Source organism: Halichoeres trimaculatus, unplaced genomic scaffold (genome assembly GCF_033239565.1).
Source record: "Halichoeres trimaculatus isolate MK-OKI-2021-1 unplaced genomic scaffold, fHalTri1.1 fHalTri1_scaffold_2, whole genome shotgun sequence".
Lineage (NCBI taxonomy): Eukaryota > Metazoa > Chordata > Actinopteri > Labriformes > Labridae > Halichoeres > Halichoeres trimaculatus.
The window spans coordinates 24462082-24603555 of NW_027437180.1; the positions used below are offsets into that span (position 1 = coordinate 24462082).

Consider the following 141474-nt stretch of genomic DNA (forward strand, 5'->3'; position numbering starts at 1 on the left):
GCAAAGGTAAAACATATAGCACACACTCCACTTGAGGGGAATGCTCAGTAAATGATGTATAGGACGAAACATTTTAATTTGTCAGCATGCTAAAGCTGTGTGCAGTCTTTATTTTTGACGTTTTGCATATGAAGAAAGAACTTGGAGCAAGTCAGATGGGATTATATAACATTCTTTAAAATTAATTGTAACTGTAAGATAATAAATGAAAACTTCAAAAAAAAATAGTTTTCTGCAGTAAATAACGTTTTCAAAAATTTCAGCGAAACTGCAATAAAACCGGACAGAACAGAGTTTGCTGCCTTTTATAGGCATGTAATGCATTTGTAATATTTTTCTGTTTAGTTTTCACATGGGTGTTTAGGAACAGAGAAACTATTCAGAGAAGCAGCAACAAGCGGGATATTTGTCCTTTAGATATATTTTTTAATCAATTTAAGAGCCAAGAAAGCGGTTTCCTGCTGCGACTGATAAAAGACTGATTTTTGTTTGTTTGTGAAAACCATGATAGGTTGTAATATAGTCACGATGCTAATTGCGTTAGTCTGTTGACAGGGTTTTTCATTGACGTTAGCATTAAGCTAGCGGACTTTCGCTAACCAAAGCTAGCTAATTAAGCTTTCATTTGCTAAGTTAGGCTGTGTAAATAGTTTCCTATCTGTTTTTCAGTGCCTTTGTGTTTTGAGTCTAATTAAATAACATAATCAGCAACAACGATCTCTCATTTCGAGCCAAGCAGAGTGCTTACGTTCAGGGAGGGTAGATCAAAGCGTTTGTACTGACGTCACGATTTAGGTAGTTCCCCGGATGTGCGACCACATTCGAGGTAGATGAATGTTACTATTGAATGGACAGAAATAGAAGTGTGCAGTAAAAATAGATTTTAAGATGTATTATCCGCCAACAAATGTGGAAAAATGCACGGAGCACACTAAAACCTACAGTGAAGGACTCAACCAGCAAGAAAAAGAGAGACATTTAAGAAAATACGTCCAAAAAGCGGGAGAAACCCCAGAAAAGACCCATACGATCGAGGAGTTAGCATCTTTATCACCATCATCTACTCAAAGGTATGAAAACATTGATGTTACTGCTATAATTTTCATGGGAGAGGGGGTTCATGGAATTATCAATGTTCTTTTGGGAGAGGCTCACTCAGCGACACTTTAGAAGGCTACCTGAAAGACTTAGCCTACTTGTTACCATGAATTACCTCTTAACCAAAGTTATACTCTAACACAAGATATTCATTTTTACTAAAGTGGGATTTTAAGATACTATGGACAGAGAACATGACCTACCTGATGGGAAATGCTGTGAACAGACTTAAATGTTGAGATTAATGACAGATTATTGCCTTGGAAACCCTGAAGTAGTTTAATTAGCCACAATCTTCTCCGTTGTTCGAGCAATTGCACCCCTCAACCCGATCTGCAATAATTTTTGGTAGTCAAAAGCTTATGATTTTTCTTTCTCAGTCCGACTGTGCAGCATAAAACTAGGCAGTGATTTACCATTTTGTGCAACAATAATCCAATATACCTGTTGTCAGATCCTCCAACATGGTTGAGCTCAATTTGATTACGTCACATGAAAAAACTCATTTTTTTTCCCCTCTCTCCCACACTCACACTCGCATTCTTCTACTATCATGGACTAATTTCATATCAATAGTATCAGCAACCTTGTTTTGCGTGATTAATGGACACGTCTGGAGGGACTGCCAGTAGACAGCTGCTGCGTATGTTTACATAACGTCATTGGGCTCACAGTCACTTTACTAGAAGTTGTGAGTCGTAGAGGACTGGGATGTTTATTACTTTCGAAAAATATATCTCCTTTCCTGAGCTTGTCTTGGTAAAAAATATTCCCTTTAGCTGTGTGTGCTTGTGTGTGTGTGAGAGAGAGCGCATCCACAGCTTTGACTGCTGATTGGCTGTTACCTGAGCCATGGCTTTGCTTGTAACCAGTCAGATGGTACTGTGGGTGGGACAGCTCGAGGGACTGAGCAGTGACTGCAGACAGGCTGCTACAGAGCCAGGATAACAGTCGTGGTTTCATAGGGGGCAATGCCGATATGCCTCAAAATGACAAATATGGGCATGGCCAATAATAGTCTCTCCCTAGATTTAACTTTGAATCTCTGAAACAACTTGTAAAGTGAAAGAAGGGCCAGTTTTTGGTTTGAAAGCCAAAGAGATAAGAGGGTTTACTTGGTTCACATGACAAAAAAAAACATTTCAACTTTAAAGCTCCAGAGAAAACCTTATGTCTGTTGACTTTACTTTAAGAGTCAAGTGTATCACTCTGTTTGACTATTTGCTAAACAGTTTGCATTTTTAGATCCAAAACAGGCATCTCTTTAATTTCAGGGTGCTTCAAAACTCCACACAGAAGCTTTAAGTACACTTAAGCAAAGAGTTTCTTACAGGTTGAGGGCACCTTTTAGTTCAGGTTTAGAGGTATAAGCGTTTTAGTTTGTAGTCTTTTTAAACTGGACGGATTATACTGAAATATTTTGTCAATATAAAGAGGCAGAATGTTTTTGGATTACAACATTAATGATAAAAATGAAGGATCGTAAGTGACTGAGTGTGGCACTAGCATGTAACACGCCGCTGTTAACATGCTGCTGTTTCAAGCACAATAAGGGTGATTCTTTTCTTCAAAGGATGAAGATCTTACTTCAGCGAGAGCTGTTTCTGATAGAGCTGTTGTACTGTGTGCACTTACTGTACAGAGCTACACTTTGCCAGTTTTATCTATCTGAAGCCTCTCAACCACCAGATGGTGCTGTTTTGATCTGTAACTCTCATTCTCACTTTCACCCTTTCTCACACACACATGTACGTACTGTTATACAACAGAAAACAACTGAAATACACTGCAACGGTTTCCTGTCATGGTGACTCACTGATGAACTGTGGGAACTTTCACTAAAGATCAGTGTGCACCTTTTTATATAAGACTTTTGGTAAATGGTGTCTTCCTTTCATAACATGTCTTTGATCCTCCTTTGCTGTAGCTATATTATTATAGGATGAAATATGATTACAGGGTGTGGTGAACATGCTCCTACCTCAAGTGGGAAATAAAGTGTGTGTGTGTGTGGGTGATACGTGGGTCAAATTCAAAGAATCAAAGATGAAAACAGAATTTACTGAATATGACATAGAACATTCTTAAATATGTATGTAGAGCTATTAGATTTTTCTCTGTGCATTTGACTCTCTAAACACTGCTCTAATTTTAATCTTTTCTATCAAGAAGTGATCTATTTTAATCTGCTTAACCTCCATTGTCCTTAATTTAATCTGAATTATTAAATAGTTAAACATTTTAACAAATGCTGTCCCTTGGATTCAGATTTCAAGCCAATCTTTAAACATTGGTATGTTGGCTCTTGGAATAAAACAGTGTTGTTTTTCTTACCAATGAGATACAGGCAAATGCTTATTTGGCAACAGACTGATCACTTTGCTGTGTTTTTTTCTTTAAAGAACAAACCGTAAGGTTACATAAAAGGGGAGTTTTTCTAGACAAAAAAGAAACCAAGTGTCTTGAGGAAAGTTGAAAGAAAATCTAATCAAAGAGGTGCTTTAAATCAAAACCCAACAGTTACCTGTAAAAGAAACTGTCAGTGACTGCAGAGGAAAAAAAAGCTGAAGACTTCTGTCAGGTTCAAATCGACATCCATTCAAAAAGAGAACTCGAGTCAAGAAAATAAGTTTTCCAATGGTTTTACTTGCAAGGAGTACAGGCCATACAACAAACACAGAGTGTGAAGCCCAACACTGCACTTTGGAGCATGACGCTGCACTGAAGAATACAGAGACAGACAGCGCTTATAAAGAGACACATTTTGATTACAAGTGTATGTGTGTGTGTGTGAATGTGTGTGTGTGTGTGAATCATATCTCTCCCCCCCCTTACTGCCGGGAACAGAAAGTACAAATATGGAAAGATGGGTTTTGCATACCGAAACTCAACAGTTTGAAAACAGGATGGGAGTGCAAGTGATAGCGAGTTACAGAATTAAAAAGGTCATCTCGTACTGTCCTTGGAACAAAGCTGGAGAAATGAAAAAGGCCAAGCATGATTAAAGATATACAACTTTCACATTTCCCTCCTGTTTTTCATTTTGACAGCATTTCATCTGTTATGTGTTTCTTGTCACAACATTTTCAACACATACATCATTAAGCTTTGTCAATTAATAAACAGGCGGTCACAATTTCTTTCTTCTTTGGGTAATGGTTGATAAGCATGAGTCTGGAGAAGGAGCTGGTGCTGCACGAAAGCTGCATCAACTGCTTTAATCATCATGGAACGCAAACAAGGTAAAATACATGATGTGAACAGACAGAACAAAACCAAAACAACAAGTACAGGTGTTAAACATTTGAGCAGAACCTGCCACCAGTTACCACTCGTAATCCAGGAAAAGGGGTCCCACGAGCTAGTAGCTCCGTGAGTGTGTCCTTTGACATACGTTTGTAAGGCGGTCAAGTTCTGGAGTGCTTGGTGAATAATTCCTCCATGGCCAGTCTCATCTGGAATGTAAGTGCAACAGGTGTCACCTATGATGGTACAAACGCCACCGTTGGCAGCTGTGACAAGGTCCAAAGCCGGGCGATTTTGCAACACCATTTCTCGCAGGGCTGCAAGTTCTTTTGACATTCCACGTGTGATGGCCATGGTGTAGTTGATCAATCTCATGATGGCATACCTGTTCACCTCGATCTCATTCAACGCTACTCCCACTCCTACCCAGGGAACTAATTGGAGACGGAACTTCTCCAGGTGGGACCAGATACGTTCTTCTTTTGGGATCTCTGAAATGTCTGGAACTGAGCGACTGTGTCTTCTGTCATTTGAAGAGAGGTGTTGATGAGTGGAGGTCATGATGAAGGTGTAAACACTAGACCAGGCAGGGGTAAGGACTCATTTCCCGGCAGCCACGCCATTAGGTCCTTAAGGCTTGAGCAGTCGTGAGCTGTTAAGAGCCCACGTCCGGAGTGAGTCAGTGGTTTGCTGAAATCAGCATTGTGTGGGCGTTTCCCAATCCCAGGATGCGCTGACAGTCCTATCAGGCATGAGGCTTTACCAAAATTGAGGGAATAGGGCCAAATACCAGGTGTGTGTGCTGATTGGGGCAAATGAGTGCACACATAACAATTTGTAAGATTTCTCATCTGAGCGGTGTGGTTGGCATACTTCCACCAGGTGTTAGCAGCGTATGTGTGGGGTATGGGGTCACCTCGACCTTTTCTCTCGACCTTGGAGTCTTGTAGCAACCACCACGTAGCTCCTCCTAAAATCAAAATCAGACACACAGCCACAGCACAGCAGCCTTCTGCGCACCAACGGAAGCCGCGCCTCCGCGGTCTGTCCTCGGTCAACAGAGGCATTGCTGTTCCACTACAGAGCCACCGGAGGGCCTCCGCTAATCAGGTAGGGATCTGTTGGTTTCTTCACAGCCGTTGAGACGAATCACCACTAAAAGGTGAAACCCCTTTGTAGGCTGACTTCCCCACTACCTGTCTGGAGGCTCCAGCACTCTCTGTAGTTTACAGTGGCTGAGGTGTATCCAACTGGGTCTCTCGGCGATCTTTACAGCCGTGGGCGTGGTCAGCAGGACCTGGAATGGGCCTTCCCACCGTGGACTGGACCAAGTTTTCCTTTTTATGACTTTAATGAACACCCAGTCGCCCGGAGACACCTTCAGTGGTTCCTGTGAAGAGACAGAATCAGATGGCAGTAAATTTGCTTTGGACACTGCTTTGCTTTCAAGCATCTTTCTCATGTAGTCTGCTAGCGTCTCTTCTTCCTCTGATTTGTCTAAATCTTCAGAGAATACAGGTAATCTATAAGGTCTTCCATACAGGATCTCAAAAAGGCTAAGGCCACTTTCTCCTGGCATAATCCTCATATACAGTTTAACCAGGTCAAAGCATTCTGGCCAGGGTCGTCCTGTTTCTTCCATACACTTCTTTAGTCTGCCTTTTACTGTTCCATTCGTTCTCTCTACCAACCCTGCACTTTGTGGGTGGTAGGCACAATGATGTTTCAGATTTATTTGCAAGTTTTCAGTCAACTTATTTACAATGTTATTTACAATGTTATTTACAATGTTATTTACAATGTTATTTACAATGTTATTTACAAAATGAGAGCCATTATCGCTGTAAATGGTCTCTGGCATGCCATAGTTGGGTACTATGGTCTTACATATGGCTTTTGCCACTGTCACTGCATCTGCTGTTTTTGCTGGGACAATCTCAACCCATTTTTAGAATGCGTCTACAAGTACTAGACAATACTTATAAGTACCACTTTTGTTCAGTTCAATGAAATCCATGTGCAACGTTTGAAAAGGATATTCTGGTCTGGGAAATTTCCCTCGTTTGGGTCTGATATTTCCTTGTGGGTTATGTCTGACACACGTTTCGCATGCTTTGCAAAAAATTTTTGAAAAGGAATTAAATCCTAATGTATAAAAATGTTGGTTTATTACTGATACCATCCCTCCTGTTGAGACATGGCAAGGCCCATGGCTCAAAATAGCTGCTGCTTTGTACAGTAATTTTGGTAAAATGGATTTTCCATTAATCACGTATAGGTCACCTTGAACCGTGCATGCTTCTTTTTCTGTTTTAGGAGCACTGTTCTGCATGTTTTGGAGAATTGTATGGTCAATTGGTTTAGTTTCAGTGATAACATAAATGTCAGATGTTCCATATGTGCCTAGTGCAGCTGCTTTAGCTGCTGTATCAGCATCTCTGTTTAGCAAAGAAAATTATTGTGGAGAAGACATACTGGCTGTCTGTGAAAAGATTAACCTCTTTTCCTTCGGCCAGGATGCATGCTCGGGTCAGAGCGATAAGTTCTGCTGCTTGGGCTGAGTGCTTTGGGCTTATTTGTTTAGCCTCGATGATATGACCATCTTGGTCCACTACAGCATAGCCTGACAGTGTTTTTCCTTGTTCATTTTTAGAGCACGAGCCATCAACATACCAAGACAGAGAGTTAGGTAAGGGCGTATCTAGGAGGTCTGGTCTTGGCAGTTGGAGCTGCTCAGTGTCATCTACACAACTGTGTGGAGCTCCGTCCTCTTCTGTAGGTAACAGTGTAGCAGGGTTGAGAACAGTACAGCGTTTAATGGTAATGTGAGGTTGTGATAAGAGAAGTGCAGTGTATGACAGTTGTCTAGCAGGCGACAGAAAGTTCATCTTAGTTTGTAAAAGCAAGACACCCACTGCATGTGGAACTAGCAGAGTTAGAGAATGAAATAACACAATATCTGCTGTCATTTGTACTGCCATAGCTGCTGCACACACTGCTTGTACACATGGTGGTAAAGAGCCTGCAACAGGGTACAATCTTTTTGAAAAGAACCCTAGAGGTTTGTTTTTCATCCCGTGCTGCTGAAGTAATGCTGACGTCATAAAACCATTTTTGCAGTCCACTGTCTGGGTAAAGGGTTTGGAATAGACTGGTAGTGACAGCACGGTACTGGATGCAAGTTCTTGTTTTAGCTTATCAAACTGATCACTAGCCTCTCGCGTCCATATCACTTTGTCTGACATAGGCTGGCCATGTATGAGTTGCAAAAGAAGGTCAGTTTTGTCTGCATAGTGGGGAATCCAAGCTCTGCAATAACCCAAATAATCTGCTTGTTTTTTCACCCATTGTAGCTTCTGCTTTTTAACTTTGTTTCCTGTTTTGCTGAGATGTAACAGCAGAGCGAGAGAGTCAGTCCTGCATTTGTCTTCTGTTTCAGATGCAACTAATAAATCATAAATGTAAGTGAGGATCTGACTCCCACAGGGAGGTTGGAATGTGGACAAACATGCAATTATAGCTTGTATGAAAATGGTGGGGCTGTCTGCGAAAATTTTATTATTATTATTATTATTATTTTTATATGATTTCCTATTTAATCCTTCCCCAGGCTATCCCAGGGGGTCTGGAATGCTTTTCCTGCTTTCCTGTCCATTGAACCTGTATATATCCATCAGGTCTAAAAAGCTTTATATCCACCTTTCTGGATCTTCTCTAACGTCAGGCAACGCTACACAAACTTTCTTGACTTTACTGGGTTGCCACGGCCTAAATACATATCTGTACCTTGGCTCATCTCCTTCTTTTACGCCCCGTTTGTTCTTCACTATCTTTTTGCTAACGTAACCCCTTGTCCTCTTTTACTCTGCTTCTTTTCCTGTATTGCCCTTTGTCTTTTCTCTGCCTCATCATGCCACACCCTGGCTGCAGCCAACTCTACCTCCTTTTTTGTTCTTGACTTCCCTGTCTTCATGGCTACACTCACTTCTAACATTCTGACAATTTTCTTTTTCTCTTCTATTTTCAACCTTCCTGAAACATCATATTTCTTTTTCCATCTTCCCATTTGTCTTATTCCTTATTTGTTTACTATTCATTATTTACTTATTATTGTTATTTTTATTTATTTATTTATTCATTCATTTATTTATTTATTTATTATTATTTATTTATTTATTTATTTATTTCGTCCGGACATCTCTTTTCTAATAGCATAATGCATATATTTTTCATCTCCTTGTGCCTCCGGGCCCTTGGAGGACTTACCACAACTATAACAATTTCCCATTATGACAACGTTGTTTCCCTTAATCCAGAGGTTTCATGAACTACTTCAACAGACTACTGGTTTGCGTTAACACCGTTAGGTTTCCACCAGTACTGCTGCTTCATTCAAGAAACATAGCATTCATTTCTCAACTCTCATACACACATTCATACAGCAAACTTTTCTCAAAAGTTTCTTCTGCAGGTATCACAATTTCAAACAGTCTCTTTCAAGGACTATTTTAACACTAGACTCTTCAAGGACTAGGTTCTTGGTGAACTCTACAAGGATCACCGTATGCACTTTACCCCTAGACTCTACAAGGACTAGGTTCTTCGGTGAACTCTACAAGGATCACCGCATGCACTTTACCCCTAGACTCTACAAGGACTAGGTTCTTCGGTGAACTCTACAAGGATCACCGCATGCACTTTACCCCTAGACTCTACAAGGACTAGGTTCTTCGGTGAACTCTACAAGGATCACCGCATGCACTTTACCCCTAGACTCTACAAGGACTAGGTTCTTCGGTGAACTCTACAAGGATCACCGCATGCACTTTACCCCTAGACTCTACAAGGACTAGGTTCTCGGTGAACTCTACAAGGATCACCGCGTGCACATGAGTATCATACTCACATCATATAGTGGTTATTTTGTTGACTCGGTTCGTCCTCCTCGGATCCCGTCAATCCAGTCCTGGCGTGTGGAGAAAACACCTATTTGCCGGCCTGGCGAAGAACGTCACCTCCCAGGACTTTCTTTCAGCACTGTCCTATGCAGGCTGGCCGTCGACGGGCTTCGGCTGGTCTTCCCCCCACGTCAGAAAATGAATCTATTGGGATCCGGGTCACGGCACCAGAGTAAATGTCAGGTTCAAATCGACATCCATTCAAAAAGAGAACTCGAGTCAAGAAAATAAGTTTTCCAATGGTTTTACTTGCAAGGAGTACAGGCCATACAACAAACACAGAGTGTGAAGCCCAACACTGCACTTTGGAGCATGACGCTGCACTGAAGAATACAGAGACAGACAGCGCTTATAAAGAGACACATTTTGATTACAAGTGTATGTGTGTGTGTGTGAATGTGTGTGTGTGTGTGAATCATATCTCTCCCCCCCCTTACTGCCGGGAACAGAAAGTACAAATATGGAAAGATGGGTTTTGCATACCGAAACTCAACAGTTTGAAAACAGGATGGGAGTGCAAGTGATAGCGAGTTACAGAATTAAAAAGGTCATCTCGTACTGTCCTTGGAACAAAGCTGGAGAAATGAAAAAGGCCAAGCATGATTAAAGATATACAACTTTCACAACTTCCTCTAACATCTCTTGTGAAGTGAGTAAATAAAAGAGCTCACTCAATAAATGCCAGGAAGTCAAAAAGAGGAGAGAGGGGGGATCTATGAGGAGAAGATGGGCTGATGTGTGGTTAATGTGTCACTCCTGGATAGATAACAGAGCTTTTACCAGAACAAAGACAATCTAATTTAACAATGTGGTCAATGTCAGCATCCAGAAGAAATGACAGACTCTGCAGTCATAGAAAAAAAAAGTTTTGTTTCTTTTTCCCTGGAACAGACAAAGAATTATACAACAGACTCCTTATGACTTAATTACAGACTTTGATAGGAAAATCCAAGAGGTCTATGTCATTTAATTATTTACGTTTAAAAACTTCTTCTACTTTCTTTGCTATAGTGTGTTTGCTGAAATGTCCTGATCAGCTGTTTTTCAAAGTATTCCAGTGTCAGTGAAGTGGCTCTTGGTTTGACTTTTTGCCCTGGGTATATATGTATATTCTTTCTTGAACATCTTTTATACTTTCATACACTTTTCATTCTGCCCTTTCTGTCCTTGATTATCTGACATGACACAGACCTGTGCACTTAATGATGTGAGGGGGAGGAAGATAAAGGTCAGTGTTGCTACACCTGCCTCAAATTAGGCAACTTGGGGTCTGTTAAACCCACAATCAGATGAGCCATTGATGCAGTTGGTCACAGGAAATCTCCAACCCTACTAAAGTTGCTTCAAGGCCAAAGAAGTTGCTGGTTAATCTAGGATTTGCTAAAGCAAACAGGTTGCTGAAATGTATGTTTGGAAAGGCTCTTCTTTTGGCAATCCTCCCTTTTGTGGAATTCCCCAGGGATCTACTCTTGGTCCCTTTCTATTGAAAGTGTTTTTGCTTACTCTTTGGTAATTTTCTTTGTTTTGTTTTGTTTTTATAAAATTATTGGCTGGTGCCTGCTGAGCCCTTAAAATGAAATCATTTTAAGTAAAGCTTTTAGATCAATATAAGAGACAAGATGGGTGATAAGTAATTGATGAATAATGTATGACCTTGATTTTTAACAGGACTTTTAAGATTCTTCTTCACATTCTTAGATTCAAGGAGCAAACAGCCTCATAGGGTCCCATATCGATGCCCTCCTGGATTCCTCTATGACTACTTTAAAGGGTGCCCCTTATGCCCTTACTTGGCCCACTTTGCAAGAAAACCACCACACTCAAGCTTTATTTATATAGCGCCAAATCACAATAAACATGATCTTAAATTGTCCCTTTGATTTCACTAAATGCTGAGGTAGTCAGCTTTGTTATTCCCTGCTTTTTTCTTACTCACAATCACAGGATTTAACAAATTTTCCCCAAACCTACATGCTCAACAACTCTGCTGGTTTTGGCACCTTTTAAAGTGCAGTTGGGGTCCTGTTATTTCTTTTATTACAGCCTACACCTTCCTACTAGCATGTTTTAGGGTTAATGAGACAGTTAATGTAAATGGGAAATACATCCCATGCAGCACTCTCCATATGTGTCTGAATATGTGAGGTTAGTCTTTGAGGAATTTTTAATCGACGATTAAAGTGAGCTCTTTCTATCAGGGATTAGGTATATTTCACTTTAGTCATGTTATCACAAGTCTTTTTGTCGCCCGCTTGGACAAGTCCGTGCAAATGCCGGAAGTGAGTAACAGGAGGCTCTTCTCTCATCGCTGAAAGCAGCAGCGGATTGGTGGAAAGTCTGAGGCGAGCCTCCACAACAGCGCGCGTGTTGCGTGCGTGTTTGAGTTGGACTTGTAATGTGGTAAATGGGCTTGTTAAAGCTATTTAGGTTAAACCCACTCTATGCTCTGCCACGCTGATCCGTTGTCAATTTTGGTTTACGGTTTCTTTGATCTTTCGTTGAACTGTCTGGTGAAGGCGGGAGTTCATTTTGGACATGTCAGGTCATGCCAGAACAAAACACATTCCGATCTCCCAAGAGAAACCTCTGCCAGGATTTTTTTTTCCTCAATGGAGACGTGTAACTCTCCGGAAAAGTGTGTGTGTATGTGTGTGATTTTGGGCGGGAATAGTGGGCGTGCCGCAGCATCTTTGTATGAAAGCCATGTGCGGCACCACGGAGAGCCAGAAGAAGCAGCTTTACGCACAGTTACGTTGACGTTTTGGTAAGTCAGACTTCGTTTGTGACTTTCTGATGTCTGTTTGTATATATAAATGTAAAATAAAACTATCTTTCAACCTTACTTTGAGTTTAAAACTGTTTTCTTATTATTATTATTATTTTTTTTTGTAAATTTCATTAATAAACTGGTGTCTATTTTCTAGATGTGCAGGCATAAATTAGAAAAGAAAAATTTCCAGCACTGAGTCTCTTGGTCTGTTATAACACCCTCTGTTCTCCATTCAGGTGATAAACAAAAAAAAAAAAGCATGCAGCTGCTGAAGACCTTCGCCCCCTGGTTGCTGTTGTTGTTCTTCGGGCAGCAGGTCTCTCTTTCTTCCGGTGCTCGCAATAAGAACCGAGGAGCGGGCAGAGCCGCGACCTCAGCCCCAGAAAGAGCGCAGAGAAGCGGGTCGAAATCGCCAGCGACCGGCCGGGGCAAGTTTCTCATCAGTGACAAAAAGATGCAGTGCACATGGGGGGCAAAGGATGTCGGGGATACTGTTCGACTGTCGGTCAAATGTGAGAACCCGGAGGCGCGCATCAAAGGCGGGGTGACCGATCTGGAGTGTAAATACAACGGCAAACCTCACCGCTGCCCAGGGTATGAGTCCGACCCTAAGGGCTTCTGGAAACAAGTGGCACGCGCCTTTAAGAGGCTGCAAAGCAAAGTGTGCTATGACGACCGCGCGCTGGTGAGGGCTGGCATGTGTAAGCGCGCGCCCCGGGATGCGCACTTCAAGCTGGATATCGGCAGCTCCATGGTTTCCGCTCAGTCCGGAGGGCTATCTGAGGATACCGAGCCGCAGTCACCCCGTCCCACCAGCTCCGCTCCGGAAGGACCCAAAGCCTGCACGGAGCAGCAGAGGAAGAAAAGAGCGGAGGAGAACTGCGGCAGGTGGGCCAGCGTGTGCACGTTCTTCATCTCCATGCTGCAGAGTGAGGACTGCTAAAGCTTCAAACAGGGGGTGTGGACGTGATCATACTGATACAGGATTTTAACACAAGACTTTTGCTTTCCGTATGAGTGATGACATATTATCGAAATATCTCTCCTTTCAGACATTTAATGGACAAATAGTCTCCCCCAGTGTGCTTTTTCATGATTTAAAGGGACTGATGTACAGTTTTCAATCATCCTCAAACATATCTGACTAAACTCATGCTGAAGGCAATGTTATCAGGTACTTCTCTGGAGTTTTTAACCAGCCTTATCAGAAAATACATCATTTCCATTATATGCAGTAATATATCACCAAAAGTATCTCTAAAATATCGTGTTTGTACATTTTTACTGTTACTAGAGAATTTCAATTTATATATGTTTGCCACTTACACAGCACTTCTTACATTCAAATGTATTATTAAACATGAAATAGTCAAAGTACTTGAAGCAGAAAAGAACAAATCACACACCAATACTTTATGGATCAGCATCCTTATAATTTATTACAATGACACAACACTTGGAGCTATGGCTTGGCCCTTAGCACGTTGAATACATTTGTTACTTGAAGTAAAACTAACCTCTGTACTTTTATTTAGTCATTCAGAAGTGTGTGTGTGTGTGTGTGTGTGTGTGTGTGTGTGTGTGTGTGTGTGTGTGTGTGTGTGTGTGTGTGTGTGTGTGTGTGTTTGATAAAAGCTCTTAAGTTTTGCTTTTACTCAGATTTTACTTTTTTTTTACAGTGTTTTATTTTTTACTGAAACAGCCATTAATCTTGACATATTCAATGGTATTTCCTCAACCTCTGGTCAACTTTATCCATCACCTTTGTAAACATCACTGTATTAATGCACCAAAAATAAATGTTTTCTATTTACTCAACGTGTCCTGTCTAAATCAACTCTGTCATAAATTCTTGTTCGATTGCTGATATCTGCTTCTCTTGATCTGCTTTGACAGTATCAACCATCAGGTGCAGTTCATCTTTTGTGTTGTGTCTGGAATGTTTTTCTTCAGTACGTTGCAGCAACCCATGTTTAATTTGGATTTTCTCCTTTAAGAATACATTTCGATCCAGAATTGTGTCTCGATCACATTTTTGTGATGACATCAAAGTTTTACAGTGAAGTTGTGTTATCAGGTTTTGGCAGTGATCTTTTTTGAGACAGTTTTAAGTGCAGGTTACTTAGCTTTAAAAGATCGATGGTTGGATAGTTTGTTAAGGAAAGAAAGGAGTGGAACAGGTTCATTACAGGGGTGTTTTTGCAGGATGCCCTCGTTTGAAATGCGATAGGCCATCCCAAAATCCTGACCAGTGATTGGAGATATGCTGAGTCAGAGGCAATACTGTAGCTCAAAAACTGTTTGGACTTTGTCACAGCCAGCTTGTAATTTGATATATAATCATTTTTTCCTGCATGTTGCTTACACTGGACTTAATCCTGAACCAGTCAGCTGAAAAGCACTGCAGAGCTGCCTGGAGCTGTTTGCCTTTTTTATTTTTTCATTTCACTGTTTCATTGTGTTACTTAAAAGCTCATCTTAGTCTGCAGTGTCAAAGTCATTTCAGAATGATTTTCACTGAACTGGATTTCCCAAAAAAAAAAAAAAAAAAAATCAAATTTCTTCCCCCTTAATTCTTACTTTATACTAACTTATATATAAAGTTATGATGGGAGATAAAGTACTTATCTTGGCCTTCCTGTCATCTTTGACATACCCTCAGGTTAAAGCACCACACACCCATTATTGAAGACTTTTTTTTTCATACACACAAGTGGAGTGATTGTGCATGGCATCCAAATAAAAGGCTTGTTCCTCCTGTTTCCTGCAGCAGCCTCTAATTACTTTCTCAGTGACAGCAGCCAGCTGCATTAGCAGCCATTTATAAATAGTTAGGGCTGCGATAATCCAGCTGTGTATCCCTGTGTGTGTGTGTGTGTGTGTGAGATCCTTGAACAAGTGCAACCGCAGATGTGTGTTTAATGCTTTCCTGTCTGCTCTCGACCCTCCTGACCTCTGACCTGCTGCTTTTTGTCCCCTCAGACAGACATGTTAAAAAAAGACAGCTGAAGAGAGATCTCTACCATTAACGGAAGTCCACTCTCTTTGAAGACACAAACGGGAATTTTGTAGACGTATTGTTTTACGGATTCCTTTTCCAGAGCTCAAGGACACATTCCAAGAAAGAGGAAGTAGTTAGGGGTTAAAGGTTCTGGGTGAGAGAGGAAATGAGGATACCATCTGATGGTCAGTGCTGCAAGCTTCAGCTGCCACCTCATCATGTGGGTTTACTTCTTTTATCTTTTGCCACATTCAAGCTTTGATCAAACAGAAGATCCACCAGCAGGATTATGTTCTCCACTCTCACTTCAGACTCAAATGAGTGTGCTACAAATCACACGGTGGGTGGGCTCTTTAAAGTTCACCCTTTTACAAAAAGTGAAGTTTGTAAAATGAGATGACATGAGATTCTCAGATGATTGTACTCACAACCACAAATTCCTGGCACTGCTTCTGCTCTAATGAGATTAGTAAAAAACTACATCTGAACTGACAGATGTAAAGATTTTAAGTTCCTGTGTGTACTCATTCTTGTTATTGAGTTACTTTAAAAATAGGGAAAGAGAAGAAAGTAAACGCATCTTGTCGTAGTCAAACCCTACAAACCCTACAAACCCTAATTACATAACAGTACGACTGCCGTGTAAAATATCAACGAAAACGGGAAGTCCACTTAAGTATCAGGGCTCTGGCAGTGTCATGCTGTTGTAATGTTTTGTTGTTATATCGCTGAAACACAGAAGTCCTCCCTAGAAAAAAAAACATTATCTACATGGCAGACAGCATGTGTTGCTTTAAAGCCTGTTTGTATTGTTCAGCATTGGTTGTGCCCTCATCATGTGCAAGCCACCCATCCTGTGATCACTTATCCATTCCCACACCATTACAGATGCAGGGTCTGGAGCTGCATGTGGATTTAAAAAAGACTGCCATGGTTTGGTCTGTCAGACCACTTCACCTAAGTTTGTTAAAAGGGGCTTTAGCCCACTGAATGCAGTGACAAATTGTGTTCACAGAAAGCTGGTTTCCAAAAGTGAATTTTAGCCCATGCAGAGATTTCCGCTCCAGAGTCATATCTGTTTTTTATGCAGTGCCATGTAAAAGCCCAGGAGCAGTGTTTTGTTGTCCCTTTGCCAACCTTTTGAGAGCATGTTGCTGGCATCAGATGAAAAGTAAGATATTATCTTTTATCAAACTTATTTTTCATCTCATTTTTCACATTTGATATGATCTCTTTGCACTATTTGATTAATTGTTCACTTAAGTACTATGAGTTGAGATGATTTGCAAACCATCACAATCTACTTTGATCAACATGTAGGGATGGGTACCGAAAAAGGTACTTTGGGTACCGACCGAGTTCTGTAAAAAGTACCAGGTACCAATTCATGTAAAAATCAAAAGATACCATGTTTAGATACCTGAATGCATCTTTGTGACTGTGAGGGAGTGGAAGAGTAGACGATTTTCCATGCTAGATATGAATGCAGCATTGCAAGGTTATATATGGAAGATCAAGTATGTTAAATTGAAAAAAAAATTAATAAACATATTTTTTACCACATAAACAAACAAAAAAAATTACAGAAAAGTCGTACCGTTGAATACTGGTACCTATTGCCAGGTACCGGACATTGGTACCGTATCGTTTCAAATGTGGAAGGTACCCACCCCTATCAACATGCCACACAATGTCTGAACTACTTTGGATGGGATTTTGTGTGTGTGTGTGTGTGTGTGTGTGTGTGTGTGTGTGTGTGTGTGTGTGTGTGTGTGTGTGTGTGTGTTATTTCTACCTCTATCTCATACAGGCATTTTCCATGGAATTTGCTCTCAGGCAATGCCGGCCCTGTACAAGCACACAGGTGCTTAGAGATAAAGACGTGTCGATCATTACCTCAGTTAAACGTGCTTAAGGTTGGATGCACTACACTTTATAGACTTGAAGACTTTGTTGACAGAAGGAGAAGTTATTTCTCTCCCTTTCGATACCTTAAGCTGATCCACAGATGGTCAATGTTTTTCTCATTAATATCAGCACAGTTTGCTTTTATTAGTAGCATTGCCTGAGTGTCTTTTGGAGTCCCTGTAGGACCTTCTTCGTAGCTCTCTTATTATCACTGTTCAATGAACTTAAGCAATTCAAATTTGCTATTTTAGTCTTGTCCCATCTGCACCCCAACTTGTCCTGCATTTGAATGGAAAACTGTTCATTTCCAGATAACATTTATTTCCACTGTCACTACCATGACACTTTTTTGTTCTCTGTGGAATAATTCACTCTGACATTTAAAATTGGTGTGTAAAATTTCACTCTTCAAGTTAAAGATGGTGTCCAGTCAAGCCAAGCACCCTCAAACTGACGCAAAACCCTTTAATACCATAATGAGGAAAAGGGATTCCCAAAGGAAAACACATTTAGTCAACAGTCATCATCTCACCTGAGTCATATTCAGGTATGCGTGTCTTTTGCCAACCCTGACATAAAGGGTACATGTCTCAACTTCATTCAAAGTCCTTTTGAGGTGTCAGGCCTGTCATGTGAAGACATAATCCCAGCAGCAGTGGGTACAGCTCAGACAATAAAGGTGTAAGCACAGTTATGCAGGCTTTAGACTAAATGTTGATGTAGTTTGCTGTTCAGTGCAGCTGGTTAGCTCATAGTCTGATTGAGACAAGAAGACTTTAAAGACAATTTAAAAGAAAGACACAGTTATTTCACATTTATGGTTAAATACACCGTTTGAACAAAGTCAGTCTGGTCCTTGACTTTAAAAGTGATGGATGTCATGCGTTCATTTTCACACACTGAGCGATGTGAAGCCAAAAGGTTTTGACAAACTGAAATGAGGCCAAGGCATTAAGGGAAGTGACCTGATGTTACACTCTTTCTACTGGTGAAAACACTCCTTTGACCAACTGATATAATGTCAAAGATGCCTCAGGTGGGCACTGATTCTCGTGTTGATTTGAAGCAGACACTGAGGGGCCGTTTACGCAACGACAATTTAAGGGTGAAACGCAAAAGTTTTGTTGCGTTTCAGCCTCGCGTTTACATGGAAACGGCGTGTCAGCTGACCTAAAACGCAAACTTTTGAAAACGGCCACTGGAGTGGGATTTTTCTGAAATGCTGCCAACACCGTTGCAGTGTAAACAGTCAGCTGGCGTTTTCAGTGGAAACGCTGCCGTCACACTCGCGCAAGCGCATACAACGGCACAACAGTACCGTTATTACGATCATCGCAAACTACCGTGTTGTGCTTGTGCTGCTTAATCTGCTGTATCTGCTGACTGTCTTCATACAAAATGTACATCTTTTACTCCACTTTTGCACTTAATATTCCCTGAAACACCAGATGATCGGCTCAACTCTACTTGGGTGGAGATCTTCCAAAAGCTGCTTCTGGACAAGACAGTTATCAGCACCACCTGCAGGCCTGGCATGCTTACTACAGCGTTTTCAGTCCCTCTGCGTTTCTGTGTAAACGCAGATTCTTTTCACTGCGTTTTCGCGTTTTCAGATGAAACGTTGTCACGTAAACGGGGCCTGATGTCTTTGAAAAGCTCAGTGACTCCTGTGTTTAGAAAAATGAAGATCTGGGCATAAATCAGCATGATCTAAAATAAATGACAAAAGCCACGCTCAAGAAAAATTTATTAAACATTTTCCTTTTCTAGTTAGACCCATTTTCTATTTATGAGAAACAGGTTTAACCTATACTGCAGCTGGTCAGCAGGGGGGCCCTTAATGTGAAAGTCAGTGACCACTTACTGGGTCATATACAGTCTGGTTTGGTCCTGGAAAGAAGTGTCTCCTAACATTAATTGTTTTCATAATTGGCTGTAAACATGTTGTTTTTTTGTGGTAAATATGTTTCTTTAGTGTGTGAGTGGAGCCTGCCTCAAGTAGACACTCAATGAACTGCAGTTTTAAATACTTCCACAGTGGCCTCATATTTTAACACCAGAGGTTGCTACTTGTTTTAAATGTAAGACAAATCAATCAATTAATCAATGCCAAAGATTCCTGTTACAATAATCTGTTCTTCAATAAACACAAACCTTCGCCACTTTCGCCTTCAGAAATTCCTGTTCCTGCCTCTCTCCATCACCTGACTTTTCCAGCCTGCCCACACCCCAAACCTTTCCACTTCTCAGTAGCCCTGTGGTATGAACAGAAGCCAACTTTCATTCAGTCCCTGCCTGAACATTTTTTGTACTTCAGCCATGGCGGTCCTGTCTGCTCTTGGCGTTTGTTCCTGAAACTCACTCCTGAGAAAACTTTAACCTTTACTTTGATCATGCCAATCACTGAGTCATGCTTCATAGAATACTACACCTTTGCTGCCTTTGTCTTTTATTATAAAGCCATTTCATTTTTATGGGCAGTGAAAAATGAATGGAAATAGCAGTTCTGAAATGTAAGCACACCAGTCTCTAGATGCATGAGAGATTTCATCTTCCTTTAGCAATTTAAAAGAACAACTTCTACCAGATTACGCTAAATTAACATAATGAATTTAACAATCTTCGTAGCTGTGTTTACAAATAAAAGCAGAGTGGACTTTGGAAGAGCTTTTCAGAAAACAAACGTCTAGGTCAACTTGAACTTGACCCACAGTGTGGCTCAGTCAGTGTGATGATGGAGAAAGAGAGGAGGGGCTGGATGTCAGGAGGAGACAAAAGAAAAATATCAAAACACGACTCAACGCTCCACTAAGTATGTCAGCTGTGACCCATGAAGTTGAGCAGACACATGCCCACCCACAGACACCGAAAAAGAAAAACACGCGAGGCAGCGCAGTGGGAGGAGCTGGAGGTATTGTTCTTCCTGTGGCTCGAGGTGGCCTGACACCCACACCCTGCTGATCGGACCGTGTTATTGGCTGCCCGTTTCTGAGGCAACAATCAAGGGCAACTGCTCCGTGGAAACAATAAGAGAAGTGAACAAGAACCTGGGATGACCCCTCCTTCAGCCACACACACACACACAAACACTGAAACATGCATAAAAAAAACATTCTGCTGTGAAACAGGTGATGAGCAGTATAACTTTATCAGCTGATAAATTAATATAGAATCCAAATACATTAATATTATTTTGTACTAATGAAGTCAAGACCGCAGTTTTTGTGCACAAATGACCACAAACAAACAGAGATCTGCTTGTGATGAAAACTTTTGGTTCTGCTCAGCTTTTTTTTAGTTTGATCTGACACAATAAATTCAAACTTTACACTGCAGTGTAGCCACATTTAGAATCTATAATCTAACTTTAATGTTTATTCTATACCAGCTGGTACCCACCTTCTTCTTTACATACTTTTGAGCTTTTAAACTGTAATAACTATGGGCAAAAGTGCTTATTTGCTTGCGTGACTCTAATTTAAGCTATTTATGCTCTGTGCCACTACAATGCACACATATGTTTGGCTCAAGCTATCTGTTATATTTGTATTATTAAAAAGAGATAAAATTAAAAAAAAAAAAAGTATGACGCTCGACTTCTTTAGGTTAAGATAAAACTTAGTGATGCATTGGAGTAGTGTGTTATGTCACCAGCTGTATCTCGAAATAATCTGCCAGTATGCCAATGAGCACGGATCCTGCCCACCCTAACACACCAATACACTGTCATGTGCATTACTTCTAATAAATTATGAGAATTATTTCATTTCTAAAAGTTTACTTTTTTATGCAGTAGACTGTTCTGTAACTCAAAGACTCTTTGAATTGTGGTGCCTGGATGTAATGCACATGTAGATGTAGCATTTCTTTACATTATTCCACTTTCTATAAAGACAAAAAAAGCTTTCTCATCTATATTCATATCTATCTGCACTATTCTTAATACACTTGACTTATAAAAAGTATATTTTGGATTCCTACACTTTTTTGTGTGTGTTAAATCAAATGAAACTTTTTAAGTGCTAAAGCTGGTACTACTTCTACTATTGCGTTTTAAAATGACTAAATGTGCTTAATTTAATTGTGCACACAAAAGTATGAGACAATAGATGATCTGATGCGTTCAGGAAATCCATCAAAGCTGCTCTTGTGGCTCCCTCTAGTGGCTTTCAGTGGTCATTTCATGGATACACAGTCTCAGTACAGAGGAGGAGCTGAGAGATAATCAAGCAATGAGAGATAGTACTTCATCATCTGCATTTTTTATTGCATGTATTAATTCTGCCATGCAAAGTGCAAACAAAAAACAACTGTGGTCTCTTACTAAAGCATTGCATCATGTATAAATGGTATAATTAGAGTCATATTGAAGACATTAGTCAGCCAAAAGCTGTGATGGACGTTTAAAAAAAAAGGAAATGTTAGCTACCTTTCAAAGACATTACTCAAAGTCATAGTTTTAAAAAGACCTGATGAGGCCACCTCTGTCAAACATGAGAGGTTAAGAGAAGAGGCACTTCAGGTGTGGTTCCTGTTTTACTGTTTGACAGCGTGGTTACGCGTCGTCTCCACCACAGAGCAGCAGTAAAGCCTTTCTGTAGTCTCCGCCAGTATCTCCCTGCAGCACAAGAACAAGATACAAAGGTGATGATTCCTGAAGTTGTTTTTGGTCATTCATAAAAGTGGATCATACAGGTGTATGTGTGTGTGTGTGTGTGTGTGTGTGTGTGTGTGTGTGTGTGTGTGTGTGTGTGTGTGTGTGTGTGTGTGTGTGTGTGTGTGTGTGTGTGTGTGTGTGTGTGTGTGTATGTGTGTGTGTACCTTGATCATGGAATGCAGGGAGCAGGGAAACAACCTCCTGAACTCCTTTCTGATGTCCAACATGTCCACCTCGCTGCGAGATGCCATCACTCTAATCAAGGTGTTGTCATCAGTTCCTAAACCCTTGAGGAAACAAACAGAAATGTGATGAATGTGTGTTATAATTAATGTATTTTAAATATCAAAAACTGTTTATCTATTTTTCATTAAACAATAAAAAATACTGCATCTGGATAGGCACCTTATTAAAATCACTGAGTGGTCAGCTAAAATGATGTATTATTTTATGTTTGTAACCTAGAGGCAGTGAAATTAGTTTTTAAAACGAAAACAGACACTTTTTTCACCCTAAAACCTTATACTCCTTATTTGTACATCCATAAGTGATTGAGCAATGTTACTTTTTCTTTTGTAGAAAATGTCATGATCTGCAGTCCCCTTGATGGCCACCAGAGGCTGGCTACAAAAGTGAGTCAATACCATACCAAGTCTACAGCCACATTTGATAAAATACTGACTGTAAAAATCAAGACTTTTTTTTTTTCCTGTTGATTTTTAAAGAAATTACACCCACTATAACTGTGCTAATGGATATAAAACAAAACAGTCAACATAAATACACATTTAAGGATTTACCTAAATACATAAATGAATGAAAATTTCTCAGTTTCTGATTTAAAGCACCTAAAGCTTTTTAAACTGACTGCTTTTACACAGGTTTTGTATAAAACCATTGACAGTAGATTGGTCGTTCCAGACATCCTTGTTGTCTTACTTTCATGGCGTAGTAAAGAGTCTCAGCAAAGTAGGCTGGAACACTCCTGGCACACTTGACTGTTAAAGACAGAAGACATCCAAGGTTTGAACACAGGTTATTGATAAATCGTCAAGGTCAGATAAAAAAAAAAGGAGTGATTCTGGGGTAGTTTCATACCAACAGCTAGAAGCAGATCTCTCAGGGCTCCAGAAGTTTCCCTCTTAATGCTCTCCTCCATCTCGTACCCGGTCATCTTCATGTAAGCACTAAATACTGAAACACACAAGTTCAGGATGAGTTTGGCCATCCTGTGAAAGCTGCGAAAAAAGTTTTTGCTACTTTTTCATTCTCACCTTCTCTGAGATGTTCAGCGCTCCGGTTTCCAAGGATGGTGACGAATGATTGTTCGTCGGTGCCAAACTTCTCCTCACCAGCTTTGAAGAGGGCCTGCAATCACAGAGACACATGGGCTCACATCACACATGAAAAATGAAAAAAAGAGCTTGGCAACCTTCATACTAACTTTGTAGGCATGTTATGAAGCAATGAAAGTATTGTTTGATTGCTTTCAAATACATTAAAAATGGTTTATATAAAATAAACAAAACTGGATTCAACCTGACCAGAGGATAAATACATGCAAAATAATCAACACTCTTTCAATAATTTTGTTAGGCTATAACTGGAATATAGTTTTTCAAACCTCGACCCAATGACCTCTTTATATGGTGTAACCTGCTCCCTCCACTAGATGGCAGTATAACAACTTTAAAATTAACAATGCAAACCACATGTCCCACCTCTAAATCACACAACCAGACCTCAAAGGCCAGAACTTAGGTCCTCTTCATAAAACCATGTGACTGTCACACATTCCAAACAGAAGCACAAAGACACCATTGATGGTGAAGAGCAGAGTCATGCATCAATAAACAGCTGACTCACCTGAGCATCACTAGTAATCTTATCCTGCTGAATCCCTGTCTGCCTGTTAGCCTGAGGAGGGACAAAAATCTCAGTTATGAGGGGAGAGATGAGGAGACACGAGACAATGAGAAGAGGAAAGAAAAGAGGGAAGGGGAGACAGGAAAGATGTGAAAGAGAAGATGAGGAGGAACATGATCGATGAGGAGTTATACCTGCAGCAGAATGACTAGAAGCCTCTTGAAGTGACCAGAGGTGTCACCTGCCACATCCTCCTCAAGGTTGTCATCGTACTCTGAATGAAGGAAAACAATTATTACTTTTGGATTTAATTGTTCTACATCAGGTTATGTCAGGCTTTGTTTGAAAACAATGTTTTCAGTAGACAATTTTCGTGGAATAAATTCCAACACTCTTATGTCAGAATGCAGCATTTTTCTGTTTTGTATGAGTTTTGTAAGTCTGTATGTGTGTGTTCATGTGTGTTTACCCTGTCTGTAGGCAGCGATGATTTCCTTCACCTGCTGAGGTGTCCTGGAGGCGAGGATCTCCACCAAAACCTTCTCATCAGTTCCTGCCCCCTGCAGGTCAGATGTGGAATCACCACATGAAACATCATTTTCCTAACTCTCCATGTATTATACATCATGTCTAATATGTGACAATCACATCACTTACCTTGATGGCATTGCGGAGACAGGTCACATCATAAGCAAGGGGTGCAGTCATCAAAGCCACAATCAGGGTCTCAAATTTGCCCCCAAGCTCTCCCTTCAGGTCATTAATCAGATCCTGCATAAAGAACAAGATGTACTCAGAGTGAATTCTGGACCTTTATGGTGAAGGGTTTTATGGTTGATGCATGTGGTAAAAATACTCTTAATGGTTTGGGTTATCTTGTCATGTCACATATTTGGATTTTCTGCTGATGACCTGTTCTGTACAAACTGTGACGTTCTGAGCATGTCAGGCTGCAGCTTTAATGCTGTGACTGAGGCAACAAAGTTTGAAGCTTCAGTATGTATGCATAAAGGCACAACTGTAGGTCCTGTTTCAGTTTTTATAACCTTCTGAGCATTCATCTCTCTACTTCATGAGTGCTCTGAAAGTTTCTCAATAATCTGAACCCTATTTGTGGCTTTGCCTCTTGTTCTGCTCAAATAGCTTACCAGGCCTTTGAAGATATGCTTAAGATCAAAAACACCCTCATGACTAGTTGGCAAATTGTCAGTGTGCTTAGCCCAGTTTAGCATGAAGACTAGAAACAGCTACAACTGTTTTCAATTTTTTAGGATGTTAAGGCTTGCAGTGAGGAGCACAGACAAACTGTAGAGGTTAGCCAGGAGGCTAAAGGCCTACCTTGAAACCACCTCTTTGCCTCTTACTCAATCAAAAATTAAGATGAGTCACCATTCTCAGTTAAATATTCCAACTGACTCTAATTAATGCCCCACAGCATTCACGTTCTGACAAACCCTATTCTTATCAACAAAACTGATCTTGTCACTACCCACAGGTATAAATACAGAAAATTCTTATGGATAAGACAGAGCCACAGGGATGCTTGTCTTCCATCGTGTCAGAAAGGTGTGAGCATTGTGCCACAGAAGTTCATCCAAAGCATCTGTGCAGTATGTCATGTGTGTGATCATGTGTTTCACAGCTGTGAATGTGATCCAACCTTTCCAAACAGAGTTTTGTACGTGGCCTTGATCTCCTGCCTCTGGGAGTTGCTGCGGGCCGTCAACAGCTGCAAGATGGCATCCTCATCGGTCCCTATGACAACCACAATGATTACTCACCCAAACAGGAAGTGTTTGTTTAGCATGCTCTGTGTGTCACAGTTGATGATAGTTTTTTTTCTAAACCATATAATCATAACCCACAGTAGGAGTAAGAGGATGAGTTTGCTGACAATAACTCAAGCTTTATTGCCCCTCGTGGTTTTATGACTCACTGCTGCATGGGCGGAGTTTTGTACAGGCAACACTGGTTACTATGGTAACAGTTCAGAGAGAGACTCCCAACATAAAGCTCTTATTGGCCTCTTGTACCTGTAGTACTCACTCGTACGCCTTCAACGTATCACATTACACAGTGCTGACAGGCATGGTACAAACAAAGTGAGCATCTTACCTAGTCCCTTCATTGCTTTCTTCAGGGCCTCAGCATCTGCACTGGCGTTGAAGTTTGCACTGGGTTTGATGGTTCCTCTGAAAGCCTGCGACACAGAAGAAAAAAGAGTGGTGGATTAGTGGTACTGGAGCTCTTTGCTGCGGCTTAAAATACATTAAAATATTCCATGGACTGGAATAGATAGACTACACAAGTCAAGACAAACCATGGCACAGAGGCTATAATAAGAAACACAGAAGTAGCATTAGTTCTAACTTTGGGATTTTCTATATTTTTATAATGATAATAACATGAATAAATAATTCAACATAAAAAAAGACTTATTTCATGATGAGATAAAAATGTGTTTCTTTTTTTTATTAATCTATATCAACTCTCACTACAGTTTCAAATTATTTCCTAAAAGTGGCTATCAACATTTTTAAAAACAGCATATCAAGTTTCCAGCAGACTTTTATAGGCAGTTTGGATGTGTTCTCATCTTTATGTTGACTATCTAAATCAAAGGCCTGCTTTGTCACAGCTTCTTTACTCTTTTGCTGCAAAATAAGTAGAGTCACTCTGTCCTTATCTATATACTCAAAGCATGTTGACTTTATTTACGCTTGTTTAATTTGTCCCGCACCTAGTCAGTACGTCAGAAGAAATGGTTCTGCTTGCTTATCAAGATGTACCAGATGTAACATCAACATAATACCATACTAAATCAATTGTAAGTTTGAAGAAGTTGGCATGTATGGTTTTAGAATCCTTGTATGCATAAATTCATCAAATATTTTGCATCTTTAAAGCACTATGCTAAATAAATGTAAAGAGTCATGCATGCACTGTATTTCTGACACCATTAAGGACTTTTAAACTGCTTGATGAAACTTAATTGTGTATACATTAAGTCTCACTGACTATAACCAAGATGTTTTATGTGCAAGGACACCTCTAATACTTCCCTCCTTTTAGACAGGCTGAATGAGCATAATGACTAACAGCTGCATGAAGCAGATGTGTATACAAGCTCATATTAAACCACTTTGTTCATTCAGTCTTCTTTCATAACCAGCGTCACACATCCCTTTTTAGCCTTTTTATCCTCTTTGCCTGACATTTGTGAATTTATTTAAATATAATGGATAAAGTAAAAGTAAAAATGTAAGTCAGAATGATTATATGGCAACATCATATTTCAAAACAGAATGAGGCTCAGTGAAGACAGGCAGAATGCAGAGGGCAGGGATAATTTGTCTGTAATGTCTGTGACATTGTTGAACTCATCCCAGACACTCCCGTGAAACATATACAATGAAATGGAAAAATGTTTTATTTCATGGATAAAGATGTTTTATGCGGAAAACCACAGGAATGTCTCTGGAATCTTGACCCTGAAATCTGGTGGAAAAAAAACCGAGTGGCTGTTAACAGCCTGAACTCTGTCTCTCTCTGCAGGAAGGAACGCCAACATGTCCACGAGTTTTCTATAAACACACTCAGCACCTCTAGCTAAACAAAATCTAATCAGAGTGCAGAAGGTGGCTTGGACTGAAAGATATTCAGACAACAACACCACTCAATGCAGATCACGTTATCTGGAATGTTAGAGGCAGGTTTGACATAAGTTTGGAACGAGTTCAGACATGACTTGAGGCGGGGGTCTCTGATGGAGGTATGCTGACCCACCATAAGTAAACAAAGACTGTCACAGCTGCTATCTAGGCTTCAGAGTACAGACAGTGGCACCATACAGGTCTTATCACAGCAGTAATGACCACAGAGACGCCCTGTAATCAATAGTTACAGCTGTTAAAGCAGAAGTTTCATATCATGATGTCAAAAATAAGTTTTATGACTAACTGACCTGCTATTTAAGAGCTTTTATGTCTTTATGTCTTTCACAGGTTGAGGAACAGTGTAGACCTTATTTGATTTTCAAATTCCCATTCCCTGTCAAGTTTTTCCAGACTTCCCCCTGCATGATTTACTGTTTTAATCAAGGCAATGACCAAAAGGAAATGTCCAAGGCCACACGGTAAAAATGGCATTGAGAAATTTAGATTAACACATATTGTGGTTTTTTTTTAAGCTAAGGGGTTTATCCTTTGACAGTTACTGCAAATATTGATCAATACACACATATGGGTAATAACAAATATTGGTTCTGAAGGGGCACACGGATAATTTTAAGACTGGAAAAGGTAGGAATGTATAAGACAATTCAAAGGAGTTATTGCATAACTTAAAACATGTCTGGAAGAAGCACAGTCCCTCTATCTAGAAACATACCACAGAAGATGGTAATCGGACACTAAAAGACTTTCACTATGTTAGGCCAGATGGAAAGTACAAGATGCTGGCTGCTTCAACTGCCTTCCACCCTTTCCCAAAGGAACACCAAGGATGAAACATCTGATATTAAAGTTTTGTTTGCTTCATGAAAAATTACTCAACAAAATGCCATTGATTCCTTTGTAAGTGAAAGTAATTGCAGTTGTTTCATTGTTTGATTAAAGCTTTGATATGCATATTTGGATACAACTCTGCACATGAAGAACAAGTCTGGGGGATCATAAAATGTTTGAATGGGAACATTTGTCAGGATGACAACAACATACTCTGGAAGCAGTTTTCAGAACACTGTGTACAAGAACATATGGGGCATAGCATCTTTTACAAAATATATCAACTTCATTGAGAAAAGCATCACATTATCAGAAAATGTTATACAATCTTTAATCGTTTTAGCACAGCAGCACTGCTTGGAATCAGGATATCGGTCAGTTTGACTAAAGCAAAAAACACATTCATTTCTTCTGTTGTATTTTGAGAACATAAAAAAGTGAAGTTGCAAGTTGAAGTTGTTCATTTGGGCTGAAAGTATGTTTGACTGACAGTTTTCGCCACTCAGTGTAAGGGTGTGGCTTTCTGGCTTTATGTGTTTCTGATATTTCTTTTGACACCTTTTCAGTCTATGACACAGAGGAATCTGCTTTTTCACTTTCACTTATTGATAGAATCATTTTTTCTTGTTTTAGTCTTTTGTGGCTAAAACAAAAAACTCTATGGGAAACCCAGATAACTATCAGTGATGTTTTAAGTCTCAAATTAGTCCTATATCTAAAGAAGCCCCGTTAAATCATCTGATACTGGAGGAAAGTTCCCTTTAAGGCTCTGTAACAAATGGATCATCATAAATACAAAATGTTTTTCTATGGCTCCACCCTGACAAAGAGGAAGAAAACTGATTCCCCTTTAAAAGAGGGAGGGCCATTTTAAACTTCAGGCGAGACGTGGAAAAGAGTGTGTATTAAACGCAGACACACAGACACACAGAGAAGAGGAGAGACCCACCCATATGGACCAGAGCCTGCATGAGTCATACACCAAACTTCCCTAACTTCTCCCTAAATGAAACCTCTGTACAACCTCACAAGCAAACACGCACAACTGCACAGACTACATAAAGTAAAAAGTAGTGTTACGAAAGTCACCAATGAACTGTTCAATCCTGAAATCTACCTTAGTAAAAGAGCGGCTCATTGAACTGAATGTTCAAGCTTGCTGAGCAAACAGTTTCCTTTATCTATGACAGATGTTCTGCTACATCTGCAGAAAGTAGGTTATTGTACCTTTTTTTTAGTAATACATTCAAACAAACTCTAGTGTTTTAGCAACAGGAAATACAGAAGTCAGACTGTGTTCATTCTGTCTGACTTTACGACTCTATTTTCAGTTATGTAATAAAAAATGTGGGCGTTGTCTTTAAGTTCAGAGGGTATTGTCACTCACACATTTGCATAAATAACGGACTTCACGGACAATAAGTTTTTGGACCATCCGATCAGCATGAATTAAGATCTATTGATCTTCTGATCTGAGATGACAGCAAAAAAAAGATCATGTGAAATAAAAATGACTCACCATTTTGACAGTCTCGGAGGTTTCTTCGGCGATAAGAGAAAAAGTCTGTTGAGTGGAGAAAAAGTCAGTCCAACTGTTTTGTTAATCAAACATGTATTAAAAACTTTTCCTGCCTAGTTTCCATTCACTGCCTCCCTTTCTGTGCCCTCCAATCCAACATTAGCGGAAGCTGTCAAACTTGCCCGCAGCAGACATGTCTCCTTTTCGTCCTCAGGTAGACTCTGGATGTCCTCACTCACCTGGCTGATGCTCGTCAACGTTTATTTCATAGTCTGAAAGTTTCGCTGAAATGAACTCACCTCAGAATGGCAGCTGTCAGATGGAGCTCAGGGAGCAGACCCAGCAGAGAAGGAAGAGAGGAAGAGAAGAAGGGAGAGCAGCAGAAAACCCACTCGGAAATACTCTCCGATGTGCGCGTGAGTGTATGCGCTCGCGCGTGTGAGCCACACCCCGGTGCGCACGGAGTGGCACAGCCCCGCTCCTGCCGCATTCTGGGTAATGTTGTTTAAAGGTGTTGTGGAGCTGCCTTGGTTTCAAACATGGCGTTTGATGAAAGTGGAAGTTTGTTGAAATCTTTTTGTGTTTTCTTTTTGTTTTCTGAGTGAGGAGGGTTTTTTTTTTTCATTTCAGAGATCAAACTAAAGGCAGGAACACTCTACAGGTGAGTGACACCTCACCACTTATAGATGATAGACTGACTGTTTTGAAGAAGGTTTTACCCTTTTGGTCTCTCACTTGAAAACTGGGAACGTCTACTGCTATGAATGTTTAATGTTAAAGTGTTTATATCAATCGTCTTCCCTGTTATTGTTCTAAGATAGCCTAATTCAAATCCTGAGCTTTCTACATTTAGAATTTGCTTGGTAATGTAGGACCTGTTGACCTGTAAGACAATGTTTGGGCTGTATATTGAAAAACCAAATCTGCAGAGCTATCATACAGTTTTGTCAAAGGAGACCAGACAGAAATAGTGTATATATTAACTCAAAAAAATTGGTTAAATGACGAAAAGCACCATTTTGGGGGCTTAAAAAGTTGTGTAACAGTTTTAACACTAAACCCTCAGCCTTTAAAAGTCAGGGGGATTTTGTACTAACACAATATGACCCAATTAATGTGAAAAGCCATTCTACAAAACACACAGACATGCTCATTTACAGGGATAAATCATCATCTTTTTCATCTTTGGCTGTATTAAAGAATCTCTCTCCGCTGTTTCTTTGAAACTGGTTTGTAGCTTTAGCTTCTAAAAAATCAGTGAATGCAAAAGCAAAAAGTTCAGATGCAATAAGGGGGTTATAGGTAGTGTTAAATCTCAAGTCTGTCATTCACTTCACTGAAGAAGGCTCTCTGCCTGAACTACACCCACCAAACCTGATAAAATGCTACCATGTAGACCACAATTTCCCTCTTTCCCTCCAAACTGCAGCAGGCAGACCAAGGACCTGTGTTTATGTTTATTCGTGTATGGATGCACTGATGACAGAAGTCAAATTACATTTGTTCTATCATTATTCCCTCTATATTTATATTTGTATTTTTACTTGTGTTTTGTTTAGGTCAAATCATTGTTATCCGCCCTTCTCCATCCACTGTCCATTGAGCACATTTTGCAATAAAACCTGAAACTAACCGCCAACATCACCCTGACACTTGTGAGGAAACTTGGAGCGGATCAGCAATGGAAACATGTCAAGGTAATGACACTTAAAACACCTGTGTGACAATAATAAAATAGGAATATATATTCTTGTGAAGTCAGTATGAACCTTTTTGGCCTGTGAAACTGCTTGTGGAGTCCTGTGTTGATATGTGAATCTCATCATATGTTCCATGTACCACTCCCACCCCACCAGGAATATGACTTTTTCAGGGAGGTAGGCTATCTAACCATTTACTTGTTACAGTCATTGAACCATTAAATACTTTAGATTTCCCCATTTTACCTCTAAGCATTTCAATCATTTATTCACTGATGACAATATTTGTGGTTAATTATGAGCAAATATTTGATTTGTTCACTGTAAAAGTTGCTTTATTGTAGACAGGCTTGAGATAACATTAGAGTTGAAATTCTCTGGAAATATATTGACACTATGCTGTAGACATGTGCTGCTTTAACTGCTGCAGAGATTAAATAACCAAAAACATGGTACAGGGAGACATGAGACAATCTTTTACTCTTTTAGTTTCAGTTAGCTTTGAACCACAAAATACAAAGCACATTAAAACTACAAAAGCAGATGTACACGTATGGTAGAAACTTATAATTGGCTGATATGAAAATCTCAGCTAAGAGATGTCTTACAGGGGATATTGATCACTTAAACCACCTATGAGTGTTCACAAACAAAACAGTTAAGAGTGGGAAAATGAAACAACAAAGCCATGTTGCTGGAGCAGTGATTAAACTTTTCAAAGTGATGAACAACATTGATTTATCGAAATATAACTGAAATTCCTGGTCTTAGGTTAGAGGTAAAGCTTTTAAATCAGCTTTAAATTCTGAAACATCCCAAGAAACAAAGAGAAAATAAGAAATGAATGCTCTTATCTGTGGGTTCATGGCTTCTTACACTGAACACATTGTCACCTGATCCTCTGTTAATGTTAATATATTGAGTGATCAAGCTTGAAGGTCAAGCTAACAATGGGCTGACACACAGGAGCAGAGTCTGTTTACACTGGGCTCACGCACACAAGTTAAGACAATATACATAAATCATTCTCCCTGAGGAGTTTATCCGTTAACAACCTTCATTGAACAGACATGCAATGGGTTGAGAACAAGTAATGTTCAATAATTTATGTAACATACACTGTAAAGCAAGACACATGCTGCAAGAACAATGCTGAAGAATGATTACTTGACATTAAGACATCAGGTGGAGACTAACACTGAAACTGGTTCATTGTCACGGGGGTTGAGCTGAATGAAGAACCTTATCTTAGAAATTGGATTTGATGAGTAGTATGTCTGCTATTAGTGCTACTGAGTGTGTGTCACCACTGGCATGTATGGCATCTTAGAGAAATGTTAATATACTACCAAGTTAACTAGAGATAGAACCACAAATCAATTATAACAAAGGGGCTGAACAGAGAGAAAGAGATAAGAAGAGAGGGATAGACTTTTACTTAACTTTTACAAAACACACACTGTTTGCTTTCACATCACTGAGGTGTATGTGGGAACTTTCATTTCAAGAGGGGAAAAAGAGCTCCTTTCAAAGTGCTTTTAGAATTAATCCATGATCCTAAAAACTGCACACTCAGATGACAGCAATCTTTGGCTGTTATATTGGAGATGCAAATGCTACTCAATAATTGCCTAAAACAGTATCAGACCGTACACTTTCCACCACAGCCCCTCTTGTCTGACTTTGTAACAACAGTTGCTCTCCACAAACAGAGCTCTTTATCACAGTTGTCGTATGACCATATCAGTTCAACATGATCACAGACTCAGTTCCATAAGTAACTATAGTTAACCTTAACTCTCTCCATGGCAACCGGACAAACGCCATCTAGTGGAGGAGATAATGTAGCAGAGACTTTTAAATATCACAATTGTTATTCTTTTGGCAAAACATTGTATGAATTAACTTAAGTATTAATGAGAATAGCAAATAATTAATAGTGCTCCTTATAATATTGTTTTTCTTTTGCTATCTCTATGTAGCTTTTGTTCTTAAAGGAACAAGGGGCAATGTACAAAGGGGATTTAACCAAGAGGTGCAACACTACAGAATTTCAAGAATTTATTTTTAGTTGAACACATAGTTATGAATTATGACATACATACAATGAGTCAAGAGCTCTTAACTCTTCCCACAAATAAAGATTTTTTTTTTTTTTATCATAGATTTATATGTTAGACTTTTGATACATTTATATCTTCAAATGTTTTGGGGATTATTTGCTTTATCCATCCAAATAATATCCAGAAGCCCCATCACATCAACTGATTTTTTTTTCAAAATCTAGACAATGGTACACTTTACATCCCGTGTACTCTAAGTGACTATAAACGAAAACAGCAAACCTTTCCCTAAAAGGTTGTTCTTTTACAGCACTTGTTAACAAGGTTGAAAAAACATCATACCACAGTTTAGCTTTTGGAATATAACAGACTTCACAAAAATGCACATCGACACATACAAACTGGCAGAATAATAAGTAGATCATAATGTCTTGTCACCTTCTGTCTCTGTAGCGATGTGATTGTTGAAGCAAGATCTGCAGAAACAGAGCTAAGGACATGCAGAGTAACATAAAGAGACAGAAGTACACCACAATACTCCATCCCCATCCTGCTGGTAAAGGAGGAACACCCTTCACCCCCACAAACACTGCTGGAATTGGCATAATAGTGTGCACAGGAGGCATGAGATGAAGGTCAGTTTCTTTTTCCAGTAGTTCCTCTTCGACAGTATGGAGAAATAATGGATACTGATGAGTTAATTTGGTTCAGTTGTCCACAGGTGAATACTGGGTATTTCTGTTCCAAAAATCCTCGAACATGCAGAACTTCCTGTAGCAAGAACAGATGATGATTGTGAGCAAGTTTCCTTTTCTTTAGAGATCCAAGAGATAAGGTCTTAATCACTGATGCCCATCTGATGGTATTTTTTCATCCAGGATCCAGCTGGATATCCTCTGAGCTGATGAGCATCCAAAATAATCAGTGTATTTTGTTGTTATATTCTCCGAGTGTCGAGAAAACAGGAAAAGTAGCAAAAATAGGCCACCTTTTCTTTCTTCTGCAGAATCTTCTTCTGACCACTTCTTTGTTTGTATTGTCCTGCTTTAAGCCACTTAAAACATTATTAAAACATGCAGACAGAGACGCGTATAGACTAGGGAAAATTTCACCACATACCAATAAACTGTGACCTTTGAACCCATCAACCCCACACTGCTCCATCTGTCTCAGTCTCTTTCTCTCTCACACACACACGCACAGCCATTGACTTCACCCTGCAGGTATGTTCTGTACCTTTTGGGTGCATTTTTCTTCACCTCTGATAGAAATAAAGACCCAAAGTCTTCTCTGAAAGAATAAGACATGTGTAATGCAAATAAAACACCACAACATTTTGCACTTATCAATATATGAAAAAGCCTACTGTATGGCATTTTTGTGAGTAAAGTGGTTACATTTATGATAGTAAATGATCAAACTTAGCAGAGGCTACACTCTTTCTTGGACTATCTAATTTCAGTTAGAACTCAGTGTAAAAAAATATGCACAGACATAATGAAATGTAACTCAAAAATTGGTTACATGTCAGTTATAGAGCCACTGAAAGTACTGATTACTGCAGCAGGGTTACAGTGCCACCAAGAGGAAGTCCAAGCAAGGAGCCACAGCCTAAATAAAAGAGACAGGAAGGCATACAGTGACTCAATTCACACCATCTTATTCTCACCAACAGAGACATGTATCAACATGAGCAATCAAGTGCTCATGCAAACAAGTGTTAATACTCACACCAACATGAACAAACAGGTGAAGAAAAACTGGGGAAACAGGAAATATTTAAACAAACAGAAACTATAAATTGAGCAAACTAACCAGACTGTAAATGTAGAGAGACATGCTTTACTCATATTCATATAAACTGTGCAAACATATAACTGAGTCAGTGTCAATGCATGATTTAAAACTTTGCCTAGTACTCCAAAGAGCACAACATGTTCCTCTTCACTGGCACTGTAGTGACACTCTCCACCATGGTCACATCTGGTAACTACAGACACACACATGGGCAAACCTGATATTGCAAGTATGGTGGATTTAAAACTCATTTGAAATAGTAAAATGTTTTGATTGGTAAATTGAAAAAAAAAAATGTGCAAAGAAGGTAATAGCTTTTAACCTCTCATTTAGATGTTCTTGTAGGGAAGGAGTACAGTAGCTCTTTTTTACCCTCAATATAATAACCAACCAGTGAATGAGTAAGGATGTGAGATTCTATAAACCCTACTTTTAAACTGTAGCTGACGGGGATATAAAGCTTTTCTCACACACAACACGTGTGTTTTCACAACACACATAGCAACAGCACACCTATTAAAAAGTAAATGAAGATACCACACTGTTTACATAGTTGATAAACTACAAGTTGATCATTGTACCTTTATTATCACGCACACTTTACATGTGAACGTGAATTAAACTGGTTGAATGACAATATAAGAGACCAATGACAACCAAAAGTAAAGGAAGAATGTGTTGTTTTTTTTACTTAAGCCCCAAGTCCAACCACAGTGTTGATAGTGAGTGATTTCTACGTCATGACTGTTTTTTTAGAAAGACTGATTTGCCAAGATCGGTCTCATTATGAGCGGTAAAATTCTGCAAAAAACATTTTTTGATAGAGTTTTCTGACTTATTTGGGGTATCACTAACCACTGCAACGTGAATGAGGCAGCAAGTAGCACTTGAAACACTTTATTGCTTTCCAATGGACTGATGAAACCTGTTCAACCTCGTTTATTGAACCGCATCACACCCCCCTGTCTGCCTGTAAGTGGTATGATCGACAGTATAAATTTGGGGTGCGCCGACTGCCCATCTGAACCAACAGCGACGGAAACCGACTGGGACGGCACTTCATCGAATTTGCAGAGTCACACCGAAACGTTGGCAAAATGGAGTGGACCCCTATGGAGATTAACCCCGAGGTGGGCAAAGTATTGTGTTTCCTAACTCAAAAATACCACATTGTGTTTTATGGCCACTTATGTGTATGTTTTATATCGTTTCAGATGCTGAACAAGGTGAGTAGAAACGTTAGACATGGAGAAACGGCGACATGTTGCTAACTGATTGAATCAACTGTCTGGTAAGTTTGTCAGTTAGCAAGCTAGTTCAAACCAAACTGTGACGACCGTTAAAATTTTACCAGACCAAGACGTTATAACCACGGCGTCAATACATCAAATTAAGTGACCCTAGTAATGGAAATGTTTTTGTTAAATATAAAAGAGGAGTGGATTAATCAAGTGAAGCGTGTATCTCAATTCATTCAGCGTCAGCATCCTTTCCACTTCAGTGCCGTGTGTCTCGACTAAGGGTGTGGTCGGGCTGGACCAATACAACGCAGCATCTTTGAACACCCTCAGTGGGAGTACTTTGTGGATGCCATGCATGTAGCATCTGATACTAAAACTGTTCAACCTATATTGAGATAACCTCTATTTTCTTGGTTGTGTGTTTCAGCTAATGAGCTCCCTTGGCGTGGGCGAAGGCTGGCGCTTTGTGGATGTGGTGGGGCTGGAGGGTGATCAACTCAACACCGTCCCAAAACCATGCTGTTCCTTGATGCTGCTCTTCCCACTGACACAACAGGTAACAACGGGGGTGGTTCGGGTGTACTACTTCCTGAAAGGAATGATACAGTCCGTCTGAGGTGGGGTGATTCTGAAGTGCAGGGAGGGCATGGAGACGTAAGCTTATGTGATTGGAAAAGCAGCCTGTGATGTTTGTAAGGAAATGAATCAGCAGATGCACGGATTTTATTCCCTCAATAAATAATAAGTAATTACCCTGTCAATATTAGACACCTGGTAACAAAAAATCAAACTAGAATAAGATAACAATGAAACCTTTCACACGTGGAACATTGTCAAAATAAAGTATTGTTTTATGTTTTAATATCACCACCTGAATTCATCCTCAAATTTTAAATGGCACACATTCGGTCTTGTTTAATGGGTGGAAGGCAATGACTGTCCTCTATGTGTATGTCTATATGTAGCATGAGTCTTTCAGAAAGCAGCAAGCAGACAAGATTTCAGGAGACGCCGAGGCTTATTTCCTGAAGCAGACCGGAGATAATTCCTGTGGCACCATCGCCCTGCTGCATACTGTGGCCAACAATAAAAACAAGCTAACATTTGGTGAGTGCATTACTCAGGAGCACTGGCAGTTAAGTAGAATACAGCTGTATCATTGATGTTGAATTTCATTTTTAGGTTAATACAGGGGTTATGCCAGAGCTTATTACTCTATTTAGTGAAATAGATAAAACAAAAAACTTTGATTTGTGGGAAAATATGCATAAGTCAAGTTTTTAAGTGGGTTGGTTAAACATTACTTGGTTTGACATGTGAGTTTTTAATGTAAAACACAAGTAAGTGCTACAAACTAATGGTTAGTGTTTTGTGTTTTTCCAGATAGTAGCTCAATCCTGAAAAAGTTTCTGGATGAGACCGCAAACATGTCTGCTGAAGACCGTGCCAAACATCTGGAGAAGAACCAGGTATACTAATGTATTCATTGTTGAACCTGCTCTGTGTTTTTCTATCACTTAACAAATAAAAGTATGTAAACAAGTTTACAGTTAATGTTGAAAAACCTGCACCCCTGTTTTTACACCTTTTTAATGAAAAATGCAGCACATTAAAAAACAAAACAAAAATATCCTGTACATTTTGTGGGTTTGGAAGAATGTAATTCTCATAACATATATGTTGTGTTTCATCCACTTGGGTCGCCATACACTTGTAAATCTCTTTACTTCTTGTAAGGGTGCTAAGAGCCAACAAGAAAACTCATTTCAAGACTGAATGGACAGTATGGTTTTTGCAACAGCAGTGATGACTATTCAAAGTGTTAAACTAACTTTTTATTTGTTACTTTCTCTCCAGGCAATCTGTGATGCTCACAATGACGTTGCACAGCAGGGCCAGTGTCGAGTAAGATCATAAACCACATAAACTACAGACTTCTCTTTTAGCTTTATTTATAAAGAATTGTATTGTAATTGCTTATGTAAATGAGACATGTGTAAGCTAATTTTATTGTTCACTGCAATAAGTTAGAGTATGGTACTCAAATGAGTAAAGCTACAGCCTTTTTTTCTATGAATGCATATATATAACATTTTATCTTTGAACTTAATTTTGACAGCCAGAAGCTGACAAAGTCAACTTCCACTTTATTGCTTTTGTCAACGTAAATGGACAACTGTACGAATTTGGTAAGTCTGTCGTCTCATTTTATAAATAACTGTTTGTGATTAGATGCTGTGGATTCCTCACTGTCTTTGATGTTTGGTTTCTAGATGGAAAAATGAATGGACCTGTGAATCATGGAGCTACCAAAGATGACTCGTTTGTAAAGGTAAGTATAGTGCTCAACACTCTCCTTTGGTTTTGAATATCTGAATTATACTTGTGGTACCTTCAAGAAAAAGATCTGTGATGAGTCATAGTATCAAAATGAAATAGGGAGTGGCAGTTCCTGAAAGTCTTGATTCAATCAATAAACTTGGCTAATGTTTGCTATCAAATCTCTACCATGGTTAAGTCTTTTACCCTCCGACACTGCCATCTGTAGGAGGGTGAAGAAAGGTTGTTACCTTTCAAATATGATAACATGCAAAATAGATGTGAAAAATCCTTAATGCTATCATGGTTGAGATTTTAGCAATGCTGCTTGCTGAAAGTTTCCCATTACATCTTAATAGCCTCTTCTAACAAATTATCCCCTGGTTATCAAACCGTTTTTAATGGACCATGATAATGATACATAGACAAAAGGGCGGCTGCAGTAGTTTTGGTATGCTCTGTCTCTGGAATGCAGTTTGGCACAGATGCACTGTCTGTTATTCTGGGACTAGCTCCATCAATTGTCACACCTGGTTTCATCGAGCTCTACATTAGTTTGTTCTCAAAGCTGGTGAAACTTCCCATAGCAAAAACTTAAAAATAAGTACAGTGATGGGATTAGTTTCCCAGTGTTCTGGCTTTCTTGCATGTTCACATAAGAGGTGGGGGGAATTTTTTTGATTCCTGCACCAAAATGTTTGATAAGTAGATTAATGACTTAAATGCGCTTTCTCCAGAGATGTATAAACAGAAGTTTGCTTTCCGTATTTGCTGCAGAAGTCAATGAAGGCCATGTTTCAGCTCAGCTTAGCAATTAAATGTGTTAATATCAAAGCACCACTAGAGGGCTCTATATACATTAAAATGTCATTGCCTCAGTAGATGAGAGCTACTTGTGAATTTTCAGATATTTTTAAAAGGAAAACAATTTTAGAGTTTCCTAAAATATAGATAATAGAATGGGGACAATGAAAAAGACTTCAGAAGCTTTATGAAAGGGTATGCTATGCTCAAGGTAGGGTCGATTCTCTTTCTTCTTATTGGATTACAGATCATAGAAGTGTAGTGTTGTTACAAGTTGTTGTTTTTTTGTTCACTTGTTTTGATTGGGTTGATGAACTTAAAGCTTTAAGATACATCGAAATAGATTAAACCAATTGTTGATTTCCTCTCCTTTTTAAAAAAAAATATTTTTCACATCCAGGATGCAGCCAAAGTGTGCCGTGGATTCATGGAGAGAGAGCAAGGCGAGGTCCGCTTCTCCGCTGTGGCTCTTTGTCAAAGTTAGATATTCAGTAGTAAACAAAACCAAATTGTAAACCAAAATGTCCCGGAGCATTTACATGGCAAACACAATCGGTAAGCATCCATAATGGCCTGTGAGAACACACATCTGCACACACTATGCACTATAAAGCACATGTTGTTTCCACACAGTGTACGCTCATCTCATGAACAAAGCATTCTTTAGCACATGTACACACAAACACAAACCCACCATCAAAGCCTTTTGTTCTGCTGACACTATCTGATACATGCTTGTCCAAACCTTTTATGTATCGTCATTCGGCAGTGAAATTTGTTAACACGAGGCTAGATCACACTCTGGCTTGTGTACATGTGTGTTGAGCATTAGGCTTTTTTTCCTCCTTAAGCTGTAGTCATTTGCGCATTTGTCCTGACTAATAAACGTTACTGAAAACCTTTTGTGCCAATAAAGAGGACAGTAAGGTCAAAGAAGAAAAGGCCACTTGAAATGCCTTCAGTTGCTGTGGGGTTGAGTTTATAAGGATCTGACATTCCTCAGAACAGCCCAAATGTATCCGTAGGAAGAATTTAACCATTGTTTGAAACAAGCACGCAACCTTTTGAGTGCTGTCTTTTGTGAAGCTGTGCTATTTTTCCGTAGAACTGAGGTTTTCTTTAACAAGTTGAGTTGAAAGTTCAAGAAGATGGTTTTCCTTTGAGTTCTGTTAGAATGTGTTTACTAGAGAATTCTTTTTGGTCTTTATTTTAAAATGGCAAAATGAAAAAGAAATTGCTTATCTGTCAACAATCAACAATTTCTCAATGACCAAATACACTCTATGTGTCTGAGGTCACGGAAGATAACTCCAAAGTGAGGGGCCATCAAATTCAAGTGCTACTTTATGCTGGGTGTGCAGTGCAGGGTGATTGTTCTGTATGTTTATGCTGTGCACCAATTGTTTACCTTTCTGCACTTTTGAATATGTTGCTGTAGCTCTACTAGTGATGCAGCTTTAGAAATTCAATAAAGCAACCATAAAACTTGAATATCATTTGTTTTGTGTCCTGCTTTTTTAAATACTTTTTTAATCTTCAGGAAATTTAAACAGTTAATCAAATCTTGATTATCTGTATACCTCACTAAAATCCACAATCTAACAGTAAATTACACAACTGAAAACACACGCAAAAGTAAATGATAAAGAGGTAATCATTGGTAGCTCTAAATCTTTCACCCTCTTGCTGTGAATGAGGTAATCGTCCTTTTTGGAATCCCCCTGGTCAGCAGTCTACCTTTTAGCTGACACCCATTCATTGTTTTGTCACATGAGGTGATGAAGTGGTTAAGGCCTCAACAGTCTCACAGCTTGAGGCTTATCCTCCCTGTTCCTGGCTTCATTTCAGCTTTAAAGAGCTGAAACAGAAGAGAGAAGACTGAAGAGGTGTTTGTAGATTGTTAGTGTGGATACTGACATGAGATCTTTTTGTCAACCACAAGAAAATGGCACAGAATGACATATGATATATTGACCTATAAAGGTAGTTATTGTTGTGTATTAGTGCTTTGCAGCTAGTTTTTAGACTCAATAACAATTAGTATGACTTTTTTTTGTGTGTGTGTGTGTGTGTGTGTGTGTGTGTGGGGGGGGGGGGGGGGGGGGGGGGGGGGGGCTGCTCCAACACTGTATGTTTTTCTTGTTTTAATTTTTTTTTGCGAAGGCCTCACTTGCTGCATATAAAACTCACAAAACTCACATTGGATACTAAAGGTAAAGAGCTACAACCCCACTGTGCACTAACTCTTATCAGCAGCTCTGGTTACTTTCACTGATCCCATTCCTTCCAGACTGTTTCTAGGAGTTCATGAGTGGGTTGTTTTTTGTTTTGTAACTCAAATCTGTGATTTTAAATGCAAGCCCTATTTGTAAACACAGTGTATTTGCACATGCACTGTAATACTACTTACGGTATTTTGCATTTTTTTCTAAAATTTCAAGGTAAACCATTATTTCCCATTTAAGTGTTTCGAAACATGGGTGGGATAATTCAACTCTTATATTGGCTCAAAATGAGCAATAAATCAAACTTATTGATATACTTTGCTTACTTGCTCTGCGCTTTCTAAAGCTAAGATAAGAACAAAGGAAATGTCCTTGATCAACCAACCGACGCATGTGAACTGTGGAAATAACGGGATATCCTCCAACCCCCCCCCCCCCCCGATCGCTATCTCTCTCGGCCTCCCCCCGCGTGGATTCCTGCGTGCGCGTTCACGCTTCCTGAATTGCGCGGCGCCTGCGGTGGCGGACGGCGGCGTCAGCCTCACGCAGTTTCAGAGGCGTACAAGAATTGTTATTTTTAGCGCCTGGCTCGTGTTGCAGCGTCGGGGTTGAGGGAGACTTTTTTCTCCATCTCGTTGCCACAGTTCGAGGAGGGCTCGCAGCGAGCTGGGACGCAACGCAGTCCTCTGACTGAGCTTGGAGCTACGTAGTGAGTTGACTGATAGCAAGCGAGGAGGATATAACGGACTGAGAGCAGTGCAGGGAGGGGAGCACCACCGCATATCTTGTCACCGTATCATCATCGTCCCACAGACTCTTTGGTACCCGTTCAACGGCCGGTCCTGGAGATGGCTAGCCTCGCAGTAAGTCGAGACGTCCCCAGTGCCCAATCACCGGACGTCTCGGAGCGGTTGGAGCCGAACCATCCTGAACCAGCCTGTCAGGAGGCACAGAAATGGATAGAGGTAAGTGACCGTCCAGAGGGATAGAGGGGCTCAGGGCCCTGCTGCTAGAAACGGGTCATACTGTCATTACAGACAGTGTGACTACTGGTATAAATAAGTGGGACTACGGCACCGGTTCACCGTCACCTGTTGTGGGCACGATGCAGTATCAGGTTACCCTGTGGGACAACGGCTGTGCAGTGCGTGGACCAACATTTGTGTCGAAACTTTTCACACTTGTGTATCTGAATGGAACTTAACACCCAGACCAGACCTCTCATGAATATTGACGCCAGCTATGTTTGAAAAATAAGGCATGCATGCTTTATGTCCCTTAAAGTAGCCATTTGTTGTCAGTTTGAAGTGCCCGTTTTGTCCTCTCTAGGAGGAGGAACGCCCCCAAATTTCAGGGCGCGAGAGCACCCCGGTTGCCATGGATATATGAAACCGGGCCAGTGGTCATGCACGAGATGCTGTTCTGTACCAGTATTTGATCTCATCGGATGAGATTATCGTTTGTGATTTTCTGCATTGCTCCACCATCATCTGGCCGGCTAAAAACGCCTCTCTCCATAAGCCTGAGTGGTGAATCACTATCCGCCTGCGGAGAGCTGCATTATGACCTATTTTTTGTTCTGTCCCAACGGTGTTTGTCCAGGCATTAGCTTAGCTACCTGCCAGCTGCAATCTCAGATTTGGGTTGTAAAGCTTTGGACGACAACAAAATCATCTTGGTTTGGAAAGTTTTGGCTACAGCTTCATGCTTTGGCTGTGTAATTATCATCCATGCAGCTGTCAAAAACAAAATACAGTCACAATGTCAACTGTACATGAAGAAAGTTTCATTAATTTGAACCCTTTGCATGGAAACCACACAATGAGCACATGGTTCTGATATACAGTGAGAATATCGTGGATAAAAGATAAAAAAGACAAACTTCATACTTCTACTGCTATCCTTGAAAGGAATAGTTCAAACGTCTGAAATAACACAAAATCTTTTATTTTACAACAATTCTTTTAATTGAATTTTTAAATGGTTTCAATTTGTCCTTAACGTAAGATAAACCATGTAACTAGGTAACAGGGTGTTTTCCAATGCCCAATGTTTTCCAACCTGAATGTCATCTCACAAGGGTCAACATCTAAATGAATAAAATAGGACACACCAGTTTAACATAAGCTAAGCCGATCTCAGGTCCCAAAATATAGTTTCCATGTAAAAACATTCAATCTACCAAAATTAATTTGCAAGGGCATCCCTCCAAATAATTTTTGTCTGTCTGTCTGCTCTTCTGTCTGTCTGGCACAAATTTAATTTTCTTGCATGATTACTTTCAGGCTGTCAAAGGCCACAGAAGTAGATAATTTGTCTCCCCTCCACACAGTTAGGATCTGTCAGTGTCCTACATACAGTTCAAGAACAATCAAAAGGATAAGCCTTTATTAAATATCTATTTCTGTGAAGTGAAGTGACCCATTTCTGTGGCTTTAGGGATACAAATGTGCACAGATAGTTTCCCACCTAACTTGCATGGTTATCTCTTTGACAAACGATGTCCTGATTTGAACTATCTCAATCCTTGTACTAGATATCTTAATCCTTGTGCTGTCAGACAGAAGAAGATCAAAGAAGTCTTAAATACTTAAAATACATATTCATATTTGAGGAATTAAGTTATCAGATATGATTTAATTCAGTATGACTCACATCTTAAAGAAATGGAGAACCCTCCTATAACCTCTCAAGTATTACGGACTAAGTTTTAAGTTAAAAGCACCCTTTCCCTCAGTGATGGTAGAAACCGGATCCATTCAGTTATTCTTTCTACTGCTTATCCCAATCGAGGCTGCAGGGGGCTGGAGTCAGTTCCAGCTGTCATTGGCCGAGTGGCGGGGTACACCCTTGGCAGGTTTACTGTCTATTGCAGGGCCAACAGACAGACACACAAAAGGCAAGTTTCCAGCTAACCTATCAAGCATGGCCTCAGAAAATTGGGTGGGGGAGGGTGTGAATTACCTCTGCCAAGGAAGTTATGTGTTTGGGAGAGTTTGTCTAACTGTCTGCTGTGAACAACATAACTCAAAAAGTAACGAACAGACCTTGATGAAAAGTTCAGGAAATGTTCAAAATGGGACAAGGAAGCAGTGATTAAATTTTGGAGGTGATCCGGATCACCATCTGGATCAAGGACTTTTTTTAAGGATTCTTTATCATTGTGAGATAGGGCCGTTTTCACCTTATGTTTGTATAACTCCATAATAAATGGCCAGATTGCTTTGCAGAACAATACAAGACAAGATCATGATAATTTCCGACAGATGTAAAAGTTATTACTAAAAGTTATTAAAAGTTAATTTGATTCTGGATATTAAGACCTGGAATATGAATATGAAAAATGCACTGGGTCATCAAAGTTTTCAACACTGTCAGGTAACAAATTATCGTACAAACCTGCAACTTACACCAAATTGTAACAGACAGTCTGCTGAAAGGGAGTATAATATTAAAGTAGGACTTAAGTGTTTACAATCACAACATGCTTGACGGAGGTCTGCGCTCTCTGTGTTCTTTTCTAGTTGTAAATGTTATACAGATATACTAACAACACATTCATTCATTTCAGTGTTAACAAGAATACTTGTTTACTTAGAATACTTAGTTTGAGGTCCACAACTGAAAACATGAGAATGGAGTAGAAGTCAAGAGACAGTATTTATTAAAATACCAAAGCACACATCATAACACCTGATAATATTTGGAGTCTATTCGATGGTAATGAAAATCAGAGTTAAAACATGTTTTGGCTTAGAGCCACATCTTCACAACAGTAAACACAATAAAAAGAAAAGCTTGAGTCTCACTGCAGAAAGAAATGAACACATTGATGTTAAATTATTTTGTCTCTAGGTTTGTCAGTGGAGTTGATCTAAAGTTCACGCTGTTTCCTAAACTCTTATTGCTCCTTCCCCTTTTGCCGTGAACCCAAACAGTTAAGGTAATTTTGGCCTCTCCATGTTAATCTCTTTTGCAGCTTCTGTGTAACTCTTACTTTGTCGTCTTCCTGCTTCCTAATTCTCCAGTTATTTTCAGAGCAGTCAGACCGACACTATTTGTGGCGGTGTATTTACACCCTCTCACAGGTGGGGATGATTCAGGTTTAACCCTTGGCATCCTGACCCCATGGTCCATACAGCATTCCCTGTCTGTGTGTTTTGCTTGGCTGTTAGAGTATGCAAAATATATCCACACACCCACATGCACACCCATTAGCTATGATACTGCTCACAAACTTCTCAGACACGCCCTGATTGGATGACACTGGTCACTATGGGAACACAACATGGACAGGCTCTCAGGTGTCACTGTTTCCAGGGAGGGCAGTGGAGCACTGGGCTATATACCACCACATGACCCGGGCAGGAAATTAGAGTGCCACAAAGAGGACCTTTCTATCTGTTTATAGACGAGACAAAGCGGGATTAGACCGTCTCAAAGCTAATGCACACTGTGGGAGGTGACCTAAACCTGTTGGATGTGGCGCTGAGAAGGTTAAAGTTGTACCAGCTTAGAGAAGTTAACTTTAGTGAGAGCATTTAACCTCTGCTTTCACCCAAACACAGTACATAACAAGAGTTAAGGCCTGTCACACAAGAAAGAACTAAAGAATGAGTGTGACTGAATATATGTGTGTGTGCGTGCGCCAGATGTCACAGCTGTCCTGGGCAGATTAACTCCAATAGTCTCAGACAGCCAGCTGTGTCTGCACAGTAGAGAGACAGCGTGAGAGCAAAGATTCATGGGGTCTCCATGCATTACCAAATAAAAGAGTGTGAAATAGTGGTGACACAGGCCTGCTGTTATCAGAAATATCTGCTGTGATTCAGAGATTTTCAAAGTTTTTGCATAGGAGCCCAGTGGATAATACTTACTGCGTGGATGATGAAAAGCAAAGTGAAATGTGGTTTGAAGTAAACAAATACTCTGTTAAATAATAAACCTTGTTGTGTTCTATTTGTAGCCTGAGAACCAGACTAATCTAAACCCATGTTTTTTTGTTTTTCCTGGCAGATGTGTCCTGCCCCCCTTTAGTTCAGGCACATCTCAGTCCAGCCTGATAGAGATGGGAGCAGTCACAACTGTTTAATGAATTAACTGTAAGCTGTTGAGCACAACAAGATAGGTTCAATTTATGGCATGTGAAGAAACGTGAAATCTTGTCAGGATTGGAAAATGTTGTCTACAAGATGTTTCATACTACTGGAAGCATACGACTGAGACGTTAGAACTGGGAACCTATAGCCTCACAGCCTGAGGGGAACATCACACAGCTCATTGCTCTGATTGGTTGTGGTGTTTGTGAGGCAGTATGGTTGTTAGCGCCCACTGAAACAAGAAAATAAATGTCTGCCAAAATATGATGGCTATTTATAATTTTTTTTCCCTAGATTATTTTTTTAGTACTAGTATTTCATTTAAGTGTGGTTAAACGTGATGTTTTGAATACTTATAAAACAGATATTTGTATTATTTAAAGAAATGCTTGTAAAAGACAAACATCAACCATCAGCGAGCAAAGCGTCTGATGCCGTCTAGTCTCAAGTCTCTCTGGATATTAAATCTGATCAGGATTAAATTCTTCCTCAATCTGGATTATTTCTTAATCCCTTCTTCTTTCTCTCTTCCTCTCTCAGGTTTTTCCTCTGTTTACTCTTCCTCTGTGTATATCACATGACCATGAGAGTGCAGAGTGCCTACAGCACATGATAGCATTATAAGAAAGCTAATGCATCTGCAACACCAGAAATTAAAACACCAGGCTCTTTGAGTGATGCGCATCATGCCGGTGCTCTTACCCTCCACACCTACATCATCTGACTTAACCAGAAGCACAGAAGCACACTCTGTTGTAATCTACGTGTCTTTTATCTTAGTAGGAGGATCTCAAGGTTTATGATTCCCTTCTTCAAGATTTGTCTTTTTACCAAAATATATGATTACTAGTTTAAAAAAGATGCATATAGAAAATGTTTGTAATGAAAAACTTTAGGTCAGTAAATAACAGCATTAATTGAAGTTTTAAGAACATTTTGTTGACTATTAAAATAGAATTGAATATCACCTCTTTCATTCTGACAATCACAAAAACCTTTTGCATTCTTAAGCCTAACCTTCAGGAATAATTTCCCCAACACATGGGAAAAACTGACTGCAAAGCTCCTTATTATCATTCTATTTTAATCCTGTCCTGCAAAATCCTGGTGCTTAAATGCACAACAGCACACGAGGTGATTACTCCAGATTAGACCACCGACTTTATGTGCTGCATATTTTTCTCCTCCTCCTTGAATTTCCGACTTTTCAACCCTCTCATTCTTTTCATATTTTTACAGTTGTTTAAATAAAATTTAAGTGTTCTTTGGCCTACTTCCTGGGCTTCTCTTTGCCCCCTCTACATACACACACACACACACACACGCACACACACACACACACACACACACACACACACACACACACACAAACACACACACACAAACACACACAGTGTCACCTCAGGGTTTAAATGGAGATCTGCTGCTGCCATTCACTCAGACTTAGCAGAGGAGTCCACCATGAGTGAGAGGCAGCCAGGGAGGCTCGAATTACTGTTGCTGGCGCTGAAATACCCCCAAGGCCCTTGGCTTAGTTTTTCTAGCAGACATTAATGCTCACTTGCCCCACACACACACACACACACACACACACACACACACACTATTTGACTTTTAACACACGATCATGATAATCTTTGTGTCTTGAATGTTAAACCAAAATATGTACTCTGACAACCACCATAAGGGTTGTGTTTAAGTTTCAACAATTTCTTCATAACCCATAGTTAACCACCTCCACTGTGTCTGTATCCTGCATCCCACACACGCACACACACACACACACACACACACACACACTCACACACACACACACACACACACACACACACACACACACACACACACACACACACTGCCTACACACTGCATAGTCTCCCTGCTCTCACTAAAAAGAGTGCTCTCTCCTTGACCAGTGAATTATGCATGGCTGTGCTGTAAATCTTTCAAAGACTTGGAGACAAACCTTAATAAACGTGACATATGCCTGTGTGTGTGTGTGTGTGTGTGTGTGTGTGTGTGTGTGTGTGTGTGTGTGTGTGTAATTTTGAGTGTGTGTTTGGGTGTGGGTGTGGGTGTGTGTGTGTGACAGAATGATGAAAGATATGCAAGAGCAAGAGATGCCAATGGGAAACATCTGGTCATCACTTACATAAGAAAAAACAATAGGTTGTTTTCTTAGCTGCAGATACACTGTGTGTGTGTGTGAGAGAGAGTTTTTGTGTATGAGTGTGTGCGTGTTAACCATCATACACATGCCACAGAGATGTAAGTAAATTGTATAAAAAATCATAAATATCACCAAGAAGAAAGAAAGAAAATATCAGATTATTTTTGTTGTAAGAGGTGAAAAGCTGACAAACAGATGATCTCAAAGAAGCGTGTGTCCTGTGAAAGGTTGTACACATGTGTTCGCTACATATGAAAAGGCCAGACAGAGAGTGTGTATGCCTGCAGTTGACAGTTTTGGTGCTAACTGTAATCTGTGCTAATCTGGATTAGGAGTCGAACCTCTCTGTTTTTCTCTTCATCTTTTGCTGCTGGTTACACAACAGCTCCACAATGCAGCTCGTGTTTTTTTGTGTGTGCTTTTGTGAGTGGGTTGGTGTAGTGGTAGTGTGCCGCCACTCTTGGCCTCCTGGTTCCCTTCTCCTCCTCTGCTGCCTGCAGAGGATTGACTGCACGTTGACGTCCAGGTTACAGGATTGAGGTTGTACCTACCGGGCGTATGACTGCATTTATCCAAATCAGGGACATGCAGAGGGGCCTGTTGTTTAGGAAATGAGGACACAGAGTAGTGTTACATGGGCTTAGCATCAATTTAATTATGTTTCTACTAAAGCAAAATGCTAAAGGAGGGGTGAAGGGGGCAGCAGCAGGTTTCTCTGTCAAGTACACCAAAAGGAGAGCCAAAATTCAGCTTGAAGTACTGTTGTACAGGTTTTCCATCTGTAAATGGCCACAGTGATCATATTAGAACCACAATTCTGATTACTGACACCAGTATTTTGGTTGGTGGATGTACAACATGATTGTTGAAAAGCTTAAGAAGTAAATGATACATCCATACACTGATGGAATCTCACAGAAGGGGACTACTAGATTTAACTTAGTTCATTTATACCCATCACACAACGCTGATTATGTTATTGGGAGCAATTTAGAGTTTCATCCGATTCCAGTGTAATAACTTGTATGCACTAATGCGGGATAAGACGTGTAACTTTGGGGTACAAGTAGGGATGCACGATATTATCGGCACAATATCGGTATCAGCTGATAAAAGCTTAAAAACACGTTTATCGGTATCGGCAGATATGAAAATTTCTGCCGATATGCACAGCCAATACGGTGCTATTCAGTTAGGATTATTATTATTTTCCATCTAAAAAATAAGCTCCTTAAATAAAATGTAGCACGTCATTTATTTGCACTGCAGAGCTCTGTGTCTGTCACCAGGTTGTTGCAGTAGCTCTAAAATAATCAAATGCAACTTGGTTATGTTTAAAAGTGCATTGTACATTTAAAGTTCATGTGATCTAAAGAAATTATTTTTCTGTATTTCAATACTGACTGTCTTGAGTTTGAAAAAATAATACATTTCTTAATTATGGTAAAATCAAATGTTTTTTGTCTTGTTTTATGTGTGTTTCTTAAACAAACAAGATGGTCACAATTAGAGTAACATATAAATTCCAGTTCAGGATAGACCTAGCTTTCTTCACAGTGAAAAAAACAAACAAAACTTGTGATTATCGATATCGGCCAAAAGGGGTTTTGATATATCGGCATATCAGATATCGGCAAAAATCCAATATCGTGCATCCCTAGGTACAAGGCATGAAATGAGTGTACAGATTACTGAAGTTAAAGTTTAATTAAAATATAAAATATTTGAATGTTTACCAGCAGTTTGGTATAAACAAAGCTTCAGAATGTACAGAAATTACTATTCAGTTGTAAACTTTTATACCCTGTAGACTGGTAATGCAGCAAAACACAAAGAAAGTGCATTGGAGGTAATATTCCATATCAGGCAGCCAAGAGTGACCGTAGAAAAAAGGGCATGTAGCTGATTGCCTGGATCTGCCCCATTGATCGGGCCCTTCGACTGGTACCCAGCTTTGAGGGGCTGGACTGGACCATTACCCGATTCCAGGATCAGGATCTGTGCATTCCTAGTATGTGGTTCCTGATGCGTCTACAGCCAGCCTTAAGCAGATTGAAATGAAAGGAAAAATAAATAATAAACAAAATCATGAAATCAATTTACGAACCTAAATGTGTTTTACACTTTTATTTTGGGTATTGCTAAGAACCTTATGATTTGATTCAGATTCTTGAGGTTGCGATTTGATTCAACATCAGTTTAATATTGATGTAAATGCTTTGATTATTAATTTTCCTCCCTCATCTTCTTTGTTCTTGGAGTAGTTCTGGCACAGCTTGGTCTTGTGTTTGGGGTGGTTTTCTTGCTGTAGGATGAACCCCTGACCAACTTGGCATATTCCAGAGAGTACTGCATGGTGCTGCAGGATTCTGTTGTAGCTGGTTTTGGTTCCAGGTGCCGCAGACTCTGGATCCAGCAAAACAGCTCCAGATCATCTTGCTTCCTCCTCCATGTAAGTGTTTGATGTCACACACTGGACGTAAAAGAAGTCCTGCTTCAAGAACCACAGCTTTCAAAGTTTGACTCATCAGTCCATGGTACCGTTTTCCTGCCTTTGGTAGTCCACTGGCAGTGTTTCATGGCTCAGGCAATCCTCTCTTTCTTATTCTGGCTGTCTTAGTGATGGCTTTCTTTTCTGCTGTTTGACCTGTCAAACCTGCATCTCAAAGTCTGCTCTTCACTGTTGAAATGGAAACCTGCTTACTATGACCTCTTTGAAGCTGTACTTTAAGCTGTTGTCCTATGAGACGTCTGTCACACAAGCTGTTGACTCTCAGAACCTTGGTCTCTGATTTTGTTGTAGCTTTGGGTCTACCAGACATCTTCCTGTGAGTTTCCAGTCCCAGTGTCTGAATGTCTTTTATAGCTGAAAGAAACAGTTCTCATTGACACCTTGACTTTTTAGCAATTACTCTGCAGGAAAGACCTGTTCCTTGAAATGCTCTGATGGTCTGTCTCTCATCCCTCTTCATTTTATTGCATTACAATACTTTCTGTGGTACAATACTTTTCAATACTAAGTATACCCCAGAGTATGGTTCCACGGAGTGTTCCAGCACTACTTTAATACAGACAGAGCTGGTGGAGGGAATCAAGAAAACTTAGGACTCCTGTAGGAATCGGTAGCACCAACTTTAAGGGCTTGATTAATCTCCATTAGTGTTAAAGGGTCTTTTGAATTACGATAAATTGTACATTATTTTTCAGTTTTAGGTACACTTTCCTTTTTTGTTAAACCTCTGGCAGTTCACTGCTTACTTTTGTCGCATCTCAAGCTATTCATTAGACTTAAACTGTTTGAATTAAAAAAAAATCAGGTTTTCTAAAATATTTGACCAAGTAAGTTCATGATTTGGGATTTAACCCCCAACCCTCTGATTGAGAGGAAGAGTGTACCATCTTGTGTTCTTTACAGCAGACTTTAGATCAGCGTAGCTGCATTTGATCTAATTCTTTCAGTCATGTAGTAAGTTTATGTTGTGGTGGCAAAACAAAGAACAAAATATTTCCCCAGTCCCTCCTATGCAGTCTTTCTCTTCATGTGTGTCTTTATTCTTTGTGATTAGGGCTACACGATTTTGAAAAATAACCTAATTGCGATATTTTGGACCAATATTGCGATTGTGATTTAGCATGCAATTTTTAGAGGGGATGTGTGTCTTCTACATTATTCATTTAACACAAGCAATACATCATTCTGTAGTATGACCAACACGACAAAGGATATTGTCAACTTATAAAGAAACGTAAATAAATCGAAGAACTGTAAATAAAAGCAAAGTTTTGGCTCAACCACCGAATTATGTAAACTTGTGGATTGCACTTTTTCAATGCACTTTAAAACCTTTCTTTTTTTTAAATTGCTGCCTTTGCGATTTGAAAATTGCACTGTATTACATTGTGATGTTGATTTAAAATAGATTAATTGCTCAGCCCTATTTGTGATGTCATTAATCCTTTTACAGCCTCAGTTCACCATCAGGTCCGTTGTATATTTCACTATCAAAGTTTTGAAACAGCCAGTCAATGAATGACACGTAGAAATAATTCATACAGAAAGTAAATGCTTTTTTCTGCCTTGACTCTGACAGATACAAAAACTGTGCATCGGTTTCATATTTCTGTAGTTTATTAGATTTAAACTTGTAGCATTTTGCTGCATGGAAGAACAGGGGCCATTTAAATGAAGGTCCAATAAGGATATGAACACTACGCACTGTAATTCAAAACTATATTTGAGATGGATTACTGTTGTCTTTGCTGAAACCTGAATTATTGATTTCATTCAGGTTATTTTACATCCAGGATTATCTTCCCTAACACATTAGATGGCAGGTGTATTAGATCTATGGGTTTATTGCCACTTTTAATTTAAACACTTTTTGCTTTCTTCATCACAATATGACAGTATTTTCTTTCCTGAGTTCTTATCATCATGAACTGTATATCTCTGAATATCCCTATAATGAATCAGTAAAAGTTAGAAGCTGATTAACCTCATTAACGTCTGTCCCTCTCTGTCCGACCTTCTCCAGGCCGTCACCGGGAAAAGCTTTGGCGAGAGGGACTTCCGCAGTGGATTGGAGAACGGCATCTTGTTATGCGAGTAAGCCTGTGACATCCCTCTCGCTCAGTTTTTGATGACAGAAGTGGCAACAATGAACATAAACCTCTTTAAGACTTAATAAATCTCTGACTTCTTCTCCTCCTCCTCCTCCTCCTCCCTGCAGGCTGCTGAGTGCAATCAAACCAGGGCTGGTCAAGAAGATCAACAGACTGCCCACCCCCATCGCTGGTCTGGTAAGGAGACACTCTCCTGTGTGAAGCAGGCTGTTCGTCAAAGTGATAAACTGACCCTCTGTGGTCCCCTGCTGTCATTTTTAGGACAACCTGTCAGTCTTCCTGCGGGGCTGTGAGGAGTTGGGCCTGAGGGGCTCACAGCTGTTTGACCCTGGAGATTTGCAAGACACTTCCATACGAGCAAACCTCAGGAACTCCGACTGCAACCGCAAACTCAAAAATGTAAATACTCAATGCCTTTTCTTTCTTTTTCTTGCTTTTATCTTCTACGTCACTGTTTTAAGCATGTCTAAATATACACAAACCCTTTAATGATGTTTCCTAGGTGCTGAACACAGTGTTCTGGCTTGGGAAAGCTGCCAGCGGCTGTGCCTCCTACAGTGGCCCAACGCTCAACCTCAAGGAGTTTGAAGGGCTCCTCGCTCAAATGAAGGTGGTGAGTGAAAACAGCCAAGGGGGGGAGGAGAGAGAGGCAGACAGAAAGGCAGATAGCAGCACGGAGGAGGTGCGGGGGATGGATTTGTTAGTTTCCTGTCTTTGTTGGGGTGCAGGGGAGACACACGAGACAGGAGACAAACATGCTTTTGTTTTTGTTTTTGTTACAACACAGCCACTCCTGTTTTAAGGGAGTGACGGAGAAGAAAACAGGACATGAGATTAGCTCTGCACAATTAAGCCACTAAAGATCTCAAATGAGTTTCCTTTTGGTGTCCAGTCCAAAACAATCACCAAACATTTCTTCCTCTATCTTTGCAACTCATATCTTAACCTGTGTGCTGTGTTTTGAGTGGGTTTCTTCATGCATCATGTCTGTTTTACACACTTTTCCTTTTTGTCTTGTGTGTTTTGTAGGAGACTGAGAATGGAGGAGACAGCTCTCAGAAGCGCGGCGTCAGAGACAGTGGTTATGACTGCTGGGACTCGGAGAGGAGCGAGTCTCTTTCTCCACCACAACACACCCGGGACAACTCCTTGGACAGGTGAGGGACATCTGTCAACACACAAGCGCAAACCCCGATATGTGGACGCGCACAGCAAGGAAATTCGAGATCAGTGTTGACAAGCTCAGTACTTCTGTCAGCATTTCTGAAAAGCCGTAAAACAGTTGACATAATGATCCAAATGTGATTAAAATGTAGTTTTTTTGTTTTCCACAGTTTGGACTCCTTTGGCTCCCGCTCACAGCACAGCCCTTCTCCTGATGTGGTGAATCGATGCAACAGTGATGGTTGGTTGAGATGAATAACTGAAATAGGAAAAAAAAAAATCCTGAGATTTAAAGGAAGCCTTCCTTGTTGCACCCCATGCACAGACTATTTATGCCAAGTTTGGTTAGCTCTATAGTTATTAATGTGTAATAAGTAAAAACAAGTTCATTCCCCAAAATGTTTAAGTATTAACTTCCCCTCATCCATTAAAAGTCTAACTGTTCCCCAGCATGGTGGTGTTTTGACTTGGTATGTTATGGCCAGTCAGGCAAGTGGTGGACAACAGCTGAATCTCCCAGCCACTGTGTGTGTGTGTTTGAGTATGTGTGTGTCCCAGATGCAGCTGCTATTGGTCCAAGTAGCAATCGTTAGAGATTTGGACCCGGGAAACACACCCTGAGGTCAGCATCCTGCCTTTCAAATGTCAGTGTGTGTGTGTCTGTGTGAGAGAGACGGAAGTATCACAGGCATCCTGTTTGTGTCTTTCATGTTGACAGTAAAATGTGTGCCACAGGGTGACAAGAAAAACAGCATTTCAAAGCTGGGAATAGACTGCATTTCTACATTCTCTCAAGGTCACAGGGAAAGAGTGCTGGCTCACTGGGCAATGTTTCTTAAACCAACCATAGTCAAATAGATTTCTCCTGTTTCACACATCCTACCAGAGTTATTAGGTTATAAGAAAACTTACCAAAATACACAAGCAGTAAATGTCAATGCTTTTGTCACTGTAACGTTTTTATGTCAAGAAAAGCTGAGATTTTAGTTTTTTCATAAGAGGAAACCAGAGCAATGTTTCGACCTTTCTCATGGGGATTGCATCCCAATAATTCTGTTCCTTTGACCTCTGTAAAGAGTTGTAAGAGAATTCCTCTTTTTTTCCATATTAACAGCTAACAGATAATTTGAGTTTTTGGATTGGGTTGCCTCAGCAGTTGTACTTATGCAGAGATTATTATTCAAGAGCCAATTACAGTCATAATCTAACCTTCTTCACTCTTCTCTTTTTTATGCTCCATCTCTCTTTATTTCCCAGGGCGAGGCAGCGACTCAGAGGCCGATGCTACCGGCAGAAGGCCAGATGTGCGGAAGGATGACATGTTGGCCAGACGGACTGCCAGCAGTGAAGCAAGGAGCTCCATTCCCTTTAACCAGTTTCTGCCCAACAGAACCAACGCCACGTCCTACATCCCAGCTCCACGGCGGAAACCACATACTGAAGAAGGAGAGCAGCGAAGGTAATGACCAACATAAAAGTGCAAAATGAATGCTCATGGGAGTCCACATGTATACACTTGCAGTTAAAAAAAAACTAAACTACACAAAGGAAGACAAACCACAAACTCCATCCCTGATCCATTATACATCGTTTCTCAGTCACAATCCTGCCACACCAGAGCAGGGCAAAAAAACTGGAGCTCACCACAAAACTCCCAAGACCGTCACTTGGGCTCCTGAAAACAGTAACAACAAAGAGGAGGAGGAGGAGACGGTAACACGGGAAGTGTCGGAGCAGAGGAGGCTGGAGAGGCTGCAGAAGGCAGGGATCAAAGTTCTGCCTGCAGCTGTTCGTTACAGCAGGTCAGGGAGGAGGAGCATGAGAGCTGCTGCTGCTGCTGTGGATTTGATATAACGGCTCTAACTGAGTTTCCAGAGGGATTATTGTGATGTTACGTTTTACATTTTCCTGCTGCCCTGTTCTCAGCAGTGGTTTGGTTTGATCGTGGTTTTTGTTGCAGTTTATTAATGATAAGAATTTTGTTGGCTCACAAATGTGACTAACTGCTTGCTCCTTGAGTTAATTCACGTTTGGTAAAGGTGGATTCAGATCAAGGTTGTTGTTTTTTGCATGGCAGGTTTTACTGGCGCTGATTTGTGTGAGAAAGTTCGTAGCTTTTGCTGCGTTTATAGATTTGTGGCCTTGTGAGCTATGGCTAACTGATGGGACAAGCTTGCACGCTTCCACACAGCATATAAATGAAATGCTGCCTTTGTTTAATTGCCCTGCACCTGAGGAACGCGCATACAACCAAACTTCTCTCTAACTGATGGCACTTTGCCAGAGATAATAGTGGTCGCATGCCAAACAATGGATCTTTAATTAACTGAAACAACCTTACTCCACCATGCCATCTCCAGCCCTCCCACAATGGAGGACCAAGAAGTGAGGTCCCCATCCCCGAACATCATCCTTCGCTGTGAAAATGACTTTTTGAGCTCCCAGAAATCTGCATTCGACTCATCCTCTGATGGTGAAGAGGAGGCATTGGTTCGAAAAGTCCCTGATGTTCGCAAAGATGACCTGGCATCAAGAAGAGCTAATCGAGGCCCTGTGACTCCAAAGGTGCATCAGTTTGTTCCTCCACCTGTCTGTAGCAGTAAAGACAGGGAACGCTTGGAGGGCATTAGGCGAGCCTCACTGCAAACCCTGCAGGAAAAGGAGATCAGGTTAGCTGGTGTACGTTTGTGTGTGGCTGTTTTCATCCTCTTTTGTTACTCACATCTAAATATTTACTCTTTACTTTCCTACTTTCTCCGTGTTTGGGTGTTTTGGTCACATCTGATTGACGTGTGTGCTCCACTTTGTCGTGTGCCGTGTGATTGGACAGTGAGAAGGAAGCAATCCCTGACATCATTACACGCAGAGACAACCCCTTCCTAAACTCTGCACCTCGCAGGGAAGAGGAAGATGAGGAGGAAGAGGCAGACGAGGGGAAGGTTAATGTGATGCCCAATAAGCAGAAGGATGACCTGGCTCAAAGGAGGGCTCAAAGTAGGCCACTCCCCCACAGGGATGGACCAGTGAGCTTTGTTTCTGCCTCCATGAGCCAGGCAGATATGCAGAAGTGGGAGAGACTCAAGATTACTGAACCCAGGTGCTCAGCAGACACACTCTGTTTCAGCACACACGCTGCTGTATGAAAAGTGTGTTTGTTTCTTAATGACTGTGCAGAATGCCTGTGTCAGTGCCTCTAGGTTTAGTTCAGGTCTTAAGCGGATTGTAGTTGTTAAAGAAGGATCATTAATCAGCAGGTTTTTCCTTGTATATTTCAAACCTTAACAGCAGAGCATTTAACCATGGATTATCTGATACCATATTTTGAATACCACCTAAGTTACATCCTCATTAATATCAACAACGTATGCATTATTTTAGTGCACACAATGTCTCAATCAATCTTTGTCTGCGTTTTTCGAATAGGATCAACTCTGCAGAAACATTTTCTGTACCCCTTAAATTTTAACAGTATCAATAACACTAAATCTGAACTGTTAATACAGCCGTGATTAAGAGGACTGATTTTATTTTGACTGTCACCTATGGGCCAGGGCACAAAAAGTGTGTAGAAGTGGACATTGGAGCCCATCAATAGAAGCTGAAATAGTAGATGTGAAAATGTTTGCCATGTCATGACCAAACAGACACAATCAAACACTTAAACGGCCTTAGATTCTACAATCAGCTGATTGGTTTAAACTCAGACTGCCTCAGTACACCTTCTGCCGTGTTTCCTGAAAGAATCTGCCCCCACCGATACAGTTGTTTCCCTGGCTTAGTCACCTCAGAGTCTTACAGCAACAACGAAATGTAAAAACAACTCAAACATTTTCTGTTTACATACTTTTATGTAAAATTCAAGCCCCATTTTTTTTATATTTTTACAGTAATGGACAAAACATGTAACTGTAAATAGTTTGGATTTTGGAAGCCATTTCCTAACCTCACCGGGTTAAACGAACACAGCCCATTAAGTAATAATCTTTTGAGTTGCTGGTTGGAAATGTCAGCCTGGTTATTTCCAGTCCTTATGCTAAGCTAAGCTAACTGACACCTTGCTTGATACGTGCATACTCTCAAGACACAATATTCATTATAATCAGTTGTTTTAGTTTTGGCAAGAGATGAAGGAGGCTCATTTAAATATCAATGCTACTTTAAGTCGTCTATTAAACATGACTTAACAATCCTCAGTAGTTTAAGCTTCTAAAATATGTGATACAGTTAATTTTTATACTTATACTTAGATTTTAAATTGTTGGTCAGGAACAAAATCAATTTAAAATTTCTCTTTAGGCTGGAGGAAACAATAATTGGCATTTTTGCATAATATTCTGTCTTCTAAAAAGTCACACAATGACTTTCCTTTAAGGAAAAAATTCAACCATCATATAGCAAGATCCTTGATACAACAAGGTTCTCCTATGCCTTACTAAATTAGCAATATTGCAATAAGTTTAAAACTTCTTCTTTTTCGCTATCATTTTTAGCTTTGTTCAGTCTTTAATCTCTGGTATCCTCAAACCAGCTGTCTAGACCTCTCCTTGGATTCTTTTCCTCTTGTCTCTGTTGCTCCCCATATTCTCATTTGCATGTTCACTCTCCTCAGTATTGTACACTTCAGTCCTCCTCAGTCTTCTTTGACAGGCGCTGAAACAGAGCAGGGAGCTGGCATTTGTGTTTGAGAGGCGACTGTTGGCTGTGAGCACTGCCTCGGCTTTGTTTTCCTCTCTCTGCGCTGATGTCATCTGATAGAATAAAGAGTTTTTTGTGTTCCCAGAGGAGCACAAGTTACCAGTTGGCTACCTTAAGTTTATAAAAAGCTCTGTAGAGTGTGATGTACAAGTGTGTATGCAGCATTTAATCACACAACCCCATGCTTTGTCTTTTTCTGTCCATCTGCACATCCTGTCTGATTCATCATTTCCACCTCATCCTTCCTTTGTCTCTGGTTGTTCATTATTTCTTTTCCACCCTCTTTTCTTTCCCCTGCTCTTCTCCTGGCTGTCGTATGTGTGTGTTTGTGTGTGTGTGTATCTTTGTTTGTGAGATTGTATGTGCAGTGAGGCTAGCCCGGCCCCTCTGTGTCAGGCTTGTCTGGAGAAAAATTATGGAGGCCTTTTCAGCAGATCAGCAAAGGCTGGACGAGGTCACAGCAAAGTTGTGACCTTTGGGGGCGTGACTGAGATCGAGCAGCCAGTAGAAACAGTTACGTCAAGTGAAGGGGAGGAGACAGAGTTGCTAAGACGACTCCTTTCCAAGGCAACTGTAGCCATGCCTACCATTGGCCTGGGCTCCTGGCTTTCAGAGCGGGAATGCAGGTATGAGGATGGGGCCAAATTCAGCTTAGGACTGAATCCAGAGTCTGCTGCTTTAGTATGGTCTGCACAGGAGAGTAATGACCTTTATAAAGCGATAGTCTCTCTATTGCTTTATAAATTGTCAAAAAATAATTGCTTGAAAAGGCTTGTTTGAATTTGTAAATTTAGCAGTTTGGATGCATCTCTTTGCATTGGTTTTCCTTGGTTTCAGTTAGAAACAACATTATACATACACATGCATGCCCATGCTGCTGTGTAGAGTTAGTTTATACATGCTTGGCTGATAGATCATCATCAGTATAGAGTTTAGTCTTTACTGGCTCAGTTCTTGAAATCTTTACCACATCCAAGACATGCTCAATAAGCTTATGAAAGTTTTATCAACTATGGAGGACATGACAGAGTTTTTTCTTTTACCTTGTCCATGTTGCTGTGACACAAAAATGTCAGAGTTTACATAAGGGTTGCAAGATTGTGGCCAAAATGATAAACAAGATTGTTTAAAAGGGAGACTTGAGTTTTTAACTCTGTGATTAGACATGCACCGATCAATTGGTCGGCCAATCAATCGGTTTCCTTAATTAAATTAATTTTGGGGGATCGGGGATCGGCCCATCCTTACACATGAAACTGATCTTATATACCTCTGGGAAGGTCTGGCAGCCAGCCATTGTCGCTTTTTGCTCTGAGACCTAAAACTCAAGACATATTATTGGTTGTTTAAGTTGAAGCATAAAGATTTTATTGTTTCACAGGTATTGTTCAATTTTCAATCAAATAAGATTGGAACATTGAAGGTATATGCTGTCAGTTATAAAAAATAAAAAATAAAAATCAGTATCGGCAGGTCAGGCTTTTTTAAAAATAGGTGATGGTGATCTGCCAGAAAATTGTAATCGGTGCACCCCTATCTGTGATTACATTTCAACATGATATTGATCTATGTTACTGTTTCTGTGTTTATGCTCCGTTAGTTTTCAAGTTGTTAAGATATGTTACTACATGGATAACACGCCTCCAGAAACATTTGGCCAATCAAGCTGTGTTTTGTAAATACACTTTATGAATAGTCAGCAGAGCAGATACATACAGGTAGAGAGGAGGGGAGAGGTAGACCGTGTGCGTGTGTATGTGTGGAGGAGAGGACTGTATGTGAAAAAATTGAGCAGGCTGATTCTGATCAAACATTAATGTAGAAGATCAAATATATAAATAAAAGAGGGTACTGGGGTAATGCATTTCTTGCAACACTGCTTTTATTTATGACCAGATTGCATGATCAACATTTTGAAGAAAACCTTCAAAATTACTTTTTTTCCACTACTGACAGTTACAAGCAAAAAGACGACATTTAACTCGACTAAACTTGTAAATAGTGATCTACCAATATCAGTTTTACAAGGGCAGATGCTGATAACTTGAGAGCAGGTTGGCAGATGGCCAATATATGTGGCTGATAACTCTTTGTTGATGTTTTTGTTGTTTTTCACTGGTTAATATAATCTAGTTTGAATAACATCCATAATTCACAAAATATAAGCTTATATTAAGCTATGCTATGGGTCTCCACAGATGGCTGGTACTTGTTTTAGAAGCATTACTCCAGACAATTCATGTGATTTAATTTTAAACCCTTGCCAGTGACTGTTTTACATGGAAGCATATTGCTGCAAATTTGCAAAAAAACAAAAACATATTAGTATCATGTAATTATGATTTTATTATGTGATCAGTTTTGGGCAGTGTTACAGGTGCAGCTTGTATTTATGGAGCCTTCCATGTCCCTCTAGCTTGTGGATGATAAATGAAGGTACCTCAAGAGAGACAGACTGATTCTTCCCTCTGTAGAGCTCCTTGCATTTTGAAATCCGCACTGATTAACTGAAAAGTCAGCCCTCTCTTTGCCCAATCTGTTTCTGATGTTATAGACGTGATTTTGATGGAGATTGTCATATGATTCAGATGGTCACATGGTTTGTGTGGCTCATTAAAGCAGAGAACCTGAGGTTTTTCTCTTTCTAGATTTGCATCACATTTGCAAGTTTTTTCTAACCCTTGATTTTTTGCGCTGACACTTACCTTCTATGCAAGCTATGTTTTGTACTTTCACTGACCACCTGAGGTTTGCTTTACAGCATGTTTTTGTCTGAAAGTTGATACTGAAGTTATCCATGGTCAATGCTGCTCTTTGAGCTTTATGTGCTGTTCTCACAGCCAGGTAGACAAAGCCGACGGGGATCACACTAGCCCTCCCTCTGCTGATCTCTCACCCTATTCCCTTGAAACCCCTCCCACTCCTGCTGAGATGGATGCACGTCTGGCTCAGTATGAACGGCAGGCAGAGGATGAAGAAGATGAGGAAGACGAAGAGAGGATCCCTGATTTGCAGAAAGATGACATGATGGCAAGGAGGACGGGAGTTTTCCATAAACAAAACGCTGCCACAGCGACTTTCAACCGTTTCCTGCCCCTGCCCGCCTCCCAGCGCTGCAAACAAGGTGAGCTCACCACTGATGCTGCTCCACGGAACAAGAGGGAAGTGCTGGCCGAGAGGAGCAAGCAGCTAAACCTCAGGTGGGCAAATCCTGGTGTGGAGTTATCTAACAGCATGAGGAGGCACTAACAGGCTCAGTGTGGAAACAAAAATTCTCAAACTTTTAGTTATTTCAACTTTTGAAGTTTCTCTCATAGAGTGGATCAACAGCAGCCCAAAGTTCTCATGGAAACATCTAAACCTCACCCTGAAAGTATTGTGACCAGAGCAACATCCCACAGAGAACAGGAGTACGATGACGAGGATGAGTATGGTGAAAATGAGCCGTTGCCTGATCTGGAGAAGGACGATATGATGGCTCGAAGGACGGGGTTGTCACAAAAAACAAGTGCTGTTAGAGCAAATCAGTTCCTGCCTGTACCTGGATCAGTGAAGTATAGTATCGCCCCGGTGTCTGCGATGAAGCCATTTCACCACAGCAGATTTAAACATACAGAGAGGATGACGAGTGAAAGGTATTTACTGGATTTTTTGTTGACATTATCGTGTCGGAGAACTAACAAGGCAGATTTTACTTACAAAGATGAAGATTTGATTTTGTTTACATGCACAGCCTGCAGTGCTTTTACATATGTCTCTGGACTTGACTGTGGTTTGGATTTGATTCTCAGCTGAAGTGGCCTCTTCACTTATCTTTGTGTGAGAACGCACTGGTTGGCTTTGGTTTGCTGTTTTGTTTGAATCACTGAAGCTTAAGTCCTTCATGATTAACAAAGTTTGCGCCTGGTGTGAACAAACTTTCATTTGTTGTTTTTGATGTTGGGGCTTGATGTTAGTTGTGTTTGGCACGGACTTGTTTGGTTATTGAAAACAGACATCTGAAAACTTGGTATTGAAAAAGGGTAAATCACTGCTGAATCTCAGGAGCAAAAACAGCTGCTGCTTAGACCAAGAATTTGGATTTCTTTGATCTGATGGCTCAAATTCTGGAAAAAAAAAAAAGACTTAACTAACAATTCATGAACCCCTAAGGAAAAAACTTAGCAGTCTGACACTTATTATTTTGGTCAGAAACATGTCTTTGAACAAGAGACTCATTTCAAAGTGAATCATCTTTTGTCACAACATGTGTTAGATTAAATTTTCTTTCCTTCAAATCAACTCCACATTTTTTTCAAAATTTGTATTTGATGTACTTGGTCAAACCTGTTCTTTTCCAGCTCAACATTGTTTTAGTAGCCTGTAATTGGTGCCCAAATTTCTTTTAAAGACTCTCCACAGCTGAAAATCCTGTCACTGCTGGAAAGAGAATAAACATTTTTTTTTACACGTAAATTTTAGCAACACAATGAGATTTCATTCACCTCCACTGTACTAGATAGGGTTTGAGAGGAATCCCTTAACCTGAGCAGAAAACACAAAGAACACACACCATAAGATACAAGTACTGTAGGAGAATGTGTGGATTGAAATTTAGGTGCCCAGACATTTTGTGGTCTGTGGTGTGACATTTCCAAACAAACAGCTGAGGTCTTCTGCTGTCTGTGATGCAGTCCTGATTTGCCCTTTGAGTTGTATCTTTTGGTAATCTTGGCCTTGTCATCGGACTCTAGCAGCGCCATTAACATGGCAGCCGATACTCAGGCTCCTTCATCCAAAGCCTCAGATCCACCAAAGCCTGCAGCGCTGATAAAGAATCCAGAGAAAGAGAGAACACAGGAGGGAACTATCACAGACAAGGTTGGCCCCCTCTGTGCTCTTACACTCTCCTCTCCACCCACTGCCGCTGCTGCTGTCGTTAATTGTAAAGTGGAGGCAAAGATGGACAAGCAGAACGCAGAGGAGAGGGTTGAGGAAAAGATGGAAGACAGAAAGGAGGATGTGAAGGAAGTACCTCGAAAGAAACCCTCCTGGCTGGATGATGATGATCTGCCGCCTATGATGTGAGACGCCTGTCAAATCTTCTCTGCATGCATCTTCATCACTTGCCCTGATCCAGTCCAAGTGTTACTGTGACCTTAAATCTGTGAATGGAAGTGACTGAGAGATACCTGCACTTGGGATGTCAAAGTTTGACATTTGCATCAAAGCATAACATGCTGTTAACCATTTCTTCTCTTTCCTGCTTTTTCCATTCACTTTGCTCTGTTATTATTTTAGGATGAGCCGCCGAGTTGCTTTTATGTCTGAGGACACTGAGTAAGTCTTGCCGAGTGATACCTGGAAAAACTTCTGCATGATACCAACATGTAAAACATGCACGCTGTGTTTGACATCAGTGCATAAAGATCAACCACATTTTACGATTGATGTTCATCATCAAGCCCATACTCTGTACTAACATCCTTTATTTGCATCATTCGTTTTTGCTTAAGACAAGATTCTGTTTCTTTTTTGTTCTGTTTTTTTTTTGGAGGGGTTTAAATCTTTGTCCTTAAAATCCTCTCCCTAATAAAAGATGCCTTGACTAACACTCATTGAGTCAATTTATGTGTTTGTCTAGCGACATTATTTTGATGCCTTGGCTCTGTTTTTCATTTGCTCTTCTGTTGATGAGTTCATGGAAACACATGACATGTTTAAGTGAATGTGTGGAGGTGCAGAGCAACACATACAGTACACAGCTATGAAAAATGTCGCTTTATGAAAAAAAGTGAAGAACATGATATTGTGCTAGTGTTTAGTGGAGTTAAACTGTGTATGAGTATGTCTTGCTTTGTGTACATAGTTTGTAAAAACAAGACTATTTTTGCGAAGTCATCAGTTTGTTTCTAAAGGGTGCAGGTTTTTTACTCACCTGTTCCTTTCCATTTATGGTTCATGAGTTTTTACGTTGTTGGTGACAGAAATTTCCACTGATGTTGCATTTATTGAAAAATGATTATTTATATCAAAGCTGGTTTATCACTGATTTAGTATTTTATAAATGTTTTTTTTTGTCTTTACAGAAGTGTAAGTATGGGTGACATCCTTAATGAGGACGAGGTTGGACACTTACCTCAACTGAGCCAGTCGCGACATGAGCGCATGCATGACAACAACTTCATGGAAGATGATGACCACTGGAGAGACGTAAGAGACTAATATTCATAATGATGATAGAGTGGGTGAGCATTGTTAGTCTGCTGAAATAACAGACAGGAACGTGTAATGTGCAGTGGCTTGTTCGTGTGATAATTATTGACATTATTTGACCCTTGCTTGTGCACCTGTGGCAGGACTTGAATCGATGGAAGAGTCGCCGTCGCAGCGCATCACAAGAGTTGATCAAGAAAGAGGAGGAGAGGAAGAAGCTGGAGAAAAGGCTGAAGGAGGAAGGAAGGGAGAGCAACAAGAGGAAGAGTATAAAGACCTATAACGAGATTGTGAAGGAGAAGTAAGAATGACTAAAATCATACAGTACAATAAAGCTGCATAAACAAAAACAGTACCTAATTGTCTTATGTGTCCAGGGAGCGCAGAGAGGCAGAGCTGTGTGACGCCTACAGGAAGGCAGCGAGTCCAGAGGAGGCTGCCATGGTTTTACAACGCTACGCCCTTCGCTTTACAATCAGCGATGCAACACTGGACAGTCTTAAACTGCCCAGATCCACTTCGAAATCCAACCAGGACTTTTTTTTGATGGAACATACAGAGCACAAAACACCACCTGGTAGTGAGACTGAAACATCAGAACCCCTGCAGCACAAACCAGAACCAGTGGGTACAACAACACCTGAAGAGACATCAGACTCCTCCAGCGCCACAACACCATGCGATCCCCCCTCCCCGGTCACTGACTCAGAACTTATGCCATCTCTGTCACTGCAACTCCACAACACTAAAAAAAATGCTGCAGAGTCTTCAAACACACACCAGAAAGAAGTGACTGCTGGGGATACAAAGCTACAGACCAATCACACTCCCCCTCAGACTGTGCAACCTCACACCACACAGCCTGTACACACACTCCCTTCCTCTCCATCTGTACCTTCGAGACCTGTTCCCTTGCTGGCAGCCAAACCTTACTGCCAGCCCAGGAGCACACAGCCCGGACAAAAACCTGTCAAGGTGAGGGTCTTAGGGTTCATGACTTCTATGGATATATTAAATTAACCTTAAACTTTTCACACTGTAAATCGAAGTTCTTACCAAAAATATAGCAACGAGAACACCTAATTTATTTTTAAAGATATTTTAAAAGGAATTTCACAAAGAGGGAACAGTACTGCAGTACTTTAAAGGGAAAGGAGATATGTTTCAACATATGTCTTAAAGCTTGCAGACTCATGCATGAAGAATAATCATACAAAATCTTAACTTCTTTGCTTGTGTCTCACTCAGTTGGATGGATTGGTGCGAGTGAACGGAGAAACAACGGAGAATATATCTACACCCACTACACCTACCCCCACTGCACCCACACCTTCCCCACAAGAGATCAAAGAAGTTCTTCCTAAACAGGCAGAGAAAGAGGTTCCCTTGAAAGTGACTGTAGACAATCAGGAAGCAGCAAAGCAGACACCTCCTCCACAGACACCACTTCCCCAGCCACCTCCCTCTCAGACAGCCCCGCAACAACCACCTCCTCCTCAGACAGCCCCGCAACAACCACCTCCTCCTCAGACAGCCCCACAACAACCACCTCCTCCCCAGACAGCCCCACAACAACCACCTCCTCCTCAGACAGCCCCACAACAACCACCTCCTCCTCAGACAGCCCCGCAACAACCACCTCCTCCTCAGACAGCCCCGCAGCAGACACCTCCTCCTCAGACAGCCCCGCAACAACCACCTCCTCCTCAGACAGCCCCGCAACAACCACCTCCTCCTCAGACAGCCCCGCAGCAGCCACCTCCTCCTCAGAAACCACTACCCCAGACACCACCTCCTCAAAAACCACTCTCCCAGACACCACCTCAGCAGGCACCATGTCCTCAGACATCACCTCCTCAAAATAAAAAGACAACCTCGTCTTCAGCCTCGGCCATCAGCTCCCTGATTGGAGGGCGAAACTGTGTCATCACTACAACTATTGTGACGGAGCTCACACAAACTGTTGTGGAACCTCTTCACACAGACATCCAAAGCAATGGACAGGTAAAACCACAGGTGGATTACATCCTGTTCAGTCCTTGAAATATGACTGATTAATACGTTCGTCTACAAATGTGTGCTTTTTTCAAGAGGGTACCATGGTTTCATAGGACTCAACGTTTGATATGTTTGTTGTCCTGGCTTTTCAGACTGACATATGTTGTGTTTTCTCTTAACACAACGAACTAAACCGCAGAATTTGGGGGTAATTAATGAATGACATTGAGAATTTTGCAGTTTATACCAGTTTTATGACATTTTACTTTATAGAAAAATGGATTAGCATGTTAAAGTATCTAATGAACTTTCCATGGAGGATTTTCCCATCCCGGGTTCATCATGTCTAATGTAACATCTACACAGCCAAGATATGAGAGTGAGCTATTTATTCCTACCTTTTATGATTAGCTGAAAAACAAAACTAGAAATCAAACTGAAAGCAAACAAGCTTTTAGAAAATAAAATTGTTGCTGTTGGTGTTGAAAAATTATAATTCAGCAGCTTAATGTTTGAAAGTAGCAACACAAATACAAGAAGAGAAGATTAAATTTACTTCAGTGTGCCTGCGTAAAAAATTGAGTTTTACTCAACTCTACAGAAAAAAATGAACATGGCATATGATATTGATGTAGAATATCCAGAAGTTATTAAAAATAAACAAAAAAGTATTTTGTTAGTGTTTCACACAACTTCTATTTGAGGCATCTTCATATGCTCATAAAACAAAGACACACTGAAGCTGTTTACTTTGTTAGGTTGTCTATGTAAAACAACTTTCTGGTCTCCTCGTGTGGATTTAAATTTTGCGTTTCCATAAGGCTTCCTGGGAGTTAAGGAAGTATCACACAGTAAATTATTTGGATATTAAACTAGTCTGTCATAATTCGAGTTGGAGCTAAATTGTTTACAGCATTTAGAGACAGTAGTGTGGTCCTTAAATTTTTCATAAACGTCTTTAAACAGAGATGTTTTATTTATTTGGTTGTATAATTGAATTTCAGGTCAATGGTGCGACTGTGATTCCTGAGAGACCCACAGAGGACGCAGAGCCAGCTACATCGCCAAACAGCGTACAGGACTACTCTCCCACAGTCACAGGTGCGTCTGTTAATTATGAAGCATCACAGCTTGTATAATCTGAATTTTTTCAATTAGAAGATGTAAACTATTTTGTGTCATTCCACAGAAGGACTCGAGGAGAGCAGTGTGTCTGTGAGTATCATCAGTCAACCTCTGCTCCTTTTTCTCTGTTTCTCCTTCATTCTTAAATTTGACCCTGTCCTGACCCTTCGTCTCCAGTAGTGGCTGTAGTCAGACTTGTCCTCTCACCTTTCCTCTCTTTCTGTCCTTTTGGTCCGTATACATGTGTGTTTGTGTGCGTGTGTGATTGTTGGTGGGGTCCGGGTAGATTGAGACCCCCATGTTGAACTTGGCTAAACGTGTAAATCACTGGGTCTGGGACCCCAATGAGGAGCGTAAACGCCTGGAAAGGTGGCAGCAGGAGCAGGAGCGCCTCCTACAGGTACACTGGTGGAATGGTGTGTATGTGCATGGCTCCTTGAGTGTTAAGAAGAAAAACCAAAGGAACGGGATGTTCTGGATGTGTGTATCTCTATATATATTTCTGTGTCTGTAGATGTGTGTGTGTGTGTGTGTGTGCATTAAATATCTAATAAGTGCAGTGTCCCTCTGCAGGAGCAATATGAGAAAGAACAAGAAAAGCTGAAGAAGGAGTGGGAGAAGGCCCAGATAGAAGTGGCAGAGGAGGAGAGGAAACATAATGAGGAGGTCTGAAAACATATACACACAAACATTAACAAACACAAGAATTCTGAGTATTACACACAGTGTGTGTTTAACATGTTGTGTGAACAGGAGAGAAAGATCCTCGAGGAGACTGTGACGCCCCTCAATCCCACGGGTTTATTAAACCCACAGGCGGACCAGTCAGGGACAACTCCATCCTCTCCAGAAAACGAAAAAAAAGGACATAATATTCCCGTCCAGTTCAACAGCCAAAGAATCTCCACAGGGAACGAGGATCAGCATGCGTCCAAGCTGCATTTTTTCCAGGGTGAGAGAAACACAGACATGAATTCTGATTTGCAGGAGGGTGGGGGAAAAAGAAAAACCCCAGTCCAAACATGTATCTTTGCATCAGGATGATGTAAGATTATTTTATTTCATAATTTTCTAGAATCTGCACGTGATGGTGAACCTTCAAAGAAACAGGAACTTTGGAAGACAGCTTCTCTGGACCGCACCCCTCAACAAAACCAGCCACACATTGTTAAAAGGTATGCCAGTGTGTTTCAGCACACTGTCACATTGAGTAATCTCTTGTTTCTGGATGAGTGATGTTTTCCAATTTATGAAAAATATAATTTTGTTACAAAATATGTAAATGTACATGTCACATGTAATAGTTACAGACTGATGGTTTTACTTCTTTCTTGTGTAAAATGATTTGTTTGCTTCAGAAGTTGATTAGTCTCACTCGAAGATTCACAAACTGATGAACCGTATAGTGTTAAGTGGTCACATCAACTCCTTGTCACTTTGTTTATAGTGAGCAACAGTTATCCACTTCTTTCATGTCATTGAAACTATTAAACCATTATGTGGCAAGCATAATTCAAGCATGACTAAAGTAGTCTCAGTGCCCTAATTAGAATGTGTTGGCCATATTTCCTTTTAACTTAGCACCAGGTTTTTAATGGAGAGCAAATGGCAGGAAGTACTGCATGAACATATTTTTTATGTGTACACATGGTGACCATTTGAATTGTGGATCACCCTTCTGTTGAATCACAACAAGCTTGTGATCTCTGAGTCAATCTCTTGAGCATTTGTGCATTTAAGACAAAATTTTCTTTCGAAAAAATAAACATATGTTGCTTTTTTGGCTTTTTTTTAATTTTGTGTTCCTGTTTTTTTTTTTTTTTTTAACCACAGGTCTGGATCACAAGATGCTGTAACAAACAATCAGAAGCCCTCCCCTTCAACAACTCACCCTCCCTCCCCCACCAGGTACTAACATTTGCACTTAAGTATGAAACTACCAAACCACTGCTCTGTCTAATGGAGTGAGAAGCTTTCTTACTTGTTTTCCCTTCTCCCTCTCTCTCTGTGCGTGTGTGTGTGTGTATATGTGTGTAGGTGTGTTAGTGGGAAGAGACTCTGCTCTGGTTGTTCTCAGCCTCTGGGAAAAGGAGCTGCCATGATTATTGATACACTGGGACTATTTTTCCACATACAGTGTTTCAAGGTACCATATTATCCTTTTTCAAAACATATACACTCAAATTAACGAACCTTTTGTGTTATTTCACTTCACACAGAGGCAACATTTAGCTTATTTTATTAATGTGTGATTGTTTGAGTTTCTCCTTTATAACTCACTTTATGATTCCTAAAGTGTGGAGTGTGCAAAGAGCAGCTGGGAGATGCCACTACAGGGACAGATGTACGGATTCGAAATGGACTGCTAAGCTGTCATGAGTGCTACATCGCATCTCGGGGTAGGAGCACATGTACACAAAAACATACCGGTGCATCTCAGCGTAGTAGAATGTTGTGAAAAGGTTCTCTTTTTATTCGCAGTTTATTTTGAAAGAGTAAATATTTTCTCTATTTATTACACAGTGAAATATTTCAAGACATTTTTGGTTCATTTCTTTTATATATATATATATATATATATATATATTTCTTTTCTTTTTGTAACGAGTCGCATAAACACACGATTTAAAATTGTCCAAGGCAGAAACACGTCAGATAGAGCTCCCAATGTTGAGAATCATTCATCATTCTTGATGTTGAGATGACCTCCTGCGTGTCTCATAAACCATAAGCTGGACTGTATGCCAAAACTTTTATTTTCATTTGTTGAAGTTTACCATATTGCATTGAACGTTCAAATTCAGGTTACTCTTAAATGTTGATTCATGTGCGTGATAATGTTTTTATGAGACAAAGCTGCTGGATGGCAGACTGAAGTTCTCCTTCACAGATGGAAAAGGATGTTAAGACATGTTCTTATTTAACAAATGATTGGTAGTCTTTTATTTTTTTCTAAAAAATGTTAAAAATAATTTGATGTATCCATGCCTGATCATTTCACAAATATTGGCTCGGAAAGGTTTACCTCAATACTGTCAATTTCAACACCAATTTGACTCAACAGTTAATACAGTACAGTATTCTCTCTGGAAATAAAAAAAATAACAAGTATGATTTATAGCTTATAAAAACACTTAGGGCAGAATTTCACACATTCGTTTCTCCCATAACTGAAGAGATTAACACATTTTATTTGTTTGCATGCAGGCAGAGGTCAACCCACCACACTATGAAGGCCTAAGCTGGAGGTGGAACTGAAAGGAGAACTGGAAATGAGAACTGGAACTAGAACCCACACCATAGATGACAGTCTTTAGGTGAAGAAGAATTCTGGAACTTTGACTAACATTTCGGACATTCTGGAATGCTCTGGAAGACTCTGGAACTGTGGAATCTTGAAGTTATTGTCTTTTCTCTGACATGCACAAAAAGCTTTATGGATATTGTTAGGTGTGAAACTGGACTGACGTGGACTGAGACTTAGGCAACATTGCATGCATACACACTACAGTGTGTGTGCTTATTTCCTGTACACATGTATACACTTCTTTCAATATGCGTAGCATGGATGCTCTCAAGAAATTCTGTGTGTTTAAGCCTTTGCACATTCAAACTTAGCAGTCAAGACACTAAAACAGATCTGCTTAATATGTAACTCTGAACATCAACACATCAGTCTCAAAGTCTTGATTATGGACCTTTGCTTCTGCACTGATCACAACTTCACTCTCTGAGTGGGACATGAATTGGTTTGGGTTGGATAACCTGAAGTAGCTTGACCATTATAATGCCTTACTTGTCATCATACCTTCTTGTTCAGTTTTGGTTTTGTGTTTACAGTTTTGCATGAAAGAAGAACATATATAAGTTATTGTGAGTGTTGGTCAGATGGTTAAGTGTGAGTTTGGTGTAAGTTATAGTCTGTAACAGCTAAACTTTGACTCTCCTTCTCTATGTTGTACATCATGATTTCTTTGGATTTTTTCGAGCATCTGGCTAACTTACTTGAGCTTTTTTCTTTACAATACCTTTTACAGGAATGAGATTGCATGTTCTTAATTATTATACTTGTTCTTTGGAGTTTAAATATTTTCCCTTTAAGATGTTTTAGCCATTGGTTATTCTCATTGACTGACTGCAACTGAATCAGTGCCTTATGTAATGAATGCGAGGGCTAGAACATGTGCAAGAGTATTTCACACCCACACAGACCACTGGGTCTTGGCACATTGTTTGTGAGTATCTGTGTGTGTGTGTGTTTGAGTGTGTAGATGAAAACCTGCATGTTACAGTGTGAATGCAGAGTGTGGTTTATGACTTGAAGCACAGTTCCATACCAGCAAAAATATTTAAAATGGATAAGCCCCTCCTAGTCATCCGCTGTTCTTTCTTCTACTCCTTTTCCATGAGCTAGACCAATGACACAAAGTTATTTGCTGCTTCCCTGTTAATTATACCCTCATATTACAACAGCCCTCAATGTCCTCTAACTTCTTCTTGTTTGCCTCGATCACAAATGTTGCCTCCCCAGAGTCTGAGCTGAACGTCTCTCTCCTTTGTGTGTCATTGCCTCTATCTGGACACCTTGCTGCGGCTTCATCACTTAGAGGAATAGAGCGCTCAGTTCATTGTATTTTATAGCAATTGTATGTTTATCAATAAAGTATTTTAAATGGGATGCTTTCTGCTTATTTGCCTTGGTTTTGTTTGGTTGAAATACTTGTCAAGTAGCTGGGTAAAGTAAAAGACACATCATTCACCATATCTGGTGGTTCATTTAAAAAACAAAACAATTTAACGAGTTGAGGTTATAAAACCTGTCACCTAGTTGCAGTTGCTGGGCAAAAGTAGTTGAGTAAAAGGAACACTAAGCCTTGATATGTCGCAAGATTTTAGGTACACATTAATCAGGATCATTAAAACTCCAGAGTGAATGACCATACCACATAAAAGCTGTAAGCATGCAATCTAGACGATTTAATTTGTTGCATAAGCTCTGCCAAAAAAGAAGAGCTTCATACATTTGATGATTAGACTAACTATGACATTTCTGCACATACAACTTTTTTGTTTTAGATATTATTAAGGAACAATCTAGCTAGAAATCTTTTTTTTCCATCATTATCAAACAGTAGAAAAGGAAATGTGAACATTTTCACACTCAGGAAAAGGGGTACTGATTAAATATTAGTCTTCTGTCAGTTTTCTGCATTCAAATTTGAAATTACCCTCCTGTACCAAAGAGTATACACATATACGCACACGCAGGACTGATGTCCGCCTGGGGCTTCCGTAGGTCCGCGTTTGGTAACGAACAACACTGAAACATTATCCCAATTCATCATAATGTTGGTAAATGTAATTTAAAACTACAAAAGGGATAACTTATATGTTATGGTGCTGAACTTAATCTGGACATTTATTGTGCTCTTTATTTGCGACAGCGAAAGGTTTGGTTGTCGTAGGAACCTCAGCTGAAGGATGAGCGGCGGACGAACAGAGTAGGGAAACCGGAAATACTAGTATTATGCTGCCCGCCCCTTTCTAATCATGTGAGGTAGAGTTGGTTTGTTTTTGTTGTCCTGTCATAACCTTCTCTAAAACGCCAAATTCACGGTAAAATGGAATCAAAGGAGAGGACGCTATATGCAGTACGTACAAGCCACCTGGCCCTACCTGGTTTTCTTGTCAACCGAATAACTTGTGAAACGAAATACCAAGTAGCTTTAAGCTACATAGCCAGTTATTAAGATTACCCAGCTAAAAACAGCAAGTTGAATAAGATACGTATCCTTAACAAATTTTCAGGTTACCAAGAACTTATATCTATATGCATAGCAAACATATTTTAAAAGGATCGACATTTGTAAGCATTTATTTCAGACGCCTCCTCTGGGTCCATTAATGGGGACATTGTGGGTTAAGTTATGTTATGCTGAAATGTGGTCAACAAGCAGAAGCTTGAGTAAGCCTTCGATTTCTGATTCTTTATGTATATGTAATTGAAAGTCGTCACTCTTGGTAAAACAGTAAACTGCTTATTTGACAGGCCGGCTATTTAATGGATAAGGTGGACGGGAGATGTAGTTTGATATGTGGTAAAGGCACGACTACGACACAATCACTCAAATTGATAATGTACCGTATATTAGGAGGACTCAAATACTACATCATATAGGCAATTCCCCAGTTACAAGTAGTACTTATAGATTAATTTTCCAACAGCCATTTCTGTTTTACACCTTGGACATTTCAAAGAAACTGCATGGAGAAAAAAACAAGAATGGCTGTTAATCTAAGAGTGTACTTGTGAGAAAGAAACTGACCTATAGGGTAATAATGAAGAAAGATTGCTTTACATTTGAAACCCCTGAACAAACTTAATTTATCTCTCTTTTTTCAGCCAACACATTTGTTTATTTCCCTCTAACTTTTTATTATGTTATTTTATGTTTTTTTTTTTGATATGCCGAGATCTACTTTATTAAATCTGCTCAAATTTCTATGTAATACAGCACTTCATTACATTTATTTCTCCTCTGTTGGAGGATTAAGCTGTGTACTGTATTTTTATGGCATGGCAGTTCGTAATTAGATGCCAGAGTGAAATGAAGAATAAAATAACTGTTTTGATTATTTGGTGTTTGTTGTAGCCCGCAGGCCCCTCGGTAGATATAACAAGAAGCCTTGATGAAGACTCGATGGTGGACGGACCTCTGATCTCTGCTGACGCCCTCCACTCTGCCATCAGGAGAGAGTTTCAGACTGTACCTACACCTTTCCATGCCAGCCTCCTTTCTGTACTGCATGTATGTTATGCACACACATACATGGACTGTGTTTACTATTGCAGTTAGATTATGGTGCTGATTAATGCAGTATATTTGAAGGATTTACATGACAAAGTGTCTTTACCTGGTGATTGTTTTTGTAGAATGTCCTGATCTTTGTTACAGTTGCGTGCACATAAAAATAGCTTCTTCACCCCCAATGCTCTCTCTTTTGTTTGTTTCAGGTTGTGTATGTTGTGTTGTCAGTGTGTTTAGCAGTGCTGTGTGTGTTGAAAGTTGGCCAAGAGGAGGTGTGCACAAGTATCTTGGGTAAAGTGCATGGGGACAGTGTCATTGTGTTTGGGAAGGTGGCTTTATGGGCACTAGTGCTGCTGTTCACTGGGTGTGTGCAACATCACCATAGCCGGGCCAGAAGCAGAGGATACCTGCGGTTCTACAGACAGATGCAGGGACTGAAGCACCTGCCACTCACAGTGCACTCTTCAGGTAAGACCAACTCCTCTCATGCTGTCAGGGAAATCCATGTACATGCACCTGGGGCAGTTTGTTTGTTGTTTTCTCCACAAGATGGCAGTAAAGCTGTAGATGTGTTTGTCTGCAGGGAACGTTCTGCTGCTGGTTGTTCTGGCTGCAGAGCTACCTCCAAAAGTTCTCACTTACATGCTGCTCAGCATCCTGGGGGTGGAGCTCTTGGTGGCAGTGCCATGTCTGCTCTATTACACAGGTAACATAATAATTGTGTCTCTCATGATATTTTTGTTTTTTTGACTGCAGAATAGCAAGTGTAGGACAGATGAGCATTATAATGCTGACTGTATAGCAGACCACTACTTCATGTACAAACATACACATGTACAAGTGCGTCCACAGATATACTTGCAGAGAGAAGTTGTACACACCATCGTTACTGGATTATTTTATGAAGTGGTGTTATAGCAGAGGAGCCCATTTACAGGCCAAGTGATAACGGCAGCAGTACATGGAGAGACACACCCATTAGATTACATTACGCAAACACACACACACACACACACACACACACACACACACACACACACACACACACACACACACACACACACACACACACACACACACACACACACACACACACACACACTACCCCCACTCTCCATCTGAGCACATTCGCATCACAATTACTGCCCTGCCCTTTTCAGACTCAACAGCATGACAATCAACCATTCATCTCTCTTTCTCTTTCTCTTTCTCTTTCTCTCTCTGCTGATCTGCTTTTTTTGTTTCTCTTCTGAACACCATGCCATCTTTGTAAGATACCTGTCAGTCTATTTCCCTTTTGTGTTCTTTTTCTCCATCTTGTCCATCCATCAAGTCAAGAACTTACTGTTTGGGCTTAAATATACTTTATACACCCTGTTGTTTGGGTAGCTGTGGTAAAGTGGCCTCACCATGTAAAAAATTAAAAACTATGATTTGACACCATGAAATTCTGCAGATGCTGTAGTCCTTGAATTGCATTCTTAGGACAAAGATTCAAGAACAAGCTCATCATTTTCATGTCTGATTGTATAAAAAAAAATATTTCATCTCCCTGCCTCCCTTACCCTGTTGTTTAGTGATAAAAATGATCCAAAAACGCTTAAGAATTGAAATGTGGTGTAACAGAAAACACTAAGGTAAAAAAAACAAACAGTTGGTGTATCATAGTAGAAAAAGCAAAGATATGCATTCGTTTATCTCCTCCAAATATTCTAACCCTCAGATGCAGTTTATATGTAAAAAGTATTTGACATCATTCAATTCTACAGTCACCCTTTATAAGCAGATAAAAATCTTCTATTTTCTTTTTGTTAAGTAAATTTGACCAACTTTAATTATCTCCTTTGCTCCACAGAATTATCACTGCATATTTTTATGTTTAATATTTAATTAATTTCAATGAAGTTTTGCACAGAAATTTATCAGCCTCAACGAAATAACTCTGAGAATTCTCCCAGAGAAAGGTTTTCTTCAACTTACGATCAATTCAAAGATCTTTAGGATACACAAAATTTGCAACACATATTCTCAGAAAAACTCGGACTGGCTTTACCCATCTCACCACTCCAGTTCTGATTTCTTTTTTTTTGCTTGTATAAATAGATAGATTGGTGGCTATGAAAGAAATGTTTCAAAAGCTTTTAAAGACTGTTGAGGAATAAATCTAAATCCCCCTGGGGTAACAAAAGGAATCCTGTCTGTAAATCCTTAACTTTTCTTTTGTTATCATCATTTGATAAACAAGGATTCAACCGTATTTTGCTCAATGACCAGAATCCTGCTGAACTAGAGATGTCCCTGTAATATTAGCATTGATTTAAGAAACTGCCATCCCCAAATGTTAGCATGCCAAATGCTCCACCAAAGACAATCAACATTGCATTTACACTACACCAGCTTATAATTTCAGCATGTCAGCGTTGTCTTTTTGACAGTGTAAGCATGTAAATGTTTGCATCAGGCTCAAAGCGGTGACAGAGCACAGAGCTATTCCAAAAATGTGGCAGCCTTCAGGGAAAAATACACACTGTGTTGCTTCTGAAAGTTCACTTCATCATCACAGCCTGATGGGGTTCTTGAAGATTTTTTGGCATGGATGTTAAAATGTATTTAGCCAGTCATTAGGTATCAAAAACAAGAGGAGGAATTCAAACCAGAAATCTATCTAAAGGGGCATTTCTATGAATTTTGTCAATGCAGTGCTGGGTATTTTTTTTTTCAAATAAAAACCTGGATAATTGTGTAAACTAAAATGCACATATCACAGAATATTTGGTGTATTAAAGCATGTTTGAGACTATCCAACAATGATTAATATGTTCAACATTTAGTTTTAAATTTACATGGATATTTAAATTGAAATTTATGATATAGTCCTTTAAAAGTCATTCTTCTGACTATAAAATGAGGATAATCCCTAGGTTGTTTTGTGATTTGCAGTAGACTGTCCTCCCTCTCTTTGTGTAAAGGAAAACTGCTGTTACCAATGATTTATCAGAGGATACAGATGGAGAAGAATCTGTAATGAAAGGAAATCCATATTCAAGCTGTGTTTGGCAGCTGAGGGGCACAGATGAGGGATCCAGATACCAGGGAGGCAAGAGAGGAGATAAGAGGCATTAGGATTTAGCTTAGCCAAAGGGTAGCCCTCGACCCACTCCACCCAAACACACACTTACACACATTGTCCCCCTGTGTTTACAGTGAGGGTGATCCAGAGTGTGTGTGGGGGTATCTGTGATCGCTAGCATTCCTGCTCAGATCAGTGCGGTCAGGCACGATGCAAACCAAGCTACGCCTTGCAGCGCAAACTTTTTTTTTCAAAAACACTCTGAGAGATGCAGGGTCAAGGTGACACCAGAAGGACAGAGAAACTTTTCAAGGCGACTGAGAAGGAGAAAGATAGTGCCTGCAGCTATGAAGTCCATACAGGAAGGCCTTGTTCAACTCCTTTGAAGTGCATGCTCATTGTGAATGTGTGTGTGCCCGTGTGTGGGTGTCTTTGAGGTTTGCTGTATGTTTCTGCCTCTCTCATTTTAACATGAATACACTCTCCTCTATAGAGAACATACACATCAAAGCCATGCCTTGGCCTTCAAAGGGTTAACTTGGAATACATCTCTCTCCTCTGCCAGGACAGGAGTTACTGTAAGCACTGCAGGGCACAGTTTACCCACACACACACACACACACACACACACACACACACACACACACACACACACACACACACACACACACACACACACACACACACACACACACACACACACACACATACCAAGAGTAACCCACTGTCACACTCAAACCTAATGCGATGTAGAACAATGAAACACTGAGTTATATCTGAAATACCAAACAAACTATAGGTTACAAAACCTCAGCTTTCAGACTTTTTTTTTCACTGGATGCAGTAGTTGAGGAAGTTTTCTGCTTCCGCTCTTGATTGAAATAAAAGTAAACAAGTAATATTACTGCATGTGCAGATAGACATGTTTTTAATCCTGATTTAAGTAGAATGTCCCAGCCATCTATTTAGCTTAATGTCAGGGTAAAGTCTGAGTGTGTTTGTGTGGGATTGCAATTCTGTTTGACTGGTTGGACAGGCGGATGGGATGAGGTTTAATCGTCACATGTTTTCTGTTTAGTAATCCATGGCTGGAGAGTGCAGAAACTGAAAGATGCCACACAGTGTTTGGTATCCTCTCAGCACATTCACGATCTTTTTTTACTTGAGTCTCAGCATGCGTGCCGAGATCAACTTCCTTCTTTTTCTTTGATTTGCCTTCATGCATTTCGTACTTGTGAGCAGTGCATGTGCCACAGTAAGCTGTTAGCACCTCAGCAGCTTTGCAGTTATCACCTGGAAATGTGCACCTCTTCATGGGTGATCTCAGCCCCTCAGATCTGAGCAGACCCAGTCTGAGCACTGTCTGTCAGACCGTGTGAGCCTGTGAGAGGCTCTAACAGGAGTGTGTGAAATGTGTCACCTCCTTTACACTGCTCCCCAAATCCAACTATCCGTCCATCCATCTAAACTCTACAGTGCCTGTGTTCATTTTTGACCCCCTGCTGTAATACACACAGCAAGCAGACAGAAATAACTTCCAGGTTTCAGATAAAGAATAGCTTTTAAAAAAGGAATGGCATTGTCTCATAGAATAGAGCCATGCTTGGAGCTATGTAAATGCTTTTTATGTAATCTCAAATATCAGTTTTGTAAACAAATATACTGTGTCTACTAGCTGGTTTTAGTTTAGGAGTATATTTTGATTCAGTTTTCTTAATTGTGCTTGAAAATTAATAAGTTTCACCTAAAAGTTGCATATATCCTCGACTTTCTCAATATTCATACCAACCTCCCCCTTGATGACACTCAGAGGTGTTTACACCAATTCAGGGTATTTACATGTTTGTTAAGGAAAAACCTGTTTATTTCACACATCCTAATGATTTGTTGATGTATAAATATCATTAAAATGTGGGGAAAATGAATCAGTTGGAGTGTTCTCAACTAAAAACTGATAAATAAACAGTCAACAGTAAACAAACCATCCCCTGATGAAAGCAACTATTTCTTAGTGTTAAAGGAAAGATTAAAAGGGAGAAACTGATTCATATAACTTTATTGGTCGTTCATATTTTTTTCTACCAGTGTTCTTATAAGGCATTTATCTATTTCATGCATTTCTTTCTATTACTTTATTACCCAAAATGTTGCTGATAACCAAATATCATGTGAACCTTTGCAATCTCTGACAATGTTTTAGTTTTCTTTATCCCTGAATGTAATACAACTGTGTTTAAAATAAGAATTTAGCGAGTTACAAGTAAGTTTTAAAAAGCGATTAACCAATTTCTCACATTATAAATCTAATAAAACACCGTCACCTGTGTTTATAAGTTGTTGTTACCCAGTGTTAAATGTTTCAATCAGTCATTCAAAAGAAAGCAGAAATGTTAAGCAAGTCGTTTACCAGAAACCAAAATGTGTGTGTCAGAAAGCCTTGGGTTTGATTTCAAGCTGCTGTGACTGAACATCAGTCCCATTTCTCTTCTTTATTTTCAGCTACTAAAAAGTTTTGAATACCACACCTCACCAAAAGTAAAATCAGACCTGTGTGATTGAAAATTATTGTTTTGAAAACAGTAGCTTGGCTTACCCGATGTAGTCCAATTTTACATTTTTCAAATGAATTTCATTCCTCTGCCCACTGGAATGTCTTTTTCTCTCTCACATACTTGCTTAGTATTGCTGTATTGACACACACACACACACACACACACACACACACACACACACACACACACACACACACACACACACACACACACACACACACACACTCAGGTTTAGGGCCTCATTATGCAGGAATGTTCAGTATTTCTTTAGATTGTGTGTGAGTGTGGATGCAGAGATGCTGCACTGTAGCAAAGTAAAGATAGCGCTCTTTAGAACCTCCCTGACAATTTCCTCTGGCTAATGACACGCCAGTCTTATCAATACTCAACCAGCTCCTCCCTCCACTTTTCCTCACACACTCACCCAGAGAAAACCCCCCACCAAACACCTGGACCTTATCTTGATCCAAACAGCACCCAAATCTTCCTTATTTTTAGCCCTGGCTCCTCTTCTGGCCTCTGTATCCTTCACGGCCGCACCTTGCTGCTAACCCCTCCCCCCTGCGTAAAGGTGTATGTTCAGGGTGAGAGAATTAGAGGTTTGAGTGCAGGATATGGCAGCCCATAAGAACTAAGTGCAGGATATAACAGCCTTTGTGTGTTTAGGAGGGTGAGAGGGATGGAAAACAGTAAAAAAACAAATGTGTCCTGTTTCTCACCTGAGTGGGTGATGTTTGCAGAACTGCTCTCACTACAATATAACGCCTGTTTGTCTTTATCTGAGCGAGATTTAACACTTGTTCTGATTTTTTTGTGTGTGCTTTCAGTGAAGGTGATGCAGTTTAACAGAGAGCGAGCCGCACCCGATGTGAGCCAGGAAGAGCACTCACGAAACTTCAGCGTCACCAGCATGCCCACTGAGACCGGCTTCAGGTACGCAGTTTACTCAAAGTCTCCCAACACCGTCAGTCTGCAACAGGGCTGTAAGAATGCTCAGCTGTCATCACACCTTGGTACTTATATAGAGCTTCACAAGCATACACACACACACACACACAGGGCACAGTGCAGCCTTCCCTGCTGTAACGCCTCTGTTACTACCTCTAACACCGGCCCAGCAGTGGGATGACTGTTCCAGTCTTACGCCTCTGAAATATTTATATTGATGGTGAAACATTACAGAGGTGTGAACATCTGCCCTAAACCAGCAGTATGAGAAGGGCTTCGGCCACATCAATAGCTTCACCAAAGCCTTGGTTGAATATGCTTTGTTGCTTTAAAAGTCCCGAACAGAATATAACTTAAAGGTATCAGCAAGACAATGATCGATACAAAAAACACTTATATTGGTATTTTTTTCATTAAATGTTAAATATAGCCTGGAAATTTTTTCTTTTACTTTTCCATGTTTCCTTCAAATTATCTATCCAGTGGGTCACACAAAGATGATAAAATAAGCCTCAGAAAAACTCAACTTTTCTTTAATCTTTCTTGTCCCTCATGATAATTATGGATCAATCAATCAAAACGTATTTATAGAGCACTTTACAACACTTTAAGTGACCAAAGTGCTTTCCAGATAAAATAAATAGTAAGATAAGGAATAAAAGCAGATTAAAAGAAGAAGAAGAAGAAGAGGAGTTTCAGTCCTTGTTTGCTGGCAACGATTAAAAGCTTCCTCCATACAGCATGCAAGAAAAAATGCGGTCAGTTTGGACCCAATATTGGAGACTGTATCGAGGTTTTTCAGTAGGTTGTAGATCTCCAAACAAACTGTCTAACAAGGTAGAGTTCTGTAAATGCTCTGAATGGCAGACATACATTGACACTGATGTCTGAGTCTGGGTTTCTTCGAATTAGCTTAAATACGTGGCAGTGTAGCCGCGGTTCATAATCTGGCTTCCATGCCATCTCCAGATGCAAACTAAACAGAAGGGTAGAGATCTATGAGTCAAACACTGACTATTGATGAAGTGCAACTTTGCTTAGAAATAGCAGAACTATCTGCTGTCTAACTGTCTACTGTGTGTTTTTACGCCATGCCTCATGCCAACATGCATATGAAAACACACACTGGTACTCCAATATGATGCTATTTCTAGGTTAAATGTGCACAAAGCACAAAGTGGTTGTGATGGAAGTAATCTGTCCCAGCACTGTTGCTGAACTGCTTTGTGTAAGAGCCTACTTTGAGAGGCAGGATGAGTGTTCCTGGAAAAAAAAATCCCAAAACCTTTCCATGTTGCATATCTGTCATTTTTTGCCACTTATTAAATAGTTGATATTTTAAAAGAGTTATAAAATGTTAAAAATTTAATACTTCCTTAAGCTGACACTGGTGTCCTTTGTTGTCATTTTTGCACGAAGCAAAGACTTCCAGTGTAGCACTCACAATGGTAGGAAATTGAGTTACAAATGATTAGAATGGGGGGCATGAAATTAATATGATGCCAAAATTTATGATAAGAAACCATCATCCAATCCAGAGACTGAATGTTTTTGGAGAGGTTTTTGTAAAGTAGTAAAGCTCTATAAGGGTAGACTAAGTAAAGCTATGCACTGTCAGTTTTTAGTACTACTCAAGATTGTTTTAAAAAAGGTCTGTGGATAACGCCAAAAATATGAAGTGAAACCAGCTTTTTGATAGACTGTGTGCCATTATTTGTGTCACAGGGAGTGCTCCAGTCTGGAAGAGGTTGTAGAGAAGCAGGCCGACCTGATAGAATACCTGAAACAGCACAACACCTTACTGAGCAAACGGCTGCTCAACCTCACTGCTCAGCACTGACCTCCTCCTCCTCTTCCTCCAACCTGGGATCCTGCTTCCAGACAAGCCAAACACAAGGGAGGGTAAGAAAGAGAGGACTGAAACTTGAAGAAACACTGGATAAAGAGACTAAAAAGTGAGAGAATCCCCATGCACTCCAGCACCTGTGTGTGCACACTTGAAGACAGGATGGAGAGATAATGCTGGAGGGGATGAGTCGTAAGTGGAGGGCAGTTGAAGAGGGGAGGTAGGAGGAGGAGAAGGAAGGGAGTCGTGGGTCACAGATCAGAGGTGAGGGGTTTTTATCACTGTGTTATGACCCTCAGTGACCCACGTTTGCTGCTGTTTGTGTTACTGTGAGAGAAATAGAGGGGGCATGATTGTTTTAGAGATCATCTGCACTAAAGGAAAACCAAGAGGAGAGGTCTAACAGGAGGGAGGAGATCAAATAATGCTGTAAAATGTCCACAAGTGCTTTTTTCGTCCGCTGTGATAATGCTTCATTCGGTAGTGCTTTTTTTTTCTATTTTTCCAATCATTGAGGTTATGTATTTGTGGTCTGCTTACAATAAATCTTTCATTTTCTCAGTGTTCTGGGTTTTTAATTTATGTTTTAGTCTTTACAGGTCGAGCAGAGAAACATGAGTAAGTGCAACACTTGTGTGTTTAGTTTCTGAAATGTAATAGCTTAAGGACAACAAACACAAACAAAAGCAACAATACCACCATCAACATCAGGTTTTGGTTTTGATCTCTTTTCCCGCCTCGCCTCCTGTTTCTAATTTCAACAGTCACGGGAATCTACGGTAACGAAATATTGAGGTCATCATTCAGTCTCTCTGTTTGCTCCTCAGTGTGATCTCTTTGTGCTCTGGCGTCCATTAACTCATCAGGGGAGCGCTGCTTTTACAACTCCTTTCCCATGTGAAGTCAACTGAGCTGTTTGATTTCAGATAAGCCTGAATCCAAAGGGCGCCTGACTTTACCTCCTGACTTTAAGTAACAATCATATACCCTGCATTTATATGCTGCTTAAGTCGATTGAAGAAAAATTGAAAGACAGATCATTTCATCAATAGATTTTTTTTATTAAAAGTTTAAATGAAATTCAATAAACATTTGAAGTGCATACATGCATTATAAACATTAAGAAGGAATGCTGTGTGGTTGCTGTTCATCATAGCTGCAGTCACTAGGATGTTTCCAGCTCGTTGGTCTGTAGCTTTCAAGTCAAAAGAGAAAGAAATGCTTGCAGCTGGGCACAAACCCACGTGTATGGCCATCAGGAAGCTTAAACATTTCACGTTTAACACTTTAGAAACACAGAGAGTTTCTTGCAGGTCATAGTCCTTTGGTGGCATTTTCATGGTGTCCCAAAGTTTTTCTCCTCTTCACAGTTCATGACTCTGGCATCCATCTGTAGGCCACACACTGCTCTGACGTCATATTTGTGTTTTCTCTTTCCTCAGGTCACCCTCATTCTTGAGCTTCAGCCTGTAATGGAAAAAATATTAATTAGTATCCCGCACAAGGAGTTCAGAGAAAGACAAAAACAGATTAAGGAATTTTCCATGCACACGAGTCAAACTAAAGGATTTCCCTCTCTCCCCCCATGGCACTAGAGCTTTCCTCTTCATCGTTAGTGAGATTTATGTCCACACTCCTGTTCCGCGTGAATACACACCCCTGCCACTAATCACACACACCTACTTAACTGCCACCTGCCGGTACCGCAACCTGCTTTAGTTAAACAACCCCAGCTCGTAACCTCTCTTTACACAGAAACATGTAAGAGTGCACATGTCTCACCTCAGGGGAAGGGGACCCTGGAGTGGAGGGGTAGGCAACGTCTGTGTGGACAGTGGTGTCTGTGGTATTTCCTCCTCAAGTTCAAGAAATCTGGTGGAAAAAGAAAAGTTTTCATTAGAACACAAGTCAATCAAAAGCAGAAAAATACAGATTTGTAACAGCCAGAAGAGGGAAGACACAAGTGTTTTTGGCCTTATTGATTCCAAATGGTGGAAAAACAGATAATTTAGGACTTTAACAGAAGAAGCAACATATCCTGCAATTATTTTCCATGTAAGATTGTTTTTGAAACATTGGAAGTTCAATTCAGGCCAATTTTATTTGCAGCTGACTGTTGAAAGGTGGGGTTTTATTGTGTCAGCCCAATTTTCAAACAGCAGGTCACCCCCTTCTAATAAACTGGGACACACAGGCCTAACACATGATTATTTTTAAATGTCCCTAATAAATCCACTTTGACTCCCGCAGTTCACAGACTACCAGCCAAGCCCAGGAAGAGATAAACTGCCAGATGACTTTATGACTCCCTCTTCCTCACCCCTCCTCCTCCTCCTCCTAAAAAAGCCGCTCCCCACGCCTGAAGGTAGGCTTCTTTACACTTGGCACTGCTTCTCCATGTCATGTTAATAAAGCTTGGGTATTTGCATGGCGTTTTAACACCGTGATAAACAAAAGCGCACCGAAGTGCTTCCCAGCCACGGACAATGGGACTCTTAGGGGTCGCTGTGCGATCCCCGGCGGCGGTCCGCTCCCTCCCACTCGTACTCTTCCTCACCTCATCCTCTCAATCATCACATGAGCCGAATCACAGCATCAGTTCTAACCGTTATCTGTCTCCACCGCCAGGCCGAGGAGCAAATTACAGAAACAGGCCGGGAACTTCGTAAAAAGCGCACCTGTTGCACCAAGCTAAGTCACCTCGTCCAGCTAAACCGCTTATATTTAATTAACTGTGTTAATTTTCTGGTTCAAAAGAGGAAGTTTCGACAACCGTTTCGACCACTCGTTTTTGCTATCTAGAGCTGAATTCGGGCTGTGTGTTTGAAGTGAAGAAGACAGGAAATTTTAGGATGTAATTTCAATGAAATGGGAATAAATTTTTATTTATTTATTCATTTATTTTTAAAGAATTTTTACAAAATAAGACTTGAAACGTTTTCACTACTGCATAAAATGACCAGTGTATTGCCAACCAAATCGTTTGTCTCACTGTTGGTATATATATAACATTTTTATAACAGTAGAAAGTGTCTATTTAGCTGGTTTTGCAAAAGTTTTTGACATTTTTTCTTTTTTTCTACAATGTGAAGGCCCATGTATGTCTAGTGTACAGGTGCCACCCAAAAGTTTATAAATTAGACCTCAACCCATCACGCGCAGTGTATTGTGCGGATTAATACATAAGCTACACTACGACAATAGCAGCCTGATATAGCAGTTTTTAGCTAGTTGTCGCCGGAGTTGAAACTACTGCAGCCATATTAATTTCTTGGTGTAAAGCGTTCAACATAGGCCTTTTTTTTTTATCTTAGAATTATTTACTTATTGATGTAGCAAGACGTAACGCTGCTTTGTTTGGCCACTGTCACAAGTCAATTGAGCGCAGTGATTTACTACGCGGTTTCAACCGCTGATGGTTCAAACCATTCCGGGTCATTTAACGGACACCTGCCAGCTAGTGGGGGAAATTACAGTTTAACTTGGCGCTTCTTACCTGGTCTGGCGGAGGAAAATGGGGCCCCAACAGCTACGAGCAGCAGGAGCAGGTACAGCAGATTGAAGATCTTCATGTTTTGGTCGACTTTCTACTTTGTTTTACCAAAAAAACTCTGTTGGTGATAACCTTCCAAAGTCTCAGAGTCTTGGCTGTAGTCTTACTGGTGATGCTCAGAGAGGTTTACTCTTGTCTATCTCTCCTCGTTTCAGCTCAGAAGGCCAACCAGCAGGGCTGCGTCCAACAAAGTGTACCCTGAAGTATCTCTAGTCTCAGGAGGAGAGGTATGTCCCAGAGGAATGTGTGTGTCCTCAGTGTCCCTGTGTCCAGTGAGAGTGGGATTGTCTCTGTGTCTGAGAGCAAAGTGACAAAGGTGCCTTTTCCCCCCATCTGCTTTATACAGCTTTTGAGAGGGAGGGGGCGGGTATGATGGGGGTGTAGCTGGTCCCACAGCAGCCCCCACCTCAACCCCTGACACACACACTTAAGCATAGCACATATTGACCCCACATGTAGAGGGTAATTCAAGTAACAGGAAGCCCCCTCCCTCCTTACCCTATGACTGCCCTTAGACACATACTCTCATTCATTTTGTATATGCATGCATACGTGTGCATGTGTGTGATACTAGAAATGATTGAAACATTAAGAGGGAGCAGGATGAAGCAGTCAGATATGATATATCACTTGAAAGATTAGAGCGGAGATTTAAGATGGTGTAGTTGAAAGTAGCAGGTCCTTAAGGCCAGATCCCTACCCCCGCACCAAGGGGGACACACATCTGGGGCTTTTGGGTGGTGGAGGTGGTGGAGAGGGAGGTGTTTGCACTAAGTATTTCGGGAGCCAGGGTTGAAAGAAATCCAGTGATGCACTGGACTCACAATACTTACTGAAGTCAGTCTGTCTGTCTGGCATGCCGTCTGCTGACTGTCTGACTACAAGAGTACCTTTCTTTGTGAGGAGGCTATATTGTTAAATGGTTGATCAGATTTTTTTTTAACATGGAGAATTCCCCATAATTTTAAAATGTGAGCTTCTTCCTCTCAGAGAATCAAAACTTTAAGAAGAAGAATTGGTTGAAACTGACCTCAACATTTACAGATTTGTCTTCTATGACTTGATTTAAAACTTGCAAAAAGATGGTTAAAACAGTAAAAAATGTCAACATTGTGAGGTGATTCTGTATCAAAGGTCTCGATTTTTATAACCTTAGACACTCTACTGTTATGGGAATTACTCATCACACTGACCCCAGACTGTCAGTTCTGTGGTTCATGAGGGGGTTTCTCTTCCAGCAGGTAACCCAGCTTGCTCTGCAGTAACCCGTGTCTTTTGCAGAGTGTTGGGGACACATCTACATGTCTGCTTACGGCTGTCTCTGTGGACTGAGACTCTCCATTCAGCACCCAGCTAATGAATTAACACATTAAGATGAAATGTCAGCCATTACATGTGAATGAGGATTAGAGAAGCAGCAGGACACTAATGGACCAGGGGGCTCAAAAGTGATCATGGAGACTTTGAACAAGCATCTGGAGCAGCAGCTCCCTTTAGCCCGAAAACCAGACGAAAGACGCAAAAAAAAGTGTTTCTCAGTTTGTGGGTTGTTTGAGTGGTGTGTGTGCCATTATGTCTTTGAAAATGTTGCCTTTATTACTTTATGGTGTTTGCAAAAATGTTGCTTGAAATGACAGAGATTCCCTGCGGATGTGGCCTCTGAATAAACACACACACACACACACATTCTCGTACACATCCAGCTGCAAACACTAAGCCGAGGTTTAGTTTGTTTCTGTAGCCAGCTGAACTTTGCATATCAGCTGCTTTTGTCTTTTAAAAAACTTTTATTTTCCTTATTAGAATATGCTAATGTTGTCTCAATTGTTATTCAGAGCCACCTGGTTTCCACGGCATTCAACTGCTGCCCCAGTTTCTCCCCTTCTCTCTCTCTCTCTCTCTCACACACACGCACACACACACACACACTCTTTCTCTCTCTCTCTCTCTCACTCTGTCTTTGTTTCTCTGTCTGCCTTTCAAACCTGAAACACACTGAACCCTTCCCACCAGGTTTCTCGTGTGACTGAGTAGAGCGTGTTGTAATATTTGCTCTTCCTGGGGATTATACGTCTTGACAGGGATTACCCAGCCTGCTCAACACCCCCCCCACAAGAGAGAGACACACACAAGGGAGGGAGGCACACACACACACACACACACACACACACACACACACACACACACACACACACACACACACACACACACACACACGTGCGCACAGGAACCTTCTTGTCAACCTGCTCTATGCACTTTGGCAGGGCTGCACTGCCTAGATAAACCTTGCTCCACTTTTTCAACGTTAAAACTAAAAATCACAGAATGTTTGGTCTAGTTTAATAATTTAAATCAGCTCAAATGTTTCCAACTGTGTTCAATCCTGTGAAAATTCATAAATTGTTTGAAGCCCGAGGCACACCTGATTTGGGATTTGGTCTTCTGGGGTTAAAGGAGAATAAGCAGAGGTTCTTCAAAATGTGAAGTTATCTGAAAAGGTGTTGGCAGCATAATCAAACAGAATCAAAATGCTCAAAAATTGGAACCTTCTTGAAACTTGAATGTGGAAATTATTGATTTTGAGGGGGTTTTGAAGATAAAAGCAAGTCAGCTGGATTGTTTTCCAAGGTGATAAAATGACTGATTGCGTTTGGAGCTGTGTAACATGGATGAAGTCCCTAATACACCTGTTGGTTTGTGGCTACAATTTTCAATGCTGCGTGTTATAAATTCTGAACGAAGCTAACTTTTGATCAACCTAAACAGGCAAGGAGCTGGCGCTGACATTCATCTCTCTGTCAACTTAGGGCGCAGTCACACTGGCCATCCAAACTGTGACGTGCTTAAGCACGATTGCCCCTCGCAGCGCTGTTCCCCCACTGGAGAGTACGGCCAGCAGTCACACTACCCCAGTATGAAACAGACTTAAGCGGGTATCACATATGCGCATGGCCCATCTACATCATCGTGAAGCGTCTATTTACATGAAGCGCAATCTCATCAGAGTCAAAACAACACAATGAGACACAGACAACTCTGCTACAACTGTAGAAACTTTTTGACTTATGGTAAGTTGTTTTGGCCCGACACAGCCTTCTCAAACCCCCGCTTTGTTAAAAATGATTGTCAAGAGAAGTGCTTGCGGTGATCATACGTCATGGATGTCTGCTTGCTTGTGCTCGTACATGAAGTAAACCTTGCCTAAGCCCACCTCTCTTAAGTGTGCCAAAGCAGAGAAGTGAATCGTGCCCAAGCACGGCACGGTTGGGGTCACACTGGCCACTCGAAATGTGCTTTAAGGCTGAAGCATGCTTCAGCACGGCACTGTTTGCCAGTGTGACCGCGTCCTTAGGGCACAGTCACACTGGCCATCCAAACCATGCCATGCTCAAACATGGTTCCCCCCCCTCGCAGCGCTGTTACTCTGCTGGAGATTATGTTCAGCTGTCACACTGCTGCAATATGAACCAGACTTTAGCAGGTATCACACATGCCCATGGCCCACCTACTTCATTGTGAAGCACCTGTTTACATGAAGCTCAATCCATAGACTGTATAAAACATGGATGTAGTCTCCCCAAAGTCACCCGTCTGTTTCTGAAACGGAAAATAAGGCACATCAGCTATCAGGCCACATTGGTAGTGGCAAGGGCTATAAAGCGCCTGTCAGTCACATGACCTGAGCTGTGCCTTTGATTGGGTAAGCTTGTGATCTTAATATCCTCTGAACTACCATGTTACAAAAAATCCCCCCCGGTAGGTAAATATAAAATTAACGATTCACACAGAAGACGGTTTTTGAACCAGGCTGTAAATAGGTTAATTTCTGCTTTGAAAACAGCTTTTTTTGGCCTGGTGTGTATGTGACCTCTGGTAGTTCCAGAGCCAGCCTCAAGCGGACACTTGAGAAACAGCACTGTCTCATATTCTTAGATCTGAGGTTGCCGCTTGGCGCAATCTCATCAGAGTCAGCAAAATGAGACGCAGAGAGCACTTCTACAACTTTAGGGACTTTTTGACTAATGGTAAGTCAGTTTGGCCCAATACAGCCCTCGAACACCCCCTCTTTGTTTAGAATGTTTTTTGAGAGGCGCACTTGCGGCAATCGCTGCCTGCGTGCCTGTGCTCGTGACTCTAATCATGTATATATATATTTTTGAATTAGTATTTTTAGATGGGACCTTAGAATGGACTGTATGGCTCCTGCTTTTATGGGTTTGAAGCCAAAATACCTCCATCACTGGAGCGGCCACTGTGCAGCCAGTGTGTGCAGTAGAGACTATGAGGGATTCAGAGAGTGGAGCTGGGTGACAAAAATATATTCTTTTTCTTCCTTCCTGAAGTCTAATCTCTTCTTGGCGCCTCGTACAGACGTATCTGACCATTCCTGAGAAAACTACACTAGCATGGCAGCTGTCAGTCAGTGTTAAACAAGATGTAAAACCCTGTTAAACATCTTATAACCAATAAAAAAGAAACTTTTCGTGAAAAAAGAGGACCAGAACACAATGCAGCTCATTAATATCTTAATGCCACCAAAGCATGTGGATGTGAGAAACATTTCTACGAGGTGTTTTTTTTTTTTTACTTTGACCAAAGCTCATCTGGAATCACTGGAGAGACAGAGTTTTTGACCTGTACGACAACCAGTCACCTGGGGAGGGAGTTTATGTGGCGACCTCGTGTCCTAAGGTTTCAGAGCCAGCTTTAAGTGAACACTAATGGAGCTGCAGATTTAAGCACTCCTGCATAGCCTTCAGTTTTCAACTGGGTAGGTTGCAAATGATAGAGTCAGAAACTCAAGAGCACCACACCCAGAGTCTGTCCCTTCGAAAATCAGAGATGATCAATCATAAAGATTAAACAAGTCCTAACTTTGAAGTAAATGGAAGAGGAAGGTGTTGATATGGTTGAATGGTAACTAAAAATGTTTTATTCTTTTTTTAAGTTATTTTTGGGCTTGGATGCATTTTAATTAGATAATAGAGGACAGTGGATAAAGCAGGAAACAGGGCAAGAATGAGGAGTGACATGCAGGAAAGAGGCCAGAGGCTGGATTCGAACCTGGGCCACCTGCGCGAGAGCAAACCCCATGGAGCACAACCTCAACCACTAAGCCATCTACACCCCAAAACAAAAAAAACTTTTTTTTCTATGAGCACAGCTTGCTGTCTTGCTGTCCTGGTGGTTAATGAGTTAAATTTTTTTTGCAAGGGGTACCTTTTTAACTCATCTGGTAAAGTGCACCTGCGATCTTTGCTGTGCAGCACCAGGTTTATCAGCACCCCCACTCAAATCTAAATTCAAAATGAACTTTACTGGCATAAAGTTTTTTTATTATGATGATGATTTTTTTTTTTTGACACAATGCTAAAGCTAATGTTCAAAAAAATGGGTTGAAAAACATACCAAAAAACATGTATTGAGAACAAAATGACATCAGTCTAAAATAAATCAAATAATAAAAGAATAAAAATACAAAAAAATAACAATGAAAAAGAACTTACAATTATGTTCATGCAAATTATGTTTGCATGAACATAGGTGATTTTTTTAATGACTTATCAATTTTTTTTTTAAGATTTCACTCCATTTCCCTTATTTCCTACATGTTCTCAGTTGCACTTTCTGAAAAACCCTTGAGAAAAGTTGCCGTGAATGACAACAAGTGGCTAGGACCTGTATTTCTTCACACATTATCCAAACAGCACACTGGAATCTACTGTTGAGCACTGCAGTGTGTAACTCAGATCTGAGTTTGACTGTCAGAGTCTTCTTTGTAGCTGTGATCTTGATCACCCAAGAGGAAGCATCAGCCTGTCGTCCCCTCCTGAATTTGAGCTTTCTTCCTCCACTCTCATCATCTCCTGACCTAGTCTCACAGATAAAGAGCTTCCTCTCTGATAAACCTGTTCAGAGGAACAGTGAGTCATAAACAAAAGCTCCTCCTGCATTATACACAGGTACGCTTAGTAATGACTCAGCAAATACTTCTGTACATACAGATAGGCAATAAATGAAAGCCTTGTATTGTCCTGTCCAGGTGTTTCTCTAACCTGAGCCAACACAGCAGATGTACTGCATTAAAGCAGGAGCTCTAGTCCCTACAGAAGAGTCTTTGATTTTATGTGACTGAGGGAGATGTTTGTGTGGATGGGTTTTTTCAAAACTCTTTCACACTGTCAAAGTTGTGTTCAAACGTTGTAGGGTTAGATGTAATGGATGGTGCAGTAATGTATTATAACAAACCTGAGCTGCTTTAGGTACAGTTTTTCTTGCAGTTACACGTGCATGAAAAGAGAAGACTGTAGTCTAAGTGACCAGCTGTGATTTTGTGTGCCGCTAAGTCTGGATTTTCAGGGTGTAGACCAGTGTCTGTGTGTCTGTCTGTGTGTGGAGTGCAAGTGTTGATTGTGATCTGATGGGTCAGTTGGTCGGCCATCGTTAGACCGATAGAGGCTCTTGTTGTCATGCCGTTAGGTCGTCAGTGTTAATGAGAGCCGCAGCCAGCCATGGCCTAATGACTCTTAAGACCCTTTATCTGCCCAATAGAGACCCCATTGGACTCATATGCACATGAACAGCAATGGACAGCCCAATACACACAAACACTTCGGACCATCAGCACACATCACAGAAAACAAATGAGCCGGGCGTTTTTCTTCTTCTATCGCACTCTGTGAAGAAAGAGATAGAATCTCACGATGGTTGATTAACTTGGTCTTTATTTTGGAGCGGCTCCTCCCCTCCGCGTCGGCAACTAGATGGTTGACTGCAAAGGAGTGACGGAGGGCTCAGGGGTCGAGGGGCAAACTCAACAGGGAGCGGTCTCTAACCCCCCGAGGATACCACCCCAATGGGGCGACAGGGGCCAAAAGTCACTGAATCCCAACCTAGACGCAGCGGCTTCTCTGGACACACACACACCCAGCGTCCATGTTAGGGACTGACTTGTTGTTTACACAACAGGAGACCCAAGTACACAATAGACAGAGAAAATCACCAGAAAGTTTTTACTTGAGTTTTTATTTTTAATCCTTATCACCTCCGCCAGGGAGGTTATGTTTTTGGGAGAGTTTGTCTGCTTGTAAACAACACAACTCAAAAACTAACTAACAGATCTTGATGAAATTTTCAGGAAATGTTCGAAATGGGAAAAGGGAGAATTAAATTTTGGAGGTGATCCAGATCACCGTCTGGATCCAGGATTTTTTCAAAGATTTATCCTTTATCCTCAACCATGCAATGCTCAATCGTGCTTGAGCATGGCATGGTTTGGATGGCCAGTGTGACCACGCCTTAAGTTGACAGAAAGGTGGATGTCAGCGCCAGCTCCTCGCCTGTTTAGGTTGATCAAAAGTTAGCTTCATTCAGCGTTTATGGCACGCAGTGTTGAAATTTGTAGCCACGAACCAGCAGATGTCAGAAGGACTACATCCATGTTTAACACAGCTCTATTCACTTCACCACAACAGATATTAAGTGTTATAGTCAGTAGCAATCAGACATCTTGTCACCTTGGAAAACAATCCAGCTGACTGGCTTTAGCTTAAAAAAAAATATTTTACACTTTCTACATTCAGGTTTCGAGAAAGTATCCATTTATCATAACTCCATGATAAATGGTCTGATTGCTTTGCAAAACAGTACAAGACAAGGTCACCATAATTTCTGACAGATGTAAAGGTACGATCCAGATCCTGGAAATATTCTGGATACAAAGATCCAGAATATGAAATATGTACTGGGTCATTTTAATTTTCAACACTGTCAGGAAACAAATTATCGTTCAAACCTGCAACCAACACCAAATTGTTGCAGACACTGCTGAAAGGGAGTATAACATTAAAGTAGGACTAAAGTGTTGCAATATGCTTAGTGGAGGTCTGCGCTCTCTTAATGCTTTGCCAGTTTTCCATTGTTGTCCTTTTTGGTAAAATTATTTGTGTTGTCCAGTTCATGAATGCAATTTTTGCTCTATACAAAACAATGTGATTGACATCAAACCTGAATTTTTTCATATGAACCTCTTTAGGCCGACTCCAGTGGTTGTAAAACAAATTCATGAGGAAGTCTATGAAAAAATCACTCTTCTTTTAGGAGCAGTTTACATGACAATGGTTTTAGGGTGAAACGCAAAAGTTTAGTTGCGTTTCAGCCTTGCGTTTACATGGAAACGGTGTTTCAGCCGACCTAAAATGCAAACTTTTGAAAACAGCCTCCGGAGTGGGATTTTTCTCAAACCAGTACAATAGTACCGTTGTTACGATCATGGCGAACTACCGTGTTGTGCTTGCGCTGCTCAATCTGCTGAATCTGCTGACTGTCTTTCAACAAAATGTGCATCTTTTACTCCACCATTTAACTTAGTATTCGCCAACACACCAGATGACCAGCTCAACTCTACTTCTGTGGAGATCTCCCAAAAGCGGCTTCTGGGCAAGACAGTTATAGCACCACCCACAGGCCTGGCATGCTTACTACCGCATTTTCAGTCCATCAGCGTTTCTGTGTAAACGCAGACTTTTTTCACTGTGTTTTCACAGCGTTGAAGCGTTTTCAGACGTTGTCGTGTAAACTGGGCCTTATTCTATCTCGATTCGTACCCCAATAGAATTTTACCTAATGTATGTGCTTTATGTTCTTGGTTTTCAGTTTTAGGATCAAGCTCAAGATTTATTTTGTGAATTCTAGTTCCATTAATGTGACATAGGTGCCACAAGGAGAAGCAACATAAAGTGCCAAATGTGAAATTACAATTCACACAATACATTAACCTTATGGCCATCATTGTGGTTATGTAGACAAAATAACAGTGGCACAAAGAAATCAGGAGGTCATGCAGATTGAATACATGTTTTAAAGTTATCAATCAGAACGATTTTGAAAATCAATGCTTTTCAACTTTAAATAGAAAGATATTGAGGAAGTGCGCACATAAATAGCCTATTGTATTTAAAAAACCCTCTTTAGTAAATAATTTGAGGTAAAATCTTAATTATTAAAAATAAACCTAGTAGAGTAAGAAGAAAAACATTTAATGTCTCTTTTTCCAAGTTCACACCTCTGTAGTGGGGTAGAAGTAAAAGGTTAAATATGATATGTGGCCAAGTGTAACATTAATAACTTCAATTCCAGTTTGGATTATCCAATATTTTTGTTATTACATTTTCTTATTACAAAGGTATTCTCATTCATTTATAATGTTATTCAGAAGTTGCCTTGTATAAATTGGTCACGTCTGAACAGAGTGTAACTTCATTTTATGGGAGTTCATGAGTTTATTAGATAAGCTTAACACTATATGCCAAATTGACATTACTTAATCAAAACGTATATACAAACTAAACAGTCCATGTAAAGATCCTGTGAGGCACTTCATCAAACAGGATGTTTGTCTTAATTTGGCCTCTGTAAGGCTTGCTTCAGAATCACTCTCTGCTTTTTGCTCAACTTCATTGACTTCTTTTCTTCATGGATATCTTCCTCTGAAAGAGAGCAGACACTCATCAGGAGCTGACATCGGAAAGCGTCTTTGTGTGTACCAGAGCAGAGGAGGGAGGATTGTGTACCTGGATTTGCTGCTTGTGGTTGGCAGAAGACTGAAGCCAAACTGAAGAGTGAGAAGATGAAGAAGGCTATGATGATGAAGGTCAGCTCAAAGCCAGTGAACGGCAGTTCCATCTACACACCTACCAAGCACCAAGCATGTCATTATGTTATGTAAGACTGTCACATTGAGATGGAAAATAATACAGAAACTGACATATTATGAAATCGTCTGCTGCCGTTATGCAAGAGAGACCGTTAGATAACTGAGACTTATTACCCTGCTGGCTCCTTATGGTGGAATTCACGTCACTGATAGTTACACATACATCATTTGCACTTTGTCTACATGTTTGTCTACATATACAGTAGGCATTAGTTCATAAATGTATAGTGGAGAATGTTAAATGGGAGGATTTTTTATATTGATCTTTACTTTCTGTCTCATTATTGCTGAGCCACACTTTTTTATTAATTGCACTGCGGCTATATTTGCATAGACCAAATATGTACAATTTTTTATCATCATGGTAGATAGATAGATAGATAGATAGATAGATAGATAGATAGATAGATAGATAGATAGATAGATAGATAGATAGATAGATAGATAGAATATATTTTGGTTGATAAATACGGACTTATAGGCTGTTGACTTATAGGGTCATTACTTTCTAAATACACCACAAAAATCACTGATCTTGGTTGAACACATGAGCAGTTAATTTAAAGCAGAAGCTGCAGTGGAGTGTATTCTCCACCAGGGGATCCTATAACCCTTTTACATACACTGGCTGTACTGTATTTCATCTCGCTCTCAGTGTGTTGTATTTATAACTCCACATCAGTTTACTATACTTGCAGTAATATAATTGAATGCAGTTTTGAAGTCAGCCTTAATATCTTGTTCAATGACTTCATCCAGAGTGAAGTGTGTCACTACTTTTTTAGAGAACAATACAAATAACTCCCGTACATGAAATCTGAATATGTCATGCAGTATCTTGGTTAAACCATTTTTTACAAAAGCCACAGCTGTCAAATTTAACTTTAACTGTTAATGTTTACTGTCAAGATATCAGTGTTTACCCTCCACTCAAACATTTCTGATAAGTCAATGAGGAGTCATATCTTTGGAAACAGAGCAACAGTCAAATGTTCACAACTCTGTTTACGTTGAACTGTGAGGTTTCACACTTAATGCTCAACACCTAACAGCTCAGACCCCATGTGATTGTGTCAAAGATGAGCTTGTTCACCTTAGCTCCACCCTGTGACTACCTGAATGACAAACATCTTGTTCTAACAGGAGAATACGTGATCTCGTTCTTATCCTTTCAGTGCACCTTCTTTTTTTGACCTACATTTTTCTACAAAGCCTCTCTGAGAGCTGTACACCTCCACGAGGGGTGGCATGTTTCTCGTCGAGCAAATTAGCTGCGAGACATAATCTGAGGAGATCTGACAAAAAGTAGATTTTGAGACTTACCAGTGGAAGAGGAAAGCAGCTATTTTTGGACCTGAAGATCAAAATAAAGACTTCTGTGTCCTTACATAAACTCACGTCTTTAAAGAGGGAAGAAAACAGGACTGAAATGCTGCACAGTTTAAAGAAGGCGTTTGTTTATTGATTTTTTTTAAAGTGTGCCATCTGAGCCACTCCTCCTGCTTCACCCAGGAAGCAAATACCTGTGGATCCTGTAACAAAGTACACACACTCACACCTGTTCGGAGTTCACCAGTCAGACTTTGTTCTGGTAACTGTTCACACCCTAATACAAAGCACTGACTGCCACGTCGACATCACAATGTGAAGGTGCTGGTAGCTGTTGTCTTCTGAGGTTTTTCCATTCTTACTCATCAAACGTCAACTTGAGTCAGACAATCTGCTCCATGCTCTGAGCTGCTGTCTTCTTTTCTGATGGATGGGAAAAAAGAAATACTCAGTCATTATGGTTTATGACGATAAAAATATTAGTAATTGAATTTCCATTCCCTGAAGAATATGAAAAGCCCCAGCAAGGTGTCATGTGGAACTATAAGTCAAGAATATTTCAATTTATCTAAGGTCACATTTCATGATTTTTTTTAATTTTTCAAATACTTAAAAGCCATGATCGATATGTCCTCAGTTGGTATTAAATTTTTTACCAGCCTGCCTGACTTTCCCTCTCTTTTTATTTCTCTCCCAGGTGTCTTTGTCTCTGAAGGTCAAAGCGACTTGAAAGGAGTTACTTGAAAAAGGTATATTTACAGAAACAGGGCTATGCGATTCTATCTTAAGGTAGTAGACGATAATATTAGGTGGAGAAATCCATTTGGGAAACCTGATGAATTTTAATTTCAGTTTTACCCCACACTTTATCTTGTACTCCTAAATTATGGAAAACCATATTACAAAATATATGTTCTATTTTGTTGAACAGATTTTTCTCTACAGGTTCTGTATTTCCATAAATTAATAATTACTTACAAGTCACACACTTAAGCTGGTTTTGCATTATGTAGCTACAGACTAAACCTTACTGACCTGGATGTTCAGGTTTTGTTGATTTAACCTAACAGTCATTGGGAATTTTTAGCTATGCAGCAGAATAACCACACGTAAGACTTTACTCTAAGTGTTCCTGATATCCAACAGAATTTTTATGGACTAAATGAAATACTATAGGCATGTTAAATCACATTTTTTCTGATGGTTTTGGGGGAAGAAATTATTACTGCTACTAGAAAGTCAGCATTATCTAAGAGTGACAATGAGATCAATGTTAGGTTTAGGACAAGCCACGGTCTTCGATACAAGTGCGTCATCAAAAGTAAGGAAACTTGTGTTGGGTAGATAGTTTCTTTGTTGTAGTAATGCTTCTTATACCACTGGAAAGCCTGATTATTTCTCTTTTAAATAGCACTACGTTGAAAGGAACATGCATTTTACAGATGAGCAGCAGAGGGTAGTACGGGGGTTTTGCCAATGAAAAATTTTGCTAAATCTTCTCTGCCAATGCTAAACAAATAAAAATGTCTTTATTTTTTGTGCTAAGTTTAGTTTCAAGTGGTTTTGTGGGAGACTGAAGGTAGTGATTTTACAGTTAAAGATATTAAAACTGCCTAACAGGCAGACTGTAGAGTCCTATTGAATTATCCTGAGGGGTGTTTCTTAAATTAAATCTATCATATTAATATCAGTCAGGATTTAAATTGTAGGTCTATTTTTTCATAGTATGTTAAGAACATAAAAATCCCCATTCATTTAAACTTTCATGAAACCGAATGTATTGCATTTCTTGTTATCCATAAGTGCACCCAATGTAAGCTAAACCAAACGTCTGATTTATTTGTATAGTATTTGCTTTCATTGTAACATAATGTAAATATCAAGCACTGCAATGAACAAACTACAAACTTTAACTTAAACAAAATGAAAGTTGAATTTAACTGTAATTTATTTGTTTAAGACAGCAATAAAAAACGAAAACACAAAGCTGCCATAGGCCAAGGCTGGCGACGGTGTTCTAATTGTTTTACTGTCACATTCTTTAACATCTATGAAGGATTTGTAATAAAATGCCAAAACCAAACAATATCAAACACTTTTACAGAGGCTAGATTGATCCCAGTACAGATGTATGAGACGACAAGATTCAGGTGATTAACTGAACCCTGGATAAAATGAAAAAGGTTTCTCTGCTCCTCTCCAAATACAAGACTACAACTACTACATAAACCTACAATTTAGAAATACATAATAAACGAGTGAACTTCTAATAGTTTGGTTGCCCATATGACTGAATATCAATTTTTTAACCAGGAATTAACTCATTGACATTTCAAAAACTATTTCTAAAAAATAGTGTCCTGTCCAAGACTAGTAGCAGCACAGTTTACAAAGTTTCTGACTGACAAAAAAAGCTGCACATACAAACATAAAACAAAGCATCTTAACAACATTTACATAGGGCAAAGCAAAGCAACCAAAGTTTGCAATGTGCCTGCCTCCAAGCTCTTCAGTATCACCTTAAACTCACTTAGTGGGACTAGTTTGTTAAGCTCCTGCTCTTTTTTGTAATTCTTTCCAAGAAAGAAGAGTCAGAATGGAAAAAGTCAATCCTTTGTGTGTGTGCGTGTGTGTGTGTGTATGGGTAGGTGTCTGCACTTGTACCATTGGAGTGTGCAGATTCCTCATTGAGCATCCCACTGATTGTGAAGAGGGCGAAGACCAGGAGCGAGAACATGATCGTCAACATCTCCAACTCTGCCAGAGACATCGCCATCTACAGCCGCTGCCACCTCTGTGAACAGCTCATCAGTTAAACTGCCCTCCAAGGTAACAACCCCACTCCCAAACTTCAGGAAACAAAGTTAGGCTTAAACACTCACTCAGACTGTTAGAGGGACGTTTCCATGTGATCAGTAGCTTAATTCAAACACACACTTTTCCACTCTGTCCTTCTCTTGATGTGTCTGACTGCTGCATGTGTTGCCCTCTATCACACCTGCAAGACCTGTGAAGAGCTCTCCGACACGTCCCCTCTCAAGTTCAAGTGAGATCATATTAACCCTAATTATTGATGGGCTCTGTTGGTGTGGTTGTGTTTACCACAGGACATGCACCAACTTAAATGAATGCATTTATTTTTCAGAGGGTTTTTTTTTGGGGCCATAAACGTTAACTGTGTGAGATGTAGGATCAGAAACTAAAATTTAGGGGAAGTAACTGTTAAAGTGGTTTTCCGTTTCCTTTACAAGAAACCCTGTGATGTGGCGATAACCTTTTTTTGCAACAGAAAAAACCCATCCACTCCCGAACTATACCCCCTTCAATTCATCATCAGTGCACATTCACACCTACAAACTTACTAAATTTCTCTAGATGCATGTGTACAGATGGAAATTGTGTATGTCAGAAGTTTGAACTGGATAGAACCAAGTTTGTTTTTAATTTAGTTAAGTTTCTGTCAAGAAAAGTCCAGAGGGAAAAAAAAAACAAAAAGGCGGAGGACCCAAATGCAGATTAAAAGGAACTTTATTTTAACAGAACTAAAAAATGCTCAAAAATCAAACTTAACCAAAAACTCGGGGAAAAGAAACAAAACCAAAAAACACAAAGAAACTCACTAGGGGCACGGGAGACACAGGAGGCACAAAGACACAGCCACAGGCGACAGCAGACAGCAAACAATGAACCCACAAGAAGCACACAGAACACAGAGACTATATACACAGGGTAATTAACCACAGGTGCAGAACAAGACACAAGTGAAACACATGAGGAGCAATCAACCAGGAGGGAAACACAAGGAGAACCAAACCAACACGGGGAAACTCAAGACAGCTACTAAATACATAAAAGACACCAAAACACTAGAAATGATCACAAGAAGACAAACACATGACAAGAACCAAATCAACAACACAAGAAGCACAGACTAAAGACAAGAGACACAGACATTCCACAAGACTAACACAGGTGACACAGAATAAGAACAGAAAACAAAGAAACACGAGGGCAAAAACACAAGAAAACTCAGAAACACAGAGACCAAAAACCCAAACCATGACAGTTTCTATGTAGAAAAAAAGTCTGACCACCACATTCAAAAACAGAATGCAGGGATACAAGTTTGTGTATGCAAGTATATGAAGAAGGAAGTGGTGGTGTACATATCTGGGACACCAAGTTCAACCACATGTCCTGCATGTAGCCTTTTGTGGGGAATAATAAAGGCTGCAGCTGCAAACAAGTGAATAGAGCAAAATAAGTTAGCAAAGAATAGAATAAAATAATTAAGCAAGGAATAGAAGAGAATAACTTAACAAGGAATAGAATAGAATAGAATAGAATAGAATAGAATAGAATAGAATAGAATAGAATAGAATAGAAAATAATAGATGTTTATTTCCATTTGCACAGGTACAGGGCAGTATAGGTACATTGGAATTTGTGTGCATTTCTCTCCAAGTTATTTCTAGAAAAATAAAGTTAAAAGTATGCATGGAAATAAAATCTGATAGAAATTAAGTGATATTAAGACAAACAGAAGTGTAGAAATGTAAATTCAAGTAGATAGATAATAAAATAAATAAGTTTTAGTAAAAAACTAAGACAAAATAAACTGTAGAAAAGTTATGTATTAAAAATACAGATATTCAAAGATTTTCAAAAATTACAGAGGGATAACACTGTACAAAAAAAAGAAAATATAAATGTTAAAGACTGACAGTGGGTGCTAAAAAATAAAATTGCACTTTCTACATCCTTTTGTATTATGATGTTTTTATTTTTCCAAAAAATGCACATTTTTCACCAAACCCATGTATTGTATTGTATTATATCAGTATCGAGATATCAAATTTTGTCCGTATCATTCAGTCCGAGTTCTCTGTCACTCCAATGACTTTTTGACCCTATGATAATTCTTAACAGGTCAAAATAAGTAATAGCAGCATTTGATCTTTACACCACTTCACAAAAGGATGATAGAATATCCTCACAGTCTGGTGTTTAGAGGCACTGGACATGAAATGTTGGTATCGTATATTTCTTTTGGATGAACTGAACCGTTCATCTCTTTCATCTTATGCCTTAAAAAGAAGAAACAAATTTTGTGCAACCTTGAGAACAAAAAATCAAACAGGACTTGGTCATACTCATGGATAAGGAGTACTTTAAATTCCAAATAAAGATTTAATCAAAAAACATTAATTTGAACATCTGAAGAAATGGGAGGATTTCTGGCCCAATGGGAACTTTTCTAAACTCAATAAAAAGTGAAGGAACCCGCAATCACAGACAGTATGAAAAGACAGAACACATTATTGCTGCACAAAACTGATGTCAATACTTTGTATAGGCTTGCCTTAAGCCTTATTTATACTTCTGCGTTGAATAGCCCACGCCACAGGTCTTAAAGGTGCTGCACCAAGGCTGAAGCCTTGGTGCGAAGCCTGACGCGAACTTCCTCCCCACTGTAACTATACCTCAAAATAATTTAGACCACAAGCCCTGTGACTAGTCAGCCTCATATAACCTGCAATTACAACATTTTTACTTTGAAATAATTGCAACCTGTATAACTTTGTATCACTTTGTAGTCACACACATTCACGAGTTATCACACACTCAGGTGTGAGTGTGTTGGTGTGTGTGTGATGTGTTAACCTATTTCACTCTCTGCTCAGTCGGACCACTAAGGTGCCTTTATTTCCTAACATGACAGAAATAATTAGGTGTCTTGATATCTATCAAGTCATTTTCTCTCATCTGGGAGTCCCCGAACAATTAGGTTGTGTGTGTGTGTGTGTATGTGTGTGTGTGTGTGTGTGTGTGTGTGTGTGTGTGTGTGTGTGTGTGTGTGTGTGTGTTTGTGTGTGTGTGTGTGTGTGTGTGTGTCACTGCTGTCCATGTGCACAGGTTTTGTAATCTTATTAGCAGCAGCACTGGTCAGAGGAGGAGATTGAGGTTAGTCTAAGCCCTAATCCTTCAGGACCGTATGCTTATTAGACCAGCAAGCACGACAAAATCATGGCTCCACCCCTTAATGAAATACACACACACACACACACACACACACACACACACACACACACACACACACACACACATACATCCACATATTCCTTGCCTCCTTGTTTACTGCTTAGCCCCACCATCTCATCTCTTTCTCTCCCTCTCGCAGCAGGAGGGCAGTCGAGGACGAAGGGGAGGAGATGGAGGGGGAGGAGAAAGAGCTCACTGTTGAGTAGTTTCCCAGTCGTCATGGCGACCTCACACCCCACCATCTCCAGAGCTGTCTCTGTGTTGCTACGGTGACCTGATCCCGTTCCATCCCTGCTCCACTTCATGATCCGGATTGGGCTGATGAGGAAAAGGTGATCCAGGAGTGCCGTCCCCTATTGTTAAACCAACTCGTGGATGGGACAGAGGATTACACGCTCAGATTCTGATCGGTGGACAGGAAGGCACATCGTGTTGGAAATGCTGTGGGAGTAGCACCGGAGTGTTGCCTGGAAACAGCAACATGCCAATACAACAGATAACTGTCGTCCCAGCGAAGGAGCCTGCTGGCAATGGCAAGAGCTCCTCTCACTCTAAAGACAAGGCTGAGGTGAGTTTCCGACCTTTTCACTTTGCTCGCTGGCTCCTGAGGAGAAGGTTCAAATCTGTAGGTTTATCTCTTTCTTTGTGTGTGAGTTCATCTTCATAACTAGTGTGAAGTTGCTCAGAATAAGGTGGTTCGAGTCCACAGTACTGTTTTTATGTATTGAGAGGGGAGAAGACATGGGATGAGGTCATTAAGCATTGATTTTAATTGCTGTGGATTTTGAGTGTCTGTGTGTGTTCATGTGCTTGTCAGCCTCTAGGATCAGCTGACAGTCTTCACTTGAGATGTGATACTTTTCCAACTGCATCTTTTCTCGAGCCTGACACACAAACCATTAAATACCTCACCAAAAAACATCACTGAACCTTTCCTCACCTGGAATCACCTCGTTACGTCACGTAAAGCTATGAAGACGTTTTCTTGGACAGTAGGGAGTATTCCAGGTTGCCAGAGTTAGGGATTTACAGCATGAAGACATCTGAGAGCATCAATGCAACACTTGAAGCTAGTTTCTGTGTTGCAGAAAGTCAGCAAGGAGTCGAATGATTACAGATGATACACAGACAAGTTAACTTGAATATGTATGATCTCTAAATCTCAAAACAAACACACTTTTGTTGTCTCATACTTTTTTAGTGACTACTACTACTTGTGAAAAACAGGAGCAGTTACTCCCTGTGGATTCAGTTTGTTATAAAAACATTTCCCGCCTTCACTTTTTGGCACCGATTTTCTGTAACCTTCATGCCAGTCTGCTTGTATAGTCCTTTTACCATGAAGTAGATTTATCAATTAAATTCAATCAGTTAAACAGATTTCAATCAACATGTGCAGAATGATTTTAAGTTTTTTTTAAATCTATCCAAGATGAAACTTCTGCCCGGAGTTGTTAGACTGAATTTGGTGATGCTGATTTTGGTGCCACCTGTGGACAAAGAGGTACCTGTTGTGTCTTTGCTGACAAGTCATTTGTCCTCTACACGTGACAGTTTTTCTTTCATTAAAAAAACTACTTTCTTGCTTCAACAGAACACCTGAATAAACCACTCATTCGAAATTTTGCTTTGGAAAATGTAAACAAAGCAGTTTTGATAGTAAGCATTTCATTCATATAACCGACCCCAGCAGCAAGTAGCTATCAGTCACCTGTTGCACTTTGGGTCTTGTTTGTTTATAAAAGGCAGCAGTATACATTTCAGTGTGTGTCGTAACTATCTAAAAATTCCTCAAGGAGCTTTAGAGCAATAGATCTGGAGATCATGATGTCCAACAGGTCTGTTTTAAGATCCTAAAGGCCCTCTGTACAACCTTTCAGTTGGAACAACCTTTTCACCTTACCTAATCCTAATTCAGGGAATCTGACATCACCTGAGCAGGCGCCATGATAGATTTAATTTCTTAAAACATTTTATTTTATTTATTCGTAAAGGGACCATGTACAATAATGAACATAAATGCATAGTGGAAGTATGAATCACAACTTTTAATAATGATATTCATAAGACAACAAAAAAGATCATAGCTGATTTCAGCAAGTCATTTTTAAGGTTGATAAGAAGAGTTTTAAGCTAAGCACAGACTGGATGCTCATCAGGCTAAGTTCTTATATATTAGAAATTGCTGACAATAACACAGTGTTTTTTATCTTTAAATCAAAGTATTTAAAGGACACAAAGATATAAATCTGTGAGACAGACATAACACATGAAAAGCTGCTGGTTTCATTTGTAAAGTAATACCTTTTCAAAAACCCCACCAGCTCTGTGTGCATTTTTACTGTCTTCTGAGTAATTATTCAGTGTTAGGTTATATGAGTTCAACGTGAACATTATGACAAGAACAAAATACTTGGTTTTATTTATGAAAAGACTATCTTTATCTTAAAAGTAAAAACAATACAGAGCCATAGAAAAATACATAGTAAGTATTGTAATTTACATTGCAGGGATTTAGACCTGTTACATCACAATGTGTGAGTTTGTCAAATTTACTTACCCCAGTATAGTGTATAGTATAGTGACCACTAAACCAGGCTTCCATTAGAATTTATAATATCTTAATATCATTTAATAATATTTACCAATAATTTTGTATTCTTCTGGTCATCAGAGCCTAAATTTATCTGAAATCACAGTTGAATTCTTTAATTTACAGAAAACAGCAGTGGACCCAAAGAATACATTTCAAAAACATAGGATGCTCCAACTTTTTTTCTTGAAACTTAAACTAAAGCTAGATTGTCATCATAAGGGCTAACCAGCTAGTTTGGTCTTTTAAAGAACCATTAAGCTACAAATTTCAACTCTGCCTCACTGGTATATAATTTAAACATAGCCTGAAGTTTTTAAGGCTTTGTTAGCCTCCTGCTAAAGCAGTTTGAGTGTAAATAATGGTTATTCCCACATTTACCTCCTTTACTATCAGAGTTGTGGGTTTTTAGTTAATGGACTGATTCAAGGTTGTCTACAATTACAAGCCAGCTCCTGATTAAGCATCTGGTTAAACTAATTATTTACATTTTTATTAACTTGGGTTTAAAATACCAGTAATGTGTTTTGTTTTTGCAGCAGCATAGTCAACTGTTACTAGCTGGGGCTGTTAGATCTAAGTAAGTGCTGCCGTAACTCTATGATACAGTACCTTACAATCCAGATGTAAACAAGCACAGATGGTAGATGGTGTTTTGTGGCATGACACAGTTACAGATGCGGCTCAGCAAATTGGAATGTTGATTAAAAGTTCATTTGATTTTGTCGTTAAATTAAACAGGGAGAACTTACAGATTCAGTACACAGAGTACACACAATATTTCACACAGAGTAAACCATTTCAAGCATTAATTTCAATAAATTATGATGGTTGTGGTTTACAGTTGGGAACCCTGAATTCAGAATCTCATAAAACCAGATTTTTTTTTTTTTTTAAAGATTGATGATAAAAATGAGATGCACCTGTATATAATGGCCCTGCTTGGACAAATTGGATACAGCCACTTGAATGGAGTAATAATAATCAGCCCAGGCATGTGGATGTTAACCTGCAGAGGACCAAAGCTTGGTGAAACAAACTCTATTGACTTTGTTCACCCTCAAAAAAACCTATTTATTAATATCCGGGGTTTAGCTCTGTTAAAGAAATTGTGCTAAATTTTTGACTGTTTTCTAGGTGTTGTCTTAGCTTTAGACTGGTTGTGCAGTTGGACTTTAAATTTCTGTTTAAATAACAGGAACGTTGAAAATTGGTCACAAAGCATCCCTCCATACAGTACAGAAGTAAAACGCAACCACAAAATCTATTTTACAAACTATGGTATCACGTTTTCTCTGGACAAATAGTGATGAACCTTTACAATGTGAATTTGATAAAAGTTATTGAGTTTACAGATTATATTGCTGCGTGGCACAAGAAGACCACAGCCTCTATGTTTGACATGAAGCTCACTTTTTAGCCCTGGACTCCTGCTTTGGTTAAAGCCCTTTGAAAGGGAATTCTGTAAAATAGATGGTGGCTAAAAATAGACAGTGATGCAGTAGCCCTGGGGTTGATCCTCTATAAATAGCTGAAGGCGTTTTCTGTCCTGAATGTAGCTGTACGTGTTTTTCTTAATCTCGAGCCAGAGTACAGAAACAAAATATAGCCTTTAGTCCATGCCACATGGTTTAATCCCCCCCTCAGAAACATGCACATGTATCCCTAGACTCCTCACAGTCTGTGCTGTGCATCAGAGCGAGAGCTAGCAGAGGAGCAGGTGCTCAGGTAGGTTTCTCTATCACATTATCTCTGACACATCACTCTATTTTACTAGCATGATGTTTCTGCTGGAGGGTTTACTCTGTTGTCTTGGCTATTGTGAGTTGGGCGTGCGTTGTTGGAGCTGAAACCTGTTGTCCCTGTAATTCAGGATACTTTAGAAATTATATTTCAGGTTCTGTGCTTGTTCCGTTAAGGATTCAAAGATTAAAATACAGGAAAATCTGTACAGGGAGAACGACTGAGCAAATGTATAGCTGATCAATCTGTCATGCTTTTCATTCTGATTTCTAAAAAGGAGAAACATTTATGATACTGAACATATTTAGCCCTTTTAGGACAGCCATATTATGACACAGGTGCATATTCCTGTCAGATGTTTTTGACAGACGCACCTCCTATTGTTTGACATGCTGTTGACTTTGTCATCCATGGAAGGCTGCAAAGCTGAAAAGCAACAATTAATATTGAATCATCTGATCTGTTACTCTGGTCAAATGTGTCGTGAGATTCTGGTGTCACCGTTGTCAGATGCTTGCTGAAAAAACTCATCAGATATTCCAAAGCATTCACAAACATTACACTGATGTGTATGTAATGTTTGTGAAATAGCATGGCACTGCAGTATTAAGTAATGAGGTTCCGTATCATGAATGACAACTTGATATGTGATAAGTATTTAGTGGATGTTAAACATAAACTCTGTCTGTGTTTCTGTTGATTGGTATTCTCAATACAGTGTATTACTCTGCCAAGAAACTGTGTTGTGTTGCGTACTAACCTGGGTGATCCTGAACTTATGAAAGCAGATAGCAGACTGTTTTGCTATTTCTGTACAAACTGGGTGCTGTACAACAGTTGCTTTGTCAACCACATTTTTCCGCTCTTTCTCCATTACCACAAACAGATTTTTTTTCCACTGTCAGTGATGCTCTTGATTCAGTCTTCGCACTCTGTATACTGCCCACGTTTACTGTGGTTTCATGATGACAATGTGAAAAGCCCATGGGACAATCACTTTCTGTATCTACCGTATGACTTTTTTTCTAACATCTCTGTGTTAAATAAAAACACTTTTATTGCAGTCACTATGTGTTTTGATAACATCTAAGACTTTTAAGAACATATGAAAATCCCTAGAATAATTATTTTAGAATATTTAATTATTATTCAAACACATTGTAAAAGTATCTGTCTTTTAAGTAGTTCATATTAAAAAATAAGGAATCTTCTCAGCTTTTCTGAACAACTAAAGGAAGCACAAACATTGTCTTCATTACTGTAGATTTTTTTTTTTCTTTTCAAAATTTTACACGGGATTGATCTCTGCTTGATTTGTTGAGCGCAAATGACTTTCCATTTAATATCCAAACATTGCAAACGTGTGCTGTCAGCTCCAGTGCTTGGGTTGACACCCAAGGAGGTAGCAGAGTGTTAGCTTTGACTCCACAAAGGACTACTGATTTAAACCTGGCCATCAGCAAATCCCTTGATCAGCTTAGATGATGCGGTCTTTTGCTTGTCATTGACTTGCTTCTTTATTTCACTGATTTGCACAGAGTGTACCCACATCGCTTCTTTGTGTGGGTTGGTACATCTAAGCTCTGCTTTAATTATACTATCCCTTGGGAAAACTTGGGAAAGCTTTCTTCATAGTGTATTACAAATATCAAGTGAAATCTCTAAAAATGTCATTTGGGATTCTTCCAGATGGCTGAACCTACAGTTTTATGCTGAATTTTCTTAATTTTAAAAACTAAGAGCCTTCAAATACCACATACAACATTTTTAGCAAGCATTAATAAAGACTTTTCAGCATGGGGCACTTAGAGCTGTGGAATATTTCCACAGATATAATGATGATCAATAAAATGTAATGTACAGTTAAAGCATTTTGCATTTTATTTATTTGTGCCATAGATATTTATTGAGTTTAAAGCCAGCTACCCCAGTGCTTTTGATAATTCAATATGCCACTATGATAAACATGGGCACTGCAGTTCATTTTCAGTTAATGACATGTACATAAGCATGTTAGAAAAAGTACTCGATAATTAAAGATGAGAATAGACCCTTTTCTTATTTTAGCAATGTATTACATTAACTATAGTGTTTAAATATTAAAATAGTTCTTGGCTTTTCTTTCTATCCCAAATGTAGGCCTTAAAGTACATTGCCAAAACCCTACTTGTGCTTTAATATGAAGAAATAGGAAATACATAAACAACTATCCTCAGGATACCAGTGATTTCTGGTTGTACATGCTTTTAATTTCTTATCACAAATTTAACCGAAGAAGTAAAGAAAAAAGTAATCAGGAGTACAGACCAAGCAAAAAACAAGAAAAAGAAATACAAGAATGTACCCACCCATCTCAAACTGTAGTTCGTAAAATGTGGTCAGCCAGTGGTTGTATTGTAAGCAGGGTCAGTGTCATTCTAAATTTACAGGTTAGCTTTTAAAGCCATTGAATATGCCATCAAAGCATTTCTCTTCCTCTTCCCTGCTACTTATTTTTCAGGTTATTTTCCACTGCCCACTCATCCCAGCAACAGGCAGCTGGCAAGTTTCCCTGCATGTTGGCATGTTGGGCCTTGGTGTGTTTGAGTGTGTGGGTGTGTTGGTGATGGGGACTTATTCGATAGGTCAATCAGAAACCAGTGGGCACCGACATCTGAGCCTGGATGTTTTTACCTCTGTCTGGGACAAAGACGGATTTAATCCCATGATGCACCTGGCTGCCAGTGTGACTGTGTGATTAAAGCCAAATGAAAGCAGACGTGTGCATTTAATGGTAAAAAATAATGCGAGTCTTATGTTCTCGATTTATTTTATTTTATTTTATTTTTAAGAAGAGTCAGCTGTTTGATTAGTGTGGGCTTTTTAAACCATAGCTTTCTCAATGTGCGTTTTAGTCAGTGTGCTCTGTTTGGACACCTGCAGAGAGACTTAACGTGAGTTGCAAAAATAACAGAGTAGCAATGCCTTACACGTCTCACTCTCTCATTGAATCACAGTTATAAGTGCAGCTGGCTTCCTTTAATTTCACATCTCAACACAGAACCTAATTCATGTGAAGATGCAGCTCTACATTTGCCCTCTGTTGGTTTGTCTACTTCATGAGAGTTTGCTTTGCTTTGTACACACAAATGTTTATTCCTTTGCTATCTTTATGTGTCTAATATCATTCTAGCCAAGTATTAAAAATAAAAGATTGACAATTTTATTAAGAATTTTGACAGGGTCAGGGTTTTTATTTTGCTGCTCCAGAGATATATGTACTTTCTTGTGATCCAAACGGATGTTATGAACCTAAATACAAACAATGTCTTCACCTATCGAGATGCTACATGTAGTGAATGAGGTGTCAGATTTCTGATGCTTGAACCTAAGAAGAGTTTAGGTCAGACTATCAGTGAAGTGGGAACTTCTCGAGAAGTGCTATTAGTTCGCTTTAAATAGAGACACATTGCAGAGCAGCATCTTGTTCACTTAGCAGGACGGCTGGCTAATAGGATTGTCTGGCTTTAGTTCAGGTAATAATCAAATCACAAGGACACGTGTCCACACAAGATTCCTGGAAACTGGATTTTAACCAATCAAAAAAAACGAACAAACAGAGCCAGCTGCCACTTTGTACCATTTTCAGCACAAGACCAGTTTTAAAAGTGTTGTAATTTAAATATATGTATATATATTTTTTAGGTTTGTTTATTTTCCTGAGTTAAAACTGTCTGTATGTCCACCTTGTAAACCCTCCACATTTTGAGCTAAGTTCTCTCCAAGAGTTTTTAGTTTTTCTGTTTCTATGTTTTGAAAATAATCTATGAATCTATTCACAAAGGTAATAAGATTTGAGATAATCTAAGACTGTTTTGTTGTCAAATAAGTTATAAAAATCAGATTTTGCTTTAACACAGTGCTGTAAAGAAAATAGCATTGAAGTTTTGCGTTGTGTGACCAAGAAATATTGCTGTTTTCAACCTCCTGACAACTCTGGTGCCATTTAAGCGCCACATAATTGTGTGTAATGATTTTCTGTCTCTCCTTCTCTGCAGGGGAAGAAGGGTCCAGGCCGCTCAGGGAGTCGATCCAGCAACATCTCCAAGGTAATGGTTGAATATGAGAGAGCTGACAACAAGGTCGCGATTTCGAGTGTGTGGAAGCATTTTTTAGCCAAGCACAATCTGATACAATCTGATGTGAAGGAATGTAGCAGAGCTTGAAGTGTTAAACAAGGTTTCACGCCGTGAGTAGTTTCAGCTCTATAAGAGTCGTCCTATAAATCAAAGATGAATTAGGGAAAACATTAACTAGTTGGTTTAAAGTCTAGGAGGCCTAAGTCTTGGGGGTCAGGTTTCAGATTTTTTTTTCAGCAGCTGGTTGAGATCAAAACTTAGCTTAAATGACTGTCAGTGCTGATCATTTCATGATGTCAGAAATATTCAAAATCAGTTATGTTACTTTGTAGCTATAACTGTTCACTTGGACAATATTTAAAACTTTAAAAAGACTATAAGTCGTAAATGTTAAGGCTGTAGTGTTCAGTACAAAGGATGTTGTTACTTGGACTGACTAATGTTTTGACAGAACTGTGATAGATGACTGAACATGACTGATAGCTGACCCTGTATTGCCTCATGGGAGCTTATTTGAGATTATTTGTTGTTTCAGGCCAGCAACTCAACAACAGGATTAACTACAGCTTCCAGAACATCCATCACCCCTTCACCTCAGGACATATGCAGGTAACACAGCTACCCCTTTAAGAGTCATCCAGAACAAAGGGTTAATAGTTATTGACTTGTTCTTAGGTACAGCCTTTTTAATCTTTGCAATCACTCAAAACTTTTTACATTCCCCCATCCACACACTCTGTTACGGGGTTCAGTGTCTTGCATATAGGAAATTTCAGCATTCTCCAGAAGCTGGGATCAAGAGGACAGACTAACACCAACACCACGGCATCCAGCATGTCCCTGGAAAAACCTGCATACCTGTTTTGCCCAACTATCTAGAGTTCACTGTGTGATATTAAACATGCTCAGTATAAAGCGCTCTCTGCAGTGAGTGGGAGGCTGTTTAGAATGGTCTGACTCACCCAGAGGGCACAGGGAAAATTAAGATTGAAACTGAAATCACCTGGCCTCCTCAGAAAGCAAATAGTGAGAGAAATGAGATCCTTCAGGCTTTATCTGCAAGCTGTCAGGCTCAGTCTCTGCAGTTTACGGTAAAGAGGATTCTGTGTTTACCAGCAGTATTGACACAAGTTCTGTGGGAGTGCGTGGACCTCCATTTGTCACATACCATCCTTAGTGTCTACTCCTTTAAATTTGCTTTCACACCGTGATCAAAACAACATATATCATTTTGAGTTAATTTTTCCAACTTAGATATTCATGAATGAAACATCCGCCATGCTAACAGTTCTTAAAGACAACAAGGGAGTAGGTTCATAGTTTATAGGAGGAACTCAATCTTTTTCACTATCAGAGTCAAGATACTAAGTTTTTTTTTCTTTTTATGTAAGTTAGTTCATATCATCTACATTTTGTATATTCTAACTTAATAGTAATGATAATACTAACAATAATAATAAAAGAATAGAATAGAACTTTATTGTCATTGTAACAAGTACAACGAAATTGAAGTCACAGCAGCAATCAAGAAAACAAAAGTAAGAAAGTGAATAGAAAGTGCAAAAAGGTCCATAAGAAAATAGATGATGACAGCTTGTCCATCATTGTCCAGTTCAGCCAGCCTCCACCTCCAAAGGGTCCAGGACTGAGCTTCTTCAGCAGTCTGTTCAGTCTCTGTCTCCTGTATCCTGTCTGCTCACAGCAGGTGAAGTTCTTCCAACATGGTGTTGGTATCTGATGTTAGCTCTGTTAGCCATGTCCGTGAATAGCATGATTCTACTCTGCCCTCTGATATTCCCTCTGTTGCTGGGTTAGCACAGCTAGCTCGTCCATCATATTGGAGATAGATCTTACGTCCCCAATAACGATGGATGGAAGGACAGGTCGATGTCGTCACTTTTTAGCTCACACCTGAGAACCAGCACGTCATCCAAACCTCCTTCTCCTCACCTTGTGGGAAGACATCAGGCCTTACACCAGTTAGCGTTGACATGCTACAGGCTGCTAACAGCTGAATTCGCATGTAAACAATGCAGCCATGGTTACATGTAGGATCTCCAGACAAACACAGGAGCAAAAGTAGTAAAAATATCGCTGAAGCCACAAAGGTTTGGTGTCCATGACCAACAAATGAGCCAAACAAAGTAATGATCCACTCCAAATACAAAGATGATGAAAAAGAGACAAAAAAATTACAAGAAACGGACAAACTCAAACTTAACTTATATGGCACTTTTAAAAATGGGGTTAGAAAGTGCTTTATAAATTAGAAATGAACAGTAAACGAGAACTAGAAGAGAAATGTGAGGACAACAATTAATAATCATTTTTAAAAAATGTGAATATCAGTCAGTTCTGGGGATTTGAAATGAAGCAGTTTTCTAGGAATATTTTACAGTTGACCACCCAAAGTGCTATTTAGTTGTATTTATGTTAGTCGTAGAAACACCCTCTGGGTGGTTAGGTTGTAAGACAGTGTCATAATCATGGCTTCCTTTGGTGAACTCTCCATTTCAGTGCTTTTAATTGAGTTTCAGCCCTTTAGTTACTGTCACCACATTACTTTACTTTCCATCTCCTTTCATTTACTTTACATGTCTCCATCTCTGTGTTTGCATGTGTGTGTGTGTGTGTGTGTGTGTGTGTGTGTTTGTTTGTGTATGTTGGTGCGTGTTCAGTTCTGGCCAGCAGACCCTTGTAGAGGATGTTTCTGAAGTGCAAGAATTAAACCAACAAAACCAAGAGACAGTGATGACTGTTGCCAGCACAAATCTGGGCTCGTCCAGTCAGGCCCAGAAGAAGCAGGTGAAACGGCGCCACCGTCGTAAGAGGAGCAGCTGCGCCGCCATTGACTGTGTGGAAACTATCACCAAACAAGATCAGACCGACCGCAGCGACGTCAGCTCAGAGCGAAGTGAACACGGGGAGAAGAGGGAACGACCTTCCAAGAACCGGAGAGAGCTCCCACCTCGCCATCGCTCCACAAGACCCCCCCAGTCAGACTCCAGCTCCGAGGAGGATTCATGGCGTGAGGCCCGCAGCTGGAGCAAAGAGAAAGCTCGAAGAGTGCGCCGCCGCAGTGGGAGCAGCCGAGAAAGAGAGAGAGATGGAGTGGAGAAGAACAAAGATGACAAATCAGATGTAATGGAGCTGCAGTCAGTGGGCTCAGACGAGGAGAAGGAAAACCGGCCTCTGGTGGGGGACGGCGGAGGCCTGAAGAAGCGTCACAGTGGCAGGGCCACGCTGAAGACGGATGTTTCATCCAGAGAACGTTCACAGAGCAGAGAAAAGGAGAGGAGCCACAAGGTTCACAGAGGAGGCAGCTCTTCTTTGGCAGAGGATGGCGAGGAGCTCATCACCAAGAAATACCAGGAAAAGGGGTCAGGAGGGGGAGACATGTCAGTGCCAACACCTCAGAAACACTGCGGTGTGAACGGGAGCACGGCTCGATACTGCTCTGATGACTCTGAGATGGAGGTTTGCAGGTTGGTCAGCTGTTTTCCTGGTGGTGGATAAAAGAAGTGAAGCAGAGAGGCTGCTTATCATTCACAACCTGTTCACTGTGTGTGTGTGTGTGTGTGTGTGTGTGTGTAGGATCTGCCATTGTGAGGGGGATGATGAGTGCCCTCTGATAATGCCTTGCCGCTGCACAGGTAGCCTGAGTTTTGTCCACCAGGCTTGTCTCAATCAGTGGATCAAGTCCTCAGACACCCGCTGCTGTGAACTCTGCAAGTTTGACTTCATCATGGAGACGAAGCTCAAACCTTTACGCAAGGTAGGCACACACTCCTACACTTCGCTCAAAGCTGAGCATCAGTTATCTTTCTCCCACAAACTGAGGGTGCTTCTCCTTTCCTCCCTGCCTCCTCTCTGTCCCACAGTGGGAGAGGCTACACATGACCAAGGGGGAGAGGAGGAAGATCTTCTGCTCAGTGTTGTTTCACCTGATAGCATTAGCCTGTATGTTATGGTCGGTCTACATTCTCATCAAGAGAACAGCAGAAGAGATCAGACTCGGGAAGAACGGTGAGTAGTTTCCCCACTTCTTAACTCACTCACCAGAGACATGCAGAGGAAAAAGTCAAACATCTAATCACTTTTGGTTACACTAGTGTAAGCCGTCCTGAGTTTATCAAAGCCTTACACACGTTGATGAATTTGATAATTTTAAACCCTCAATTTTTTAAAGATGCATGTGCATGCTTAAAGTAGAGTTAGTTTTTAAAAAAGAACGAGACGTTCTCTTATTCATGATATAGAACCAGAGGTGGGCACAGTTTATTAATAATTAAATACCTTTGACATTTTATTTATTTATTTATTTATTTGGATCCTCATTAGTTATAAACAAAGCAGCAGCTACTCTTCCTGGGGTCCACTCATGCAAATCTGTAATTAAGATCTGCACAGATCATGTCAATAATATAAAATCTTAATGATTACAGCAACACCCAACAGAGAGCACCATGATAAACATGTTTAAAGCTGGTATAGTTTCTCATAAATCTCTACAATCAGTAAAATATAAAATATGACAACACCTTAAACTACAAAGCTTCTCCATAAAAGTGCACACTGTGACCAAACTAAATTGATTATACAAATAATACTGATAGCTGACAATGACTGACAATAAACAAACATGATTAAGTTATTGTTGTCATAATCATAACCACCTTCATCATCACCTTCTTTACATTATTGTAAAAATAAAATAAGGGCCTATCAGTGATACAAGGTATTGCTGGTCTTTATCAGCCATTGATTGGTGAACAATTATGTTAACTTGATAAAATTTCATCTGTTAATTCTTTTCAAAATGGAAGTTAACATTAAAACCCAGCAGAGACAATGCAGAAGTGCTCAAACCTGCTGTTTCTCGAGTGTTCACTTGAGGCTGGCTCCAAAAGTACCAGAAGTCACATACATACTAAGCCAAAAAAAAAACATTTCAAAGCAGAAATTAACCTAATTACAGCCTGGTTCAAGAAGCATCTCCTGTCTGAATCCCTAATTTCACTATCAGCACACACTGTAAGGGCGGGCTGAATTTTTTTTCTAACTTGGCACTTTAGAGACTGTAAGATCATGAGCTTGCCCAATCAGAGGCACAGCTCAGCTCACATGACTGACGGGCACCCTATAGCTGTACTCGAAGCCCCCGTCACTTCCAATGTGGCTGTGATGGCTGATTTTTTTTTTTTTCATCTATTTCAGAAACAGACAGGTGACGTCAGGGAGACTATGTCCATTAATTATATTGTCTGTGATTAAAACCAGACTAACTCTCCAAGACTTTATCTGAACACATTGTATCTACAAAGATCTTCTGATGAATTCAAATAAAGGCTGTGTGCTTAAGTTATTGAGTTACAACCCATCATACCATACAAAAATTTAAAATCCGCATTAAAGAAAAGTGAATCAAATAGAAGGTAAAGGTTTGAATATCGTGTTAAAAACTCTCTCCTGTGTTCAAAGTCAATTTAAAAAATAACATAACTGATGATTAACAGACATTTGCTCAGCTCTGCTAAATATTCCTCTATCACAGTATTAAAGAAACCCCAAATACTTTTTTTACTGCTTGTAGTCCTTTGCAGACTTTACACCAACTCAGGACATGAAAACTTTACACTGCAGCATCTCTAATGCTCAAAAACTCCAAACCATCAAACTTTGCACCTGTCTGCCTCTGGTGATGTGACCATTATGACTCAGTGTCATTGAGTAGAGACACATATGTTTATTTTTTCTGTATACTGTATTTTTTTAAACTCTGTTCACATTATGTGTGTAGTGTACAGGATAAATCCTCTATTTTCTAAGCTCAGTGTGTTTTTATCTTCATGTGTTTCTCTGCAAAGTAGAGGTTGAGAGCAGAGTGAAGACACTGGTGGTCTGAGGTGTTTACAGTGTCCTTGACAAATTGCAAAAATGTGACATTTACCTTCGGAGTCCTGATCAGTGCTTAAGGTTTAAACCCTGTAAATGTTAATCTGCAGTAATTAGTTAAGATATATTTGATGACCTAGTATCTTTTGAAATCTGATCTCAGTGAGACAGTGGTTTGGCTCTTAGCTCTGCGGGTACAGAGACTATGATTCTGGAAGTGAAGTGAATAGCAGGTTCAGTTCCAACCTGTGGCTCCTTGCTGCATGCCAGCCATCTTTCTCTTCACAGTTTCCTACGTTATCCACTGTCCTATTTCACAATAAAAGCACAAAACCCCCAAATATGAAAAAAATCTGAGTGATACTAGATTTTAGCCATATGTATTCAGTCTCTAGCTTATACGTCAGCCTGTATCTCACATAAATCAGACAGAACAGAGTCCGCCTTTGTGCTGTTGCTATTTGTGGCATTACTTCACAAACATGTATCCCTCCACGGTTATTTCTCAGTGAGCAGGTCAAGGGAGTCCCAAGAACAGATTGGCCTGAAAAAAATCCTCTTGGCTTTCTAAGTCACACTATTTAATTTTGTGTCTGTTACTTGTTATGATTCTCTTTAAAATGTGATCCCATAAATATGTGTAATTAAATAATGGTATATTACCAAACTGAAGGCTTTTTTAATTGCTACAGAGCACATTATCTGACAAATTTCTGCCTCAATAATGATGCACCAAAGTGACAAAAACAAACGAACAAAAAAAATGCGATAAGACCGTCAAAGCTTGGGAGTTCTAACATCAGACAGAAGAAAAACAGTTTCTCTGCAGAGCAAAAGCTGCTGTATTTGTTGAAAAAATGAGACCCAGAGAACAAAATAATGTAGGGATTCAACACAAGGTTTCAAGTGCCATCTCTGCTCGAAATGCTAAAAGCTTACAGTACATTAGAGTCTGGTGCTGAAGGCTCACTCACAAGCATTAAATCCCTGTCAACGGAAATCCTCTCAGCATTTTTTTGTTCACACTTTGTAACATTTTTAATGCTCAGTTGCTTCCAGCCTGATGCACACATTAGCTCCTCAGACATGTCATAGTGGAAAGAAGACCCATCAGTGCTTTCTTTTGTTCGTTGATGATACTTTGTGTTGTGCTGTTGTGTGATTATAGTACACTATTCTCGTAGGACCTAAAGGTAGAAGCAGAAAGAAATAGCTTCAGAGTGTTCGAACAAAACACAGATTAGTAACTAAACAGTAATCCATATTAATTGAGAGGTATTACACTCACTCTTGATTACAGAGGAATTATGGAGAATTTCTCTTCTGAAGTACTCTACACCTGGGGGTAAGCACAGCTCTGCACACACCACACATCATGATCTGTCACACATCACGCAGGTTGAGTAAAGGTCATTGTGTGTGTGTGTGTGTTTGTGCCTCCTCAGGCGTGTTAGAGTGGCCCTTCTGGACTAAGCTGATTGTGGTGGCCATCGGCTTCACAGGCGGTCTAATCTTCATGTACATCCAGTGTAAAGTCTACCTGCAGCTGTGGCGCCGCCTCAAGGCCTTCAACCGCATCATTACTGTGCAGAACTGCCCTGAGAAAGGCCTGCAAGCACCTCAAGCCCAGCCCAGTACCCTGACCAATGGCAGACATGAAACTGTGGAGGTTCCCATCAGCACAGCACCTGCTCCGGCTCCAGAGCCGCAGATGGACTCAGACATGTCGGTGGAGGCTGCAGTGGCACCAGCACAAAACCCAGTCTGACTGACTCAATCCACCTGCTCAGAAAGAGTCCTGAATCACACCCTGCTCATTCTACAGCACCAGCTGACGTGAGCACAGCGTTATTTAGACTCATACAGTATTTTTGTTCACCTCAGCTCCTCTGATCACTGGTCCAAGGACACTATGTACACATTAAAATCCTTCAGTGATTGAGAAGAACTGAGAGGCTATGGTGAAGCAAATTTTCAAGAAACAAAGTGTTTCTGGACGGAAAACTGGAAAAGCAAGAGGTGAAATGATGCAAAGGAAAAAGAAAAACAAAGCCATCAGGAAGAAAGTGTTTATAAATACGTATTTATGTAGTAAATCATTGGTTAATTCTTGTATGCACTTTCTTAAACTGCACTGACATGAGTTATAGATAGAAACACCATGTGGATACTGTTAAAGGTCTCACTATGCTTCAAACCAACCTTGACTTGCACATGCTATGGCCAAAGGAGGGAACCCAAAGCCACAGACTCGAGTAGGTTTATGGCTCTCCTTGAAGGTGGAGAAGCGTGAGTGATGTAAAAGATTGGAAAAGAAAAGAGGGGGGAAAAAAAGAGACACCCCAGCCATCAGTACTAGCAGTCACCTGAAGAGGGCGCACATGAATTCAGGTCCCAAGAGCTGGTTGACAATCTAACAAGCACTTTTACTTGAAGCATACTGAGGCTTTCACCTTTTTTCTGGACAATCAGGTCCTTGGAAACCAAAGAGTCAGACATGGAAATAGTGAAACGTTTATTTAAACTGTAACTTTAGCTCAGTTTGAAATGGAAACATTTTGATGTTTTGAAAACGCTGAATTTATTTATTGTCACTTGCAAAATTTTGAATATTTCTTGAAATAGCAAGACTCAAGTAGCCCAGATGTTCCTAATGTTTTGTTTTGGCTGTTTACAGCTTATACGGTCCTGTCTGTCAGGTCCTGTTATTTATACACTGATGTAATTCAAGCTTTTACTTTTGCCATCCATGAATTAGATTTGAAACACTGTTTGAATGTCTGAACAGTGAAAAAAAGGCAACTAATTACTGCTTTTTCCCAGGTTTAAGCTGGTTTAAGGACTAATGTAAATTCTCATCACAGAATTTGTCTGTGCCTCTTATATCAACCGAAGTCAAGAAAACTCAACATCTTTGTCAAAATCTTTTTTTTCTATTCCTGATTGGGTAAAAATTCAGGTTACATACAATGCATATTTGTTTGTGCAATAAACAATGAATGTAGACCCCTCTCTCACAGGCTTGTGTGAAGTCACTAAATATAAAGAAGTCTGATTCAGTTTTCCATCCCTGACAATTTAGCACCACCTTCAGGACAGATGTGGAGCTGCAGGCTTTTCCCTGCTGGTGGCTGATATCATGTTCAGCTCCACTGTGAGACCACTGTGCCTTAGTTTGAGTCTGACATCAGCACATTGTCATCCAGCTCCTCTTCGTCCAGGTCGTCCAGGTCATCCTCAACATCCTCAATTTGATTTTCTAAATCCTGTTTCTCCTCCTGTCCAGTTTTTGATTCCAAGCCCTTGTTAGAAACCTTTCGCAGTTTGATATTTGGAAGTTTCTTCAGATCACCAGTCCACTCCCTGTCACAATAAAGTCACAGACAAGTGTTAGTATGAAAGATGTGCTGTGAGAAAATCATCACACTAAACATCACAATTTAATCAAAATACTTGACCACGTATCCTTGTGCTCTGTTTCTAATATTTAGAGTCACAGGTCTATTCAAAGATAACTGAATAATCTAAAATCATTTTACCTAAATGTTTTCAAATGTTTTGCATTGATGATGTCTGGAATCTCTGAAAAGGTGAGAAAACAGAATGAGTAAGTATTTTCCATCACAGACTGTGTCCCTGTTTACAGCACGCTAGTTTAATGGTTTTCTACTGAAAGGACTCACCAAATCCAACACCTTCATATTGTGAACGCTCTCGCTCAAGTGTCTGTTTGATGACAGCTTCTCTGGCGCCATGGAGACGACCCTGCCGACCTTTGATTCCATTCATCAGCTCAATCTGCTCCAGTTCGGAGTCAAACCTATGGAGGTACCTGCACACATACACACATGCATGCAAAAAATAATCAAGCTGGCAACACATTGCATAAACATTTTACAAAAAGAAGATCTTAGAAATGCAAATATTTCACTGATTGTTTGCTTAAGAACAACAAGTAGCAGAAAAGAAACCTCTATTCTTTACCTTTCAATGATGTCACAGGCATCTTTTTTGCTGTAAGTAGTCTTTTCCGCATCTAACTGTTCCTGAAACCACAACAGCTTCTCACCTGTCAGACATGAGAAAGTTTAGGGTTTGAAGGACAGCAAGTTTATCCTCAAAGGAAGCAAAAGCACAACATGAAAAAAGATTACACAACAGTCTACTCAATCCAGGTTATACCGGCACTACCCTTGAACCCTCAAAATGTTCGGAATACTGTCCATTAAAATGTATCTGGTTATCCTACAGACCACCATTGCAACTATAAACAGACTTATTCAATGGTTACATAATAGCTGCAAAAAAATAAACAAATGCAGAGAAGCCATTTACTAGGCAGCATGAGATGCAGTAGTTTGGCCGCTTATATTTAATTGAGGAACTAGCAAAATATGGTTGCTACTTACTTTCAATCACTGTTAATGAACAAATTAATCTTACCAATGCTGCTCAGACGTGTTGCCTTGTCATTCTTCTGTCTGTGCATGAAAAAATAAAAAAGTCAAGCAAAGCAAAGCAATGTTTTTTTAACCACCCATTTAGATGCGTTTAAGTCCTGAAATACACGTTCCACCCTTAAGAAGAAATCTTAACTTCTCAGTATTTCTACCTCGTCTTGTATATTGTCTACCGTTTCACCACAGACTCAATCAATATTTATTTACATAATGCCAAAACACAACACATTTAATCTTATGTGCGGACTGTGTTGCTGTCTCGCAACTTCTCTCATTTTAACCACAACGTAGTCGAGGCGGATGAGAGGAGTCTGGTTCTGTCCGAGGTTTCTCCTTGTACATTTGGGTTTCTTGATGTTGGGTCCCTGCCATAAGCGTAACACTAGCAGGTCTGACCTGTTAATGTTTTTGCAAAGCGTTTTAAGATTAAGTTCGTAGTGATTTGGCGCTATATAAATTTACACTCCTATGATGGACCCAATGTATCCCAGACACCGGAATAACTGTGATCTGAAGTACTTAATATTTTATTTTCCACTCACCTTTCTTTCTTTTTCAGTCTGATTTCTTCCCGTGCGAGGTAAGCAGCTTTCCTACTGTACGGATGTACAACCTTCTCCGCTGCTTTTCCTTTCTGCGCTTTCGGCTTAAAAAAGAAAAAAAAAGTCATCACAGATAAATCTATTGCAACATACAAGAATTATTAATATGGGGACTTAAAATACTTTAAATTTCCAGATTTATGCTAACAGATCATCAGACTCACCATTTTTACCAACGGCACGCGCGTGGTGGCCAATGTTGACAACTGGACCGGAAGTACCGTGTCCCTTCATGAATTACGTTCCGGGCGTTTAACCGAGGATTTCAGAGGGTTCCCACTTTCAATGTGATAGCACGGCGAAAAAAACAACTTTATTAAAACAACAAATATTATGTCTCATCGCTTCGTTATTGCATCAGCTGATAGAAGAACACCCTCTGACTGTTTACTCTAATGATGTGTGTCCATGTAAAATTCATGCTGTGACTGCCAGTTTCAGCAACGTCAATGAAAGTGCTCCATCTCCAATGATGTACTTTGAACTGCAGTTTTAAGTGTTTTGCTTTTACTCTCACATATTTACTTAAACAAGACACACTTACAGGCTCCATTTATTTTATTTTGTTACATACAGGAAATAGATGGGTTTAGTCTAATATAATTAAGATCAATATGGAGACAGCCAAGGAAAATCATGTTTGTTCATCTGTCTGTTAGAAAAATTGAGCTGTCAGGTTGGACCAGTTGAGACCAGCCTCTCTCCTCCTGCACCTTAGGCTTTGCTTGGATACATGTGCAAAAAGCATCAGGTATGAGGCAAGGGGACATGCCCTGGTCTGTCTTAAATTCCATCATTTTATGATCATTAAATACCTGATTTACAAGTTTGTTGTATGAATGTATGTATCTCAGGTTTTACCTGGGATGACATGAACACCTCTTTACACCAAGAGCTAAAATTACCATTTAAAAATGCATATTGTTTCCAAAACAGGTTAATGAATAAACCTTTTACATACCTTTGTGTTCTTCTAACCTTTGTTTGTTTCTGCAGTGTGGCCCAGTCATCAGATGAGAATGCTCCCAACTTTTTGGAACAAGTTTTAAGTTGTATTTTTCTCCTTTTTATGTGCTTTTGATAGGATTAAACAGTGGATAAAGCATAAAGCTAATGGAGAGATAGTAAGGGGTGACGTGCAGGAGGGGCTCACTGATTAGAATCAAGCTTTAGACGCCTACTTGAGTACTGAGTACTGACATGCAGCATAACCGCTTGGCCAAACTAACACCTCCTTGCAGCAATTTTACAATATCTGTTTGCAAAGCAGAGACACTAAGAATTTATGTAACATGAATTGATAAGTTTGCAAAGAAGCCAGACCTTATCTTTACCTGAAACCAAAAAAACAAAAATATTTTCTTACAAAATTAGTCTCTGAATTAGCTAAAATCAATCAAGTCAAGTTCCTATATTTGACAGACAGCCTTTCTTACAAGATAGAGGCTGGGGGTAGATTAGCACCACGGTGGTTAGATTAGATCATAAACAACCTTTTAATGAGTCATTTCATGGGCGTCTGCAATAATCTCTGATTTCCTTGAGATGACAAAGTGATTAAGAGGTCACACTTATTATGTCTTTATCATGGAGATAAAATACTCAAATACCTTTAGAGAACGGTATGAGTCAGACAGATAGGACAGCTACACATTACTGCAGCCACTCAGTATGAGCTTTGTCCTCTGTAGAAGAAAAATATTACTGAAAAGAAAATTCTTATTTTGGAAGCACTAAAAGTTGAGGGAAATTATTTTTAAGGTCTTATTATTTTATGTAGAGCTTTCTGAAATCATGTGCCCCCTTGTCCACTATGGATGTTCCTAACACTGTTGTCTGTTTTTTTTTTCCAAGTCTCACCATAATTTTTTTTGCTTTGAATGTAATTTCTTTACAACTATAAAACTTTTATCTGTATTTTTTTATTATTTGCTTTACCTCCAGTTTTTAGAAACAAGAACCTGTACAGCTCTTCACTTTTTTTAAAGTAGTCCTCACAATCAAACTTTAGCATGCTTTCACTTTAAAAATAAGATCTTTGGTGTTTGCAAAAATATGCTGCTTAACATTGCTGTGTTTGCATTCACCTTGACTGTTGTTAGCTAAGTTAGCCTAAGTATTAATCTGCAAACTGACAAGCAATCCCACGAGGAGGTCACATGAATTGTTCTGTACTATTTACTATTTCAAAATGAAGCCTATTAAACATTATGTTAGCTTTAAAGACTTATTAGCATCACTGTAGCTGTTATCATTTAGCTGAATGCACATTAGTTACAGAGACAGCTTTTAATCGCTTCCCTCAGGGGAAAAAAACTACTGAATCAGATTTTTCATGTACAAATTACAATAAAATAACCAACTACCTAAAGCAAAATGAGACTGCTTGTATTTTGCCATTTGAAATTTGTTGCATGAAATTCTGTCACTTGGTCTTTTCTGTAGGATTATTGCAAATCTGGTGATTTAGAACTTTTGTTCATCACAAACCCCACTTTTTAAATTCATTTTGTTAATTTCTTTATGACTGGCATTATACCTATTAAACCTACGCCCTGTCATCTGTTCAGTAAAGCTAATTTTAGCATGCTAACAAACTTTGGTTTGTGAATGTGTTTAGAATATTTGCTAAACATCACCACAGGAGTGCTGCTAGCATCTTTGTGATTGTTAGCAGTTAGCTCAAGACATCTCACTGCCCATGAGCTACAACTGTTTGTGTTGTTTCACAGCACTTAGCATCCTGGGCTATCTAATTTTTAACCTGACAGTTCTCAAAAGGAAATAAAAAATCTAAATATGTTCCCTACCTCTGCAGAAGAGTGAAGTGACACCATCTGTCAGCAAAACACAATTAATTCTCTGAGTGTTATCTTCTTTTGGTGATTTTTTATCATAAAAAAGTCATATTTTTGTTGAGTAATTTGTTTTATTGCCCAGTTCTAGACTACTAAATCATCATATTGCTATCATTTGTGTGCTCTATTTAAAGCTTGCATGAAATATGAAAGAAATTATGTTAGCATGCTAACTCAATCAAATAAGATCGTGGAGTAAAACCTTCTAACCATCTTCATACTAGCATTATTAACCATACAGTGAATGCTAACATGAAGCATGAAAGCACCACTGTGTCTTTGTTGTGATAGTTTCTGTTCTAATGGGGCATGAAGCCCTGTGGATAGTGTATCTTTTGCATGCCACATAATAATCTAATGTAAAGATCTCTAGCTATTGCTTCACTTTCTGAGAACAGACTCCAGTATTCACAGAAAGTGGCATGAGTTGTGTTTGAGGCTTTTTTTTCTTAGTGGTTTTGGCCATCGTGTTGAAACCTGCTTAATCACTATGGCTTCACTGTTAAGTGAAAGATAGCAGTGTCCTTTTAAGTAGGCCAACAGAGTTCCACCATAGATAATCATAGAAGCATGATCTTTTCCAACATGATCAGTTTCTTACTACAGCGAGTATCCTTTATGATCCTGCCTGGGGAACATCAAGAAAAAGACCAAGATGCAAACAACCTCACAGCTTTGGAGTTATTCTGAGCTGCGGACAAACATTTTTTCAAGGGATGCCTAAGCAGCTGTTAGTGTCTGAATTCTTACAAATTGTTTTTTTTCCTCTTTTAAAGTTTGTTCAGCTTCCCCCTCACTCTGAAGGACTGCATACCTAACCAGCAGGAATGTGATTGTACTGCAGCCGGGAAGCCGTCAGACTTGTGGCAACAAGCACACAAGTTGATTGCATCACATCCGAGTGAGTTATCTGAGTGAGTCTGAGGGTGTGTTTTTTAAGAGCGTTTTTTTTTTTTTTTTTCCTTCCATTTCACTTGTTTAGTCAGATCAGGAAGTGTGATGCTGTGACAGAAGAGGAGGAGGAAGCGGGCACACAATGGCACTATGTCTGCTCCTGGGCCTTGTAACATGAGAGGCCCACGGCTGAAGACCCTTCTGCTTCTGTTTCTGCTGCTGACCGCACTGACACGTACAGGTAAGACACAAAGATTGATTCTTGACTCTTTCAACAGCACTCTCACCTTTTCTGTCTCCTCCCTGCTTTCCCTTTTGTGTCTCAATATGGTGACTGTGAGTATAACTTCTCATCTAAGGGTAAAGAATGTTGGTTATGGATACTGTAGTTTTAAAACTTTTTGAACTCAAACAGTTAAAAACTCCAAATTAAACTCATTAAACTTGTGAAAACAAAATCTTTCCCTCCCCAGTTTGTAATTTTGTAGACTTGACTTGTCCATGACTCCCCTGAAAATAAGATTATTTATGCCAGTGTGTTTTTTTCAGGTCAATTAAAAAAACAACATTTGAAAAAGAAGGAAAAACATTTCATTGGTTTTCTTCTTTAAATTCTTAAGTTCTTGATCTGCTCTTGTGCAACAAAACAACATGACAAAGCCATGTCAGGAATAAATTGCTCAACATGTTTTAAAATCTCCGCCTACTCTGCTTCAATTTTGCAACCGTTTTTAATGCTAGCAAAGAACCAATGCAAATCATGGACACGGGTGTTTCTGAGTTCCTGTGTGACTGGACTGCGATGGTTATTCTGCTGCTCTGCGGATGTAATTTTAGAAACTAGGCCGGTGGAAATAACTGTCTTCTTTGTCTTTCGGGTTTCACTTCTGACGGAGGTCCTGCACTTGTTTTCCTTTAAGTCTCGCTGCATGTTTTCACATTTATAGTAACACAAGGTTTTCACTTGCAGTGTTGTGTGATGAAGATTCAGACACAGAGCCTAATGCAGATGAGGGGACAGGTGACCAAGGAGAAATTGCTGAAGGCGAAGCAGTGACCACAGGTGAGATGTGACTAACAGGTCAGCGTGTGTGTAGTTTGGTCTTGACAGAAAACATGTGACTGACAGTAGATGCATTCTTTTCAAGGTGGAGAGAAGGAGTCATAGACTTATTCAACAGGGAATTATCACATGCTCTATAGATAAACTCAATAATAAGTTCAGTTTTTTAAATTTTGTTTCTCCTATTATGAAATCAAGATGTGAATCTCAACATTTAAAAACCTAAGAAGCTGTCCAGGAGAGGAGGAACATGTGGTAAACCTGAACTCTACTAATTTATTTTTGACATATTTCAAGAAGTCCAAACATGAAACTCACGAATAAGCTGCATTAATCATTGAGTACAGTACTAAAAGATGTGGTATTATACTTTTTTATACTTTGTTAAAATACCAAGACTAAATGTGGGAAAAGTTTTAAAGTGCAAGGTCAATTTATGTGTCGGAGTAACCTCAGGATGAGAACGTAGTCTGCTTTTAACAGCTTGTTCAAAAAGTCACACGTGAACCACTTGAAGGTGACACGAGTTTTGTTCAATTCATCCAGTCACAGATCAGTGAATCCCTTTAAAAGAGCAGAAGACACAATAATTAACAGAAATGTCCTGCTCTGTTCATTGTTGTTGTAGATTTTCCTTTCAACACTTTCCCAGACAGACTTTTGGTTCAACACATATGATAGTACTTCATTATTTACCTGACTTGACTTTGTAGCATGGGAGTTGTGGAGGAGGCTTTTGGAGGCCTTAAAGAGACGATAACTTGAACAAGGTTTCAGAGATATTAGTCTGAGATAAGTACAGACATCTTTGTGCAAATCATGTAAAGCTGCACCTGTGAAGTGCACCATGTGACTAAACCATTAGTTTTGGCATTAATTGACATTATGTGTTTGCTTCCTGGACTCTTTTGTTATCTCAAGAGGTGAAGGATTCAACAATTCTTCTTTAGGGGAAATGTTTTTAATTTCTCTGTATTATCACGTTAGTAAAGGCATTGATCACTTTTTCACCTTGTGACATCGAATCAGGTTTGTTACTCATAAGGCCACTGTTCCCCACTTTGGATAAACATGCCTGGGTTATTATAATTTTTTATTATTAACACCAATGTTTGATAAGTTTGAGGTGGAAAAACTTGTGAGTATCTCACACTCTCATGTTACTATTCTCTCTCTTTTAGAACAACCAGTATCGTCTGATCAAGCCACAACATCAAACCCACCAGACACAGCAGGCACAGGTCAGTCTCCAACAGCTTTTATTCCATGTGCTGCTTAAAATTTCTTAATTTTCCCGCTGGAGAAATATTTCACAAATGATATGCTATACATGTTAATGTCTGTGATATACTAAGGGTGAAGGTAAAAATTAAAGTTGTTCTTGGACTAAAATTACAAAAACATTTAATAAAATTGACCTGATTATATTCTCTGCTGTTGTTTCTAATTAAAAACATGACAGAGGAAGGAACTGGCTCTGGAGATAGCCCAGAAAACTTTGATGGTATGTGAGAAAAACACGATTTAATTTGTGTATTTACAAACTTATATAATTTTAAAATGCTCACATTTTCTAGTAAAACTTCTGTCACCAGAACAGTTTGATTCACTCCAGCTCAGCTTGACTGCTAACTGATTTTTCAGAGACAACACAGGACCCTGGTCTTTCAGATCCAACCTCTTCACCAGAGGATGGAGAGGATGAAGGTTTGAGTCCCATCATCATCCTGATCCCTGTAGTGCTGGTGGTCATCATCATTGGCATGATAGTCTGCGGTATTTTCATTAACCGCAGGTGGAACAACAAAGCCAGAGATCAAGGTATATCCATCACAAGAGGGAAAACCGCAAAAACCTGGAATCTTATGATGTGTTTTTGTCTTATTTTAAGTAAAAACTGTGTTATTACAGTTGATATGAGCCACATTCAACTTATTGGCCCAGAAAAATGTCTTGTTTCAAGTTATCTAAAGATAAAAATGAGGTCTGAATTGCTTGTAACATGTAATAAGAGACCTGCCAATGGTAAATGAAAAATTTGCTAGAAAATTTGCTTGAAACTAGAATAATGTCCTAAAACAAGTAACTTTTCAGTTGTTCCATTTGCAGATTTTTATTTTACTTGTTACAAGCAATTCAGATCTGATTTTAGTCTTTCAATCACTTGAAACGAGACATTTTTCTGGACTAGTCAGGTGAATTTGGCTCATGTAAAGTCCAAAACGACATTTTCAGCTGAAAATAATATTTGTAACTTTTAACCTTGACCAAATTTCTGTAATAATGTAATTCGTCATTTAACTACTTTTCTCATAGAGCTTCAAAAGGAGGATCCGTTCTTGGATGGGCCTGACACGGAGAAAGTGCCCATGTAAGTATTTCAATTTTCCTTTTTTTGTGAGAAGTACAACTCAGTCAGTAATACACCAGACATGAGGATAGCACTGCACTGGAAAAAAAAGTCCCATTAGACATACTGTGAGTCACATTCACCTGCCCACGCCAGAATAATAACTTGTACCAAAATATCTTATCCAGAATAACAAGGTGCCTAAATTGCTGTAAAGAGTAAAAAAAAATGCCACTGGTTTAAGACAAATATACTTGTCAGGAAAATGTATTTCATTTTTTCTCTTATTTTGAGAGAAGTGGCAAGTCAAATTTTCTTACCCAGTTAACAGATTCTTTTACTCTTTTCATTTTTGTCTCTTAATACTTTAAAGTAAGACATTTTTAGGTTTGTCAGTTAGATTAAGCCTAATTTAGGTCTAATAAGACAATTCTAAGCCAACACAAGACAGAAACAATCACTTAGGATTCTTTGCAGTAAACCCACTAAAGTAAAAAAAAAATAAAAATATATATATATTTTGAGCAAAATGCCACTACCAGCCACTGATGTGGAGCTAACACAGCAAGAAATGACGAGGAGAGGAGAGGAGCGGAGAGGAGAGGAGAGGAGAGGAGAGGAGAGGAGAGGAGAGGAGAGGAGAGGAGAGGAGGGTTGTTCATATGTTGAAGTTTGTTAGTTTGTAATGGAAGCTGTTTCAGTGTTGCGTTGTTGAAACATGGTTCATCTTAACTAGTGTAGCACAACATCTACTACAGCTAATTTTTGTTTCAGAAATGTTTTACATTCCTTGTGCCAATCCCTGAATGATTCTTTTTTATGTTGTTTGTGTTGTTTTAGAATGAGTTCATACTCATGCCTTACTGCCTTTGAGCAGGCTTAGAGCTAAAAAATATTTTAGTTCAATGCTATTCATCCACTAATAACAACAAAAAGGTTAAGCATGACAAAGTATTATTACAAGGTGATTATTAATCTACAGCAAGTGTTAAATAACAACTGTGAAAATGAGTGGTTAAACAATAAACTACATCACACATTGATATAGTTAATAGTCATAAAAATTATCCCAACAGGAACACAAATAAAAGTCTCTAATTTCTAAGCACTGCACTAAGTAAAAAATAAAAAAGACTTATTTAAATGTATTAAGAGACGAAAATGGCGCCTGAAACTCTTGTAAAGAAAATCTGCCAGAGTGATGAGGAAAAAAATCTTGTCATGTTTCTTTAAAATTAAAATAATGTCTTGATAAAAGAACATAAATAAGTAAATTCTGGGCACATTCGGTCAACATAGCTCATATTAGGTATATTAAGACTATTTTTCCCCAATATAAGACATAAACACTTGAATAGATTTCAGTTCTTGCATGGGGGATGAAATCCCTTGTGAGATTATTGATGAAGAACAGCCATAAAAACCTTCTGCTCCACCTCATTCTCTGAGTTATCCTATCTTTTTGTTGCCTGTTATAGTAACTGTTGCTTTACAGAGAGAACTTTGTATCCACTAAAAGCCAAGGGTAAGGTTTAGCATGTAACTTATGCCTGTGTTGAAACTTTTTCAGTTGGTGTAAAATGTTAGTAGAATGTTAACTTCATCTTAGATTAGAAATTACATTTAAATTGGCCAACAGAGGCATAGCTGGTGCCACCCAGCTGTTAATATCTCTCATCTGACTTTCCAAACTCTTTGTGCCCTCCAGGCCCATGTTTGAAGAGGATGTTCCCTCAGTGCTTGAGCTAGAAATGGAAGAGCTGGGACAATGGATTAAAAAAGATGGTAAGCCTCCGTTAACTCAGAAAGGGGTGGAAATGAATTCTTCACAATTACCCAAGATGACTTGAGGACACATTTCATTTTCCCGTACTTAATAAAACAAACATTTTAGCCTTTCTACACTGTTTGTCGAAACATGACAACTCTGAAAACTCAAACCATCCACCTGGATTAATAATCAGTGAGCCAGTTCAATCAGTCATATCATTAACCAGTTAATCCCTTTATTTATGCCGTCAATCTCGAGAAATACTTGAGAAAAAAAACTTAAAGTACTTGATAATCAATGTTGTGTCTTGTTTGTTCAGAAGTAGAAATCAGGCATTAAGTCAAGTGTATATCTTACTGAGTTCAGCAACAAGGCATTTCATAGTGTGTTGCAAAAATTAAAGGAATCATCTCAGATAATACATCTCAGAAAAAAAGACACTTTGAAATATCATAGCAAGCAACAACAAAAACAGAAGGTTTAAAACACAGTATAAAGGTATAAAGTTATAAAAGTTATACAAACTATAAAAGTTAAACTACTATTGAAATAATTTGTGCAAAATAATTTTTGCAAAATAATTTTAAAAGCAGGCAGCTGTAATCAGGTGAGTCTTCAGCCTCAACTTGAAAGAATCAAGAGTTTCAGCTGATCATGTCTTGAAGTTCGTCTCAGATTTTTGGAGACAAAAAGCTAAGCGCTGCCTCTCTGTACTTTTTTTTTCTCTGCTGTTTCTCCAGCAGAGGTCGCTGTTAGTCTGTTTGCTGAGCTGGCTTCTCAGTAGCTGTGCACATACAAACAGAGTCCAGGACTCTCTCCGGTTGAAAGTCAAATTACCAAAAAGCAATTTTTCTCTCTTTAGTGTTAATTGCTTGTCAGATTTTTTTTTTAATCACTTACATTACATGGAGGATGAAATTAAAAACTTGATGTTTTTGTTTGTTATAGGTGATACTACAGCGGATACTAAACAAGCATGAGTCCATTAAACGGTCTGTGAACTTTACACTTGTAATTTTACATAGTGTCACATCTATTAGTTATTTTAGTTTGTTTTCCTCGATTTATCATGGTCAGAGAGCTGATTTTGCTATCTTTTTGTCATTCAGTGTATGAATAAGTGTAATGGTTGATCTAGAAACAGAAGGAATTCTCTAAAATAAAATGCATGAGCGTATTTTAGCTTTACTTTAAGTAATACATCAAAGTTGAAAGTTTGTCTTAAAGTACTGATGAGTAAGTTAAACAGTCATTGCGTGAGTGCCTGTGATTTAGAACTACAGGTGTAGATTTCTGCTTTTAGAGAGCTATCTTAATGTAAATGGAATCAAAACACAAAAGCAGTTGTGTTTTTTTTCATACACTTTTTATTTTGATGCTAATTTCTGTTTGTGTTGATGCACTGGCTGCTCTCGGTATCACTTTAACTCCGGACCTCTGACCCTCTCATCATTACACATGTTAGAGTTTGAAAGCTCAAACACTCCTAACATCTGTTAGCAATCACAACAGGCACGCATGGAAGCATGGTGCAACTTTACCCGAGGATAGCCTCCTTACTGAAATGGTTGGGAAGACGAGGTCAAGGTCCGCTCAGTGAACTGTTGACCAATGTCATTTGCACACTGCTTTTTCTCAGGATTTTATTCCACGAGCTGGCCAAGGGTTAGAGGGAACTTACATTCAACACAGAGGCTCTCTGTACACATCAGGTTACACAAGAGAGCTCCAAACAGAAGTAAATGTTACGTTTAGGCGACTGGGCTTGCTCAATGTGATGCCATCAACTGCAACAGCTGTGAAATTCCAGAGCAAATTAGGAACAACAGTGGATCAAACTGAATGAAACAAACACAGTTGAGAAAGCCCTGCTATCACAAAACTACACAGCTAAAGTGCTCAGAAAAGAAATGTTAGACAGTTAACTATATTATCCAAAACGCTGCCATTGCAAATACAAACATCAAAGGAACTCACAGCAATGTAATTTTATTTTGGGAGGATACAATGTTTTGATCAGTACATGAAGGAAGAAAAAACATTAAAATTGGAATATTAAAAAAAACTCACCTTCCATTCAGCTTCAGATGCCTCATCTATGACCAATAGTACGAGATAAGTTCAAGTGAAAGGGAAACAGCCACAAGTCTGATTTAAATAGAGAAAACTGTCTTTGATACAGTGAAGTTAGTGGAAGTGACATGATTGATTGATTTAGCTTATGCAGAAATCAAGCAAAATATGATCAAAACAAAGAACTGATTACCAACTGTGAAGGAGAAAATCCCCTAGACACCCCCTTCATTTTTATTTAGGCTATTAATGAGTGGAGCATTTTACGCTGATCACAAGGCTAATTGGATTAACTCTGTTGTTGGAGCTGAAGATAATGCTGTGTGATCCAAATCACTTTTTATGTATTTGATGGTCAAAAAGGTCAGCAGTAATGATTTGAAAAAACTGTTCACAATAATCACTCATTTTGAACTGAACTGGACGTGCTGATAATAAAAGGCCCACCAAGGCCTGTGTCTTATCTAAAGAAAGTCAACTCTACCTAAAACAAGTACCAACTTAAGTTTTTTTTTATCAAAGTTACACTAAGAGCCCACTAAATTCAAAAAGCTGTCTGACCTTTAGACCTTTAATCCTGCCAAAAGTTTTGAGGCTATGGTTTCTTTCATGTTTATCATTACTTCCCTAATGTTGGTTAAAATTGCCTCACGTCACTCTTTTGTAACATACGTCTTTGAATAAAAGTCCCTGTGAGAAGTTTGTAACTGGTTTGAAAAATTGCCAAATCTAAGATGTGGCCTTGTGGCAAACAAGGCTGAACAAAACGAACAACAACAACAACAACAACAACAACAACAACAACAACAACAACAACAACAACAACAACAACAACAACAAAACTGAACAAAGAGATGTAGAACTTTTGTTATATGAATTTTAATGCCTAGTAATGCTGCAAGGATGTAGTTGTCAAACAAATGGAAATATAGGAAACTGAAAGGAGAAAAAAGACAGAAATCACATCTTAAATGTCTGCAGGTTAACCAGTAGTTTACAAAAGGCATCATTTTGTCAATAGAAGAGACCAAAATCAACACAAACAGAAATTACTTGCCCATAAATCAGGTTTATATTTAGTATTTATGTTGACAATGTCTGACAGAAGCGTTGTAGATTTGTTTCTGAAGATATCTACATATAAGTTATTGTTCATGTTGTGAAGATAAACTGCAAAAAATATTCATATTGGCTGAAATATAGGTAAACATTACCACTACTGAAGTCTAAACTTATAACTATGAAGTCAAACACCACCCTAGAAATGATCAAAGCATGACCTCTGTGTTTGTGTGTGTGTGTGTGTGTGTGTGTGTGTGTGTGTGTGTGTGTGTGTGTGTGTGTGTGTGTGTGTGTGTGTGTGTGTGTGTGTGTGTGTGTGTCTGACTCTGACTTTGTCACCTTTTTCTCCCATGACCCCTCGACTGCAGGTTGACAAAGGACGCTCTCCTGTATGCAGGGACACACAGCCAACAAAGCTTTTCTGCCAGCTCAGAGTGTTTGACCTTCCAGCAACATTTGTGACCGCAGGAACTAATCTGACTGCCAGGAAACAACATCATAACTCTGAAAAGACATTTACAATGGACTTCAACTTGTTAAACAGTGGCTCCAAAGTGATCAGTATTGTGCTTTTGCTGTATATTATTTTGCTTATTTTGGATTGTGTTGTTTTTAACAGTTATTTGAGGTAAATGCACATTGTTTCCTGCCAACAGCCATAACACATAGTACATAAGTCAAACGTGAAAACACATTTCAGAAGCAAACATCCTCTTTCTGCATAGTGTTAAAGAGTTTGTGGTGTTAAAGTGCATCAGGCTGATACTGTACCCCTCCCCTGCACACACAGAAGGACTGCTCACAGTTCCTGCTGGTGGTTCCTCTTTAGCTCAAAGCCTCTTTGTTGTTGTATCACACTGACTCCCTCCAGCTGCAGGTCTTAATGGGGAAATATCCTGTTGAAGATTGCAGGCATGCATGACAGAGAAGGCCCCTCCTTTTTGATTTCTGCTCACAGCTTATTGAGAAACTGTTTTCTTATCCTGAAACTGAAATCTCATAGTGTGAAATCAGTCGGATTCTATCTCTGCGTCTTTTGAGAAACTATCGCCCATTGCTGAAACAGCGTTTCTAAAAACTGTGGCTGATAAGATTATCATCCCACCACACATAATAACTCTGACTGAATGCTGTATGTTTGCAGACGCTGCATGTTCAAATGTTTTGCTGCAGTTTAGGCTTTTAAATGTTGAATCAAAGCAGTTGTGACTATGATCTCAAAGTGAGTGAAACTTTTTCAACTTGTCAGTCAGTATTTTGCAGTTTCTTGCACTGTAAATATGATAATGCGGTTTATCAAAAGTTATATTTTCAGAGAATTCCTTCTGTGCATTGTAAATATTTCTTTAAGGCTTTAATATTGTTGATTTGCTGATGAATATTTGAATAAAATGTTAAAAAAGTGATACCTCTGAATGATTCTGAAACGCTTCCCACACTGAGAGTGCAGCTGCTGTAGGTGATTAAGCTGACTTGGGGATCTGCTGACACATTATTTTCCCAGCATTCCTAATCTGCTGACAATTGTGTTATTTAGGTAAAATGTGTCCACAAACACTGAAACGTTCTCAAAAAAATGTAATACATTCAGAAATGTCCTGCACAGGATGAACTTCAGTTCAATCACAACTATGAGCTAGAAGACACAATTAACTCGAAGATAAGACATCACAGATTCTTGTTTTGACCTAAAAGAGACACTCACTGGGCTTAAGGTGGCCCCATGAAGCGCTGATCTGATCAATGCTTAAATCATCACATTTTAACATCAAATAATAAACCAAACTTTAAGAAAAATAAAATAAAATAAAATAAAATATTAAATGACATCTATTTTGGTCCCCAGTTTCACTTCAGTTCCATCTACCTTGATAAAGGATGAGGCAGACTAAATTCTTTGGGTTAACTCTCTTTAGCTCTTCTTTTTGTGGTGATCTAAGACACAACATTCATTACTTTTTATTTTAACAAGAACTCTTTTTAATGTGAACTTCAAAACAGCAGATTTAAATCCTCCAGTATGTATATATTGTTTTAAAATGTTACCCTCATTGTCAGACTTGGTGTCTGCTGATGTGTTACTTTTCTATTTGAGCAATGTTTTTCTGATGGGATTCAGACCAGAGAGCTCTGGCAGCAGACACCAAGGGCAATCCATGCAAATCAATGAATACAAATGAGAAATACGCCTGTACTCTACTTTCATCCGTTTTTCTTTTCCCATTAGATTTCCAGACAGCAGTTCTGTCTGTCACCACACTGTCTGCTTCGTCGCTGCCGTCTGGCTGCTCAGACACGCTGACTAAACATTGAAATTTCCACAATACACCATCTATTACCTGAGGAAATTCTGCTTACTCAGGGAAATCAGCTCTGCTTTTGTTTGGCAGAGAGACCCTTGATGCTTGTCTTTGCTGTTTGACAGTAAAGTGAATATTTGTCACTATCGCAGACATTCAATTGAAATTCTTAACTGCAGGAACATATTTAAACACACTAGTCATTTCTTTCAAAATAAACTAAAATAATCAGTTTTTCAGGAAACTTTGAGTTTGGTTTAAGTTTTGTTATCGATGTTCAAAACTTTGAACTGAGAGTATGCATCATCATTATCACTTTTTTGCAACTATACACGCCTTCTTTTTTCCCTTTTCAAAATCATATGCCATTTTATTTCAAATACCTTCTATTTGAACTTGAACATCATTTATCTGTTATCGAAGCCTGGATCCTCTATTTAAGAAAGAGGATCCACTCTTTCTTGGGCATATATATATATATATATATATATATATATATATATATATATATATATATATATATATATATATATATATATATATATATATATATATATATATATATATATATATATATATATATATATATATATATATATATATATAGGGAGGATACAACATTTTGATCAGATGATGAAAAAAAATGAAAAATAAAAAAAAAGAACTATTTTTCTTTTACTAAATTAATTAAAATCCTTTGGCTGAGTGCACAGGCAGCATCTGTTGCTAAAAGCATTGTACACGATGAGCCTAATTCTGGCTGAACTGGTTCACATGTAAATAAAGCAACAATCCTTCTTACCAAACACCATAGTCAGGCAGCACCTGAACTTGACTGTAAAGAACCACACCTTTACCTGTAGAATGAAAAGGACCAACTCTTCCTACTCAAGATTCTTTTTTCCATTTAAATAAGTGAGGATGTTTTAATCCTGATCAAATGCGTGTCTGTCACAGTGAACAGAAATGTGATGTGACCCCTTCCCCAGAGGAAAGATTCACAGCATCATGTTTCCAGTGATCCATCTCTCTGAATTTACCCATCTTTGCAGACTGAATCAGTGTCTACCCAGCAGGCACTGTTGCTTCCTGTCACACTCCATCAGCTCCATTTCACAGCCGCTCCAGCAGCTCTGTTTGTTTGCCTTCAAGAGCTGTGATGTTTCAGAGAATCATCCATCTGTCGCAATCCTCACACTCACTCTTTCTTGGGCAATCTTTGAGTGTAGAACTCGACACACACCAGGGAATCTGTGTGTGTGTGTGTGTGTGTGTGTGTGTGTGTATTTCTAAGAAGGTTTGTTTCAATATAAGAGAATTACTTAACAACAGTTTTGTCTTTTGTTGAGTCGTGAGGAGCAGTTTTAGTTGTGTGAAACTTTCCATCGCCTCTTGTGAAAGAGGCGATGGAAAGTTTTCCTCCTCAGGCAGGGCAGGAGTGACCAGTGAGAACACGGAGGTCACGTTTTCTGAATTACCTTTGGGATAAACACAGAATGTGTGATGCAGTCCAGTTCAGTCTGTAGAGATTCAAATTCGCATAAACAACTGTTCATTATATATCAAACCACTTATTACCTGGCAACCCACTAAAAACCCAAACAGGTTGGCACAAAACATTTATTAATAAGTTTTTTCAAGGTCATAATACCCTATATGACAATGACCCCAATGCAGTGTTTCATTTCCCATAACCAACTACTAACCATACATTATCCCACTATCCTCTTTTAGCCCTCTTTCTCTGAGATCCATGATTAATGGTCTTTTAAAGAAGAGCAATGCAAGTGTCACAACCTTTAACACTGCTGCTATCACCACCAGAGCACATGGTTTCAATTTCTTACTGGTGTCTGATAACCTAAAGCTGCTCTCATCTGTTACACTGAAAGTTCAGTGAAAATGTTGAATAACAAGAGGTTTAAAAATTAAGTTATATTTTTTTTGTATATAAAAATATGTAGTTTTTCAAGCTCCTATGTAAGGAACTTTTTTGTTTTAATTATAACAAATGAATAAATAAATAAATAAATAAATCTAATACTGCTCTCTTTCAACAGTCAAACACTTTAGTCATTGAGAATCTTTGATGCGGACATTTGAGAAAAAAGCTGCATTAGTACTTGTTTACCACTCCAGTGTGAAGGTGACTTTAGACATTGGAAATAACTCAATTGACAAAAAAAAAAAAAGATTCTCTATTTGTTGGTGATCTTGTTTGTTTTTGGGTCATGAAGAGACACCAATAATGACAGAAGTCTGTTTGGTAACCAGGTAGGAACTTCTTACAGTGTTTTTTTATTTATATATATTTAATCTTGTTTCAAACAGTATGTAAAAAAGACAATTTATTATTATTTTTTACTGCATATGAAATAAATTTAACTATTTCCTTGTATTTATGTGTTTTAAACCACAAGACATGTTGTTTACTTATTGATATTGCTCTTTTTATTCCAATGCAGTTTATGTGGAGTTGCAAATACTGCTCTCTCAGAGATTGTAAAATCCCAAAGGAAACAGTACAAGTAGGAAGATCACTTCATCTATAGAGCTCATGGGCCAAAGGGGCTGGAAATGGAATAGAAATTATTAGAAACAGCCAATACAAATCAGTTTGTTATAAAAAAAATGCGATGAGGAGCTCTGCTTCTCCCGTCTTCCCTTTCGGACATGTACAATATGATCTATTGAAAATGTGTGATATTGTGTAAGTGTGCTGACATGACCGAAATAAAGCAAATCATCATCATCATCATCATCATCATCATCATCATCATCATCATCAAGTGTATGCGTGTTTGTCTGTGTATGCATGTGTGTGTATTTATGGAAATTTAGAGATAGTGCCTTGGTGTGTTCTATAATCCATTGCTACAGAGGCATTCATCATTTAAGGCTCATCCATCTTATTGTTCAGTTTTCCTTACAAAACAAACAAAACAGCACAGAGCAAAACGATTTGAATGAAAAACTACAGTCCAGATTTTTGTGAGAAGTGGCACACTTCCATGAGAGCACACAGCCACAGGGAATATTTAGTAACAAAGTGAGGATATTTACAGTCGTCCTTTGTTTCCAG

General features: G+C 39.5%; 9 protein-coding genes and 2 long non-coding RNA genes across 17 annotated transcripts; 7 read left to right on the forward strand and 4 right to left on the reverse strand.

Annotated features, from left to right (window-relative positions):
* Positions 1-12323: 12323 nt before the first annotated feature.
* LOC141811255 (fibroblast growth factor-binding protein 1-like) lies at positions 12324-13823 on the forward strand. Its single transcript, XM_074699241.1, has one exon. The coding sequence runs from the start codon at positions 12332-12334 to the stop codon at positions 13013-13015; it is 684 nt and encodes a 227-aa protein (XP_074555342.1). The 5' UTR covers positions 12324-12331; the 3' UTR covers positions 13016-13823.
* A 7441-nt stretch (positions 13824-21264) lies between these two features.
* Positions 21265-29947, reverse strand: anxa5b (annexin A5b). The gene is made up of 13 exons (XM_074689243.1): positions 29828-29947; positions 29529-29573; positions 25620-25704; positions 25165-25259; positions 24162-24275; positions 23974-24064; positions 23699-23778; positions 23505-23555; positions 22913-23006; positions 22737-22832; positions 22578-22636; positions 21803-21925; positions 21265-21599 (listed from the first exon to the last, which is right to left on the reverse strand). The coding sequence occupies exons 2-13, from the start codon at positions 29529-29531 to the stop codon at positions 21537-21539; spliced, it is 954 nt and encodes a 317-aa protein (XP_074545344.1). The 5' UTR covers positions 29532-29573; positions 29828-29947; the 3' UTR covers positions 21265-21536.
* Positions 29948-30037: 90 nt separating this feature from the next.
* LOC141785971 (uncharacterized) lies at positions 30038-35570 on the forward strand. Of its 2 annotated transcripts, XR_012597600.1 has the most exons (5): positions 30038-30189; positions 31088-31225; positions 33745-33926; positions 34003-34086; positions 34170-35570. It is a non-coding gene; the product is annotated as an uncharacterized LOC141785971 (long non-coding RNA). The 2 variants fall into 2 exon arrangements; XR_012597599.1 differs by having other exon boundaries at positions 34003-35570.
* A 1134-nt stretch (positions 35571-36704) lies between these two features.
* uchl1 (ubiquitin carboxyl-terminal esterase L1 (ubiquitin thiolesterase)) lies at positions 36705-40943 on the forward strand. Its single transcript, XM_074664628.1, has 7 exons — positions 36705-36885; positions 37295-37436; positions 37713-37798; positions 38187-38234; positions 38449-38518; positions 38603-38661; positions 39853-40943. The coding sequence occupies exons 1-7, from the start codon at positions 36760-36762 to the stop codon at positions 39934-39936; spliced, it is 615 nt and encodes a 204-aa protein (XP_074520729.1). The 5' UTR covers positions 36705-36759; the 3' UTR covers positions 39937-40943.
* Positions 40944-42196: 1253 nt separating this feature from the next.
* On the forward strand, positions 42197-73418 carry LOC141802856 (LIM and calponin homology domains-containing protein 1-like). 4 transcript variants are annotated; one of them, XM_074686628.1, is made up of 23 exons: positions 42197-42642; positions 53482-53552; positions 53677-53746; positions 53831-53968; positions 54072-54182; positions 54599-54726; positions 54904-54974; positions 55991-56192; positions 64709-64747; positions 65497-65620; positions 65767-65924; positions 66001-66598; positions 66872-67627; positions 68626-68722; positions 68811-68836; positions 69033-69146; positions 69320-69412; positions 69500-69698; positions 69822-69921; positions 70580-70654; positions 70784-70892; positions 71043-71145; positions 71954-73418. In XM_074686628.1, the coding sequence occupies exons 1-23, from the start codon at positions 42526-42528 to the stop codon at positions 71977-71979; spliced, it is 3525 nt and encodes a 1174-aa protein (XP_074542729.1). In that variant the 5' UTR covers positions 42197-42525; the 3' UTR covers positions 71980-73418. The 4 variants fall into 4 exon arrangements, with proteins under 4 accessions (XP_074542729.1, XP_074542743.1, XP_074542752.1 ...); XM_074686642.1 differs by lacking the exon at positions 71043-71145; XM_074686651.1 differs by lacking the exon at positions 69033-69146.
* Positions 73419-74075: 657 nt separating this feature from the next.
* tmem192 (transmembrane protein 192) lies at positions 74076-84496 on the forward strand. Its single transcript, XM_074696594.1, has 6 exons — positions 74076-74397; positions 75400-75555; positions 75762-76023; positions 76139-76261; positions 82005-82110; positions 83851-84496. Exons 1-6 carry the CDS (start codon positions 74368-74370, stop codon positions 83963-83965), a joined length of 792 nt encoding a protein of 263 aa, XP_074552695.1. The 5' UTR covers positions 74076-74367; the 3' UTR covers positions 83966-84496.
* Positions 84497-85361: 865 nt separating this feature from the next.
* apela (apelin receptor early endogenous ligand) lies at positions 85362-87543 on the reverse strand. Its single transcript, XM_074684339.1, has 3 exons — positions 87459-87543; positions 85754-85843; positions 85362-85438 (listed from the first exon to the last, which is right to left on the reverse strand). The coding sequence occupies exons 1-2, from the start codon at positions 87541-87543 to the stop codon at positions 85755-85757; spliced, it is 174 nt and encodes a 57-aa protein (XP_074540440.1). The 3' UTR covers positions 85362-85438; position 85754.
* Positions 87544-98681: 11138 nt separating this feature from the next.
* Positions 98682-102147, reverse strand: LOC141805703 (uncharacterized). Its single transcript, XR_012599724.1, has 3 exons — positions 101451-102147; positions 101233-101362; positions 98682-98991 (listed from the first exon to the last, which is right to left on the reverse strand). It is a non-coding gene; the product is annotated as an uncharacterized LOC141805703 (long non-coding RNA).
* A 2526-nt stretch (positions 102148-104673) lies between these two features.
* Positions 104674-121082, forward strand: marchf1 (membrane-associated ring finger (C3HC4) 1). 2 transcript variants are annotated; one of them, XM_074690850.1, is made up of 8 exons: positions 104674-105178; positions 112984-113034; positions 113600-113673; positions 115743-116549; positions 116659-116839; positions 116946-117090; positions 120260-120304; positions 120405-121082. In XM_074690850.1, the coding sequence occupies exons 1-8, from the start codon at positions 105092-105094 to the stop codon at positions 120725-120727; spliced, it is 1713 nt and encodes a 570-aa protein (XP_074546951.1). In that variant the 5' UTR covers positions 104674-105091; the 3' UTR covers positions 120728-121082. The 2 variants fall into 2 exon arrangements, with proteins under 2 accessions (XP_074546951.1, XP_074546959.1); XM_074690858.1 differs by lacking the exon at positions 120260-120304 and having other exon boundaries at positions 104750-105178.
* Positions 121083-121940: 858 nt separating this feature from the next.
* Positions 121941-124276, reverse strand: tma16 (translation machinery associated 16 homolog). The gene is made up of 7 exons (XM_074690869.1): positions 124186-124276; positions 123962-124065; positions 123403-123440; positions 122944-123028; positions 122643-122791; positions 122499-122541; positions 121941-122322 (listed from the first exon to the last, which is right to left on the reverse strand). Exons 1-7 carry the CDS (start codon positions 124186-124188, stop codon positions 122130-122132), a joined length of 615 nt encoding a protein of 204 aa, XP_074546970.1. The 5' UTR covers positions 124189-124276; the 3' UTR covers positions 121941-122129.
* Positions 124277-124687: 411 nt separating this feature from the next.
* tmem154 (transmembrane protein 154) lies at positions 124688-137381 on the forward strand. Of its 2 annotated transcripts, XM_074699193.1 has the most exons (10): positions 124691-124772; positions 127862-128014; positions 128744-128836; positions 130018-130077; positions 130299-130340; positions 130481-130657; positions 131153-131207; positions 132895-132971; positions 133906-133949; positions 136461-137381. In XM_074699193.1, exons 2-9 carry the CDS (start codon positions 127924-127926, stop codon positions 133935-133937), a joined length of 627 nt encoding a protein of 208 aa, XP_074555294.1. In that variant the 5' UTR covers positions 124691-124772; positions 127862-127923; the 3' UTR covers positions 133938-133949; positions 136461-137381. The 2 variants fall into 2 exon arrangements, with proteins under 2 accessions (XP_074555302.1, XP_074555294.1); XM_074699201.1 differs by lacking the exon at positions 133906-133949 and having other exon boundaries at positions 124688-124772.
* The last annotated feature ends 4093 nt before the right edge of the window (positions 137382-141474 follow it).

Excerpts from the sequence above, each read along its gene's own strand:
- LOC141811255 (XM_074699241.1), top strand. The coding sequence starts at position 12,332 with ATGCAGCTGCTGAAGACCTTCGCCCCCTGGTTGCTGTTGTTGTTCTTC.
- anxa5b (XM_074689243.1), bottom strand. Across the intron at positions 23,007-23,504 it reads AGATTACTAGTGATGCTCAG|GCCCTCTTCAAAGCTGGTGA; the intron begins GTGAGTCAGCTG and ends CTGTGATTGCAG. Across the intron at positions 21,926-22,577 it reads CTCTTTACTACGCCATGAAA|GGTTTAGGAACTGATGACAA; the intron begins GTAAGACAACAA and ends TGTTTCCTCAAG.
- uchl1 (XM_074664628.1), top strand. The coding sequence starts at position 36,760 with ATGAGCTCCCTTGGCGTGGGCGAAGGCTGGCGCTTTGTGGATGTGGTG. Across the intron at positions 36,886-37,294 it reads TCTTCCCACTGACACAACAG|CATGAGTCTTTCAGAAAGCA; the intron begins GTAACAACGGGG and ends GTCTATATGTAG. Across the intron at positions 37,437-37,712 it reads TAAAAACAAGCTAACATTTG|ATAGTAGCTCAATCCTGAAA; the intron begins GTGAGTGCATTA and ends GTGTTTTTCCAG.
- LOC141802856 (XM_074686628.1), top strand. The coding sequence starts at position 42,526 with ATGGCTAGCCTCGCAGTAAGTCGAGACGTCCCCAGTGCCCAATCACCG. Across the intron at positions 69,147-69,319 it reads AGCAGGAGCGCCTCCTACAG|GAGCAATATGAGAAAGAACA; the intron begins GTACACTGGTGG and ends GTCCCTCTGCAG. Across the intron at positions 70,893-71,042 it reads TCCACATACAGTGTTTCAAG|TGTGGAGTGTGCAAAGAGCA; the intron begins GTACCATATTAT and ends TGATTCCTAAAG.
- tmem192 (XM_074696594.1), top strand. The coding sequence starts at position 74,368 with ATGGAATCAAAGGAGAGGACGCTATATGCA. Across the intron at positions 76,262-82,004 it reads ATGTCTGCTCTATTACACAG|TGAAGGTGATGCAGTTTAAC; the intron begins GTAACATAATAA and ends GTGTGCTTTCAG. Across the intron at positions 82,111-83,850 it reads CCCACTGAGACCGGCTTCAG|GGAGTGCTCCAGTCTGGAAG; the intron begins GTACGCAGTTTA and ends TTTGTGTCACAG.
- apela (XM_074684339.1), bottom strand. The coding sequence starts at position 87,543 with ATGAAGATCTTCAATCTGCTGTACCTGCTCCTGCTGCTCGTAGCTGTT. Across the intron at positions 85,844-87,458 it reads CGCCAGACCAGGTAAGAAGC|ATTTCTTGAACTTGAGGAGG; the intron begins GCCAAGTTAAAC and ends TTTTTCCACCAG.
- marchf1 (XM_074690850.1), top strand. The coding sequence starts at position 105,092 with ATGCCAATACAACAGATAACTGTCGTCCCAGCGAAGGAGCCTGCTGGC. Across the intron at positions 113,674-115,742 it reads TCACCTCAGGACATATGCAG|TTCTGGCCAGCAGACCCTTG; the intron begins GTAACACAGCTA and ends GTGCGTGTTCAG. Across the intron at positions 116,840-116,945 it reads AGCTCAAACCTTTACGCAAG|TGGGAGAGGCTACACATGAC; the intron begins GTAGGCACACAC and ends TCTGTCCCACAG.
- tma16 (XM_074690869.1), bottom strand. Across the intron at positions 123,441-123,961 it reads AGACTGAAAAAGAAAGAAAG|ACAGAAGAATGACAAGGCAA; the intron begins GTGAGTGGAAAA and ends TTTCATGCACAG. Across the intron at positions 123,029-123,402 it reads AACACGTCTGAGCAGCATTG|GTGAGAAGCTGTTGTGGTTT; the intron begins GTAAGATTAATT and ends CATGTCTGACAG.
- tmem154 (XM_074699193.1), top strand. The coding sequence starts at position 127,924 with ATGTCTGCTCCTGGGCCTTGTAACATGAGAGGCCCACGGCTGAAGACC. Across the intron at positions 128,015-128,743 it reads GACCGCACTGACACGTACAG|TGTTGTGTGATGAAGATTCA; the intron begins GTAAGACACAAA and ends TTTCACTTGCAG. Across the intron at positions 132,972-133,905 it reads ACAATGGATTAAAAAAGATG|GTGATACTACAGCGGATACT; the intron begins GTAAGCCTCCGT and ends TGTTTGTTATAG.